The sequence below is a fragment of the Pan paniscus genome, chromosome 21 (assembly GCF_029289425.2).
Source record: "Pan paniscus chromosome 21, NHGRI_mPanPan1-v2.0_pri, whole genome shotgun sequence".
NCBI classification, from domain to species: Eukaryota; Metazoa; Chordata; class Mammalia; order Primates; family Hominidae; genus Pan; species Pan paniscus.
Genome location: NC_073270.2, coordinates 44194314 through 44305530, shown reverse-complemented (window position 1 = coordinate 44305530; position 111217 = coordinate 44194314). Strand labels below are relative to the sequence as shown.

The window sequence follows — 111217 nt, the reverse complement described above, 5'->3', positions numbered from 1 at the left end:
TGCCAGACCATGGCAGAAAGGAGGCTTCGGGCTTCCCACTGGAGTGGCTGCTGCATGGTATTCTCCGAGGACCCTTGGACCACCTGCCTGTGACTGCCAGCAGGTGGGTGGGTGCTGGAGTGTATTTATTAAACATGCCAATTCCCAGGCTCACCTTCGTCTCCTCAGACCTCTTGGGGGTGGGGGTGTGGCTTGGGATTCAACACACTGATAAGCAACTAGAATGATTCTGATGCAGGCTTGATTTTGAGACTACAGCATCTCATGACTTAAAAGCACCTGTTGAAAAGGCAAACCAGGTCCAGGCGGGGGAGCAGCTGCAGGAAGGGGGTGGTAAACTTAGGGAAAAACATGGAGTAGAAAACCCCCTTATAGGGAAAGACACCAATTCAAGGAGAAGGGCGCATGGGGCCAGCAACAGGAAAAAATAAGAGCATGGGAGGGGCTGGGAGAGCTGGGGCATGGTTTCAAGAGTCCTAGCCCAGCTGTGGGAAGGCCAGAATTCCTACAAGAGGAAGTCTGGGAAAATGGACTAGAATGCGTGTCCAAGAGGAGCAGTGCCCTGGCAGGGTGCTCCTGATGCAGGGCCCAGAGGCCAAGAGAAGGAGGAGCAGGTGATCTGGGTTGGGGGTGATTCCCTGGAACTGGGTCCTGAAGGGGCTGCGGTCAGAAAGAGAGGGAGCTGAGCAGCATAGCTGGGAAAGGCTTGAGCACACATTTTTTTTCTGGCTACAAAACCTTTCCAGACACCAAAACAGGGCTACTGTGCAGTCAGCGTCTCTGGCCACTAGGCCCAGCTGGAGGTCCTGTTGTGCATGGGCAGAGCAGGCAGAACACACAGTGCAAGGTAGGCAGCTCCCAGGCACAGTTCAGAGGGCACACGTCAGCAGCTCTTGGCAGAGGCATGGCCACAATGGTTCTCATGGTTGTTTCAAGTGGTCCATTCACTCCACTATGTGTGATCCAGGCCTGAAGGCACTCATCTGGCTCCAAGATGCCCTTCACAAAGGGGGCAGTGGGCGGCAGGGGATGATCTCTGCACCTCCCCCCTTTCCTGACTGTCTAGTCCTACTAGGGCTCAAATTTTCTGCAAGCAGAGGGCACAGCTGGCACTTTCTTGCTCCCGTAACATAAGCATCTATCTCCTCAGCAATTCGCAGCCCCTGAAAGGTGAGCCTCTATTGGCAGTGTTTTAATTATACAAGCTCCTTCCAGCAGAGAAGGCCAAATACTTTTCTTAAAATTAATCAAACTTTGAGTATTTCATGAAATACTCATTTAATGTCCATTTAAACTACAGATCTAAATTATAAAGGGCAGCCAAAGCCGAGCAGACATCCCCTGAAAGGGTAAAATTAACAGCACCTGTGTAGGAGTAAAGCCTCAGCCTGTATCCAAAAGCACACACAAAGTTATTAGATAAGAATCTCCTTAAAATTTAATTGACTAAATGTATTACATTCAATATTCCATGGGCTTCTTCTGGACAAAGGATCGGCATAAATACAAACAAACCTCTGGACCTTCTTCCCTAACCGACGAAGATGAAACAGGAGGCAAGGGGCACGGGCACGCCTTCATATTTACACTTTGCCTTTACTTTACAGTTCAGTGCCAGAAATATTTACAGAAAATACAATAAGAAAAAGATCATGTCTTGGCAACATACTGAAATTCATACAAACTGTATATATGATTTCAAGCAAATAATGATACTGCTTATTTTTTAGCCACAACTGCCAAGCCCTTCAGAGGAGAAAGATGTCTTGGTCACTATAAGAGATGAGGACTTGGGAAACTTGGTTTGCTTCAACAAGTATTTATTGGGCGCCTACTATATGCAAGGCACTGTGGAATCCCAAATTATACCTTTTCCCTCACCATTAAAAAAAGAAAAGCATCTGAAGAACATGAGTTGATATTCTGAGAAACACACTAGAAGTACATGGCTTCTTTAGCTACTAAGAAACCCACCGTTTGATTCCACATCGTACGGATAGACCACCTCCAATCTCTCCAACTCAGGAAAAGAGGCTGTCATGGAAATCTTTAAAACAGACCATATGACTCCAATGTCATTTCATGTAAACACAGCAATCAGTTCTTTTCAGGAAGAGAGAACCTGAATGGGCTTTAAAATGGTGAATAGAGAACTACTGCCAGCAGCAGTGTCAAATTACCTCCAATACATGTTTCTTTTTTTATTATTTATTTATTTATTTTTACCACCTACCACAAAACACATCTTTGAGCAAGGCTAACTTCCACTGTGGGTAAAGCTCCACCTTCCAGAAGAAATGAATACTCTTTAAGACTCTGCCTCTCTAGAACCCAGTCTGCAGAGTCTGACAAATGCTTCCCTAGTGTATGGAGAAGGTAACCGTTCATGAAGGCCTCATACACAGAACCTGCAGCAGGTAACTGACATTACTGGCCAAAGGTGTGGGTACTTGTATTCATCAATGAATCCAGAGGAAAATGGGCTGCTCTGAAATAAAGGATCTGGAAATGAAGGAAAATGTGCATGAGTATGCGAGTATGCGAGTGTGTGTGTGTGTGTGTGTGTGTGTGTGTCTGATTAGTCCTTTCAAAGGCCCAATGGATGGAAGAGGGTCTCAGGAGGAAGCCCTAGACAAAAAGGAAAGCTAGCTAAATAAGGAAAGGATTAACAAGGTAAAAGCCCTCCTCACTGTCCTCAGTGCTCCCAACCAGAGGGGAGGAGAAAAGCTCCCTCCTGCAACTTAAGAAGGCAGTAGAAGGGCAACCTTACTTACCACCTTCCTCTTCACAGAATGCCACACTCATCCACCCCCGGCATACCCAACAGATATAGCAACTGAACTGTTTAAGCCACAGACAAAAGTGGTCCTGGTTTCCCACCAGAGGCTAGAACATATGCTGGCAAATTTATCAATGGACTACTAAATATTAGTATTAGGTGCTAAATATGTTCCTCCAGTGCTATTCTACTCAAAGTGATTTTTAACACAGGCAGGTGGGTAAAAATAGTGACCATGAACTCAAATCCATACTAGTGAAAGAGCTAAGCGTTCTTCCCACTCCCTCTTTGGGCAGATGTTATTGTGAGCAGAAGGAACCAGCGCCTGGTAACGTATGGGTATCCCATATTCCACTGGCTCCGTACACACTGGGAGTTTCATGCCTTCAGGGGCTGCACATCCTTCCTTCCCTGGAAGACGAGGGAGTCTCCCAGATCACAAATGCATTCAACATGATTGTTCATGTATCAAATACATTGGAATTACAAGAAGTTGCCAGAATTTAGAGCTAACTCAAGGATCAGCAAGACCAACCCTCATACACACACACATACAGCACATTTTTCTGAAATTAACTATGCCAAAAGTAAAAGTTTGATCTGAAGAATCACACTGAAGAAGTACATCTACATCAGTTATTTTTAACCTCTGGAATGCTGTAAGTTACATATTAATTTATAGCCTTCTCTGCTCACTTCAACTAGAACAAGAGCCCATTTTCCCCTCAAAATGTCAATCTAGAATTACCTTGAAAGTTATTAAACCTCATCTTCTTCCTGTGAACTACTAGAACATTTTTAGGGTAGAATTTGCTCATCTTTATCCTATATGCCCTCTCCCATGTTACCATCTGGAAACATCAATTTATTGCCCAGCTTAAAAAGAAAATCAACTATTGAATAATACTATAACCTGAATGGAAACTGGAGTCATAGAAAGAGGAGGTTATCTTTACCTGAGCTTAAAACAAACATGAACAGGTTATGGCAAACTTTAAACCAAGAGCTGCTATGCCCATATTTCTTGCTTATAGATGACAAAATGCACATTTCTGGAATAAGAGACATTTGCACAGGGAATTAGGTCTCACACTATCCCCACTCCGTAAGTAAACCACCAAAACATCAAACCAAACAGATGGTTGTAGCTCTGACCCACAGTCAACTGACATCAGAGTTCAAGTGGGAAAACACCCCTTATACAACTGTGATCATTCCTCTTTGGACTTTAAATATCACGTATTTTCTTAAAATAATCTTACTAAAGAAGAAAGCACATGAGAATAGGATAAATGAGCAGTGTATACTGTAGCACTGTAACAGGAATCCTTGGATGTTCTGGGTCTGGCCACCTCAAAAGTTTTATCCCTGCAGAAAAGTAGCAGCGAGGTAATAGAAGTATTTCCAAAACCTGGCAGGGATCTGTTGGCTGGCAAAGTCCAGAAAACATGACAACAACAGCCATTTCTAACAGTAGCCACCCAAAGAGGTGGTCACTCATGTTTGTCAATTATGAGGAAATCCAGTAGTTCTCTGGGAGAGATCTGAATTAGTAGCGTTGAGAGGCTATTCCTGAACCCCATATTAGAATCCTTCACAAACTACTGCAGTTTGCTGCTTGGTCCTGAAATAAGAGACAATGGATGAAACCAAATAATTTTCAACCCTTATTGTGAATTTACATTTCTTTAAATAATATTTAATCAATGAATCACAAATATTTAACCTGTCATTATGTCACCCCGCTGGACAATAATGGAGAGAGTGGGGTATCACTGCTGTCTTATAACTTTTAACCCCACAAACTTTATTTGCATCCCCATTAAAGGACAAGGCCATGCTCCATTTCTGATCTGTTCCTGGGTCACTCAGAAACTGAGGCTTTCAGACAGATCTGTGCAGTGATGAGAAGGACAACTTTTTGAAATGTGGAGAAAAAAATATGACATCTTTTAATGTCAGGCTTCTTATCTGAGCAAAAAACATGTATCATCTTTTCTTTTTGTCAGTGTGACAGCTGGATGACAAGAAGACCTACAAGTGAGTAGAAGGCTGTGACTTCTTTCCTTCTCCTCCATGCTATCAACATGAGTCTTTAAATGTCCTGTAAGATTCTGAGATTTTAATTTTGAATACAACCTCCTAAAAAGTGAGGTATAAAACTATCTTCAACTTCTATATTGCAAATTTGTTGATACTACCAATGCACGTGTTTAACTGAGATGCATAAAAGCCTTTCTCCTCAAAAGGCTTATGTTTAACTAAAATTGTCACTTTTAAAAGAAAGTTTATGGCTAAAATGTATATCATCATTATCAGCAGGAGTATGATTGTGTCTGGGAGCCCATTTCACTAGATAGCCCAAAGTCTTCTATCAAATGGGTTATAATGTGTTTCTTCTATTCTGGTGATTAAACAGTAAGCTCTTGGGAGTGATTTGTTTTTATTTTTACAGTGATCACCTATCAAACTGTTCTGCTGTGTTATAGTTCCCAAACTGGAGTTCAACAGTCTTAGAAATTCAGTGGTCTAAGAACTGCAGTTCTTGAGTCCAACCTCCTGGAAAAGTGAAGTATAAAACTCTGGCTCCAGCTGCTTGTTCCGGTACTTGTTGACAATGTCGGTGATTTTCTGTTTCCGGCGGACATGGGGGGGACTGTAGGAGTCACTTTCCAGTCTCTTTCTTCTACAAATGTTAATTACAGTCTGCCTCACCAGAAAGCCTTGAAAATAGAGAGTTTTAAAATAAACGTTAGAAACTAGTCACTTACGTAGGTGAACTGTAAGTATTCAGGTGAACTATTCTCCACATACTCAAAACTATTTCATTCAATTTGCAAACTTCCCATCCCCAGAGAGATAGACATAGTGCTAAGATAAAACTGTCAGAAGAAACACACAATGACAAGGAAAAGGAGAATCAAAATCTATTCTAAAAACCTATTTTCTGTCCTGGATTACAAACAGCTATCTTCAATATTTTAATACTAGAAGTTAGTGAGGTTTTACTTATACTTACTAGATTAAGGACAGATTTAAAAAGAACAAAACATGCTCCCTTTTTAACAAGAGCCATACCATTTCCTACATGTGGAAGCTATTAATTATCACCATTTCCTCATTTTTACTTCTTTTTGGTTTATAAAAATGATAAAGAAAAAGAAAATTTAACTCTTCGGCCACATATGAAGACCTTACCAAGAGCTCGCCTGCTGACAATCATCCCATCCACAAGAGGGATGACCATATTAAATTTTCCAGTGGCACCTTGAATTTTTATCCGGAATAATCCAGTGTTTAAAGGGTGGATGAAGATGACAGGAACTTCTTTTTCAAGAGTTGTAGATCTTAAGAAAAGAAAATTTTTATCTCAGACACCCAAGAGTTGAAGTCCCCGAGACACCCAAGAGTTGAAGTCCCCCACATATAGCCTAAGATTACTAAAGGGACCTGTTGCTTGGCAGTGGTCTGAGAAAAGCCAAGGGGTCAGTGTGCTCAGAATCTGCTTTCTGGGAATCTATGCTGCTGCCCCCTATAACATCTGGTCCTAAAGGTCCATTACTGGGTCAAGCTTTCTAAGCTAACAGAAAGGAGCTGAAAAAATATATATGCTTGGAAAACCAATAGGGACACTGGGTGGAAGGAGAGGCCAAGAGTACTCTGCTGCATGGAGTTAAGAATTTAGCAACCAGCTATGGGACTTTCACTTTAGTTCCTCTTCTTGTAGGGAACAAAAGTGTGGCCGGCCAGAGTACAAGGAATTCCAGCATAGTCAAGGCTGATAATCCCAGAGGAGAAGCAGGAACACAGCTTCGGCCCATGACAGGAATCCCCGATATAATTTTTTTTCAGGGTGGGGAAGGACGTTGGGAGAGCCATTAATCTAAGCCAGCTGCAAATGTCCTTCTCGGCTATGGTGATAAATGGCCGCATTGTGGCAGGGCCAAAGCCCTCACAGCCTCTGGCCAGGCAGCAGATGCTAAAGTTGGCAACTGCTCCTATGGAGGGGCGAGTTACTCATTACACACTAGGGATAGGCCAACCCATCTAATATTACATGTTATTTGTGATGCTACATGTTGGGGTCTTTTTGCAACCCAGTGAGTTTTCTTTCTATATAGGTAAGGTGATTTTGGCCAAAGCAACACTGAATCAATCTTTCAAGACATTAAAAAAAAAAAAAAGAAAAATCAATCCTTGAGTAATTCTGTCCCCAAGACAAATTATAAACTTTGCTAATCTACCAATAAAATATACATTTTACTGTCAAATTGTATTACAACCTTTGACCTAAAAAGATGAAAACTTGAGAGGCCGAGGCAGGAGGATCACTTGAGCCCAGGAGTTCGAGACCAGCCTGGGTAACATGGTGATACCTTGTGCCCAGTTTTGTTTTGTTTTTTTAAATTAAAAAAAAAAAAGATGAAAACAACAAAGACAGTAAATGATAAGTAAGTCTCTTCTAATTAGTTCCAGAAAAGTCTACTCATGACTATTCTATAGTCTCTTCTTTAGCAAGTTAGTGTCATAAAGAAAAAAGGACTGTTCCAGATTAAAAGAGACTGAAGGAATTAAAACCAGATATATAGTTCTGGAGTGAATTCTTTACCAATTGTGAAGAATATTTTAGTAAAAATGAAGAAATTTGAATGTTGGCTATTAGATAATATTAAGAAAGTATTACTAACTTTATTATTGCGATGTTGTTTAGCTATCTGAAAAGTTTCTTACTTTTCAGATGCATACTGATGTATTTGGAACGTTAAGATATCTGTAATTTGTTTTAAAACACCAAAGCATATAAAACATGGAAGTTTTAAGAATGACTTGCCCTCTTTTAGAAGTTTAAAATGATAATGCTAAAATAAATCATCTTTACTGACTTCATTTCAACAACAATCACCTAACAATATTAGAATAAATTCATCTTATATGCAATTTGAATCAGCTCACATAACTAAAAGGAACTTAAAATATCAAGTTTCAGGGTAGCTCTGTGATGAGAGAGATGCAGGGTCAATGCATTTGGGGTCAAAGGCCTGGATTCAGGTAGCTTTCTCCTGCATTTACTGGATGTGTGATACTAAGGAATAACCTCTTTGAGCCTATTTTATCCCACTAGTAAAACGGAAAATAACTGTTGAACTCTTAGAGTTATAAACCAAAAACAAGTAAGCAAACCTTGAAAACTACAAAGCCTATACAAATACACTGTTACCATTCTTAGAATCAGATTATTCTCTTTTTATCCTTCTTGTGTATGGGCAGGTAAAACAAATTTTAACCCAATTATAAAGTATTACATTTTGCTTAGAAACATATTTCTGTTAATTAGCTCATATGATTTAGGATATTTTAACTGCTATTTGGCCACACTGTTTTGGCCAATTTAACTCCATTATTTCAATCTAATATTGCTACCCTACTATTACGGTCTTTATTAATATTTAATTGCCTCTACTTCTCCATTTTTCTTTTTGCTCTAGATAAATGTAAAATAGCAATTAATTATACTATTAAAACTCCTGCTAAAGCACCCAACATCACTAATCATCAGGGAAATGCAAATCAAAATCATAATGAGATAGCACCTCATTCCAGGTAGGATGGTTATTTTCAAAAAAACCAAAAGAAAACAAGTGTTGGCGAGAATGTGGAGAAAAGGGAATCCCCTTGTATGCTGTTGGTGGAAATGTAAACTGGTACAGCCACTGTGGAAAACAGTATGGTTCCTCAACAAATTAAAAATAGAATGTTCATATGATCCAGCAATCCCACTTCAGGGTGTATATCCAGAGGAACTGAAACCAGGATCTCAAAGAGATAGCAGCACTCCCATTTTCACTGCAGCATTCTTCACAATAGCTAAGACATGGAGGCAACCTAAATATCCATCAATGGACGAATAGACAAGGAAAATGTGGTGTACACATACAATGAAATATTATTCAGTCTTAAAATGGAAATCCTGCCATCTGCAACAACATGGGTGAATCTAGAGTACATTATGCTAAGGCAGGCACAAAAAGACAAATTCCACATGATATTACTTATATGACAAATCTAAAATAAACTCAGAGAAGCAGAGAGTGGAATTCTGGTTGTCAGGAACTGCAGGGAGGGAAAAATGTGGAGGTATTAGCCAAAAGGTGGTATAAAGTTTCAGTTATGCAGGATTAAGTCCTAAAGATCAACAGTATAGTACAGTGGCTACAGCTAATAATACAGTATTGTATACTTAAAAATTTGCTAAGAGGGTAGATCTTATGTTAAGTGGTTCTTATCACAAAATAATAATAATAATGAATTAAGTGGGCAGGAGAAAACTTCTGGAGATGGTAGAAGTGTTCAGGAATAGATTGCTGTGATGGTTTCATGCATATATACTTATCTCCAAGCTCATCAAGTTGTATACATTAAATACGTATAGCTTTTAGCAAGTCAATCAGTTATATTTCAATAAAGTGGCTTTAAAAAAATCCATGCTATAATAATTTGATAACCTTGTACATTGTATACAAACTTCTTTCTTTGATTTTTTGTTTTTATTTCTAGTTGTCTACAACTCTTTCGTTTCATAATTCCTTATTTATTAAGCTGCAATCAATATGTTAAAAAAAGACACGCTGATGAACTTCAAGCAAATAGAGTGTACCTCAGTGAAGTGCTACTATTTGCAGTAGTTTCCACACCAGTACTGATCTCTGTCATCAGCTCTGAGAGGGGAAAGTTTTCTGGAAGAAAATAATAGCATTACAATTAATATCTCCCTCATTTTCCCAAACAGATAATAGGAAATCTAATTTTCTAATCTCTTTACATAAGTGAGTGGCAAATATATGGACTGTGCTGTCCTGAAATATCATCTTAATTATTCTCTACAAATTAAAAAATTCTCTCTCAAGACATTTTTTAGCTAATTTCATCTAAAGCAAAGAGTTTTTAGAAAATATGTTCTGTGATCTTTGAGGGCTTGGTTGAAAAGTAACTATCACACTTTCCCACAAACTCTGGGCTGGATGGGATTTTAGGCCAAGTATATATTTCTAATGCTCTAATGTTGCTTATGTAAAAATCATGAGAAACTTACCCAGAGCGCAACTCTTAAGGACAAATTAAGCTTTATACTAAAACGAGACAGTAGGACATGTGGGTGGAGAGAGGGTAAGTGAAGTGCTTCCCCTTCCCCTTTCCAAAGGTCCTGGGATGACTGAGACCAACTGGCAACAAACCACTGACTGTGATGCCAACATGAATAGCCAAAAGCTTTGTATCTACTGGTCTCATCAAATCTTCACAACTATGAAAAAAGTACCAGGATTTAACAGAGGAGTAATCTAAGGCTTAAAGAAACTGAGTAGTGGAGCTGGGGTACAAACCAAGGCTTGCTAAACTCCAGGACTAGCTCCTGGCCACACAATGCTTATGTGCCCACTCCCTGTAGACATTTAGCAAGTCACTGTCATATATTGCCATTTTATTTATGGACAAAGTCCTCATACAGTACCTATATCATCATAGCGTTCCACCCAGACTACAGAAACTCTTGTCTCAGGTCCAAGGGGAGGAACAGGGCGACCCTGAGGCAGCTTCCTCATTCTGGAACTGGGACTGAGCTACATGAAGAAGAAGAAGACAGAGAGCGGGAAAAAGAACAGCAACAAAAAACTGGCTTAATAAAACTACCCAGTCATTCATTTGTCAAGGTGCTCAGTGACATAAGTATCAGGTCATGGAAAATCACTTTAGGAAAAAGTGTATACATTTGCAACAAAGCTCTTCTTTGGCTCCTGTTCATCAGTCTTAACCTAGGACAAGGCTTAAAATTGTCAAAGAAAAAAAAAAGGAAGGAATACTGAATAATTATAATTTGCATTAATAAAAACAAAATTTACACACAGTATCTTAATGAGGGCTTAAAAGATTTGAGTCTATCTCTGTTAGGGCCAGACAGCAGTACCCTTCCCCATCACAGCAACATCACTACTTGTCTGGGGATCCTAATCTCTAAAATGTCCCATCAGCAAGTTATTCCTAGATTCCAGACCAAATGTCTCCTACTGCAATTTATGCTTAATTCCTTTTTCTCATCAGTAGAAAGAAAAACGAGTTGTTTGGGCCTTCGTTACCATGCAGTGTGCTTCTGGCTTCCTGCCACCCTAATCAACTCTAAGTTTCACTGCAAGGTTAACAGGACTATGTGGCTCCGCTTTAGCAAACTGGTACCCTGAGCTGCACCTCTTTTGAGGCATGCAGCAGAGCTAAGTTTGTGCTAAAGCCCTAAACAAAGCTCATGTGTACAGAGGGAAGAATCTCATACTTGAGGTGAATTTTAAAATTAAAACTGCTTTATTAGCACAGAAATATACATGTCTTTACCAGATGACCAGAGTCCATGGCAAGTCCCCCCGGATAATTATATCTACTCTGACATTCACAGAAAATGGCCAGACCAAGAGATTTCTCCCAAACTAGTGACAGACATCTGGCCATATTCACAGACTACTTTCTTAGTATCAAGGTCCCTATTTAGCTTTGACTCTCTCTCTAACTGCTTCCATCTCTGACCTCTAGCCCTAGACTTAAAGAGCTCCTGTGATTAGGTCAGGTCTACTTGGAAAATCTCCCTTTTGATTAACTCAAAGTAACCCAATTAAACCCACAGGATCCCTTTGCCAAATAATGTAACATAATCACAGTTATCCTATCATAGTCACAAGTTCCACCCACACGCAAGGAGAGGACATTGTACACGGGCAAACGTCGCTGGGGGTTACCTTAAAATTTTGCCCAACACCCTGGCGTTTTTCCTGCAATCTTGCTAAACTCACCTCAATAGTTCTAGTGGATTTTTAAAAAGATTCCTGAGGGTTTTCTACTTACATGATCATGTCATCTGCAAATACATACACTTTTACTTCTTTGTTTCTAATCTTTATGTACTGTTTCCTTTTGTCTTATTTCTCTGTGTAGGCCCCTCCTCTATCATGTTGAACGTAAGTGGTGAGAATAGGCATCCTTGCCTTGTCCTCCACCTCAGAGGAAAAGCATTCAAGAATAATGTACAATGTATAAGTATAATGTTAGCTGTAGGTTTTTAGTAGATGCTCTGTATCAAGTTGAGAAAGTTCTATTCATAGTTTGCTGAGAACTTTTCTCATAAATGAGTACTGAATTTTTGTCAACTGCGTTTTCTCCATCTATTGAGATAACCATATGGTTTTGCTTTGTTTTTTTTGTTTGTTTGTTTGTTTTTAGTTTGTTAGTGTCTGCAAAGTACAGTATAAGTGAGAAACAAAAACATGGTGCTTTATCTGGGTTCTAAGGAATAACTATGCTGGCATTCAGAAAATGAGTATAAGGGCAGCTAATCACTGAATACTAGTTCTGTCCACAAATCTCAAATAAAAAAAAACTTTTAAAGTAAGTATTAGATTTGGCTAAAATCTTGCATTGCTATGCAATACTGACTGATCATCTCTAAACTGTATTCTGTAAAACCTTTTAAAAACTCCTGATTTTCAAATCAGTCTACTCCAGGGACTATTACACCACCCGGCATTTTTTTCCTAAATCAATTTTAAAGGTAAAAACCTCCCCGTATTCTCTTTTAAGCATACACTTACACTAAAAATAAATTTCACTGTGGAAGGAAGCTAACCTAAAATCCTGTACAATGGAAGAACACCTTTAGTCAAGCTGACACTTCTGTCTTTGTTATGATTTGTTCTAAGTCAATCTTCCTACACTTCTGACCTGATCACAGATAAAGAAGTAATATTGCTGATAAGGTAAGAAAAAAGATAAAGCAAAAAGCTCCTCTTGTAGTAGGTGCTGTGTTCCTCACTCAGAATATTTATCCATATACTGAGTTATTCTCCCTAATGTTCCTATTTTTATATGGTCAGACTTGTTTAAGATGAACATTGCAAGATTAAAGATAAAAAAACATGTAGTTACTGCAGTAACTTTAGTGGATATTTCAGGGACAAAATTAAAACCTAGGCTTAAAAAGGAACAGATGAGAGAATCAAGTACGGGACCAGAATGGTGAAATCAAGAGAAACCACAAAGGCTGTCTCAGAATGAACTATTTGTTACAGGCTGAAAAAGAGAAATTCGTGAGAATTTTATTTTAAAAAATTAAGTTACTAAGGAATCAGTACTCTGATATAAATACTCTCTGGGTTAAAAGCTTTTCAGGCAGGATTCTATAATTACCCTGATTTCACTACAAAATTTTGGAGACCTATCAACAAAGTAACTTACCCTCTGTGAGGAATTAAGATTGTCTGTATGATTGGGGAAAAGCTCAAGTGTCAGGGATGGCTGTTTCAGAATTCCTGGCATAAGATCCATATTTGAATCACTATCTTGGTCCGAGATGTTACTTTCCAATGAATCAGCTATGGGGTAAAGGAAAAAAAGCAACTATAATACATACCACTTATTTGGAGCAAGGCTGTTAAAACTAATTATGCTCACCAGTCTAACCTAAATCACTTAAACAAAGCATTGCTTCGAGAGCAAGGGCTGACAAACTTTTTTCTATAAAGGATCAAGTACTAAGTATTTTAGGCTTTGCTGGCTATACAGATCTCTCGCATATTCTTCTTTATATTTTATTTATAACCCTTTAAGAATGTAAAACCCATTCTTGGCGGCATTTGGCTTGTGCCACTGTGGTTTGCCAGCTCCTGCTCTAAAGGATAACCAAAATCAGACTAGAAAATATTTGACGTTTCAGATGTAGAATATAATAAATGCCATTATTACTCTCTGAATTATTTAGATTATATATTCAATCGTGTAGCATTGTGCCAAATAGGCACTGGGACATCCAGAAGCTACAGAAGATCTAGTCTCTGTGATTAAGAGCAATCTGGTTGGAGATAAGTACACAGAAAGTTATCCTCCACCCCATCCAAAAAAATCCCCAAATATCAGAAATAGGAGGAAGCTGAGTTGGAGTGGGCACAGTTGGCATAGGAGATGTTTCACAACAGGAGACAAAGACCCAATTGCAGGAGCTATAGAATAAGGACGAGGCTCTAGCTCTGGGAGGACTTGTCTGGTACTAACAGGCTGGGCCAGAGAAACCAGGCAGGTATGTCCCCAAAGAGGACGGACAGGTTCTGGCTTCTGGAATTATAAGTAGTAAACCAGAACCTTGACGGGAAGCCCAACAGCTGTTATAATTCAAACCTAAACCATGGAAGGTCCAACCTTCCAGGGACACAGCTGGCCCCAGAGAGTAAGACAGGGAGGGGCCTAGAGTGAGAAATCAAGGGTCCAAGTACAAAGGTTAGGCAGCTACCAAGGTAGGGCACAACAAAAGTCATTAGTCTGGAAATAAGACTGTGAAATCGTGATGTATAGTATCCCATCCTACAAATGATCTCAAAGAAGAAGGTGAAGTTTCCCACCTACTGCCAGACCACCTACTCGGTCAGGCATGAACAAACAGGCTTAATTTGCAAAGAGCAAAGGTTCTGGGCAAAATAAAACTGTGAGTTCAGACTAAGAAGTAATAATTACTCCCAATTCTTAAAAAGTCTTGGACCACCATCTTTTCTAGGCTGCTGAAGTTTCTCTTGCTCAGTGTTAGAAGAATGGCCATATGCTATCATGAGATACTTCCAGTTGTAGGATCCTAGGTGGTTCCATGCAAAGGCTCTCATATGGGAATAGAAAAGTAGGTGAGGGATCACTCGTAGAGAAAGAAATGAACTGGAAAATAAGCCTATGTATTGATTAATTAGATTAAAGAAAGCAAAATATCAGTTGAAATGGGATTCCTTCACTATTTAAAGATTATTAGAGGGTCAGTCTGCTTGTCTTTAACTACTTTCCATAAAAAAGTTAAGAGAAGACATCTTGTGCTTCTGCATATTGTTATAATGCCTTAGAAGCTAAAGAATGCCTTAGATCACTTCAAAATCTCTTCCAATGCAGTAATATCACACAACCCAGGAATATAAAAATAGATCCTAAAACAGGACCATGCAAAAATGATCTTACTTAAGGACTCCACAGGAGAAGGAACCACAAAAGCAATTTCTGTAAGGGCATCAGCATAATACAGCACCTTCTTCTGTCCATTGAAAATGCTAGCTCCAATATCTTCAGAGGAAATCACTTCTTCTGGGAAAAAGAAACACTACATTACCGCTTCAAAAAGTAGGAAAAAACCAGTATCATCTTGCTACATGAAATGTTAACTGGTTAATAAAGTGATAAATAGAATATATGTTTTCAACAAGAACCAATTAGTATGAAAGAATAAAATATAATGCTTATTAGATGTCTTTATTTTTAAATAATAAAATCTTAATTTCATAATTTCTGAAACGACTGTATATCAGACCACTTCTGATTAGCAGGGCTTTTAACTCAAGTGTATGAAGCAGATTAAGGGAGCAGTCCTTTGGATCCAGTAAATAAATAATCAAAAGGAAGACCATCCCAGTCCCTCAGAAGGGAGTTGGGCCAGAGAGACAGGCAGGCAGGCAGGCAGGCAGGCAGGCAGGCAGGCAGGCAGGCAGGCAGGCAGGCAGGCAGGCAGGCAGAGAGAGAGAGAGAGACAGAGAGAGAGAGAGAGGGGGGAAGAGGAAGAAGAAGAAGAAGAAGGGAGGAGGAGGAGGAAAAGAGGAGGAGGAAGAGGAGGAGGAGGGAGGAAGAGACAGAGAGAGAGAAGAAGAGAGAGAAGAGAGAGAGTGCACATGTGCGTTATCTCTGGACTCTTGCTTTTAAGGCATTTCTATCCCTGGTCTCTCTCTATGGCTCCTCAAGTTGGCCTATGTTCCACCTTCCTCAATGGTCAGTGACACTGTATAAAAATGTACAGCCAGTTTTAGTAATAGTATCTGCTCTAAGCCAGGAAGACTGAATTAACAAAAGAAACATTCATGAGAGCTATATAGTTCTCAATTAAAATGAACTCAGTGTCCTACTAGCAATACATAAAAGACCAACAATCGGACCAAAAATTGGAAAGGGGAAATGGACAAGTACTTCTCAGGGAAGAAATAAAAATATGATAAGATATGCTCAACCATTATTAAAAATTAAAAATTTCTCACCAAAAAAATTGGAAGATACCTAATTCTGGTGAAGGTATGGCAAATAGGAAGCTTTAGACAAGAGGTTAGCAAACTTTTTCTGTAAAGGACCAGACAGATAACATTTTAGGCTTTGTAAGCCACAGGGTCTTTGCCACAACTACTCGATTCTGTCATTGTAGCATGAAAGCTGTCATAGACAATGTGTAATCTAGAGTGTGACCGAGTTCCAATAAAACTTTATTTACAAAAACAGGGCTTTAGTTTTCTGACTCCTGGTGTGGGCTCCGGGCAGGCACTTTGTATCTGATGTAGTAGATGCTGTGGTTACTATCCCAATAGCCACTCTATCCACCCCTATTCTGCAGCAGGCAAAATGTGCAGGTGGGACTGACCTCTGATACTAGTTCTAGCTTGTCTGTATCTCTCTACCAGAGTCATTCTATCTTTCTTGCCATAAGGACAGGCTTGGGATAGTCTAATCGGCATATAGTTCCGGATTCGGGGAGTAGGGAGTTCTGAGATCTGGCTAATCTCTCCTCTTCAGGCTGCTGTGGTATGTGAATGTAAAGCCTGGAATTGCCTTTCTGCACTATTAGAGAAGCCAGGCTGGGGACAAAGCCAAAATATGGAGAGCAAAGCTAAAGGAAAATTGTAAAGAAATAAAACAGGAATGCTAATCAAATGACACCAAAAACTTAACCAACCTCTGGAATTTTCAGTTACATGGGCAATAAATTATCTTTAAAATCTAAGGCAGTTTGGGTCACGTTTTCTGATACTTGCAACTGATATATTTATCAAAAGGAAAAATGTGCACTGGGCATAGGCATTATCCACTTTAGAGAGGTAACACTAACTTTCCAGTGACCTCAGGAGCCCAGGAACAGAAAGCATTAGCCAGGTGGGGCAAAGGTCTTAAGTTTAAGTTTATACTGGCTCTGCTACTTGTTATCCTGATTACAGTTCCTCAGAGGATCTGAGGGGATGGGCAAGAATCCTCACAGATGGTCAGCTGTTTACTACAAAGGTTTTGGTATAATATCCCAAGAATATAACCTTTAAGTGTGACTGTTTTGATAGCCACAGTTGATAAAACACACTGGTTAATAGAAAACTACTTATTAGACAAAACATGCTTGTTAGGAAGCTGTATTGTTTGTATGGATGACCTATATTACACCATTTGTATAGAAAATTGAATCTTATGCATATTATAAAAAAGGAACTTATCAGCATTGTAATAAGCCCGTCATTTTGTATTAACTCTATCATTATGTGTATATATATCTTTCATATACACTGAAAATGTCTAGAATATATAAACTGTTATTAAGTTACCCTGTCAGGACTGGGATTAGGGGAAGGATACTTTTCCTCTATATACCTCTGTTTAGTTTTTAGAGACAGGGAGTTGCTCTGTCACCCAGGCTGTCATGCTGTGGCATGATCATAGCTCCAATCCCTGGCCTCAAGTGATCCTCCCACCTCAGCCTCCTGAGCAGGTAGGACTACAAATACATGGCCCTCAAGCCTAGAAATGTTTTCATTTTTTGTAGAGATGGTGTCTCGCTATGTTTTCCAGGCTGGTCTTGAACTCCTAGCCTCAGTCGATCCTCCCACCTTGGCTTCTCGAAGACAGGCATGCGCCACTGCACCCAGCCTGGTTTTGTATTTTTAACAAGACTATAAATCACAGTAAAGGGGGAAGAAAAAAACAAGACAAACAAGAAACAACTGACATTTGAAACACTGTGAGTTTTACCTTGTTGAGATCCTTCACCATCATCACAACAATTAATAGACCAACTGGTAGAAACATGCCCAGTCCAACCAGGGTGTCTGCCCACATCTACTGACCAGCCAAGGGAAAGCAAAAATTCTAGGAAATGTGGCTGAACAGTTCTGGAAGACTCCACATTCTTTAAAATCTGAAATACATACCAATCATCAGCTATAATGAAGGAAACAAAAATAATATATCAAAATAAATCTTCATAAAAATTGGTTAGTTTTGAAGCTTCTGACAAATCATGTCCAAGCTCAGAATAAATTTGAGGATATATCACTATAGAGAAAAATGCATTCTCCAGAGTTAGACAGATTTGGATTGGCTGAGCCTTGGGCAAGTTTCTTAACCCCACTGCCTCAGTTTCTTAATCCATAAAGTAGAGATAATAACAATGGTTGTGAAGTAATGCAAGAAAAGCCCTGAGCTCTCTTCCTGGCAAAACAATTACTGAACCAGGCATGTTTACTAAAAGACACTATGTCCCTGCCTTCACAGAGTTTACTGTCTGGTTAATGAGAAACATTACATAGGTATGCAATTATTTAACTATAAATCTTGATAAATGCTACAAAATCTACTAAAATTCAATAAACATTAGGTGTAATTAATAAATGAGTATGAAAATATCCTTTTCTTAGGCCAAAGAAGAGAATTCCAGGAAAAATGAAGTGGCCAGAAAGTTCTCTCCTCTTCACTAAGCACTAAATGTAATGCGTGGGGTTTCTACTGGCCTCACAAAGAGTCCCTCATTCTAAAACAGTGCTTCTCATCTAGGGGTGATTTTGCTCTTCAGCGGACATCCAACATTTGGAGACATTTTTGGTTGTCATAACTGGTGAGGCACACTACAAATATCTAGTGGTAGAGGCCAAAGATGCTGCTAAATGTTCTAAAATACACAGGACAGCCCCCATAACAAAGAACTTATCTGGCCCAAGATGGCAATAGTGCTGCTCTTGAAAAACTCACTTTTAAAGGAAGGAAACTAAGAAATTCCCTTGCAAATGAAAAATAAAAGGGGGAGGGTAGAGAGCAGAGTATATCAAAATCATCTGGGAAATCTCCTAAAAATAAGGTTCTCTTCGCCTGCTCTAGACCTTCTACATTAAAATCAGTGAAGGCGGAATCCTGGAATCACTATTTCTAAAAATTCCTCCAAATGACTGTGATGCAGCCAGTCCACAAATCACTGATGTCATTCATACAATGCTAATCTATACCAAGATCATACAGAGGCCCGTGAAAGTCAAAATACAGGAAGTTACATTCATTACATCTGACCCACTGCAAATCATCTCAAGGTCATTACCTCTTAAACACAAAACCAGACTATTTTTTTTTTCTTTTGAGACGGAGTCTTGCTCTGTCGCCCAGGCTGGAGTGCAGTGGCGCAATCTCTGCTCACTGCAAGCTTCACCTCCCGGGTTCACGCCATTCTCCTGCCTCAGCCACCCGAGCAGCTGGACTACAGGCTCCCGCCACCACACCCGGCTAATTTTTTTGTATTTTTAGTAAAAACGGGTTTTACCTGTTAGCCAGGATGGTCTCGATCTCCTGACCTCGTGATCCGTGCGCCTCGGCCTCCCAAGTGCTGGGATTACAGGCATGAGCCACCACACCCAGCCTAAAACCAGTCTCTTTTGAAGTGAACCTATTTAGTTTACCCATATCCCTTCACATTCTTATGGATGCCAAGAAACTGACTTAACAACCATTTCTAGTTTTTGCAATTCAAATTTTTATCTAGAAGTAAAACTTTTAAGTAAACAATTTTTGAAAATTTAGTCAAGAAGCAATAAGTGAATCAAATTCAACTTTCATGCCACTTGCTGGCAGACAGAAATTAATCTTAATCTACCCTGTGGCTAGGGAAGGCAGGTCTTAGACATTCCAAAGGAGATCTCAGGAAATCTTCATTAATTCCTAGTCACCCTCAGCTTCTAAAAAGCTAAGGAAACTGAACTGGGTTAGGAGGTGCCTCAAGGATTTGTGTCTTCTTGTACAGGCAGGAGAAAAGTGGCTCCATTATTCTTATACAAAACAATGCACTGATTTGCTGCAAAACAGATCCCCACCTCCATAATTAATCCAATTTTACTGAGCTTCTTCTAAAACACTTGACTCCATCGGTCTCATCTCTAGCTACCACCAGCCCACCTTCTCTTAAGCTCCAAGCATATTAGACCCCATAATGAAATTCATGAAGAAATGCTCTCTTTACCCTGAAGAATTTACAGGTTATTATTATTTTGTCAGTGACAATCTGCTTCTACCTCCTTACCTACAGTTAAGGTACACCTTAAATACCAGCTAGAATATCTTTTCCTCCAGGCCACCTTCTTAAAACCAGATTAGGTTTTCCTGCTATGGCTCCTATAACATGCTTTAATGACCCTATTAACACCCTTTACAATGGTTGTTTGCTTATTTAATCATCTGCCTTCCCTTCTATGCAGTAGTTTTAGGGGGCCAGAAATCTTGTAGATTTTGTTCAGCACTATAACCCTGGTACCTAACAACAGACACTTCTTAACTTTATTGACTCAATAACAAAAAAAAAACTTTCTCATAAATCAGTGTTCTTTTCTAGGAGCTCACAAATCATTTGAAACAGTGCTTCTAGTGTAAACATTTGGAAACTTTGGTAAATTTCTTTAGGCATGCTAATTTGATTAGCTGATTGTCTTTAAATGACTACAGTAAAATTCCAGGATCATGTAGTCACAGTGCCCTACACATCTGAATACTACATTTTACAAGTCTTCCTTCGGCTCTTTCCTAGTAACAGTCAGTAACTTCCTGCCTATTCCATATTTCAATTATTCCTTTCCAAAAAGCACTTCAAGTCTCCTGCCATTTTGCTCTCAGTTTTCCATTCTCACCTATCTTACATTTTTCTTCGTCCTTCTCTTAGTCTCTTTGTTCCACGTATCCAGGTATGTTTTACTTAGACCTTCTGTATTGTTTTGTTTTGTTTTTGAGATGGAGTCTCACTTCTTCGCCCACGCTGGAGTGCAATGGTGCAATCTCGGCTCACTGCAACCTCTGCTTCCCGGGTTCAAGCAGTTCTCCTGCCTCAGCCTCCCAAGCAGCTGGGACTACAGGTGCCTGCCACCACGCTGGCTAATTTTTGTATTTTCAGTAGAGACAGGGTTCCACCATGTTGGCCAGGCTTGTCTTGAACTCCTGACCTCGGGTGATCCATCCGCCTCGGCCTCCCAAAGTGCTGGGATTACAGGCGTGAGCCACCGCACCCGGCCAGTCCTTCTGTTTTTCTCCTTTATTTCAGGTGTTATTTCTCCCACTGCACACTATGCATTCCTCAACTGAAATGATTTGCTTCTGAAATTACTAGGAAGGTGAGCTGCTTCTCAAAAAGGAAACTGTTACTCACTTCTATATCCTGGGACGCTGAGCCACAGGGAAGATGTTCCATAAATATTTGTTGCTATTGTTTTATTCTTCTTGAGCCTTACTTTAACTTTTATGACTAACCTTCGTTATTTCAGTTTCTTTTGTCTTGTGAATCTGAATTCCTTAAGGGGAAGAAAGATATCCTACAGCTCCTATTTAAATCACATTCCTTAAGGGTCAAAAGACTCAGGACTCCAAGCATCATAGTTTTCATTAATTCTGTTTTCAAACTGGTTCATAGCAAGTCTTTAGGCATCAAGTACAAAATACTTCTTACCATAGACAAGTGCATACCATGTAAAATTCTGTATATGAAAATGAAACTTTTTAAGGAATGTGAGTCTCCCTCAAATTATCATGCCTAGAAAGGCACTTTTTTGATAGCAGTCACATCTCACTCCCGCTTGAGCTAAGTAATCACTTTGAAGCTGCGTGCTATATGGACTCTAGACTGCGTGTCACCACCAACAGTTCATTAGCTAATCTAACAGTGCTGGACACCATAGCTCATATCCTACAGTTCAATAATTTATATCCACTCATTAATCAATGTTATTTCTGTAAACCAATGAGAAGTCCTGAAAAACAACTTTTGTAATTGCCTACTCTCCTGACTCATCCTTTTTATCTTTAAAAACTTGAGCCTCTCCTTTGTTCTTGGAAGCACTTTCCAGCACTTCCCAGGCTGCAGTCCTCAACTCTGGCCCAAATAAACTCTCCATATTAATTTTGCCTCAATTTTTTTCTTTAGACGTGTATTTATAGCACAAAAACATACCAAAAAAAAAAATTCGTAACTCTTACCTCTTGGTTCGTTTTCTGACCTGGCTTCATATAGAAAATAAAAACTGTGTCAAAAGGACGACATGGCAAGAGATCCAGATACCCAATGTCATCAAAAAATCCAGGTATCGTGGAATCAAGTGCAATAAGGTGAGGAGGTAGACGACTATTTGCAGGTTCCTGCCACCAAAAGAAGAAAGGAGCAATTATTACCTATTTTCTTTCATTGTTATAATTATAAAAACAATACTTGCTCATGGTTTAATAAAAATAAAATTAAAAAATATAGAATGGTAGGAATAAACACAACCATAATCCTAAACTAAAGAAACTATTTAACATACTTCCTTTTAGTTCTTTTATTTGCCTCTTTTTAAGTTAAAGACAACTGAGATTATATTGTGTATATAATTTTTGGATCCTGTTTTCTCTATAATATTGTGCTTTCTAGAACTTACTTTTAATGTACTTTTTTTCTCATTCATTACTGGTGAAATGCAAAATGGTACAGCTACTTTGGAAGACAGTTTGGCAGTTTCTTACAAAGCCAAACACAGTCTTACCATGCAATGCAGCAACTGCACACCTTGGTATTTTCCCACAAACATCCACACAAAAGCCTGCACACAAATGTTTATAGCAGCTTTATTCATAATAACCAAAACGTGGAAGCAATCAAGATGTCTTTCAATAGATAAAGGGATAAATCAACTGTGGTACATCCATACAATGGAGTATCACTCAGCAATAAAAAGAAATAAACCACCAACCCAAAAAGACACATTAAATGCATACTGAATGAAGAAACCTTAAATGCATACTGATAAAAGTGAAAAAAGCCAGTGTGACAGGACTACATACTGTATGATTCCAACTATATGACATTCTGAAAAAGGTAAAACTATAGAGAAACAGTACAAAGACCAGTGGCTGCTAGGTGTTGAGTGAGGAGTGAAGAGGGAGGGATGAATAGGTGGAGTACAGGGGATTTTTAGGGCAGTAAAACTATTTGTACAACTGATGGTAGACACATGTCATTATACACTTGTCAAACCCCAGAGACCTGTACAGCACAGAGTGAACCCTATTGTAAATCACCGACTTCGGTTAGTAATGCACCAATACAGGTTCATCAGTCACAACAAATGCACCACATCAATGCAAGATGTTGATAACAGGGGAAACTGGGCTGTGGGGAAGGTGTATGACAGCTTTCTACCCTTTCTGCTCAATTGTTCTGAAAACCTAAATCTTCTCTAAAAAAATTAAGTCTACACATTTTCCAAAAATGCATTTTTGTTTTGTTTTCCTCTTAATCCCCTATCTTCTTTGAGATCTTGATCTTGCCAAACAAGGTTTTGCTAACCATAGTATATCTTTCAGGAAAGCATCCTCCAGAGAAAGCAAGAATGACTGTCTTTCACACTGGCAAGGATTGTGAGTCTAGCCTTCTAGTCAATTACATAACATTCCTAGCAAGGTCTAGGGCAATATTCTATAATAAAAGACATTAATATTTCTGCAGTCAAACATAAGTGTATTCACACTAAGTGACATAAAACTACAAACAGCCTCATGTCAATTCAGGTCCAATTTTGCCACTAAATGAATTTACTACAAATATATAAAAAATTTTCCAGTTTTCAGTTTTTACTTTGAAATCATGGAAAAGGAACTGTGGACCTGAAGCATGTTGCAATACACCTTGTAGATCAGAATGTCCCCATTCTTCTTTTTTTTTTAAAGTAAGGTATTTCCTCAGCTTGTTCTTCTGTGTGATCTTCTAATCCAGGAACATAACACATACATATTTTATATCTCTTAATAATTGTTAAAAGTTTCTTCCTCTAGGTCTTGTACATAGTTTGTTAAGGTAACTTTTGTCAATATCACAGCTGTAAATGGGGCATTTTTGCATTGTATTTTTAACTGAATATCATAGACATAATCATTAATTTTTGTACTTTTTTGTATGGCAACCTTAAGTCTCATTTATTTTAAATATTTTATTGATTTTCTTATGGTTGTCAAACTAGAAGTCCTACTACCTACAAACTGTCTTCTCATTTCCAATGATTTTTACCTCTTAGTTTAACATTTCATTGACTTTCCTCATTTTTATACTGTACTGTAGTTATATAAGAATTTATCATCGCAGGAAGGTCCTCATGTCTTTATTTTGCAATTTCCTGCTAATCTATAATTATTTAAAACTAGAAAGTTTAAAAAACGTCACTGACTAAAAAATTCTCTTTGTTAAATAGTAGTCAAGGTAGATAACTTTTACCTCTGATTTTAACAAAAGATTCCTCTAGTTTGCTCCTGGGTTGTCATTAGAGGAATCTTTTAAAGTAAGAACCTACACTAGTAGTGCTGGCTTAGTTTGTTATTTTTTTAAGAATCAGAATATGATTCTAGTAAATACTGACTTACTGTTTCACTGACTGAACTGCTAATGGGACCAAATTATTTTCTTAATAGCTTTATTAATATTTCCTGGTAATTAATTGCTAAGTTCCTGGGATAAACCTTATTTGATCATGGAAAACAATTCACTTAACATGCTATTAATTCAGAACTAAGTCTGCTTAGCATTCCCTTTAATACTTTTGTACATACATTCATAGGTAAAACTGGTTTGTAGTTCTGTATGTATGAGCTGTCAGGTTTAAGTTATTAGAAATATTCTAAGGTTCATAAACCAGGTAACTTTATTTTTCCTATGTTCTCATACAGATGAGAAAGCATGATAATTATTTTCTTAAAAGCTTAAGTTTCAACTAGAACAGGTAACAGAAGTGGAAAACTATAATCTCAGAAACAAGGCTATTAGGGCCTTTCTTGTGTCCCTGAAGTCCATAGGAAGCATTAATTTTCTTCTAGTATATTTTTATTTACTGCTTCTACTCTGTTCAATTTTCTCCACTAGGAATATCACTAATGATTTGTAAGTTGTGTCTTTTTTCCTTGCCTTCCATATTTACCACTATGTTTCTTATAATTTTCCTCTCTCTGCTCTTTTATTCTGCATTTTAAGTTTTTATGTTCATATGCTGCATCAAACTCAATTTTCTACAAAAAAAATACAAAAATACAAAAAAAATTTTCCCGCTACATGCTGAAATACAAAATCAAACAGCAATGTCCCCATTACTTTCCTACAAAGCTAAATGGCCTATAACCAGGTAGTTCCTAGGCAGTAAGGGCAAGGGACAAGTTATGCAATAAGCAACTTCTTGCCTGGCAATCTTCAGTTGTACTTTTCAAAACAAACAGAACTTAGAATAAATTCCAAGTCCACCTCCAGACAAGTTATTTCACATATTTAAGCCTCTATGTCCACATCTATAAAACAGGAATTGCATCACTTGTCTTGTACATTTTTTTTCCCCAAGAGACAGGGTCTCACTCTGTCAACCAGGCTGGAGTGGAGTGGAGTGACCATAACTCACTGTAACCTCGAACTCTCAGGCTCAAGCAATCCTCTTGCCTCAGACTCCTGAGAAGCTAGTATTATAGGTGTGCCACCACACCCAGCTAATTTTTAAAAACAATTTTTCATAGAGATGGGGGGGTCTCGCTATGTTGCCCAGACTGGTCTCGAACTCCTGGCCTCATGTGATCCTCCTGCCTTGGGCTCCCGAAGTGTTGGGATTATAGGCATAAGCCACCGCACCTGGCTGTAAAATTGTTTTAAGGCTAATGGAATTAAGAATAATAGCAATATTTATCTTATAGGCTGGCTTACTTTGTGCTAAGTATTATACCAAGTATCTTCTACGAGTTAACACATTTAATCTTCACACGATCAATGAGATGGATACTTTTATCATCCTCACTTTATAGATGATGAGGAACTAAGACAAGATGAGAAACTCACCAAAGACCACATAGCTGGCAAGCAGTGATTCCAGGACATAAAGCCAGACAGTTTGATCTTACAAACTGGACAACATAAGAAGTGCTTGACTTACAAATACTACAGTATTAACTTCATTCTTTTCTAAAAGTGGCATGAAAGAGCAAAGTTAATTGTAGCTTATATTTTTAGTAATAATGCTTACTAGGGGAAGATTTTTAACATTCTTCTTCTAATTATCTATAGATTTCATTTATCTGTGTAATATGGGTACTGTGTTATCTAGGAAAATTCAGAGTTAGATGTATCATCAAACCAGTCCCCTCAGACAGAACTCTGAATGCATTCATGGGGTGACCTGTCCTGGAGCACAAACTATAACCTACAGCAGCACAGAATTTCATTTCTTTGTATGCAGGCTAAAATTTTAACCAGTTTTTTTTTTTTTTAATTCGCTTCTATCCTCATAAAAATATTTTAGCTATTGTCAGCTGAATGTTAACTTGTGAATATATTTATTCATAAAAGTTCATGAAAATTACCTTCAGTGCTTCTAAGGACAAAAATCCAAAGTGTGAGAGAAAAAGGCGGGCTGTTTGGAATTCCTGGGCAGGAGGCGGGGGCTTGCAATCCGTAACTGGGTCAGGAAAACTTCTCTTCTGCAATTCCTCCTCACTCTGTTGCTCAAGGTGTATTTCATAAGCAATCTGCTGGGCCATGCCACTCCTTAATTTTTCGTGTCTCTCTTCTAACTGTAATAAACCAAATATTTCATTTTTTGAAACTATTATCAAACTAGTAAGGCCAATCTTAAGTGTTTTTGTTTTTGTTTTTGTTTTTGTTTTTGTTTTTTTTTTTTTTTTGAGACTGGGCTCTCTCTATGTTGACCAAGCTGGTCTTGAACTCCTGGGCTCAAGTGATCCTCCTGCCTTAGGCTCCCAAAGTGCTGGGATTACAGGCATGAGCCCCACTGCACCTAGCTAAGTCAATCTTAATTTTAAAATGAAAATAAAGCTACAAGCAACAAAGAAAATGAAGATAATTTTCAGTGATCAACATTGTGATTCAGTTCAATGTAGAGTATGCCATTAAGCAAACATGGTTCAAGGTTAAAACAAACGCCAAAAAAACTTCCCTATACCTTCAACAATTGCTCCTTCATGTTTTCACTGTAAATGAAAACATTCAGTCTCTGGTTCCCTTCAAATAGGCAAGAAAGGGGGCAGAGTTGTCGCTCTCACCCCTCGCTTGCAGATCACTGTCCATCTTCACCCTGACGTGCTCCCTGTGTTTAATTCCTCATCTGTATGGATGACATGACTGTACTCTTAGAGACTTCTCCCACCTTTCCTTCTGATCAATCCTTGTTTAAAGTTCCATCCCCGGGTGAGTAACGATCCTTCTAACAACCTGGCTCAGAATTCTACAAGCTCCTCAACCTTCACAATTTTGGCCATCCATGAAAACAAACTTGAACCTGATATGTGCCCTGCTTTCCAGGGCTGTAAGTCTGAAATTCCCTCTCCAATCATAAGCCCCCTTGTGCAACTCCTATCCCTTCACTCCCTGAGCTCGTGCTCCACTATTGCTGTGGGGCACTCAATCCCTCCCCCTGCTTTCCCACTCCATTAGCATCCTTCTGGCTTTATCTGCTTCCCAACTAAACTGAAGCCCCCACATCTAACAGCTAAATACCCTCTCCTTAAGCACATTAAATGGCTGTGTTGAACCTCCTTCCAAATTTCCACACCTGTCAATCTCCACACCAGTCAAATTCTTTACTTATGCTTCCAGATCCCAAGGACTTTTGAAGAAAGTCAGCAGAGTGAGTTAAATAACTTCACTATAGATAATGCTACTTAACCTCATCTGCACTGCCTGGCAATTCTTAAGAACTGTCTGGGATCCCCTATTACACTGCCAAGAACCAGGATTAAAATTTTCATAAACTTCTTCAATTTCCCTCCTTTCCTCTCTAAATGTCTCTGAACCTTCACCTACTCTCTCCTTCTGTCTTAGAAGCATCTCTTTTCTAGACTAGACTCTTGACCCTACTGCCTCTATTACTTGTAAGTCCCACTGCCCATCTTACAGTGTTAGCCAGACTCCTCTCTACTGGTTTCTTCCTTTCAATCTATAAGCATGTTCATAATCCTCACATCCTTGAATGTAAAAAAGTATTTAAAAACTAGCCTTTTCTGGCCGGGTGCGATGGCTTACACCTGTAATTCTCAGCACTTTGAGGGGAGGCAAAGGAGGGTGGATCACCTGAGGTCAGGAGTTCGAGACCGGCTCGGCCAACATGGTGAAATCCCGTCTCTACTAAAAATACAAAAATTGGCCAGGCGTGGTGGCATGCGCCTGTAATCACAGCTACTTGGGAGGTTGAGGCAGGAGAATCACTTGAACCCGGGAGGCGGAGATTGCAGTGAGCTAAGAATGCACAACTGTACTCTAGTCTGGGCAACAAGAGCGAAACTCCATCTCAGGAAAAAAAAAAAAAATCAGCCTTTTCTTTCCTTAACGAGGCCATTTCCTTAAGCTATAATATTACCCATTCTGTACCCTTGCCTTTACTGTTAACAGTGTAGTTTCTATTCACTGCCTGTCCCTCAATACATTCACTCCCCAGCCCTTTGAATTATCCCTCCTACTGTACACACCTGTTCTCAAAGGTCACCTAAATTTCATGCCAAAATTCAGGGGACTTTTTCTATTCCTTCTTCTCCCTGGTCTCTCCAGCATTGGAGAGTGTAGCCCTTCCTCCATTCCTGCTCTTCTGTTCTCTCATGTCCTGACATACTTCTGTCCCCGACTTCTTAAAATTCTTCTCCCTTGACCTAAGAGACAGTTATCTTAATTAACTCTCTAAATTAATCCAAAGCCAAATAAATTTTTCCCATCTTCCCAAACCTATCCTCTTCCTAATGTCTGTATTTCTGTAAATGGCACTGATATCTCTTTGTCACTCAAGCTCAAAATCTGAAATTCTTTGGCTCTTTTCCTTCCCTCACCAATTCAAGACTGCTTGGATCTACCTCCACAATACATTTTATATATTAAAATTCCATATGAGTGAAATAGTCCTTCCTTTCTTATAAAGACTTAGATTCTCATAATAGTCTCTGAACTGGTCTTCCTTTTCCAAATAACTCTACTACCAGAGTCTGATCATGTCACTACAGTACTGAAACCTACCACGAACAGCCAGGCAGCCCAGCAACACCTCTAAGAGATATGCAGTTCCTTTCGATCAGCCACAATCTATATTCGTCTTAAACATGGCAACCTCCTGGATGATGGAGGCCCATGTCATCTTAAAAATCATCTCCAACAACACTAAAAGCATTGTCTTGACCAAGGAAGTCGTAAGAATGTTTCTATTCATCCCCTTGACAACAGCTAAAAATAATGTACTTACTTCTTCAGTGACTATTTCATGCAAATCTGGAATGCTGAGATCTGCTTTCACAAAAGGAATCTTGTCCACCTCTTCAGGAAATGGCCGATGTTTCACAGAATATTTAAATCCAACGTCATTTTTAGGAACTGGGCGAGGTTCAGGTACAAAAAGCTGTTAAAACAAGTAACATTATGTTTATTACACAGGGTCCAATACCCATCTGTAATGACATGTATTTCCCTCGTCTCTCAGATGCCTGTGTTTCCCTAGGATTACATGTCACAAAAACTCACTCAGAACCTGCAAATGCTACAGATAACAGCAAAGGGAAGCAGCCTGTGCCCCTGTGTACTCTATTTTTCTAAAAATATTCATCGATTTCTTATAGATCTCATGACTGACAAATGGGCTGTGGACCTCTACTGCTGCAGGCCTGAATCTCCCACATTCAGTGGTTATCCAATGGGTATAGCATTTTGGAGCTTTAAGACTCAAACTCTCTTCCCCAGGGGCTCTCACATCATTCAATATAATTAAAGGCAAGTTTGGCTTCACTGGGCATCTCTAGAAAGTGATTTTAACAAGAATCTTAATACGGCTTAATTGAGAGTATGGGCACCAAATCTAGGTCTTCATAGCTCCAAATCCATGCTTTAATATGTATACGGGTACATGGTGAACCCTAAACAAATTTTAGCTCCTTTCCTGGTCCCCTTCCTCTTCAGTCTTCAATGCTAACTTACTGGCTTACAGAGTTGCTGACAGAATGTGCTCTGTACTGCCCCCTCCAAAAAAATGGAGGACTGGGTGATAAACACATCACATCTAACAGAGACATCTAAGATATTAAATGATTTTAGGCACATGCTCCAATTTTGTGGTGTCTCTCAAATGCTAGTGAAATATTAAGTCACATTTAAAATTTTTTTTAATCACATTTTTTTTTATTATGATACTTTTAAGTTTTAGGGTACATGTGCACAATGTGCAGGTTAGTTAAATATGTATACATGTGACATGCTGGTGCGCTGCACCCACTAACTCGTCATCTAGCATTAGGTATATCTCCCATTGCTATCCCTCCCCACTCCCCCTACCCGACAACAGGCCCCAGAGTGTGATGTTCCCCCTCCTGTGTCCATGTGTTCCCACTGTTCAATTCCCACCTATGAGTGAGAATATGCGGTGTTTGGTTTTTTGTTCTTGCGATAGTTTACTGAGAATGATGATTTCCAATTTCATCCATGTCCCTACAAAGGACATGAACTCATCATTTTTTATGGCTGCATAGTATTCCATGGTGTATATGTGCCACATTTTCTTAATCCAGTCTATCATTGTTGGACATTTTAAATTTTTAATAGCAGAAATAAAAGCTTACAATGTTATAAATGAAAAGAGCAGTATACAAAATGACTCAAATTCTATTCAAGTGTTATTGTGTATGAAAAGAAAAAAAAGGGAAGGAAATCCAATAAAATATTAGCAGTGGTTATATTCCTCTGGATAGTGAGTAAAGGTGATTTAAAATTTCTTCGTTATCTGAATTTTTCCAACTTCTCAAGTATCATTCACATAATTACAAATGTAATAAAATAAACTGCACCCCAAAAGATTTCATTAAATTATACACAGCATACATATGTGTGTGTGTGTATATATGTATGTGTGTGTGTGTGTGTATATATATATATATATTTTTTTTTTTTTTTTTTTTTTAATTAGGCTGGGTGTGACAGCTCACATCTGTAATCCTAACACTTTGGGAAGCTGAGGTGGGAAGATCACTTGAAGACAGAAGTTTGGGATCAGCCTGGGCAACAAAGCAAGACCCTATCTCTACAAAAAATTTTAAAAATGAGCTGGGTGCCATGGCATGTGCCTACAGTCTCAGCTACTCAGGAGGATGAGGCAAGAGGATCACTGGAGCCCAGGAGTTTGAGGCTGCAGTGAGCTATGATTACACCACTGCACTCCAGTCTGGGCAACAGAACAAGACCCTGACTCTTTATAAAAAAAATAAAATTTATACAATATATTACCAATTATTATATAAGAACAAATCATATAAAACAATTTCAAACTAAGTCCTGTTGCTGGACAAATCAAAAGTCCCACCAAATTTTTTTCACGTATGGTATATACCTGACTTTTATTACATGTAAAATTACATGGAAAAAAACTGGGGCCATTGTCCACAACAGCAATTACTCCTAAGCAGATGTCAGAATCACCTGGAAAGCTTTTTGAAAAGACACCTGCCTTGAACATGTCTTTAAAGAGTAATTGAGTACATATGGAATTCTAGGTTCCTAGATGATTCTGATATGAACCCACTGACTGAGAATCTGGCTAGGGATCAAAAATATTTATTTGATCTGTGTCTTCTGTTGGAATGTTACCTAACCTTTAAATTACAAAACACACACACACTTCCCTGTAACTTCTGATGAATACCTTCTGATTTGCTTTTGCTCCTCTGGGTAAAAGACAAAGCTGTTGTGCCCAAGCAAGTCTTCCAGACATTCCCCGGACCAGCACAGTGACAGAGGGGAAAAAATCATCTAGAATAAAATATGTATATAAAAGTTTTAATTTCAGACAACAACCATTTAAAATAAACTTATCAACTGCAGAGCTTCTCATAATCAAAGGCCCAACAGTGTTTCCTAAGCTTTGATCTTTTGTGTACCACTTCTGTGGTTTCTGCTATACCCGTACCCGTGTACTGTAAGTACTATTACTTTGTATCAACCACTCTTGTGCATCTATAAATGGAAAATCATGAATTTTGGCATGTACTAATTATATAATTTTAAAGCACATGCTTAAAAATACATAAAATAATGTTCACTAATGTATCAACTAAGATCATCTCACATACCTCCAATGGTACATGTACACATTTGTGGGAAACACTGTCCTAGTAAATACTCTTAACCTCCCAATGTTGGGAACAACTTAAGTGTAGAAAGATAGACTGGGTGTTTGCAGTGTTAGTGTTATATCTGCCCATGCCTTTGTGTACCACTGCCCACCACAGGCAGGCACTGTTCCATCTCAGCAGAAGTTCAGGGACATGATGGGGGTGTTAAAAAAAACTCAGGATGGACTTCCCGAGTGACCCAGATCCTTTTTTTTTATTCTTCCGTCTCAGATATGGGAGTCAAACGCCTTCAAACTTCTCTATAATTTCTTATTATTACAATAAACTATTAAAATGTCCTTGTAAATCTATACAATTCCAATTGCTTGTATTTTTGGTACACTTCCTATGCAATGAAATTATTTGGAATGAAAGTAGGAGAGTCTTTAAAAAGCTGGAAAAAGGCCAGGAAGCCTGAAGGGGACACTGGGATTTTGCAGACTCCTCAGCAGATGGCTTGGAGTAGGAGGCTGGAGGAATCATGAACAGGCACAGGCTAGGAAAGAAAGCCAAGCAAGCTCCATGTCTAGGGTAGAGAAGGATGAGATGCCTGTAGAAAAGACTTGGGAGTAGCACTTCTGAAGTTAGACAATAATAAAAGGCACCATTCCATTTCACATTAATGTCACCGCATCTCACCACAACACAACAGAAGTTTATGATGGTATTCTTTTCATCTCAAACTGCAGGGAAATGTCTCACTTTCACTTCATGGATTTATGAGCTCTTACTCATATAATCAACAAAACTGGCACAGAACTCTTCACCTTTACAAAGGCAAGAAGGCAAATCTTTAATCACTGAGCAAATCCTATCACTGTGCGACAATAATAATAGAAAGGGACAATACAGGGTTTAGAAAATCTGGGCTCTAGTCCCAAGTAACCTTGGGCAAGTCATATACCCTCTGTGAGCCTGAGTTTTTTCACTCATAACTAAGGGAATTGTATACCAGGTGACTCCATGGGTCACTTTATACCCACAGATTCTGTAACCTTCACTTTCCTTCCCCTTCCCAGCAATAAGGGTCTGAGAACATGCTTCTTTTACATACTGGCTGATGCCAATTACCATCAGAAAAAAAAAAATGTACTTGTGGATAGTTTGGGTCGCAGTGATAATCACATATTGTGAGATGGCTTATAACTGAGGGGGAGGGAAAGGAGGAAAACAGTGCATGTTGTGTTAATGGAAAATCACTGAAGGATTTTCAGTAGGGCACTGGCATGGTCATTTGTGGTTGAAGATGAATACTATGGTGGCAGCAAGTAGGATGAAAGTAGGGAAAACACATGTTAGAACTGGCAAGGGGTTTAGGGGTTGAGGGAATCAGAGTACGTAGGAAACAGCTGTAATAATCTAGGTGAGAAATAATAAGGACCTGCACTTGGATGTATTGGAAAAATACAGAGGAAAGGAAAAATTCAAGGGTCCCTGGGAAGATGGAAACTTAGAAACTAATTATATAAGTGAGTAACAGGAAGGGGCAGGTAAAGATAACTCAAGTTTCTAGCCTGTGTAGGTAGCACCAACAATTGATACAGAACATGAGGAGTGAGAGGGAGGGGAGCAGAGGGGCAGGATCCGAAGTTCAAGGGGGAAGAAAAAGTGACAAAGATAAACAACACAATGGAACCCACTAAAACACCATCTTTTATAAAACTACAGAGCTAGTTCAGATGCACATCAAGAGCCTTTAAAAGACTCTATGTAATACGTATATTCTATTTTTTTGCCCCCCTATTTTTCAGGTGCTATTGTCCCACAGCTAGAAATCTTTCTGACCTACTTAGAATCTGTAGGCTGTCCTTCCCTGATCCTGGAAACAGCTTCATGGTACTGGTAACACTGATTAAGCAGTAGAGAAGGCTCAAAGTACTATAAACTTACTCTGCTCATTTCCAAGAGGTTGTTCCAGCATTGCCAGGATGACACTGTTATCCAAGACAAAGTACCGGAAACTATGCTTGTTTATGGTTGGCAGCCTGGAGTATTTAATCAAAGTGGTCTCATTCACAAGACTACAAGGAGAGGCAGGACCACTAGGTGAAGGAAATGCGCCGAGCAACTGCATAATGCTATGGAAAATGGAAAAGATAACAGTTAATTCCCAAAGCAAAATCTTCAGTTTACCTTGTGCATCAATGTGTCCCCTTCCACTCTTCTGAATTTTAATTGACCACAGCCATGCTTCTTGACAGGTCAGATTTACTCCTTGTGGTGAATGCCATGGCATGCTGTCCAGACTCTCCCCTCCAAGATTAAAAAGCCCATTACCCCAGATGCATACCTGTATGTCTTTATTTCAGAGACATTTAATCTGCCTTTCCAGTCTGGTCAATATCCGGAAGAGAAAATGCAGTTAGGCTGGTATAATTTGATCTTAGTGACCTACTCCCTTACCAGCAACCTATCTGACATCTTAGAATCTTGCATGGAACACAGCAAGCTCATATTCCATATGCTTTGTGACAACCGTCTCTATCCCATTTTAGAAAACCAAAGCCATATTTTCTCATTATTGATCTCCTGGTGTTTAAAAGCCGTATTTTCTCATTATTGATCTCCTGGTGTTTCTCCTATTTTCTGCAAACCATTAGAGGCCTGAACTTAATGCCAAGTTCTCCTGGTCCCTGAAGTTCTGAGACAGTCTTCGTTTTAGGAGGAGAGGAAATGGAAGAAAAACAATCTGTTGAGCAATGTTGCTCTCCATTGTTAGAGAGCTTTAGGTTCAAACCTTAGAGTGAAAGAGGAGAGGCCATTCAAGCTGAGAGTTGAGATGACAAATGTGGTGCTGTAGAATACTGGTCTTCCCATTGAGATGCATATGAAGGGCCAGATGATATTAGAACCACAAGATAAAATCTTCATTTTAATTTTAAGATATTTTCTTTCTGTGCTACAGTTCCTTCATTATAAAATGGGAATAATGGTACCTATCTGATAGGATTGTTATAATATTATGTGATATAGTATCATAATATCACAACAATTCACATAATATCCTAACAATAGGTACCACTATTATTCCCATATACCATTATTATTCCCATTTCATATTATATGAAATAACATTTCATATAATATCATGAACTTGTAGCTAAATTTAAAAATCCCTGTGGACCTGAAGGAAGTGCTCTGATGATGTGCTTTGCGAGTCTATCTGTTCAATATTTTTATCAAGGTATTTAGAACACACAGGATATGCTCATTAAATGTCCAGGTGACCAAAAGCTGAGCTGCAGAGATAATATACCATAGAAAGAGTTGAGATCCAAAAGAATCTTAAAGACTAAAAATAATGAGGTAAATCTTAGATGAAGAAATTTCAGGTTTAAATGTAAAGTTCTGTGCATTACTTTCAAACACTCCCAAACAAGTCAGGATGAGAAAAACACATGAAAGGTAAACGTGTGAAAAAAAACTCAAGGATTTTAGTTGACTTAATGCAAATCATCAAGTTCTCAAAAATGCAATGCAGTCCGAGTACATTTTAATGAAAATGTAGTATTATATAGAGTTTAAAGATCATCAAATCATATCTAGAATACTGTACTCAGCTGGGTGCAGAAGGCTCACACCTGTAATCCCAGCACTTTGGGAGGCCGAGGCAGGAGGTCTGCTTGAGCTCAGGAGTTTGAGACCAGCCTGGGCAACACAAGGAAATCTCATCTCTATTTCTTTAAAAATACAGCTGCATATGGTGGCTCACGCCTGTAATCCCAGCACTTTGGGAGGCCGAGGTGGATGGATCACCTGAGGTCAGGAGTTCAAGACCAGCTTGGCCAACATGGCAAAACTCCGTCTCTACTAAAAATACAAAAATTAGCAGGGTGTGGTGGCACGTGCCTGTAGTCCCAGGTACTCGGGAAGCTGAGGCAGGAGAATTGCTTGACTCTGGGAGGCGGCAGTTGCAGTGAGTCAAGATCATGCCATTGCACTCCAGCCTGGGTGACAGGGCGAGACTCCGTCTCAAGAAAAAAATACAAAATAATAGAGTATTATACTCTGTAAACCACCTGTAAGAGGCTCATAGTCAAATCTATGCCAGTTGAGAATAACCAGGATGATAAAGGTACTTGAATCTTTGTAATATTAAAAAAAAAAAAACTGAAGGTAACAGCAGAAATGAACCAGAGAGAACATGAAGACTGCTTCTGGATACTGCTACTGCCTGGACAAAAAGGATTTAACGATCAAATGTATGAATTAGAACCAACGCATAGAAGTGGGAGAGATTTTAGCTCAATGTAAAGTATCAAGTTTTTAACAATTAAAATGAAATGGGCAAACTTGGGGGTTAGAAAATCTCCAAATTAGAGGCTAAATAACTTGGTACACATGTCTTAAAGGTGACAGGCAAAGGGACTGTTGAAATGACTTCCAAGAGCCCTAATCCTGAATTTGTATTAGTGTACACAGAGAGGAAAAAAAACCTAACCAGCTAATCTGCACTCCATAATTTTCTACTACGTGTTCAGCACTGTGTTGGCAAAGAGGTAAATGTGCTCCCCAGACTGGGAAGACAACACTAGCACGGATCACATGTAACCAGGTACAATCATGACAGTATAACTCCATGCCGTGCAGCAGGGTCAGACAGAATGAGCACGGAAGTACAGAAAAGAGTCATCTTCAGAAGCAGAATAACCAAAGGCCCCATGGAGGTAGCTAGATTTGCTATAAGCACTGAACAGCGGAGGATGTAGCCAAATGAAGAAAAAAGAGGTCCTGAAACCCAGGGGAAGAGCATAAGCAGGTATAAGCATGGCCAGTTCATAGCCACAGTGCTCTGTCAGGCCTGACAACGGCAAAACAGACAAGTTGCAAAGCAGTGGTGGAAAAGATCAGATGGTGCCCTTGAAAACCAGATTGAGGAGTTTAGACAACAAGGAAGGAAACAGATCTACTCAAGGTTTTCAATCATTCAAGCAGCAGGATCAAAATTGTGCTTAAGGATGATGAGTTTTGCAATAGAATACAAAATGAACAAGAAGAGCTAAGAGATCGAAAATAGGGCAATTGGGCAAGAAGTGAGGAGGGCCTGGACTAGGATGCTATCCAGGTTGGAGGGGATGGAGGAAATACTTTACAAAAATAAAGTCTGTTTAACTCAGTCACTGGCTCATGTACATGGGGAATGACAGAAAGATAAATCAGAGAAACAGCCAAAGTTCTGTGTTTGCATAACTGGCAAACAGCAATGATACTAACATAAAGCAGCAATTGTGAGAGAACAGAGAAATCTGGTTAGAGACACGTTTCATGATGACAGTTAAGACTGAAAACTGGAGATACCATTTGTCGAGCTGCTAGCAGAGACAAGACAGCTGAAGCGAAACAGATGAGCCATGTAGCTTACTGGTGAGGTTGAGAAGAAGCATCCCAAGACTCTACTCACCCTGAGCACATATCCAATCCTCACTGCTAGCCATGCACTCAAAGAACACCCCATCCAGGCTAGGATGGAGCAAGCTTATTTTTGTATAATGAAGAGTTTCTAGTGAGAAATGTCCCCTCCTTTCTCTCCATATCCTTCTTACTCTTTAAGACATGCATCAAGTTTTAGTTCTATGACACTTTTTTTTTTCTGAGATGGAATCTCACTCTGTCGCCAGGATGGTGTGATCTCGGCTCACTGCAACCTCCGTGTCCTGGATTCAAGCGATTCTCCTGCCTCAGCCTCCTGAGTAGCTGGGACTACATGTGTGCGCCATCACACTCAGCTAATTTTTGTATTTTTAGTAGAGGCGGGGTTTCACCATGCTGGCCAGGAGGTCTCGATCTCTTGACCCTGTGGATCCACCCGCCTCGGCCTCCCAAAGTGCAGCCACCGCGCCCAGCCCTATGACGCTTTTAAGGGTACCCTGGCCCACACATGGTCTTCTTTCTGAACTTATATTACTTCTAGTATTCATCATCAGCATAAGCACATGCTTCAGTAGCTGTATTCACATTTTTTTTTAATTTTCTAGCTATTAGCCAAACCTCCATCAAGTCACCGAAAGTCCAGCATTTGCATAGTGAGCAGGACTAAATGACAGAAAGCATTCTTCTAAAAATTCACTGAATGACTTAAGCCCACAGGAATAGAAACAAATCCAACTTCATTGTGCATGTCCCAAGCAAGCAACAGGCCACTGAACTCACAGAAGATGCTGGGATCTTGGTAAGGGCTGACTTACACACGAATTTTCAAGCGGTTTTGCCTGCTACTTTACTAAGACCAAGATGCCCCAGCCCACACTAACTTGCCACTCCTCCTTTCTGCTTTTACATTTTCTGAGCCTTCATCTGCACATATCCTTTCATAAGCCCCATCTTTCCATGTGTACTATGGTTCCACCTAATTTCCACTAACTGTTCCATTCAGTCCACAAATGTGGCTAAGCTGCCTTCCTTCCCTCTTTCCAGTATGCTCGCTTACAAGCCAAACAAAAACTCTCTCACCTTTCTCTGCTACTCTTTTTCAAGGTACCAAACTCCCTGTCTTTACCACTTTACTACACCAAAATTCTCAAAACAGCAGTCTTGGTGCCTTTTTACCCACCCTGTACTCTGGCTTGCAGCTCAAACTTGACCCATCCTCCCAGAGTCAGGTCCAGTGTCATTTTCCCCAAGAATGTTACTCTGACTTCCCCTTATCTGGAAGTATTCATTTTCTCCTTTCAACTTCCCAGCATTTTATTTATACCTCTTTTGCAGCACTTATTTTCCACCTAATATTATAGCTATTTGTGTTCATATTTTATCTTCCCTACCAGACAAGATGGTAGACGTAGTGGTGACTAAATCAGACTTATCTTTAAGATCCTATTCTCAGTTGTTAAGAGAGTTCATAAATCTTGGTTGAATGAACCTATACTATGTAATATAAATGGTATAGCAGAGAATACAGACCACTGAGCTGGAAAGCAGATCTAACAGTGTAACCACAGAGAGACAGACACCATCTCTGGACTTAGCTATCAAAGTGAGGGGGTACAGTAAGTCTAGCTCTAACACAGTATTACTTGAATTAACATCAAACGGTATAGAAAAAGGACTCAAACTCTCAACCCCAAGTTCCTAGTTTCTTTTGGTCTAAAAAACACGTAAAAAAAAAAAAGAGATTTTCTTCCCATTTCATTTCTGGAGAAAAAGTATTCTAAAGGGGCTGCATCACGCAATGCTGAACAATCAGGAAGGAAATGAAACAACATGGATTACTGCTAACCCCATCTAATTCCTAGGCACAATCCCTGTGCGGTCACTTCCATACCATGTTAGGGTGGCTTCAGCAGCATCCTTTACCCTCATAGATGCAGGGTTTGGCTCCTTATCTCCTTTGTACTTGACCTCTTGCTCATTGTTCTTGGACTTACTTCCTGAGATACCCAGTTCCACAATCTCCAGTACTTCCTTAAGGCAGTCCTAAAAGCAGGAAAGGCAGATCAATTTTTGGAACACACCTTTCTCATGAGAAGACAAGGAAATCCATCCAAATGCTAACAGTGGTTGCGTTTTGGTGGAAGGGCTCCAGTTTCTTGGTAATTTCTTTAATGGATATATATTAACTTCATAGTAATATAATAAACTTTACACCCCCACCCCCTAATTTCTCGTTAAAGAACTAAATTTTGGTGTTTAGAGTGTTAGATAAATAAATTCAATTCAACTTTCTTGTAAAATTACTGAAGACTATAAATCACAAAAGCACAAATCAAAGAGATTAAATAGTAATTCAGTTAAGCTTGGGATAGTGTAACCACAGAGAGACAGACACCATCTCTGGACTTAGCTATCAAAGGAGGGGGATGGTTTAAGACATATTATAATATCCAAAGGAAATCTTGTCATTGACATTTTTAAGTAATTTCTGGTATTACAACTTCAGAAGCCATAATGAAAATGACTAAGATTTAATCAACAATATTATTCCTTAAACTACATAAAGGTTTCTATAAATATCCAATGATCTCTCCTTTGATTTGCACTGTGAATTCCTTATAACACCTGCTTCCCTATAAGGAAGACATTACACAGAACAATGGTAGGGAACATGGACTAGTTATCTGCATCCACTTGAGAATGAAGAAATGAGTATGGAGTAACTTTTTCGATAGAAGCAACCTTTATAGATGAGCTGTGCTCTAGGTTTGCAGCCTGGCAATCATCTGCCCTTCTTTGTTTGGTGAAGGGTGACCAAAGTGCCTACTAGCTATCTCCAGGCTACCATCCTTTCAAGAAAGAACAATCTTGATAGCTCAGATAAATTAGCCAAGGTCTCATCTTTCTAAACAATTTCTCTATGAGTTAATTTGCAACCAAATATAAGCAAAATGACAGTTTTCAAGTTGTACCCAAAAGGACAAGTGTTCCACTGTAATCTAACAAGTATTTTCAGTTTAAAGTGTGCAATACTGTATTTAAATTTAGATATTCTCTTTCAAAAGGCATTTTGCTAGCATACATTTTTGTTTTTACTTAATGGTTTAAAATAAAATTAACTCACCTTTTCATCAAGCATATCAGGGTGCTCTGTCAGCCAGACACAGAGACACTGAAAAGCTGCCACTATCATGGAGTGCAGATCCCTGGAGTGTAAAGGAGCTGGCCGACTACACTGATACACAATGTAGGTGCACACAGAACTGATGGCTCGCTTCCGGTCTCCTGAGTCAACCATCACTTTTACCTGAGCATATTCATTTGGAGAACAAAAACAATCAGCCAGGAATTACTGTACCAATTTCAAAGCATTTGCACTGAAGCTTGACCTATTTGACAATGTCATACACTACAAGAAGCCTTGCTTTTTTATATTATTTATATACAGGAACAGATTATTTCAGATGTATTGTAATACTCCACAAAAAATAGTGGCATTTTTCAAGTGCTCAAACAGTATTTCATTTTAGCATAGTTTTTCATGCCCTAAAACCCAAACCCATTGGGTATACCTGTTCATCATTCCCAGAGACTGAAAGAACATGGGCACATTTTTAAACCCCTAACCCAACCTCACAGTGATGCACTAGGCTCTGCAGAAAGTTCTGTGCAGCTGCTCAGAGGCATAATTGTCATAAATTGCCCAATATTTCAAGTATACAACTGGTCAATTCTGACATAAGTATGCACCTGTGAACTATCACCACAATCGACAGCGGATGTATCTATCACCTCCAAATCTCTTCATGCACCTTTGTAATCCTTCCTCCCACTCCTCTTTGCCCCTCTCCCTAAGCAACTGCTGATCTGCTGTCACGATAGATTAGCTTGCATTTTCTAGAGTTTAAATAAATAAAGTCATATAAAGATCATACAATGTGTACTTTTTTTGGTCTGGTTTCTTTCACTCAGCATAGTTATTTTCAGACTTAGCTACACTTTTGGGTGTATCAATTGTTCATTCATTTCTATTGCTGAATAGTAGTCCACTGCATGGACATACCACAATTTATCTAGTTACTTATTAATGGACATTGGGTTGTTTCCAGCTTCTGGAAATTATAAATACAGCTGCTATAAACATTCATGTACAAGGTATTTATATCGATAAATGTTCTCTTATCTCCTAGGAGTGGAATTATTGGGTCATATGTAGGTGTATGCTTACCTTTTTAAGGAACAGCCAAGCTGTTTTCCAAAATGGTGGTTCCATTTAACATTCTCGTCAATAGTTCCTCCACATCCTCACCAACATTTGGTATGACCAGTCTTTTATATTTCAGCCATTCTAATAGATTTGCAGTGGTATCTCATCATGGTTTTAATTGAATTTCCCTAATAATTAATGATATTGAGTATTTTTTTCATGTGCTTATTTGTCATCTGTATATCATCTCTGATAAAACATCTATTCAAATCTTTTGCCCAATTTTTAATTGGGTTGTTTGTTGTATTATTAAGGGCTTTTGTTGTTGCGTTTTTTCGTCTTAAAAGATTTTATTAAAGGTCTTTACGAGGCAACATCCAGACTCCAGATCCAGCTGCCAAGGAGACCCTATTACACAGTTGGGGCTGGGTAGAGCATGGCTTCCTAACCATCTGTCCTGAGATGGGCATGGCGAATAGTATCTCATCTTTAGGGTCTACAGTGCTCACGTGGTCAGGCAGGGGATTCTTAAGGCCAATCTTACCACTTGGGCCCAGGACGCATGAGCTTCACTCTGATGCCCAGCACACCCTGTCTTAGCAGCACATGGTGGATGGCAGTATCAATGCAGTAGTTAACAAGGTCTCTGCTGTGGATCATCAGATCACACACAGAAGTTCATGAATTCAGTTCTCTGTCCTTAGAGTTTCCCTGACACCATGACCTCGTAGCTCTTGCCCCACTCTCCATAATGAACCACAGCACACTACAGAAGGCTCTCCTCACAGCAAACCCTAATAGTAGTTTACAGCACAGACTCTGTCTGGGCAATGGCATAGAGAATTATTTTAGGCCACCTTTTCAGCATAAAGTTTTCCCTGCCCTCAAGGAAGCCAAACCTCTTCTGAACTATGTCAGCCAATTCACAGATCCGGTGGTTCTTTTCACCAAGAACACTCTGCATCCTGGAGGCTAAGGTAGTGATTTCTATCCTGGTTGGCATAACTTGGACCTCAGCTCCAGAGTAGTCACCTTCTGCAAGCTTCTGAGTGAAGAATTCGCTCAGTTTATTTCTGAAGATGCTATCAAACTTCCTCTTCTTAGAAATTTTCACCACCATATTGCTGCTGTGCACCACCAAAAGGAAAGGCTATTATTGAGTTCTGAGAGTTCTTTATGTAATCTGAATACAAATCTTTCATCAAATATATGCTTTGTAAACATTTCCTCCCAGCCTGTGATCTGTCATCTCATTCTTTTAACAGTGTTTACTAAAGAACAGCAGTTTTAAATTTTGAAGTCCAACATATCAGTTTGTTCTTCTAGCGTAACACCTAAGAAATCTATCCCAAGGTCACAAAGGTTTTCTCTTGTTTTCTTCTAGAAGTTTTATTGTTTAGGTTTTATATATATATTTTTATGTAATAGAGACAAAGTCTCACTATGTTGCCCAGACTGGTCTCTTCCTGCCTCAGCCTCCCAAAGTGCTGGGATTATAGGCATGAGTCACCATGCCCAGCCAGTTTGAGTTAATTTTTGTTCATAGTGCAAGGTATGAATCAAAATTTTTTGGCTTTTTTTTTGTGTGTATGACTATCCAATTGTTTTATAGTACCTCTGGTTGAAAAGACCACCCTTTCTCCTTTGAATTACCTTTGCACCTTTGTCAAAAATCAGATGACCACTTAAGTATGGATATACTATTTTCTTCCACCGATCAATTTGTCCACCCCTATGCCAATACCAGGCTGTTGTGTTACTGTAGCCTTACAGTAAATCATGAAATCAGGTAGTGTTAGCCCTTTATGAATTGTTAGGCAGGTCCAGAGCAGTGCTCCGTTTAGGACTAATTATTGTTTACTACTGAGTATACTAAAGGTCACAGGAAACAGTACCTTGCTCTCAAAGACAGTGTGGTCCTGTATGTCTCACAAATGGCTGTTTTTTATTTTCTGTACCAGTAACTGCTTCTCGCAAAGTTATGATGTCCATCCTGGAGGATCTTTGAAGTAAGCTCTAAGTGGTGGTAAGAACACCTTAGGTTTTATTGCTTATTTTGTTTCTTACAGCTTAGGCAAGTCACAGCCTCTGACAACTATTCCCATAACTGAAAAATAAGGATTTGAACCATATCACCCCAGACAGTAGCACCTGGTTATCAGCTCTTTGTTCACAAAATATTTTACGTATTTCCTCAATTATATATTATATGTAAGATAATCCTGCTCATCTTACTGACAAGAAAACACCTAGATGTTAGAGAAAATGCAAAGAAAGTGAAACTCTCATACACTGGGAATGTAAAATGATTCAGTCACTGTGAAAAACAGTTTGGCAGTTCCTCAAAAAGTTAAACATAGGGTTACCATATGACCCAGTAATTCTGCTCCTAGTGTACACCCAAAGAACTGAAAACTGGTATTCAAACAAATACATGTACATACATGTTCACAGCAGCACTACTGACAACAGCCTAGAGATTAAAACAACCCAAATGTCCATCAAGTGATAAATGGGTAAACTGGGGTATATACACACAATGAAATATTATCCAATCATAAAAGGGAATACAGTTCTGACACATTCTACAACATAAATGAAACTCAAAAACATTACATTTAGTGAAAGAAACCAGACACAAAAGGTCACACATTGTATGATTCCATTTATATGAAATGTCCAGTATAGGTAGACCCATTGAGATGAAATGGTGGTTGTCAGAGGAGGGGGTGGGGAGACTGAGGCAAAACTGCTTCATGGGTATGGGGTTTCCTTTAGGGATGATAAAAACATTTTGGAACTAGAAGTAGAAGTTGCTCAACATTGTGAATGTACCAATAGTCACTGAATTGTTTGCTTTTAAATGGCTAATTTTATATTACACAAATTTCATCTCAAAAGAATACACTTAGAGAAGCACAAATGACCACCAAATTCTAAGTTTCCACAAAACTGAAGTAACGGCTGGGAAAGAAATCTAAGAAGTGTAGCCAAGGCCAGGTGCAGTAGCTCACACCTGGAATCCTAGCACTTTGGGAGGCCAAGGCGGGTGGATCACCTGAGGTCAGAAGTTCGAGATCAGCCTGGCCAACATGGTGAAACCCCATCTCTACTAAAAACACAAAAATTAGCTGGCTGTGATGGCGTATGCCTGTAATCCCAGCTAGTTGGAGGCTGAGGCAGGGGGATCGCTTGGAAGCGGAGGCTGCAGTGCGACGAGTTTGCACCACTACACTACAGACTGGGCGACAGAGCAAGACTCCGTCTCAAAAAAAAAAAAAAAAAAAAAAAGGTGTAGCCAGTTTTCACTTATCTCTGATAATGGAGGATGGCAGAGCCACAGGTAATCCCAAATGGCATACATTAGGATAATCATTTTTTACAAAATCAATATGCATTCTAGTATTATATGCAAATAAATAAATGGCAAGTATTGAAATGTTTCCTATAATTTAACGGTAAAAATCTCATTCATACTCTTTGAACCTATTTTTAAAAAGTAAAGTTCATTTCATAGAATATCACTTGGAGGCTCAATTTTGTACACTTTGGATATAAACTATGTTTGAGCATGATCAACACTAAAATACCCACACAAGGGGTTAAGAGATACAGAAAAAACAGCCAAGGCCCAAGGCTGTTGGGTTAAAATAAAAGGACTGTCTTCCTCACCTTTGCAAGGCCAGAGAGGAGCTCTAGAGCTGCCAGTGATATGCTCATGTCTTGGCGCCACTGGGAGTTGAGTCTTTGGGTGACGAGATGAATGCTGCGAATCAGGAGCCCAGCAGCTGAATCTGTATTAAGAGCTAGGATATAACCCCAATGCCACATCCCACAGGGAGGGAAAACAACTAAGCATTAGTAACGAGAAGCACAGCATCCACTAGGCACAGACCACAGCAGCCACAGTGAGAACGACAGGCACCCACACAGTGCTACGCTCCCCACCCCACTGGGTTGAGTGCCAAGCCCAACTACACGGTGCACAGGCACATGTGCTAGACCAGAGCAGCTTCTAGTTCCTGGTTCACGCACTTTCACACAACCGTGGGATTTGGCAGTTTCAGTGTCATTTTCATAACAACGTAATTTAAAGTTTCTAAATTATCAACTCATAGAGAGCTACATTTTCAAAAAGAGTGATGAAAAGGCTATCAATTATTTCCTTGAAACTTTATAGAGGAAAGTTCTAATTTTACGGCCTCCTCAGATGCTAGGAATTACTATGAAGCAAGCATCTGTTGAAATTACTTACAGGGTTTAAGCCATCAAAACTCACATGCAATGCCTTTTCAAACATACTTTAACATTTAATTCTCCAGGATTACTTTAATACTTCTAAAAAAATTAAATAACCAAGCCACCATATTTTTATTTGGGCTCCAATCTATATGTAAAAGCAATCACTAGTTAGCTAATAGGAAATTAGGAAAAATTAAATAAGGACAAATTAAACTGAATTTATAAAGGAAGCTTTAGGGACATTATACCTGTCGATCCTATCAGAAAGAGGGCAGTGACAACAGAAAAAGGAATGATCATTAAAGAGAGACACTCATGCGACACTAACACAAATCAGGATTTCTTAGTAAAAAATATTTTACGACATTACAAGCAGAGCTCACTAACACCAGCTCAAAATGCTGAAACAAACAATAATCACTTAAAACATTTATATTAGAACACATGCAGTAATGAAAAATTTCTTTTTTTGTTTTTGTTTTCTGTTTTTTTTTGAGATGGAGTCTTGCTCTGTTGCCCAGGCTGGAGTACAGTGGTGCAATCTTGGCTCACTGCAACCTCTGCCTCCCAGGTTCAAGAGAGTCTCCTACCTTGGCCTCCAGAGTAACTGGGATTACAGGCACCCACCCCCACCCCCAGCTAATTTTTGTATTTTTAGTAGAGATGGGGTTTCACCACGTTGGCCAGGCTGGTCTCGAACTCCTGACCTCAGGTGATCCGCCCACCTTGGCCTCCCAAAGTGCTGGGATTACAGGAGTGAGCCACTGCGCCCAGCCAGTACTGAAAAATTTATTTAGCTTAAACGTGTTTCAGAAAGCATGAAAAATAATTTTCAACCTATAGAATACCTAAATCTACATACACAGTGAATAAGATAATTCAAATAACTTCTTCACGAATATAATATTTAAATGTGTCAAATATCCACATAATGGCTTTATGTATATCTGACATGTTCAAGGATACTTGTTGCAAACTTAAACCATAGAAACATGCCTCATGAATTCATGAACTCATGAACATGGCTCATGACATGCCTCATGAACCTCATGAACATGGCTCATGAACTCTCCAGATGATTAAAGGATTAAACTCACATCTAAGAATCTAGATATCACTCCAATCTAGCTGGATAAGTGCTCCCAGATTTAATACACTGTTAGTACTTGTGTAGAAAAACATAAAGGTACCCACAAACTCACAGAATCCATAAAACAACTGCCCAAGGTAGGGGACAACCTTGTATAGGATGCTTGGCTGGCAAATGTTTTAGTTGGCAGGGCAGAAAATAAAAACGTTTCAGGGCTAAAGAATCTAGTGAGCTATAGTAGTGGGTACACAGGTTTTAACATGAAGACATGCTCTCCTCTGGGCTGCTATCTAATCCATCCCCCATCACCCTCCTTGCCACACTGCAATAACTGGCTTATTGGACATCTCTGCCACTACACTGTGAGCTCTGAGGCAGAGTCCACATCTTATTTGGTTCTCTACCACCACACATAGTAGAGAATTCAGAAATGTTTACTGATCACCCATTACTATCAATTATAAAACCTAATATACTACCCCAAATCTAATATACTACCCAAAAGCTATACAGCTAAATTTAAAAGATTTGTTTTTTCTTAGCTTCTTAAGACTGACATCCTCTCTATTATACTTAAGTATATAAAAAACATGAACATTAAAATTTTTAATGTTTTTGTTTTATAAATGTAAGCATTAAAGTCATTCTATTAAACTCTGAATTTCAAAAGAAACACGACTAACCATAATCTCTTAAGAGAGCTTGAGCAGGTCTCTCACTATCGGGAGTTGTGGGCTCCGTGCTTCCACCACTTGCTGAACTAATACCACTATTGGTGCGACTATGACTCTTCAGGTTATTTTCTCCACCACCCTAGTCAAATGAAAATGAATCAAGTGAGGATTACATCACAGTTTACAAGCATAAATAAAGGTCAATCATTAAAAACCATGTTGATAAAGCAGAATGTGCCAACCGAATAGTACAAACTGATAGTAACAGAAATTGACAAGGGATTAAAACCACTGTGGTATTTTTACACACACACATCTACTGGAGGGTATGAAGGATTTGACTACTACAAGTGCCCATACTGGGGTCTTCTTTGCCACTATTTACAAAGGGCTGGCCCAGCTTTTTCATCTTTACTAGACTTCACTAGATTCCAGGTCCTTAAAAAGAATATCCTAGTGCCTCCCAAGCAAAACCTCAGAACAGAAATATAAGCTTAAAAAGCAAGAATAAGGCCAGGCGCACTGGCTCACACCTGTAATCCCGGCACTTTGGGAGGCCGAGGCAGGCGGATCACGAGGTCAGGAGATCGAGACCATCCTGGCTAACACAGTGAAACCCCATCTCTATTAAAAAATACAAAAAAATTAGTCGGGCGCGGTGGCAGGCGCCTGTAGTCCCAGCTACTCGGGAGGCTGAGGCAGAAGAATGGCGGGAACCTGGGAGGCGGAGTTTGCAGTGAGCAGAGATTGCGCCACTGCACTCAAGCCTGGGAGTCAGAGCGAGACTGTCTCAAAAACAAAACAAAACAAAACAAAACAAAAAACAAAAAGGCATGAATAAACAAACGGCAACTTTCAAATACAGTTATATCAGAAAACACAAACAATACTAGGGTTAGTTTTAACTCCCGTATGTATAGGGGCTAATAAACCTATCTGTTAGACTTCCCTCATTTTTCCCCATATAAACCCAGTTCATTATATTCAGATCAGTAAATTATTATTCACCATCTACTGAGACACGAATGTAATTTCCGTAATAATAATTTGATCACCCATCCCACATCTACTCAGCTTACTACATCTACCCAACTTACCCCAGTATACCCTATTAACCCCTCCATTGTCTTGCCTATACTCCAAGTATAGGGATGATATATCTTGAAGACAAAGCAGAGAGCACTGGAAGTCTCTGAGAAGCATTTTTGATTTGGAAGCATTGGTGCTTTGAGGGACCTGCAAACTTAGGTCTAGAGGGGTTAGAAAGAATTGATGGGTAAGAAAAAGTTAAACTAGTTGCTTGCTGGCTAGGGCTTTTCCTAGGTTATTCAACCAAGTTTGCCACCACAGCAAAACAAGTAACAGTTTTAAGCAGACACTGTTCAGGAATAAAGACTGGATTTAGCTGTAGTTTCTCTCATACAGAATATCTCGGGAACCTGATGTACAGCTGAAGAGGCACTGAAAAGCAAACCTCAAAATATACATTATTTTTAAAAAGAAAACTTCTGAGCCAATGAGCAGGATTTACAAACCAAAGGCCTTTAAAATTCACAAAGATGGACATTCTGGAATATAATTTACATGAAATTCAAAAGTGATATTCTCTGACAGATTGCATGTATGCTTCTTACCATCTCCATCTGGCAACCAATGGCTTCCAAAAGTGCTGAATCTTGAACAATATTTAACATTGCCCCTACAATAACAATAAAACAGTATTTTATATAAAATACACAAGAACACTAAAATGCGTAAGACATTTTATATGATTAATAGTACAGATAAGAATATAATTTTGGTTGAGCATTCCTGAAATACCCATGAAATTATAGTTGGCTCTTAAACAAGAGCTTGAACTGTACACATGCAGGTTTTCTTCAATAAACATGTTAGAAAGTTTTTTGGAGATCTGTGACAATTTGAAAAAACTCCCAAACTGCATAGCCTAGAAATATTAAAAAAAAAAAAAAAGAAAAAAAAAACGGCCAGGCACAGTGGCTCATGCCTATAATCCCAGCACTTTGGGTGGCCGAAGTGGGGCGGGAAGTCAAGAGTTCGAGACTAGCCTGGTCAACATGGTGAAACCCCATCTCTACTAAAAATACAAAAATTAGCCGGGTATGGTGGTGTGCGCCTGTAATCTCAGCTACTCAGGAGGCTGAGGCAGGGGAATTGCTTGAACCTGGGAGGCGGAGGTTGCAGTGAGCCGAAATTGCACCACTGCACTCCAGCCTGGACAAGAGAGCGAGACTTCATCTCAAAAAAAAAAAGAGAAAGAAAAGAAATATTTTAAAAAGTATAAAAAGTTAAAATTGGCCAGGCATACTAGCTCTTGCCTGTAATTCTAGCACTTTGGGAGGCCGAGTCAGCAGGATTGCTTGAAGTCCTAGGAGTTTGAGACCAGAGTGGGCAACAAAGCAAGACCCTGTCTCTAAAAATAAATAAAAAATAAAAAGCTAAAATTTATCAAAAAACTTAGGTACACAAACACTTACAGACCATACATGATGCCATTTGCAGTCCAGATAAATGTAAACAAAGATGTAGTATTAAATAACTGTATAAAATTAGCTGTAGTACATACTGCACTACCGTAATCATTTTGTAGCCTCCTCCTGTTGTTACTGGGGTGAGCTCAAGTGTTAATGAGTATGCTGCTTAAAATACAATGTGATGCTAACCATCTCCATGTTAGTTCATCTCTCTAACAGACTGAATACTGCAGTAAATTGCATACCATGGTTCTCACATGTTTTCATCATGTTTACTGCAACACCATGAACCTTGACTAACACCATGGGACCCATAGGAAGTGCCACTAGTGATGCTGGAAGTGCTCCCAAGAAGCAGAGAAAAGTCATGACATTACAAGAAAAAGCTGAGTTGCTTGATATGTACTGTAGATTGGGGTCTACAGCTACAACTGCCCAACAGTTGAGATGATTTATCTTATAAACAGACAATTTATGGTATCAATAAATACAGTACTGTAAATGTATTTTCTCTTCCTTATGATTTTCTTTTTTTTGAGATGGAGCCTCACTCCGTCACCCAGGCTGGAGTCCAGTAGCGTGATCTTGGCTCACTGCAACCTCCACCTCCCGGGTTCAAGCAATTCTCTGCCTCGGCCTCCGAGTAGCTGGAATTACAGGCGCCTGCCACCACGCCTGGCTAATTTTTTTTTTCTTTTTTGTATTTTGAGTAGAGACGGGGTTTCACCATCTTGGCCAGGCTGGTCTTGAACTCCTCACCTCGTGATCCACCCACCTCGGCCTCCCAAAGTTCTGGGATTACAGGCATGAGCCACCACGCCCAAGCTTTATTTTTATTTATTTATTTATTTTTTTGAGACGGAGTTTCGCTCTTATTGCCCAGGCTGCAGTGCAATGGCACGATCTTGGCTCACTGCAACCTCCGCCTCCCGTGTTCAAACATTCTCCTACCTCAGCCTCCCAAGTAGCTGAGACTACAGGCATGTGCCATCACACCCTGCTAATTTTTGTATTTTTAGTAGATACAGGGTTTCACCATGTTGGCCAGGGCGGTCTCGTGAGCCACCCACCTCAGCTTCCCAAAATGCTGGGATTACAACATGTATTTCTTAATAAAATATTCTTTTCTCCAGCATACTTTATTGTAAAAATGCAGTATATATTAATAATATGCATAAAATACAAAATATGTGTTAATCAACTGGTATGGGTAAGGTTTCTGGTCAACAGTAGGCTATCAGTAGTTAAGTTTTTAGGGAATCAAAAAGTTATATGTGGATCTCAACTACTCAGGGAATTGGCATCACTAACACCCATGTTGTTCAAGGGTCAACTCTACTAATAAATCCACTGATTGGTCAGAAGAGACTCTTTAAAAATTCCTTAATTCTGGCCGGGTGCATTGGTTCATGCCTATAATCCCAGCACTTTGGAAGGGTAAGGCAGGTAGATCATTTGCTATCAGGAGTTCAAGACCAGCTTGGCCAACATGGTAAAATCCTGTGTCTACTAAAAAATACAAAAATTAGCTGGGCGTGGTGGCGGGTGCCAGTAATCCCAGGTACTCAGGAGGGTGAGGTGGGAGAATTGCTTGAACCCAGGAGGCAGAGGTTGCAATGAGCCAAGATCATGCCACTGCCCTCTAGCCTGGGTGACACAGCGAGACTCCATCTCAAAAAAAAAAAAATTCCCTAAAATAAATGTGGGCCAGGCACAGTGGCTCACACCTGTAATCCCAGCATTTTGGGAGGCTAAGGAGGGAGGACTGGAGAAGCCCAGAAGTCCGAGACCAGCCTGGGCAACAGAGCAAGACCCTATTCTAACAACAACAAAAAATTAGCCAGGTGTGGTGGCACACGCCTGTGGTCCCAGCTACTTCAGAGGTTGCGGCAGAAGAATCACTTGAGTCCAGGAGCTTGGGCTGCAGTGAGCCATGATTGCACCACTGTGCTCCAGCCTGGGCAACAGAGCAAGAACTTGTATTTAAATAAATAAATAAATAAATAAATAAATATAAAATGAATGTGAAGGTCAAACTTGCTTTATATAAAAACATGCTCATTATCAGATATTTTTTAACTGGTGTAAAAGACCAGATGTAAGCATCTCAATTTCAAGGGTAATACAAACTAAGGAAAATATTATGGAATACTTTCAAAACTAGGTTCTAGTCTTAAAAATAAAACAAACATTACTGTCTGTTTTTTCTACAGGGAAAAAGAAACAAATAAATAAAACAAAAATTACAAAATAAAGTCACAGCAATACCTTTCTGACCACACTGCTTTTTAAGAATGATTAAAGCCACACAGTCTGGGGCTTGTTGACATCTGCATACCCTGAAGTAAGCTTCATTTATTTATTATCAAGGAAACCATTGTCCTGGAAAGGCTAGGACAGAAATGAGATGGTGAGCCTAACACACTGCTTCTCATCCCAGTGGGAGGTACTCTTGCCCACTATGGATAAAGAGAAGATGGAAAGAGCTTTGCCACTTTATGGCAAGAGTAACAACTGACTCTTCCTTGGAAAGTACATAGGGAGTGCCTCAGAGCAAGGGTGTAACAAAACCAAATACTGCTTCAATCGTAGAAATTATATGATTTCAAGCAAAATTATGTTATTTAAATAACCTAAAACATTGTAACTTGGAGGTTCTCACATATCAAAACATCCCCCTCCACATAAACCACCCTCTGTGTTCAGAATGTATCTGAGATAGTATCAATGCCACTGGTAGACTCTGGTTCCAAACCTTGGTCAGACTGACCACATTAACTTCAGAAGGTCTCTAAAAGCCCAGCCTGAACAAGAATATAGCTATACATCATAACTGAGAATGTAAAGAGCAAAAAACTCCATTTGTGAGTCTAGAAAATCGTGTCCACAATTAATGGCTTTTGAGACTTACGAAACCCTAAAAAACTTTTTGCCCAGCTACAGACAACTCCAGTCACCTACTAATTAGGTGTCTCTGGATAAATATGGTTCTTGGCCGTTGTGACCCATCTCTTCAGGATCTGTCCCTCAGTTTTAGAGGCCTTTTAGAAACCATTTCAAGGATTGTGTTCCTGTTGGAAGGACATACACCCCACCTCCCCTGGGGTCATAAGGGCTTAAAGGGAATGTCTGATCCCACTTTTGAACAGATAAAAATCTAAGATGCTAGGAAGAAGCTGAATTCTAGTCTTGCTAATGAAGAGAAGAAAGAAAGCCTCTAACCACTGCCAAGGTCAAGTCATCCTCAGAGATCAATTGCTCCATAAGCAGGGAGTTCTAACTGCCACCCAGGTTTGTGGGCTGGGATGGTATTTGCATTCACATGGTTCAGTGGGGACTCCTGTTAGGTGGCTGAGGAAAGCCCTACTTTCCTAAGAGCTTCCACTGTCAAGGGTGGTGATCTCAATACCCAGGATTGCACTTTAGTGGCACTGAGACACAGAAGCAACAACTGAAAACCCTTTGCTTTCAAATGTAATACACTGCTGTTTACCCAATTTGAACATCAGATTAGAGGAAGAAAAGAAGAGCTCCTCTGTTCATCAGGGTCTCTCTGAAGATTTTCAGGGAGATAAGACTGTCCCTTAGTGCTAACACTAGATTTGTCAATCACCAAATACCTTATGATATATTTTGAAAAACATGTAAAAAGGGGGGAGTTTAAGCATTTAAGCAAACAAGATAATTTCAGGTTTTGTGCTGTGAAAAAAATGATGAAATAAGATAATCTTTAGCAAGTATTGTTAGGGAAGCTCTCTCTTAAGAAGATGATGAAGAAAAGCTAAACAAAAATCTAGGGAAAGAACACCCCAGCAGGAGGGATATAAAGTAAGGTTCTGAAGAAATCATTAGCTGATGTGTTTGAGAAAAAAAGGACTAGGAGGAAAGTGCAAACTGATGAGACCTGTAAGTAATGGGCAGGAGTAAGAGGAAGAGGCAAGAAGAAGAGGAAGAGGCAGGAGGAAGAGGACGAGGCGGGAGGAAGAGAAAGAGGCAGGAGGAAGGAGAGCAGGAAGAAAGGAGGAAAGAAGAGAGGGATGGGAAGGAGAGGCAAAGAGTGGAGAAAGGAGAGAAGGGAGAAGAGAAAGAAAAGCAAAAGCACAAATAAATGACCAACCAAGACAACTGTAACACTTTACTTCCCTCATCTCACTGCTTTAAATTTTTTTACATTAAAAAACTAACTTGTGCCTCTGATTCAGAGTAAGTAGAGCTACATTAGGTTTAGGCTCCCATTACCGACTGCCGCCTCCTCAGCAGGCCTGTAGTCAACAGTACTTTGGTTTCACTTACAAAATAACGTGTGAATACAAACCTAATATCATTTGGGTGTTGTTGGGGTCCGTTTCAGTTTGCAAGGCACCTATTAATATATTCACAAGTCTCAACTTCAGGGACAGAAAAGTTATTGGTTTATCATAAGAAGAGCTGTCATCGTTACTAAACTTTCCTTCCAGGACCACCTATGGAAAAAACAAATAATATTTAACATCAGCTGTTGCAGCTTATGATGCCCATGTGGGAACAGCTAGATGGAGGAACGGATCAGTATAATGAGAAAGGCTTTCAGTCTAATATTAGCCACTGTGCTAAATCTGTCACTAACAATATGTTAATAGATGTCCTTAGCCTATAACTGCTTGAAAACTGGTAGAAAAACTGACAGAACAACAACAACAAAAAAATCACAAGTCAACTTTGTTAATTCACTTGAAATAACTTGATGAAATAACTTGAGTTGAAAAATAAAAAAAGCTTCTGTTTCATTTTTAACATTCGATTTGACTTAAATTAGTACAAAAAACAGAATATAGAATATAAAAAAACTTTAACAAAACATTACCTCAGATTTGACTGTGCCAAAATGATGAGGGAGGGGCAACAAAGAAAGCAGGATATTAATGGAGGATCTTCGCAATTCTGTTGGATTTACATAGCTTTTGAATTTTGAGAGTTCTCTGCCAAAAAATAAAAAGCTATTAGTATTTTTGAACTAAAGCACATTTTTAGCTACTGCCAAATACATATAATGCCAATTTTTCCAAATCCAAGCATTGTGTATTTGTATATTGTATATTTCTAAGTTAAACTGTTACTGAATTAAACTAGAAGTTGATTGATTGATTTCTTTATCTAAAACGTAAGGCCTACTCTACAAAGGTAAGACCTCTGTGTTGGAGTTGTTCTTACCCTTCTAGACCAGGCCAAAAATGATTCAACAAGCCCACAGACAAATGAGAACTGAAGGATTTCAGGGATGAGGTGGGTTTGGACACACTACACTCATTTAATGTCGCCTGAGTTCTCTTGGACTATGAAGACAACTGGACAGGATACATTAGGAAACTGGGGAGGAAGCACCAACAGACCAGGCCAAATCAGACAGTTGATGTAATAGCAGAGAATGATAGCTTACCTGTCAGGCAAAATGGTTTCAAGAGCTGAAATAAAGTAAGGAACCACAACATCAATCCCTTTCAAGTCACAGCAGAACAAAGGAGGAGAGTTTAGAATAACGCTGGCCAAGACAGGATGGCACACATAATCATTTATCTGCAAACCTTGAATTAAAAGCATGTAAAATCTAGGAAAGCAAGAAAAAAATTTTAAACAAACTGCTGATCAAAAGTTTTCATAATTATTATTCGCTACATAGTTACTGAAAGTCTATTTCCACTCATCACTATTTTTACCCTTTAAAGAAAGGACATTATTGGAATTACTGGAATTTATTAGAATTTTACCCTTTAAAAGTTATTACTGGAATTACTGGAATTTTACCCTTTAAAGGATATTACTGGAATTAGAACAATTCTGAATCATATACACTAAGACCCAAATCATCTTTCTTAATGAAGAAAAAAAAAAATTCATGTCTGTTGCACCTTCTCAAACCTTCAGCCTTGCAACTCAAAGTTCTAGGGGCCTGCAAATAAGGCAACCAGAACAAAACAAAACAATAGGCTGCAGTACTTTTCAATAAACTGGGGGAACTGCTGAGTTAAATTCCGTAAGAGAAAAATGTTGCAACATTTAGTAATTCCTAGGGAAAAAGGTGTGTTTACATTTTTGTCCCTTCCCCATTATTTTTGGGGGGACAATGAAAGAAAGAAACCTGCATTCGATCATCTGTATTCATCATGAAGGTCACCTGAATAAGATTCCTTTTAGGAATATACCTGAATATAGCTTAGTTTTTAACTCCACCCCCAACCTCTAATCGACTTACTAAGCATTCAATCTCCCGTTATTCAACAGCAACTGCACTGTTATACTCTTCTATTGTGAGGTGAGTTTCTCTTCTCTGCAAAACTCTTCAGAAACAACTTCATCACCTACTGGTTACTGCTCAACCCATTTCAATCTCTCTCTCTCCCTAGAACTCAACTAAAACCATACTAGCAAATAACCAATGGGCTCTCGATTGCCAAATCCAAGAGACATGACTAAGTCTTAACTCGTTCTGCCTTTTGAAAGCATTCAACCCTCTAACTACTCCCTTCTCTCCTTGCTCTTCCCTGATTTCTATGACCATTTTCTTTTACAGGTCCTCTTACTCTACCGGCCCCCTAAAGATGGTGTTCCTCAGTCTGACAACCTTAGTTCTCAAAGCTCTCTCTTTTACTAACCTGATTTTAAACACTTAAGTCACTAAATATAATCAAATCATTCTAACCCACACCTCTCAACTGAACTCCAGATCTATTACCCAAAAGCTTACTGGATATCTGGATGTCTAGTGATTATTATGGTACTTCTGTGCACAATATCTGGCACAAAGTAGGACTTAATAAATATTTGTTGATAAATATCCCATAGGCACTTCAAATTCAATTGATTCAAAACTAAACTAATAACTTGCCCTCTCATGAATCTGTTGTTTTGGTTTGTCCTACTACCACCCATTCAGTCTTATGGCTCAGTCAGAAAGTTCATGGTGATAGCCTTCTCCCCTACTACCAGAGTACCATTTAGGATATCTCCCCAGCCCAGAGTTCCTGAGAAACATGCCCCCACAACAAGTGGGTGAGCTCCAACACCCTTACGTGACCCACCTTCACAACTGTAGCTGACTAGACCAGAGACAGGCAGATTAATTAGATCCTCCTTCCCAGGAGTCTATAATTAAAATTCAGAGATACTAATTGGTCCTGATGGTCACCTAGACCAAGGCCATGAAAACTGGGAACTTTTTTTTTTTTTGAGACGGAGTCTCACTCTGTCGCCCAGGCTGGAGTGCAGTGGCACGATCTTGGCTCACTGCAACCTCCGCCTCCTGGGTTGAAGCGATTCTTCTGCCTCAGCTTCCCGAGTAGCTGGGACTACAGGCAAATGCCATCATGCCCGGCTAATGAAAACTGGGAACTCAGAAGCACACTACAATAAGAGAAAATGATCTGCAGAGAAGAGAAGAATGAAGCAGTTCTGGCAGACCAGGAAGACAGAGAAAGAGAGAGGAATAAAGTTGTTTTGGTCCTTGAGTATCTGCTCTTCATGAGGCCATACTGCATTTCCTGACCTTAGAATTTAATAAATATCACTAGCTTCTCACAACTTCTTCTCCTTTTACTTAAGTCAGATTGAGAGGGTTTCTGTTGCTTAAACCAAGCGCCGATAGTTACGATAACCCTGCCTATTTGCCTGTATATACCATTCTTTTTCATATCTATAAAATTCTGTACTTGGTTCCCTCTGATAGGGTCAGTTTAATTCTATCTCCTGAGAACCTAGCAAGTATGAAGATATCTAAATACTCTGTTGATATTAACCTCACTTCTGCACTTGTGTGAATGATCAGTTAAGGAAGGCAAAACAGTGTCAAGAAGAACGGGAGGCCATTATGAGTTAATTTAGGAGAAAAGTGACAAAGTCTAAAGTATAATGGTGGGGATAGAGTGGAAAGAGAGATCAGAAAGAGAGTTAAGTAGCAGAAAGGCAAGAGTTGGTTGATCGGTTGATCAACTAAAGATACAGAAGAAGAGGATTCTAAAATGACTCTTCGTTTCTGGCCTGAGCAACTGAATGGATGGCAGAGGCATTAACAAAGATGGCTGAAGCCATAGATTTGGAGAAGATGACCCTAACCAAACCAACTTCCTAACATAGGCTAAATGCTACTCATCCTTTATAAGTCCAGCATAATCATTTAATCCCCCATAACTCTTTCCCGAATCCCCTACAGTAAATAAATGTGTGCTGCTTATTCCCCTGAATGCCCACAGCACATTATCTGTGCCTCTCCCATCAATATCCTAATTCCTGCTGGATCATTGTTACATGTGTACATGGCTTTGTTTGGGGCTTTGCCCAGAAAATAAGCTCCTTGGAGGCAGGATTTACAGCTGACTTATTTCTGGACTGCCTACATGGGAATACTGTGCTAAAAATTTGTTAACAAATAATTGTGGTCCTTCGAAATCTCTCCATATTAAAAAGATTCAAATAAGATGACATAAATAGCACTTCTAAAACAAAAAGGGTCTTAAGGGTCTTTACCAAATCTGATGAGACAGGTAAAATGAAAGATTTCAGGCAAATGTCGATCACTTACAGGCATCTGTAGGTATTTCAGACCAACATCACTCATCGGTTCAGTCGGCCAACCAACAATGGCTTCACTATCAAAACTATATAAATGAAAAAACAAACAAAAATTCCAAGACCTGGATAAATAAGCTGGCAGAATCTCTTCTCCAGTCTTCTTGCTACAAAAAATCCTACACAGTGTCCCACAAGCCTCAGCTCTTCCTGCTTCATAGTTATCAGGAAATTCACTTGCATCAAACATAGGATTGGAAACCATGGTGTCTGTGGACATTTGTGACCCTTTCCGTCGAAACTCCATGCTAGCTTGTGTTGTAATGGCTGGGGAGAGAAAAGGAGGGTTTTATTATATTTGCAATATGCCACGTAGGCTCATGGGACCCTGGACACAAAGATCAAATATTGGTGTCATTAAATAGCTACTTGAATCCAATAAGTGCTTTTGTTTAGCAACTATGTCTTAATATTTTTAAAAAGGGCTCTCTGAAATCTTCTTTGAAAATAGGTTACAATTAATTTACAGTGGCATTGTCAGTTTAACAGATTGTACAAGAAGCATTTTTCAACTGAATTTTTGATCAGCAGAGTACATTTGTATATATCTGTATCCACATACAGATATATAATACAGAATTTGGCTTTTCTGTTATTTCTTTTCTGTTTTTTCTTCCCCCTACAGAATGATGCTTAAACGTTAAGAAAAATAGCTACTGCAATTTACACATTACCCCAGATGGACATCCTAATTAAATGGGCAACCCTATGCCAGTCTGTATACTTTAGGGAGAGGGCAAAGTAAGGATGAGAAGTGGGCAGGGAGAAAAAGAGAGCATTCCCACCACCCACCCAACTCCAAAACACACACCAAAGAATCGCTCAACCAAGCAAAATGAGAATGAATTTTAACAACCACAGACAGCAGCTAACTTGAGGCTGATAAATCAGAAAATTGGATTGATAAAAAAGATTATCATGGTCATTTGTTATCACTGAAACAGAAGCCCTTTGAAAGTTGCTTTTATTTTTAACAAAAGATTTCACAGTGTATTGAAAATCACTCTGAAATCTTTTATTACTCTACATGAAATGCTTAAATTATTTTATAATAGATTTAATAGAATACAGAGTCAAGCATAAATCTTTATGCAACTTCCCATGAGCCATTTTTAGTCCTAAATAAGCTATCCAGCAATAATACATTTGAAAAACACTACATGCAGAATGCATACAAATCAAACACTAAATCTGTATAAAAATAAGCTTAAAGCTTTAAAAAAAAAAAAAAAGCCAAAACACAGTTAGTGCAAAGTCCTGGAATTCATGACATGACCAGACTAGTATACAGAAATAATGGGACTGATTCAGGCAGATTAATTTGCTTTTGCCAACAATCTTCCCCATTCAAAACACAGAAAAGTATTTTTCTTCCCAAGTGCAAAAACTACAAGAGACAATGACAATCAAATTTTTAATGGAATTATGAAAAAAATAAAAACATGACTGCAATTAAGGAGAAGCTTCTGGTTCCTACTTACAAGATTTATAAGAAAGAAGAATTTGGATAAAAGATGCTGCAAGATAATAGAAATAAATGGAAACAAATCAAAGGACAGTAGTAATTATAAAATACTTTAAAGATGGTGAAATTTTACAATAAATTAAGAAGCTTTTTAGCTTTTTAAAAGTTAAATTAAAAGCTTTACGATACCACAAGCTAGTTCAAAAACATAGGAAATTGTGCATTCAGGTCCAAAATTATGATTTTTGTATCATGCAAAACAATGAACGAAGAAAATTACACAACTACAAAGAACTGAGGTTTTGAAGTGCCCATAACATGCATTAAAATTTTAGTTCATTAACCCTTCCCAGCTCAATGTTACTTTTACAAAGCACAGTGTACTGTCATGTAAATCAAAAGCTAACCAGTTCAAAGAAGCAAACACTTTAAGTTAGAGGTGAACTGCATGGCAGAATTCCTTGATGGCAGCCAGTACTTAAAAAACAGTTAATATACCCATGCCTCCCACCAGACTTGAGACCTCAAGATTGGTACCTAGCATTCTAACCCCTTTAACTATTTGGACACCTCCTATCTCCTGGGTAATGTAACAGCCTTTATCATCTCTGAACACAATGAGGAGAAAAGGAGCTTCTATCCTCTCCCCAGCAAGGAAAAATTTTAAAGTAACATGTTGTTCACGTATGATTTGAAGTCTGGTTTTTATCTTCTGGTGCAAGAGGGTGAGCAAAGCTGTTACAAACTCCCTGGAGAGCAAAAAGATCTATAAGTTCCCTTTAAGCAAGCCCACCAACCAAGCAACAGGTTGAGCCATTCTAGATTCACAGATTTCAGTGTCAACAGCTCTATACCCAAAAGTTACATTGTAAGAATTACATCTTAACAAAAAGAAAAAAGAAAAATAGGACTGATTCATTCTAGAAAATGCAAATTAATAAATATAAACATGGTACAGAAAACTCAAAATACAAGGTACATGAACATAAAGACAAGAATAACCCAATAGTCATTTTTTAAAAAGTTTTCACTTATTGTAAGTAAGCACATTTACCTATCCCAGAAGCACTTTCAAATTGTGGATAAAATTATAATATGAAAATGGAAGAATATAAAGTGTCTGAATTTGAACAAAATAAAGCAAGCAAAGACATCCCTAAACTCAACCATGGCATTCTCAAATTATATTCCCAAAAATCTTTATATTCACAACTTTTCTAAATTAAAGATTTGTAAGAATATTCAAAATAATTACGAGTATAATGTTCACAGACATAGATCCTAGTTCTGAGATGATAATAATAATAATAGCTAAGAATTATAGTAACAGCTAAGAATTCATTTCTGAGAGAAAGCAGAGACCCTTCTGGTCATTGTATTAGTTTTATCCTTGGAATTAACAGTCTCCCTAGAGATACATAAACTAATTAGACATCTTTTTGTCTTGATCTATTTCCAACCCTAGTAGAAGAGTGGTTTCTTACCAAACAATCAATACACTCATTAATGCATATATCACAGTACCTGGCCGATAGTAACAGCAGCTCAATAAATGCCAGCCATTGTCGTTTTTCAGCTAAGACACATTATAAATATTCAAAACATTGTGCCCTACCCCACCCATCCATCCTGCACCCTATGCCATTACTTTCAAATATAATAGTTAAGATGACAAAAAAAAACCACCAGCTCTTAGACAGTTTCCTTTTTATAATAAAATCTAAATGAAGATATCAGGGTTGAGTTATTAATTCTCCACCAATCAATTTTATTAAGTTAAAAAGCAAATAATATTTTTGAAAGTGTGCCCTTGAAATAAAGTTCTCTAGACTAAAATCTGAGAGGTCAGAGTGCAGTGTGAAGCAAAAATTTTCTGATGTTTACATATACTACTGAGTGAATGAATGGCTGTCAAAATCGAAAACACTTCTTGTAAAGTAAATTTCCAGTTTGAATTTTTAATTCTTTATATAAATTTTATTATCCTGGCTGACATGAAGGGAACTTCCAGGTCACCTACTGAAAGAAATCTGATTCAACAAAATGTGACTAACCTTAAGTATGTCTAATAAAACCAGACAAAAGGCCAAACCTCATAGAACATACATAAAAAGAACAGGGAGGAAAACTTCTTTAAGTTCTGTTACTTCAGCTGGAAGGGGTTAAGCACAAGACATTGCTTGGTCAGAAACAGAGAGCTTTTTAAGATACATATTAATCTTGCAGGTAGGAAAGACTAAAAAGAAAAAGAAAAAGGAAAAGGAAAATAATGATAACATATTTCTTGAGTAATATTTACCAGTCATGCTGCTGTCTCTGTTTATCCCATTATGAAGTTTACAGTGAACAAATGCTGCATCAAATAACCATGATCCAAAGAGATTCAAGATGCTGTTAACCTTTGGTCTCCGAGGGGCAGGCAGTGGCCGGGGTTCTGAACTAGTCTGATTTGGACTTGACAGAGGAGAGGTGGAGGACGTCTGGTGCTGAACTTTAGAGGCATGAGCAGTACTAACCTATTAGACGAACACAAGAATACACCCATACCAATGAAAAGTCTGAGAAAACAGCAAGACTTTATAAAAAGAATGGCAGATTAAAAAGCCAACCTTATATAGCATAACAATGGTGATGTAAACTCTTACTGTGCTTGTCTTCATGGTGGCCTTATTCACAGTAACAGCCCGGTGCCTCCGGTTATGTGGGGGGGTGGTACTGACAGCAGCACTTTGAGGCATACTTAATCTATTCACGGGTGTTGGGGGAGCACTGTCTGATCGGGGTCTAGAAATACCTTAAAAAAAAAAAAAAGACAAATGAAATTATTCTTCATAGGTCAAAATATATGATCAGAAAATTTCTCCCAGTAACCTAGTGAAGGCTTGGGACACATAGACTATAGCAGAGATTGCTAGTTGCCTCTCAGTATCTACTCACTATTTCTTCCTGAGTAACAGAACACAAACTTTAGATGGCTACCCAGAAAAAAAATGACTCAATTTTCAAACTCCCTTTGCACCTAGATGTGGCCATATTTTGACCATAAAGAAGTTGGTGACTGTTGGGTAGGTCTTCTAAGAGATCTTCTTAAAGGACCAATTATATGCAGACTCTCCTTCCTTCCTAATTCCTGGACAGAATGTTTGGAACTCACTCAACCATCATGGCCCATGAGGCACTGTGCAAAGAATGGAGAGCCACCAGATGGAAGGGCCTTGGATCCCTGCTGGTGATGGAACCATTACACTGCCTAGCCCTAGATTTAACATATGTGAAAATAAGCTATCTTGTTTACAATAGGATTTTTGGTTGTTATGTGGCAGCCAAACTTAATCAGAGCTAACATATTAACTGTATATTAATAAGTATACATAAATATTTTAGAAAATATTATAAATCACTGCCTTTCAACAGGTTAAAAAATTGACTTTTCATATATCTAAAATGTGAAAAACAGCTTAAAAGAATGGCTCACTAAAGGTATAATTTGCTTTTTAATGATATACATGAGAATGGTCCCAAATGCATTTTCATCTGTATTTTCTTGGATAGCTAGTATGCATGAACACTCTTTTCTTTTGCAATCATTTACTCTTATCCTTTGTCCATTTATCTACTAGGCCTAATTCTTGTTCTTAGCACTTTGTTTGATGTATTAGGTGGGTGCAAAAGTAACTGCAGTTTTGGCCGCATTACTTTTAATGGCAAAAACCACAATTACTTTTGCACCAATCTAAATATTTACATAGAAACGATAACCCTCTGGCTATTTTATTTGTTGCAAATAATTTTTCCTCGCTTGTTATTTGTCATCAAATCTGTTCATCTTTTCCTTCGGATGTTTTCTAATAACTCCTAGGGTTAGCCTCTAGAGTTATCTAAATGAAGCTCTTCATACATCTAGCAACATACACAAAATTCACCTAAGAATGCATCCACCAGACAGCTGATTCCACGCATGGCACGAAAAAATATTTGAGGCAGATGTTTAAGGCAGGGATACTGATTCAATTCTTGCGGCATTCCGCTCACATTCAAGAACTGTTCCTGAAATTTGGGAGTAGAGCTTATAATAGCTGGGTTACTCAAATCCACAGGATTACTATTAAAAGAGAGGAAAGAATTAATCACAAATTTAGAAATTTCTATAGCAATAAAATACATGTAATCTAATTTAAGAATAGGACTGTGCCTATTTCTCTGATTCAGAAAAGAGACTGATTTGTATTTAATGGGCCAGCGATTCAAATCTCAACACTTCTTTACAGAAGATCTGCAGTGTGGTTACATGAACATTGCCTACTCCGAGCATGAGAATCAAAGTAAGACTAGAAAAAATTTTAATTTTTTGAGAGTATACATAGATGCTTTTTCTAATATGTTAAGAATTAAGCAACAGATGGACATGGTGGCACGTGCCTATGGTCCCAACTACTTGGAAGGCTGAGGCAGATCACTTGAGCCAAGGAGTTCAAGGCCGAGGCTGCAGTGAGCTATGATCATGCCAATGCACTCCAGCCTGAGCAACAGAGCAACATGCCATCTCAGGAAAAAAAGAAAAAAGAAAAAAAGAAAAAAGAAAAAAGCAATGGAATGGTAAAGCTATAAATATGTCAACAAAAGCTCCAAGGAGAAAATTTTACTTTAATATTAACATTTTCAATTAAAAAAAAAACTATATTTGAAAATCAGGATTAGTGTTAATAGTTTTATGTTGTGTTCATGTGTATGTAATAAAGCCATAAATTTCAAAACGGTGTATTTGTGTTTGAATTACATTTTATGTACAAACAGTTTGAAATATTTCCATTAAAAAACAGATTATGATTTTTCACTCAAATGGTCTGCTTAGCATTCCATTAAAAAGCCTCTCCAATTCAAAGTAATACTGATAATCTAAAGCCGGTAAACAGAATTTCCACTAGCTACAAGGCAAAAGAACTAGGCTGAGAAATAGGAATCAGTGATCTATACATGCTCTGCCTTTCAAAACCTCTTTTTCCACCCACCAAAAGACTTAATTTCAAGTAACTGTAATTGGGGAAAGGAGAATGTGTGTGCATGTAAGAAAAATGGGCTTCCAGTGGTAGCACACTGTTTCCATAGAACTGGACTAGTCCACCAAGTAAGACAGAGGAAGGGAGATTCGTCTCCAGCAGCAGTGCCTGCTGGGGGCTGTAGTTCAACTATTCAGAAATTAGAAGAACAAGGAGTAAAGCTGAAATGGAACTACACCTAAGTCCCACAGAGCTTGGCTAAATTCATGTCTACTGTAAATCAAAAACTGGAGAGAGAAAGATTCATACCAGCTTCTCCAGAGGTAAACCAGGAATGATTTTATTGGCTCCCAAATATTTAGAGAACAGACTCAAGAAAGTAAGTAAAACTTGAAATAAGAATGGGTAACGAAGGATATGAAAAACTAAAAGACACTGCATTCCTGCAGTTCCCAATGCCCCGTGTACCTGACACATTTGGGGAACCTGTTAAAAAATCCAGATTAGATCTAAATTTACTGAAACAATCTCCAGATGGGGCCTAAAGGGCAGGTGGGCATACACAAGTCCAAAGACAAGCATTTGACAACAGTATGGAAACAAAAATGAAAAATATTTTTTGGTTTTCCTGGAAAAAGATAAATCACTAACATACAAGACAAAATGTTGATGCCTATCTCCCCATCATATTCAACCTTCATCCTAGGAAATCTGCCAACAATCACAAATAATCACAATCATAAAAAATCCTCATGACCTGCCTTCTACCCACTCGCAGCTCATTTAAGAAAGGAGGTAAAACTGTCCTAAAGGAGGTATCCAGATGCCTGCCAGAGACCTAATTAACGAAGATAATTTGATCCAATTTTCCCTTTGGAGAAACTAAGCAAAGGGAAAGCCCCCGTGAACTGAAAGGACAAACACTGAAGTCAAACAGTATCACAGCTATTTACACCACTGGGCAGTTATCAAGAGACTGCATGTCCCCCTCTCAAAGGCAGGAGGAAACAGGGACCCAGGAGCAAGCCTGCTGGAGAAAGAGAACAATGTGCATACACAAGAGAATCAAAAAAGCAAAGAGAAACAAATGACAGAGTGGCTTGTCCCGAGGCTGCCTTCGTCCCTCCCCAACATGAGAAAGGGTTGTTCGCTGCTTCATGGAGCCTAGTAAGACTGCTCTATCTTCACATAATCTCTTTTTCTCACCTGCATTTGCTTAAGTTGGCTCCTCTTTTTGCCATCCAAAATAACTCTGACTAAAGTACCACAGTCAGCTCAAGAAGAAAGACTAAGTACTACCTCTAAAAAAGACTCGACTAGAGTTTTACTGTTCATTTATTTCAAACTCTTAAGGAACACAAAACTTTGACACAACAGACCATAAAAAAGGACAGAAAGTTTTCCTATCCAATTCATGAAAAGATAGAACTACAGACAATTCAGAAAAACATTAAAAGAAAAGCATTCCATAACCAAGCAAAACTTTTCTTTCAGGAATGATAGATGGTTCAACATTGGGAAATTAATTAATATTTCACATCAACAGATGAAAGAAGAAAAACCACTTAATTGCTTAAATGGATCCAAAAATATTATTTGAAACAATTCGGTACTATAGTTTATTTATATTTTAATTTAATTTTTTTTTTTTTTGAGACAGTCTTGCTCTGTTGCCCAGGCTAGAGTACAGTGGTATGATCTTGGCTCACTGCAACTCTGCCTCCCGGGTTCAAGCAATCCCTGTGCTTCAGCCTCCTGAGTAGCTAGGATTACAGGTGCACCACTATACTCAGCTTATTTGTTTTTTGCTTCCCCCCTACCCCCCACCGCCGCCGCTCTGTCGCCCGGGCTGGAGTGCAACCTCTGCTTCCCGGTTCAAGCAATTCTCCTGCCTCAGCCTCCCAAGTAGCTGGGATTACAGGCATGTGCCACCACACCCAGCTAATTTTTGTATTTTTAGTAGAGACAGGGTTTCACCATGTTGGCCAGCTGGTCTCGAACTCCTGACTTCAAGGGATCCGCCCGCCTTGGCCTCCCAAAGTGTTGGGATTACAGGCGTGAGCCACCACGCCCAGCCCATTTTTTGTATTTTTAGTAGAGACAGGGTTTCACCATGTTGCCCAGGCTGGTCTCGAACTCCTAAGCTTGGGTGATCTACCCGCGTTGGCCTCCAAAAGTGCTATTATTATAGGCGTGAGCCACCGTGCCCGGCCTATATTTTTAAAAATTTTTAATTGCTGGCCGGGCGTGGTGGCTCAAGCCTGTAATCCTAGCACTTTGAGAGGCCGAGGCAGGTGGATCACGAGGTCAAGAGATCAAGACCATCCTGGCTAACACGGTGAAACCCCGTCTCTACTAAAAAATACAAAAAATTAGTCGGGCGTGGTGGTGGGCGCCTGTAGTCCCAGCTACTCAGGAGGCTGAGGCAGAAGAATGGCATGAACCCAGGAGGCGGAACTTGCAGTGAGCAAAGATTGCGCCACTGCACTCCAGCCTGGGTGACAGAGCGAGACTCCGTCTCAAAAAATAAATAAATAAAAATAAATAAAATTTTTAACTGCTTAGGAAACCAGGAGCATAAAAAAGAACATCTAATATCAACAACCAACATCCTACTCAAAATTCCATATATCAGAGGCATTCCGATGAAAATCAGACCAAAAAAGGTGCCAAAACAGTATCACTTTAATTCAACAGTGTTCTACTTCTGATGGATGCAGTAAAATAATATACAGAAATAACTGTAATAATAGCAACTTTCAAGCACCTACCATGTACTAGGCATCATACCGTTTTACATGCTTTTTCTTCTTCAATACTTATAACGAGATGGTACTATCATTATTCCCATTATGTAGATTAAAAAGAAACTGAGGCACAGAGAGAATAAATTGCTCAAGTTCACAAAGAAAAAACTAGCAGAATTTAAGTCAGGTCCAAGTCTTACTGCATCCGAAGTACTTTTAATTAGTCACCAAAACAAGTATGAATTATTAGAAAAGAGACACTTCTTATTTGCAGATATGTGCCCATATCTCAGAAGAATCAATGAAATATTCAGAGCTCTTTTAAATGCTATATATAATATGCAAAATAACATGCAGTAAAAAATGTTCTTTACAGCAGTAATAACCATCTAGAAGACAGAATAGCAGAAAAGAGTTAGCTTTTCAAAACATCAGCAACAAATACCTAGAAATAATGGTAAAGAAAATATTAAAAATCTTTGTGAAGAAAACTGTAAAACATTTCAAGAAGATACGCAAAATTCTAAAAAAAGAAAAAGACATGCTCTTAGAAAGGCAGACTCGCCAGCTGCCCCGTCCGGGAGGTGGGGGGCAGCCCCCGCCCGGCCGCCGCCCTGTCTGGGAGGTGGGGGGGCGCCTCTGCCCGGCCGTCCCGTCTGGGAAGTGAGGAGCCCCTCTGCCCGGCCGCCACCCCGTCTGGGAGGTGTACCCAACAGCTCATTGAGAACGGGCCATGATGATGATGGCGGTTTTGTCGAATAGAAAAGGGGGAAATGTGGGGAAAAGAAAGAGAGATCAGATTGTTACTGTGTCTGTGTAGAAAGAAGTAGACATAGGAGACTCCATTTTGTTCTGTACTAAGAAAAATTCTTCTGCCTTGGGATGCTGTTAATTTATAACCTTACCCCCAACCCCGTGCTCTCTGAAACATGTGCTGTGTCAACTCAGGGTTAAATGGATTAAGGGCGGTGCAAGATGTGCTTTGTTAAACAGATGCTTGAAGGCAGCATACCCGTTAAGAGTCATCACCACTCCCTAATCTCAAGTACCCAGGGACACAAACACTGCGGAAGGCGGCAGGGCCCTCTGCCTAGGAAAACCAGAGACCTTTGTTCACATGTTTATCTGCTGACCTTCCCTCCACTATTGTCCTATGACCCTGCCAAATCCCCCTCTCCGAGAAACACCCAAGAATGATCAATAAATACTAAAAAAATTAAAAAAAAAAAAGAAAGGCAGACTCAATATCAGATATCAGCGTTTCCTAAATATAAATACAAGCTTAATACAATTCTCATCTTTGGCAGAGTCTGGCTAGCTGTTCACCACTTTCTCTTTTCTTCTCTGTTCTCTTGCAATTAAGTGTGGTGTGTGTCTGAGTTGTGGCTAATGGAATATGAGTAACAGTGATTTATATTACTTCAAGGCCTGACACATAAAACCCTCCCACAAAATTTTCCTTGCTCTCTGTTCCCCATCTGCTAGCCAGATACGAGAATCCTGCTTATAACATTGAGGCCCTAATGGAATCATCTGTTGAAGATGAAAGAGCCACTGCCAGCTGGGTCTCTGAACGACTATGTGAGCAGAGCCAGTCCTGACTCCAGACTTTATAAAAGATTTTCAAGTTCATTTGCTAAAGCAGAACATATTCCTTACCCTAATTAATACACAATCCAAACCCCAGAAGGTTTCGTTGAGGTTTTTCCTTCTGTTTGCTTATGTTTTGTAACTTGAAAAATTGGTTCTAAAATTGATCTGAAATGTTAAACAGGCCAGAAGAGATAAATATTCAAAGAGAAGGAAAAAGAGAAAAAGACATTAGACCTACTAAATATCAGTAAATATTATAAAGTTAAAATAAGAGTGTGAATCTGATATAAAAACAAATGAAGAATTTAATGCAGTAATATGTGAACTAAAGACAAATTCCAGGCTGGGTGCGGTGGCTCGATGCTTGTAACCCTAGCACTTTGGGAGGCTGAAGTGGGTGGATTGCTTAAGTCCAGGAGTTTGAGACCGCCTGGGCAACGTAGGAAGACCCCATCTCTGCAAATTACATGCGTGCGTGTGTCTGTGTGTGTGTGTGTGTGCGTGTGTGTGTTTATATATATATATAAAGACAGATCCTGAGGTATATAAAAGAACTTACTATTACAAAGGAAACAACATTGGAAGAAATCATAGGTGACTATCTGATCAAAGAACACAAAGGAAATAGAAAATGATCACAGAAAGACATTTAAAAACTAAGATCACTGACAGCTGAAAAACACAAACTGTAACTACAAAATGGGAAGAAATGATAAAAAAATGATTAACATACCTAACTTATAAAAAGGTCATAAAGAGTAATTCAGAATCACTGATACACAAAATAGAAAAATTAGGCTAGTTAAACCAGAAAGAGAAGATATGCAAGGAAAAAATTTAAGAATCAGTTGTTCCACAGAGCACACAGATGGGGCTGGAAGACGGACAAGTAAAAAGTGATGAAGCTGAACTGAAGAGAATTACTATATAAAAGACAGGGACAGCAGGAAGTAGCAGTATACCCCTCTGTGAAATTTTAGGGTGTATCTCCCATTGAAACTTTAAACAGGCTATTGGAGGAGGGCTCTGAGAGGCAGACTGACCAGTCAGTGCTGGGCACAGAGAGGAGCAAGGCAACCTCCAGTCCCCACAGAATGTGACAAAATCCCAAGAGAAAGATCATCAGCCTGGCTGCAGTAACAGGCAAGAGAACAAGTGCGGCATCTACCACAGGGAACGCGTTCCTAGAGCGTGTAAACCAAGAGCGGCTGAGGACAGCCTAACCCTGCTGGGACGGGGAGAGCAGGAGGCACAGGACAGAAATGTGCTTGTTGTCCAGCTGGATTCCATTTGATGAATGGTGCTTAGTGTCCACCTTCTGAATTCAAACAAGAGACTTACAGCATGATTCCTGCCCTAAGATACTTACTAGGTAAATGGCACATGAAATAATAAAATAACAATACCTTAACATGTGTAAAAAGCGAAACCATGTCTGTGCAACACACTCATTATCCATTTCTGGAGGGATCAGACTGGCATCTTCATCGGGAACTTTAAATGCAGGAAATGAAGGACCATATGTAAAGCGTAGCAATCTAGAAAATAAATGCACACCACTGAGTCCATTTCTTAACAGATTGAAAAATACACTCAAGCATAGAAAGAAGACAGAGAAAATGGATGAAACGTGTACCTCACATAAGTGAACAAGACATATGGAAACCCTCATTTATAAAAGAGACAAACTGAAAGAGGATTTCTAGTTTTTTTATGTTTGGGATGATGGATATGCTAATTACTCTGATCAATCACTACATATTTTTTATATATATATCAAAACATCATTATGTACTCCACAAATATGTACAACTATTATGCGTTTATTAAAAAAAAGTTTTACATTGAAAACAAATTGGAGACTTTCAAGATGATTTCTAATGGAAAGAAGCTGGGAAGAAGAGAGTATATGCTGTTGTATATATTTTATATGTAATACACGTGTTGTTACCAGCATCTTCTTTACAAGATACACGAGTTTTTGGGTAAAATAAACAAGTATACCAAAAAAAGTGTGTTTTAAATTATTTAAGATACTTATTTAAAATAATTAGTATTAAAATACTGTTACTTCCTGCTGTCCCTATCTTTTATATAGTAATTCTCTTCAGTTCAGCTTCATCATTTTTTACTTGTCCCTCTTCCAGCCCCATCCATGTGCTCTGTGGGACATTTATTCTGCTGTAAACTGATTCTTAAAGTTTTTCCTTGCATCTCTTCTCTTTCTGGTTTGACTAGCCTAATTTTTCTACTTGTGTATCAGTGATTCTGAATTATTCTTTATGACCTTTTTATAAGTTAGGTATGTTAATCATTTTTTATCATTTCTTCCCATTTTGTAGTTATAGTTTGTGTTTTTCAGCTGTCAGTGATCTTAGTTTTTAAATGTCTTTCTGTGACATTTATATGTTTATATGTAATATGTTTGACATATACACATTACATATTACTTATAAATTATAGCTATTTATATATGTAATTATACTTATATAATTATATAATCATACAATATTTAAATTTTTTAAAAGATTCATCTCACTGCAAATTTCTGCCATATAACTAAGTTATAATAGTTTTACATGAAGTTTAGAATTTATGACATACCATAAAAATAACTCAACAACTTAATTACTTAATAGTAATATTCTAAATGTATTAAAACTATTCAAAGCCCTTTAACTCAATTATTCTCTACCTAGAGATAATATAATCAGAATACATATAAAGACTATGTATAAAGCATTCATATCACCAATATTTTTAAAATAAAACAATGGGAACAACATAAATATCAAAACAGCAGGGGAAGATGGGAGGATTGCTTGAGGTCAGGAGTTCGAGGCTACAATGAGCCATGACTGCGCCACTGCACTCCACCCTGGGCAACAGAGCAAGACCATATCTCAAAAAAAAAAGAAAAACAAAAACAAAAAAACAACGCTGGCATAGTGGCTCACGCCTGCACTCCAATCCCAGCACTCTGGGAGGCCAAGTCTAGTGGATCACTTGAGTCCAGGAGCTTGAGGCCTGCCTGCCTGGGCGATATGCAAAACCTCATCTTTACAAAAAATACAAAAATTAGCTGGGCGTGGTGGCATGAACCTGTAGCTCCCAGCTGCCATGGGAGGCTGAGGTGAGAGGATTGTTTGAGCCTGGGGAGGTTGAGGCTGCTATGAGTCCTGATCATACCACTGTACTCCAGCCTGGGCAACAAAGCAAGACCCTGCCTCAAAAAAACAAAAATAACAACAATAACAAGGAAATTATTAAATGAATTATAATTCCAATTATATAATGGAAAACTACAAAACCATTAAAAATATGATCTCAACAGCTATTTAATGAGAAAAAGTTTGTGTAACTAAAGTGACAAGAATCAGACATCAAATGAAAAAAGCAGATAATATTATATAGAATAATTTCAAACTGGCATTTTTAAAAAGGGAACTAAATGGAAAAAATACATTAAAATGTTAACATGGGTTGGCTCTGAATGATAGGTATCTGCCCCTACATTTTCCAAATTTTCTATTATAAGCATGTACTGTGATTATAATCAAGATAAAAGCATTACTTAAAAACAGATTCATAATTTTTTTAAAGCAATCATCCTGCCTCAGCCTCCCAAAGTGCTGGGATTACAGGTGTGAGCCACCGCTCATGGCTAGATTCATAATATTCATGTTCTCTGTGATATACTAGAATCGACAAAATATTCCAAAGCTTCATTTTTTAGTTTAAATAATAATAAAGATCTAAACATTAACTCAGAAAAAGAGAAGTCTACCTTCTGATACATAACACTACCTATAAAGTTTTTGTTCCTGTCACCCCCTCTCTTTGCCCCCTATCAAACCTGAATGAGATCAAATCTCTAGATCTAACTACCAGTTTATAGGAAATACAGCAGGGCAGAGGAATATAGTAATTAACAATGTGGACAAATCCAAAATGTGAAACACTCTGTAAGACAACCCAGTTTCTTCAACAAAAAAATTGCAAAGAAAAATAAAGCAGAAACCTAGGCCAGGCGTGGTCACTCAGGCCTGTAATACCAGAACTTTGGGAGGCCAAGGCAGGAGGACTGCTTGAGCCCAGGAGTTCAAGGCCAGCCTGGACAACATGGAGGAACCCCATCTTGACCAAAAATATAAAAATTAGCCAAGCATGGTGGTGCACGCCTGCAGTTCCAGCTACTCAGGTGGCTGAGGCAGGAGGATCACTTGAGCCTAGGAGATTAAGGCTGCAGTAAGCTGTGATTGCACCACTGCATTCCAGCCTGGGTGACAGAGTAAGAAACCCTGTCAAAAAAAAAAAGGAAAGAAAAAAGCAGGAACCTATACAGTTGTCCTTCAGAATTATAGGGGATTGACGCAGGACACCCCTCAGATGCCAAAATCCACGGATGCTCAAGTCCCCTTACATAAAATAATTTAGTATTTGCATATAACCTACACACATCTTCCTATATACTTTAAATCGTCTCAAGATTACTTATAATACCTAATACAATGCATACACATCCCTTCATTTGCACAGATTCGATGCAGTACTCAGTAGAAGGCAAATTCAATTTTTACTCTTTGGAATTTTGTGAAATTTTTTGCCAAATATTTTTGATCTCTGACTGGCTGTATCCATGGATACAGAACCCACAGAGGGCCAATTGTACCTGGAAATTTGAACACTGACTGGCTAACCGGTATTAAAGAATTGTCAACTTTTTGGGGTGTGATAAGGGTATTATATTTTTTAAAGAACCCTTATCTATATCTAGAGTTATACGGGTATAACTTCGAGATCTTGCAGGTTCAGTTTCACACTACCCTAATAAAACAAACATTGCAAAAAGCAAGGCATGCACGTTTTTTTGGTTTCTCAATGCATATAAAAGTTATGTTTGGACTATACTGTAGTCGATTAAGTATGCAATAGGATTATATCTTTAAAAATCAATGCACATCCTTAATTTTAAAATATTAATATTTTACTGCTGAAAGATGCTAATAATTTATCTGTGCCTTCACCAAGTCATAATCCTTTCCCTTTTTAAAATTTTCCAACTTTAATTTCAGATTCAGGAGGTACATGTGCAGGTTATCTGGGTATACTGCATGATGCTGAGGCTTGGGGTACAAATGATCCCATCATCTGGACTTTTCAACACTGCTCCTCTTCCCCCACCAGCAGTCCTCAGTTTCTAATGTTGTCATCTTTATGTCCATGAGTTTTATGTCCAATGTTTAGCACCCACTTATAAGTAAGAACATGTGATACTTGGTTTTCTGTTCCTGTGTTAATTCACTTAGGATAATGGCTTCAAGCTGCATCCATGTTGCTGCAAAGGACACAATTAATTCTTTTTCATGGCTGCATAGTATTCCATGGTGCATATGTGCCACATTTTCTTTACCCAGTCTACCACTGACGGGCATCTAGGCTGATTCCATGTCTTTGCTATTGTGAATCGTGCTGCAATATATAAAAGTGCATGTGTCTTTTCGGTAGAACAATTTGTTTTCTTTTGGATATATACCCAGGAATGGGATAGCTGGGTTGAATGGTAGTCGTATTTTAAGTTCTTTGAGAAATCTCCCAACTGCTTTCCACAGTAGCTGGAACTAATTTACATTCCCACCAGCAGAGTATAAGCATTCCCTTTTCCCTGCAGTCTTGCCAGCATCAACTGTTTTTTTGACTTTTTAATAATACCCATTCTGCCTGGTGTGAGATGGTATCTCATTGTGGTTTTGATTTGCATTTGTTTGATGATTAGTAATGTGGAGCATTTTTTCATATGTTTCTTGGCCACTTATATGTCTTCTTTTGATAAGTGTCTGTTCATGTCTTTTGCCTGTTTTTTAACGGGGTTGTTTTTTGCTTGTTCAATTGTTTTAAGTTCCTTACAGATTCTGGATATTAGATCTCTGTCAGATGTATAATTTGTGAATATTTTCTCCCATTCTGTAGGTTTTCCGTTTACTCTGTTGATAGTTTCGTTTACTGTGCAGAAACTCTTTAGTTTAATTAGGTACCACTTGTCGATTGTTTTTGTTGCAATTACTTTTGAGGACTGAGTCATAAATTCCTTCCCAAGGCAAATGCCCATAATAGTGTTTCCTAGGTTTTCTTCTAGTATTCTTATAGCTTGAGGTATTACATTTAAATCTTTAATCCATCTTGAGTTAATTTTTGTATATGGTGAAAGGTAGGAGTCTAGTTTCATTCTTCCGCATATGGTTAGCCAGTTATCCCTGCACTATTTATTGAATAGAGAGTCCTTTCCCCATTGCTTGTTTTTATTGACTCTGTCAAAAATCAGATGGCTGTAGTTATGCAGCTTTACTTCTGGGTTCTCTATTCTGTTCCATTAGTTTATATATCTGTTTTTGTACCAGTACCATGCTGTTTTGGTGACTGTAGCCCTCTAGTATAGTTTCAAGGTGGGTAATGTGATGCCTCCAGCTTTGTTCTTTTTGCTTAGGATTTGCTTTGGCTATTAGAGCTCTTTTTTGGTTGCAATATGAATTTTAGAATAGGTTTTTTCCTAGTTATGTGAAAAAATGGCACCGGTAGTTTGACAGGAATAGTGTTGAATCTGTAGATTGCTATGGGCAGTATGGCCATTTTAATGATTTTGATTCTTCTAATCCATGAACATGGAATGTTTTTCCATTTGTTTGCGTCATCTAGAGTCATCTTTTCACTGGTGGAGGGTATTGCCTCATTGATGGCTGCAGACTGATCAGGAAGGTGACTGCTGAAGGTTGGGGTGGCTGTGGCAGTTTTTAAAAATAAGACAACAATGAGGTGTGCCACATGGACTGACTCTTCTTTTCACAAAAAATTTATCTGTGGCATGCAATGCCATTTCATAGCATTTTACCCATAGTAGAACTTCTTTCAAAATTGGAGTCAATCCTCTCAAACTCTGCCATTACTTTACCAATTAAGCTTATGTAATATTCTAAATACTTTGCTGTCATTTCAACAACGTTCATGGCATCTATACCAGGAGTAGATTCCACCTCAGGAAACTCTTTGCTCATCCATAAGACTCCTCACCATTAGTTTTATCATGACATTGCAGCAATTAGTCATCTCTTTGGGCTATACTTCTAATTTGTAGTTCTCTTGCTACTTCTCCACCTCATCTGCAGTGACTTCTTCCACTGAAGCTTTGAACCCCTCAGAGTCATTCATTAGGGTTGGAATCAACTTCTTCCAAACTCCTGTTAATGTTGATATGGTAGCTATAACCTTACAGAATGTACAGTTGACCCCTGAACAATAGGGACTAGAGGTGCTGGCCCCTCATACAGTTGAAAAATCTAGGTATAATGTTTGACTCCCTCAAAACTTAACTACTAATAGCCTACTTCTAATCAGAAGCCTTACCAATAACAAATAATTAACACATATTTTGTATGTGTATTATATATGGTATTCTTACAATAAAGAAAGCTAAATAAAATGTTATTAAGAAAATCATAAGGAAAATCAGATGCAGCAGCACACCCATAGTCCCAGACACTTGAAGGCTTGAAGCAGAAGATATTGTGTTGGTACAAAAGTAATTAAAATACGGCAAAAGCCGCAATTACTTTTGCACCAATCTAAACAGCTTGCGCCCAGGAGGTGTGAATAGCCATTATACTCTAGCCTGGGCAACACAGCAAGACCCCCTCTTTAAAAAAAAAATCATAAAAAAGGGCCAGGCGCAGTGGCTCATGCCTGTAATCCCAGCACTTTGGAAGGCAGAGGTGGGGCGGTTCACATGAGGCCTGGAGTTAGAGACCAGCTTGGCCAACGTGGAGAATCCCTGACTCTACTAAAAATACTAAAAAATTAGCTGGGCATGGTGGCTCACGCCTGTAATCCCAGCTACTGGGGAGGCTGAGGCACGAGAATCACTTGAGCATGGGAGGCAGAGGCAGCAGTGAGGCAGAGGTTGCAGTGAGCTGAGATCGCACCACTGCACTCCAGACTAGGTGACAAAGTGAGACTCTGCCTCAAACAAAAAAAAATCACATAAAAGAGAAAACACATTTACATTTACAGCACTGTACTGTGTTTATTGATACCATAAGTTTATGTCATCTGTTTACAAAGTCAATTGTCTGCCTGAACTGGCAGGTGACCACAGCTGCAGACCTCAAACAACAGAACGTATCAAGCAATTCAACTTTTTCTTGTAATGTCATGAGTTTTCTCTGCTTCTTGGGAGCACTTCCAGCACCATTGGTGGCACTTCCTATGGGTCCCATGGTATTACTTATTCCAGGCTTACAGTATTGTAAATTAAATATGACGAAAAATAAATGAAAACTGAGACATCACTTTTTACCGAGATACACTATTTACTGAAGAGATTAACTACTCAAGCAGAGATGATTAGTGTCACATGGAGTTTTCAGTGAATATTCACAACACTTGAGCTCACTGCAATAGCAACAGGAAGTGGCTACAAAATTATTACAGTAGTACAGTATGTACCACAGTTAATTTTATGCAATTATGATTTAATACTGCAGCTTTTGTTTACATTTCTTTACCTATTGTTTACATTACTGCAAATGGTATCATGTATATAGTCTATAAGCATTTGTATGCATAAGTTTTAATAAATTTTAATTTAGTATAATACATTTGTGTATATTTTATGGTAGTAAATGATACAAGACTAGCATGTACATATATTTTATGCCTATGACATACCTAATTTTTTCTTAATTTTTTCAATATTTCTAGGATACACGGTTCATTTGCACATTTTTTCAAATTGTCTCAAATTTCAAAAAAAATTTTCCACTATTTTTAATTGAGAAAAATCTACATGTAAGTGGACCCACACAGTTCAAATACATGTTGTTCAATGGTCAGCTGTATTTCTTAAGTAAGATTTGAAAGTCAGGCCGGGCACAGTGGCTCATGCCTGTAATCCAAGCACTTTGGGAGGCTGAGATGGGTGGATTGTTTTGAGACTAGGAGTTGGAGACCAGACTGGCCAACATGGTGAAACCCCCACCTCTACTAAAAATACAAAAACTAGCAGGACATGTTGGCACACCTCTGTAATCCCAGTTATTCGGGAGGCTAAGGAACAAGAATCACTTGAACCTGGGAGGCGGGTTCTACAGGCGCAAGCCACCACACCTGGCTATTTTTTGTAGAGATGGGGTTTTGCCAAGTTGCCCAGGGTGGTCTCAAACTCCTGAGCTCAACTAATCTGCCCACCTAGTACTCCCAAAGTGCTGGGATTACAGGTGTGAGCCACTGCACACAGCCAGAATAAATTTAACATCATTCTTAGTATATGGGCTGCCAAGGCAAGCGCAAATTTAACATTATTCTTAAGGGCCCTAGGATATTCCAAATGGTAAATGAGCACTGGCTTCAGCTTGCCAGGCACTGACTTCTCCTCTCTAGCTACAGAAGTCCTAGATGGTGTCTTCTTCCAATACAAGACTGTTTAATGCACACTGAAAATCTGTTGTTTAGTGAGGCCACCTTCGTCAATGATCTTAGCTAGATCATCTGGATCACTTGCTGCAGCTTCTCCAACACACTTGCTGCTTCAGCTTGCACTTTCACGTTATAGACATGGCTTCTTTCCTTAAACCTCATGAACCAACCTCGGCCTCTTCCTAAGCTTTCTTCTACAGCTTCCTCACCTCTCGCAGCCTTCATAGAACTGAAGACAGTTAGGCCTTGCTCTGGATCACGCTTTGGCTTAAGAAAATGTTGTGACTGGTTTGATCTCCTATCTAGCCCACTCAAACTTTCTCCATATCATAAATAAGCCTGTTTTGCTTTCTTATCATTCCTGTGTTCAGTGGTGTAGCATGTTTAATTTCCTTCAAGAACTTTACCTTTGCATTCACACCTTGGCTAACCATTTGGTGCAAGAGGCCTAGCTTTCAGCCTGTTTTGGCTTTCAACACACCTTCCTAATTAAACTTAATCATTTCTAGCTTTTGATTTAAAGTGAGAGACATCCAACTATTCCTTTCACTCGAACACTTTGAGGCCATTATAGAGTTACTAATTGGCCTAATTTCAGTATCATTGTGTCTCAAGAGTGGGAAAGAGACGGGAAACAGCTGGTCAGTGGAGCTGTCAGAACACAAACAACATTGATCAATTAAGTTCACCATTTTATATAGGTGTAGTACGTGGCACTCTAAAACAATTACAATGGTAATATTAAAGATCACTGATCACAGGTCACCATAACAGTAAAAGTTTGAAATACGCAAGATTTACCAACATATGACAGAGGCACAAAGTGAGCATATGCTGTTGGAAAAATGGCACCCGACACACTCGCTTGATGCAGGGTTGCCACAACCCTTCGATTTGGAAAAAAAAAAAAAACATGGTATCCGTGAAGCTCAATACAGTCAAGTGCAATAAAACAAGGTATGCTTGCATATTAAAATCAGGATTGAAATGAAAAAATAAGTCTGAAAAAAATGAACCTAAGAGTGTACTTATAAAACAGCGATGGTATTAAATATAAATGGCAAAAAGGTAAAATTATTATTATAAAAAAACTGCCTACTTTGGTTATAAAGTAGCATGTATAATATGGTCCCATTCCTGTAAAATTATATATAAATATACATGATAGGATTTCAGGAGAACTTTTCTATTATACCTTTCTATGGTTTGTTTCTTTAAAATAATGATTAGGCATATTTTAATGATCATGCATATTTTAATGATCAAAATAAGAGTGGAATTTTTTTGTGGGGGAAGTAGGGTATAAAATTTATCTGTTTCTCAAGAATACTTGATTATTCTGAAATGTTTTAAACAGGCACTAGCCAAACTGTTATATCTATATTTAAAAAGTGGCTCAATTCTGTATCTAAAGTACAGTAATAACAGACCCAGCCTTTGTTATAATGTATTCCATGAATGCCAGAAAGCTGCCTAAGGTCAGACAGGTGAAGGAAGGCAGGGCAATGACAATAACCTACCTGGAAGTGAGTGCACAAATGACCTTGCTCCACTGCTCCACCACTGCTGGGTGATGCCTCCAGTTAGCCACCATCTCCTTGGCTGTTTTCCAATAAGGAGGTGTTGGGAAGCACCGAGTACAAGCTAGTAACCACACCTCAAAGAGAACACCAATCAACTTCTCTGCTAGATTCTCAGCAATGCCACCTTACCAATGAAAAGAAAACATATCTTTGGCAAACTTATTTTTAAAGCAGAATCTTTAAGACACTGATTTGGGAGAACTGGTCAAAAAATTAAAATAAGTGCAATATTAAGTTTTGACTTTCAAATAATCATTTAATAGTAAAAATGAGAAGCAATTCTTAGGAGTTCCTATACCCAAAATCACAGACACATCAAAAAATTTTTACTTTGAAAGATTTCAAGTTGCCCTGTTCAGTTCTTAATGAAGGCCTTAATCCTCCAGCAAGGGGGACAGAGGGACACAGGGGAGAAGGAAAAGGATGACTGCCTATGATGACTGACTACTATGAGTCAGTTTCTATGCCAAATAGTTCATACAAATGACCTCATATAATCCTCACATTAATTCTGCAGGGTAGGTATCTGTAATACCTAATACCAACTGCTAATTATATCCATTTTGAAGATGAGAAAACTTAGATTCAGAAAGTTTAAGTAACTTCTCCGACTTCATGCAGCCAGTAAGTGAAGGAATCACAACAAACACCCATGTCTTTTTACCTCCAAACTTTGCCATACAATGCTCCAAGTATTTGAAAGCCACCCTTCAAGGGAGAGAGACAGAGAGACAAATAATGGAGCAAAAGGACTGGTGTTGGGAAGGACAGAGCCTTAACCATGAAAATGGGGCTGTTCCCCTGTTCTAAGCCCTGGAACCAGGTGGAAAAACAGCAGTGGTCTTTACACCGCATAGCTCCAGAAGGCAAAGTTGGGACTCACAGGAAAAGTTGTAAGAATGTGTGTTTCAAATGAGCAAAACCAAAGTTTCAACAACAAAGAGCCCAAGAGGGGGATGAATTGTCTGCCTCATGCTGTTGAGACCCCTGGCATGGGGAGTAAGTAGCAGAGAGGTGATGAATCAATGACTGTCCAGCCATTGTCAGTACCAGACAGAGTATTACTATCATTGCATCCCTTCCCACACTGAAATTCCATGCTTCCTTTTAGATATTTCCCTGAATACTGCATCTGTGTGAGAACACAAGCACACTCACATGTGTTAGTCAACAGAGTACACCAATGAATAAGCAACAAGAGAACTTGGAACTAGATGATCAACTTATAGTTTATATACACTGTGCTATATACAAAGCAGGGATTCTGAAATACACTGTAAAGTCTTATAAAACTGGAGGCATTTAATGGCTAGCTAATGAATAGCAAACTGGCACACTTCCAAATAGAACAGTTAAAAGACTTTGGAGGTTTCATTTGCTGAGTAAAGTATCTTCTGTCACTACCAAGTTTTCAGACTCTACTTTGATAACTACTTTGTAATATATTATCTATAGGCTCTAATTTAATTGGTTAGTTGTTTCTTTTCTTTCTTTTTTTTTTTTTTGAGACAGAGTCTTGCTCTTGTCGCCCAGGCTGGAGAGCAGTGGCACGATCTTGGCTCACTACAACCTCCACCTCCCAGGTTCAAGCAATTCTCCTGCCTCAGCCTCCTGGGTAGCTGGAATTATAGGTGTGTGCCACCACGCCTGGCTAATTTTTCTACTTTTAGAAGAGATGGGGTTTCGCCATGTTGGCCAGGCTGGTCTTGAACTCCTGACCTCAGGTGATACACCTGCCTTGGCCTCCCAAAGTGCTGGAATTATAGCCACTGCGCCTGGCCTATCCTATTAAACAAGCTACTGCTCCCATCACTATCAAACATGCATAATTCACTGAGTCCCTCCCTACATTAGCAAAATCATTACTGAAGGTAAAATAACTTCATCAGGGCTAAAGTTATATTGTGCCTGAGGGTTTCCATTCTAAGAACTGTTAACCTTTGTTTGTAAACCATCATGCCAAAATTTAAATCCCCAATGAGTCTACCGCTCACTGAGTTTAAAGATGAACTGTATTTGGAGCTCAGAAATAAATTAGAAAAAAAAAAATAAACAAACCTTGAACAGTTGGTGGGGCCAGAAGTATGTCGTTAATCTGCAGAAGAAACAACAGTAAGACTTCCCAAGTTTCTCGGGCCATGAGAGATGACTCACGGGCCAGTTTCTGAATGGCTCTCAGGACCTGTAAGCATAGTCGAATCTGACTGGAACCCTGTTCCTGTCTGAAGAAGACAGACAGATATCACTGACAAGCCTGGAGGAGAGACAGCAACAGCTTCAGGACAGGTGACTTATGGATGTAGCAAGCAGTGGTCCAATGAAGCTCCCTAATATTATCAGCAGAGAGGGCTAGGCATACCGTCTTCAGTTTAAAGCTACTTCTTACTCGTCGTAAAGTTAAGCACTCTGGGATCTAAACCTACCACTCCTATGAGAACTCGAAAGCTTCTGGGAGGAAGGCGGGAATACTAGAACATAAACTTCACTTCTGGATTTTCTATGTCTAACATGTGCCTAACACATAATAGCAGACACTCAATAGGTTTTTGTTGAATGAACAAGTAAATACCCACCGCCACCCTTGCTGCTCACATTGAAGCAGAATGGCCTTGGTATTCTTTTTTAATTTTTTTAAACACATATTTGCAAGAATTCTGCATGTGATTTTACAGTGCTCATAGTCCCTCTGAAGCTAAGGTCTGTTAGAGAAGGGCCTACAGGCCAGAAGGAATAGCCTAATAGGTCCCCAAAATTAATGAGGTATGCAGGCATTGCTTCAGAAATAAATACCTGCTACTGCTGCTCTAATTTTAGAAAAAGACACTTAGCCAAAGATGGAGGCTCCAAGTTTCCCAGGATACCCTGGAACAACAGTTTTAAAACTCACTGCAGGACCATTTTCTCCAAGGGAAATCTTATAAAGAAGAATGATCTATAAAACAGATCAAAGCATTTTGGCTAGGACTGAAGATGAAGATAGAGGTCCAGGTCCCAGCCCTTACCCTCACTTTCCAAAGTAGACCACTGAGAATTTTGAGAATAGTAGGAAACCCATTGTATTAGCAAGTGGTAAGCTGGCCTCCAGATCTCTTATGGGAAACCCAAGAGAAGTATCTAATATTACTGAAAAAAGTCTTGAGGCCAAGTTTCTACATATTGTCATTTGTCACAAAGAACTGATAGAAACATACCTGAATCAGACTGGGGAGTTTCCTCAAGAAATTCCAGAAAATGAAGTGAGTTCCCTTAGAACTGTCAACCCAACCTTAGAAGAGAGATTCTCAGATTCTGGGCTATGATGCAGAAAACGAGACACTTACCCTAGAGTTGCAAGCAAATGACACCACTAAGTTTTCCCTAAAGAAGTCAGACCTAAAGCAAAATGATGAGAAAATTGCCTAGGAAGAGCCAAGCACCTCCAGGAGCGGGGAGACGTTCCACATTCAGCTAAAGGTGGATCTAGTAAAGGTGGATCTAGTCCATGTAAAGCCCTAAGGCTCAAGCTTGTGTCTATTGCTCTGGCTTACTTGAAGAAGAATAAAAAACTATAGCATAGCCCCAAACCTAATCAAGTAATATAAGAGGAAGCCCAGAATAAGAAATAAAAATACCACTAATGGCCCTGGGACTGACACCCTTCCAAGAGTGCATGCCTCCTACATGGTAACTTAGGTCTACCTACCATTTCCAGGTATTTGCCCAATGACAGGAAAGGAAATACCTGTTCCTCAGGTACTGAGGCTCCTCCTCATTCAGAAGGCCTAAATTCAGAGGCAGGGTCCAAAGTTCTAAAGCTAAAAGAAACAAGGTAACCTTTACATTAAAAAAAAACAGAAGAGCTAAACACCAGAGATTTCCCTTTCAAAAATATCAAGTTACTTTTTAAAATGTAACTTGTGATCTTCAGAAAAACTGCTTTAGAACAGTGGTGGTGAATGCTGGCCAATGGGTCAAACCTGGCCTGCTATCTTTTATTGTAAATAGAGTTTACAAATCTGGCCTACTATCTATATTGTAAATGAAGTTGTATTGGAACACAGTAATGATCATTCATTTACATATTGTCTATGGCTGCTTTCATGCCACACCAGCAGAACTAATTATAACACTATATGACCCGCAAAGCCTAAAATGCTATCTGACTCTTTGCTAACCCTGCTTCAGAACAATAATATGTTTTTTTTAAGTACAGTATAGTATATGTGAGCAATTAAAACCTTAACCAACTTTAAAAGATGATTTACTCTTCACTCAATCTTAAAAAAAAAAATCAAACTGATGGGCAAAAGAGAAATGTTACATTCATTCTGACATAATCTCTAGCAAAATGGCAAAGGCAGTTCCCTCCATTTTGAATGTCAGTTTTTATAAAAACAACTAATTAAGTAAACTTAGATGACAGTTTTGTGAACTATCAGAATCAAATAAACAACTAAAACTTCAAATAATGGGAGATGAGATCATAACACCAATACTTAGCATTGAAAGTATTCAGCTAATTTTCCTAAAACATTGGCCAGGAAGAGAACTCTAATTCTCAGTTGAGTACCCTCTCAGAATTTACTAACACTTATGCACACATACTTTTGAGAAAACAAGGTAATTACCAAATAGCAAAACCATTTATAAGGTAGTCATGTTTCTCAAAAGAGAAAAGTAAAGGCACAAGCCTAATTAACTCAAATGCCATTAATTTTTTTCATCAATACAAATTAACTGAGCACTGAGAGGTAGTAGGCTTACAAAGAGGAAAGAGACACAGTGACAATACTACTCATGAGACTATCCCAGGCACGAAGAAAAAGCCCAGTAGGCTCCTAAATAAGATAACAAGAAAGTATTAAAACTATTACACCATTTTAGAAGAACCTGCTTATAAACAATATTCTAAGTACTCCCAACCGTTTCCTGTTTTTTTTGTTTTGTTTTGTTTTGTTTGAGACAGAGTCTCGCTCTGTCACCCAGGCTGAGTGCAGTGGTGCAATCTCGGCTCACTGCAACCTCCGCCTCCCAGATTCAAGTGATTCTCCTGCCTCGGCCTCCCATGTAGCTGGGATTATAAGCACATGCCACCACACTCGGCTAAGTTTTGTATTTTTAGTAGAGACAGGGTTTCGCCAGGTTGGCCAGGCTGGTCTGGAACTCCTGACCTCAGGTGATCCACCCGCCTCAGCCTCTAAACATGCTGGGATTACAGGCGTGAGCCACTGCACCCGGCCCATTTCCTGTTTTTAATTCCATGTGAAATCAATAAATACAAACAACACGCATTTAATTGACACCTAAGATAAGTACTAAGTATTAAAATACCAGTATTGCACCAGATACTGTGGAAGCCTAAAATAGAGACAACAGAGTTCCTGCCTTTGAGTTGGTTAGATAGGGAAAGGAGACACACATTTTAAAAGATAAGCAACAAAACAGTGAGAGATACAAGAGTGATGCAGAAAGTATCATATAGGTTCAGAGAAGGTGTGATCGCTGTGGGCCTGAGTGGTTAGGTAGGACTTCTCCTCACAAGGCAGAATTAAAGAACCAACAAGAATGAGATGTGGTGATGGAGAGAAGGAAGAGGAAGAAGACAAAAAGACATCATGATGGGAAAGATCTTTAGGAGGTCTTAGAGGAATGTCTGACTACAGAGCAGCACTCATGCAGAATTCAGAACAGCTAGTCTAGTTAGGGGCCAGACTACACCAGGCATTTCATGCATGGTATGCTGTTTACACCTGAGCCTACAGACCAGAGTTCTGGAGACTTCTCTTTTTTAATTCAGATTTTCCAAAGTAATCTTCCTTCTATATTTAGAAAGTTAAAAACTTACAGAGCTGGTTTTCAAAGTCCCTCACCGTATGACAGACCAAAAGCTCTAACCAGAACTTTACCAAAAGGAAACATGTTCTACTGCTCCTTGAAGGTATCCCTATATTATGATATTTAAGGCCCTTGCCTAAGAAGATGGAAAAAAAAATCAGAAACAAACTATCAAGAGGAATCTTTTGGCTTACTAACAATTTGCCCATAATCATTTCAAGTGTCTTCATTCTCTCATAGGAAAGATGCCTATTAAGGTAGATGCATCTCCCTTAGTTGTGTTTAGCCTAAATGGAAACAAGAATTGTGACAGGCAAAAGTATATTTTTTTGAGTAGAAGGGAAAGATGTTACAGTATTTTAATATCTAACAGGTATGAGATTTTAGAAGCAAAGCTAAAAACCTTTAAAGAACACATACCTGTTAAAAACTCCTAGTAAACATTACATAAGCCCATCTCTCCTAACATTCACATTAATACAATCTTTAACTGAACACATGAAGTCACTGTTCAGAGGACTAACAATGAAATCAGCTCCTATACTATAGTAACATTTATGAATACTTTACTATGACCCTGATAATGGGCCAGATAGACAGGTATAGCTTACCTTGGTACAAAAAGATTCTGTAGGTGTTTTAGTATAGTTTGAACATATTGATTAGGCTCTTTAATAACTGGCAATGGAATAGAATCTTTCGGCAACACTAAAGCCATAATCCAGTCTGTATATACATCAACGCAATATTTTACAGTCTCTCCATCCAATGGAAGGGTCAGTCCATAGCAAATTACTTCCATGGTCCATTTTACCTAGACAAAAGAAAATATCCATATAGAATTATTACACGTGCCTATCTCAGTAGACTGATTTAAAATGTCAATCTTTTTTATTGCCAAAAACCTCTAAATTGACAGTATATTCGTCTCAACGTAAATATCAGATTTATTTTAGATAATGCATTTTTCACATATCAAACATACAATTTCCCAAGCAAAAGCTTTAAGAAGAAAATAAATTACTTATTTTTGAATATCAAGCCTATGCTGGTTTTTACCCTTTAGATATTATTATTATTTGCTCTGTGAACTAAAAAGTAAATACAGGTCATTTCAAATTTCCATAGAGATTAGATATGCAAAATAGAACATTTTAGAGTTTTTTCTCCACTTAATGTTTAAGTATGTGTAGCATTTAGAAAATCATATAAAGTCAGTCACATTCCATCTCCAGATTATGCAAATGCACAAACAACAGGAAGAAAGATCAACTGTTTACTCTTACTTTACAACTGTTCTCTGCCAAAAAAAAAAAATAATAATAATACTTAAAATGAAGAACACACACATCTGAAAAAGGATTGAAGCTGGGTAAGATCTTAACAAGGCATTTAGCTGCACTGAATGAGTCCCAGCCTCCTGACCTAGCTGAATCACATCCTAAGGACTGAGAGAACTTGCCTAAGAGACGGCTGAACCACTAGGCTGCCGGCAGTCGTAATTGTAGAGATTAAGTAATCTGGCCCAAGTCACTGGTTTATAAAAAGTGGAGCTGAAAAGTTGAATTCTGGTCTTCCAACTAGAAGGTGCCACTGGGCAACTTTTTCCAAAATGACTTTGGCACATTAGTCTAATACTATTCTGTCATGTGGTATCTTGACCAATTATAAATCCAGCCATTCTACCATCATCTGAGCTATATGTCTCCATCTATGAGAAACCCCAATTTGCAAAAAAGGGAGGAAACTGTATTCCAGACATTGTAAACTGGAAAGTTTAAGTGAATTCCAGACAAAACTTTGAGACAAATTACTAAGCAATCAGTGAACACTCACAAAAGAGAAGCATGATCACCAAGACCCAGCCTGCTCAATAAGATCAAGCCATGCCAAATGAGCTTCATTCCTTTATTAATAGGGTTACTATTTAGAGGGCTGACAACAGTGTAGTCCTTGCAGTTTACAAAGCACTTTCATAAATATCATCTAGCCATCACAATAACTCTGTGTAGACAGGGTAAACTATCCTTACTTTACACATAAGAAAACAGAAGCTTAGCAAGATTAAGCAATTTGGCATAAGTCACTGGTTTATAAAAGGTGGAGCTGAAAACTTGAACCCTGGTCTTCCAACTAGAAATTTGAAGCTATTCTCTCCATACCATTAACAGAGTTCTCCGGCAAATGGGTATCTGGGTGTTAGCAAGAAATCTAGACAGACCCAGGATCTCCTTGTGGACAAGATGGAGACATATGGCCCAGAGGATGGTAGAATGGCTAGATTTACAACTGGTCAAGACATCACATGACAGAGTAACAGTAGATTAACATGCCAAGATCATTTTGGAAAAAGGTGCTCAGTGGCATGCCAAAGGCTCTGCCAAGATTCTAACTTAGGGGAAAAAAAAAAAAAGAAAAACAGTGTATGCTGATCATCTGTAGATACCACAAAGCTAAAAAGGATGGCCAACTTGTTGGACAGAAATTCAGGATTCAAAAAGGCTTCAACAGCTTAAAACCAAAGTTAAATCTAACAAGATAAATATATGTATTAAATTTGTTAAGCTCAAAAGCAACTACAAAGGTTAAGGGTAGGAAATACATGGTTTAACTGCAGTAAGTGTTAAAGAAGCCTATAACGGCACAGTGAAGCTGTGACAAATTTGGAGCAGGGTGTAGCAAGATTTAGCCACATAAGAGAAGAGATTCTAAAAGACATTGCAGGTCCCTAATTATCAGATGAAAAACCAAGAAGATATCTTTGGTGGCATCTTCACACAGTTGTTTAATTTTATAATTCTAGGCCAGGCATAGTGGCCCACAACCGTAATCCCAGCACTCTGGGAGGCCAAGGACTGTGGATCACCTGAGATCAGGAGTTCGAGACCAGCCTGGCCAACATGGCAAAACCCCATCTCTGCCAAAAATACAAAAATTGGCCGGGTGCAGTGGCTCACACCTGTAATCCCAGCACTTTGGGAGGCCAAGGTGGGTGGATCACCTGAGGTCAGGAGTTCGAGACCAGCCTGGCCAACACAGAGAAACCCTTGTCTCTACTAAAAAAAATACAAAATTAGCCAGGCATGGTGGTGCATGCCCGTAATCCCAGCTACTCGGGTGGCTGGGGCAGGAGAATCGCTTGAACCTGGGAGGCAGAGGTTGCGGTGAGCTAAGATTGCGACATTGCACTCCAGCCTGCCCAACAAGAGCGAGACTCTGTCTCAAAAAATAAATAAATAGGCCGGGCGCGGTGGCTCACGCCTGTAATACCAGCACTTTGGGAGGCCGAGGTGGGCGGATCACGAGGTCAGGAGATTGAGACCATCCTGGCTAACACGGTGAAACTCTGTCTCTACTAAAAATACAAAAAATTAGCCGGGCATGGTGGTGGGTGCCTGTAGTCCCAGCTACTCGAGAGGCTGAGGCAGGAGAATGGTGTGAACCCGGGAAGTGGAGCTTGCAGTGAGCCAAGATCATGCCACTGCACTCCAGCCTGGGCAACAGAGCGAGACTCCGTCTCAAAAATAATAATTAATAAATAAATAAAAATACATTTTTAAAATACAAAAATTAGCCAGGTATGGTGGCATGTGCCTGTAGTCCCAGCTACTCAGGAGGCTGAGGCAGAAGAATCGCTTGAACCCGGGAGGCAGAAGTTGCAGTGAGCCAAGGTCATGCCACTGCACTCCAGCCTGGGCGACAGAGTGAGACTCCGTCTCAAAAAAAAAAAAAAAAGTATAATTCCAGAGGAAACAGGAATTCTCATCTCTTTTCAATGGTGAGAAAGGAGAAAAAAAAGGGCTGCATCAGAGCACCTCTATCTACTCACGTACCATCTCTTCCCAGGAGAAGGCAACAAGGGATCACAAACGCACCAGGAAGAGAAACACTAGGGCCTGTGCTAGTCCTCGGGGATAAATCTAGGGTCCTCTGAAGAGAGAAAAATGTTCCTCAGACTGAAGACCTTTACTCTTCAGAGACCCATGGCTGAAGGAGGATCCTACCCTTAGAGCTACAAGTTTTAGTCTTATATCTAAGTCTAATCTCTCCTTCACAGGAAACCAAAAAGCAAACAGAAAAAAAGGGTCTGAGAAATAGGGACCAGGTTTTGCTAAACATGAAGTCTGAAGGTTGCATGAGCTTCTTCAACACAAGGGACAAAGTTTTAATCCTGCATCTTAGCCAGCCAGAATTTATACTAGCAAGCTCCTCTATCACTCCATTCTCAGGGCCCCTTCATGACTTCCCAATGGCAACTTTTTAACTTCAGCCTGGGCCGCTGAACCCAAGAACAAAGGGCCAGCTTCAGGGCAAGCCATTCCAAGAGCCCCTATCTTTAGAAATAGTAAACACCCAACCTGGGCAACACAGTAAGAACATCATCTCTATAAAAAATTTTTTTTAATTAGCCTGGCGTGGTGGCACGTGTCTGTAGTTCCAGCTACTTGGGACTCACTGGGGTGGAAGAATCATTTGAGCCCAGAGAGACTGAGGCTGCAGTGAGCCGTGGTGCCACTGCACACCAGCATGAGTGACAAAGCAAAACTCTGTCAAAAAAAAAGAAACAGCAAACACAACCCCAATTCCAATCACCTAGGCTTAGGCCAGAAGGGCTTGGCTTCTCTGCAGCACTCTTAAACCTGGAAGCCAGGAAGGAGTAGGTAGGGATGGGGACAGGGGAGAGCTTAAGCACAGCATACACATAGCCTGAAAACTTGACATGAGTCTTCAGTCAGGGGCCATCCAGAGGTAGGGATGAGGCCTTCCAAACACACTCTAAATGGAAATCAGAAGACTAAGCCTAGATCTTTGGGGGAAGGGTTTGACATTCAAGTCTTTGTCTTGGCCTTCAGCTCAAGTGGAGAATTGACCATAACTAGTAAAAAGTCCCAGCAGCAAAACAGTACAACTCACTCCTTATAACCTCCACAAACTCCGAGTCCCAGCCCTCAACTCAAACAAGATCAAAATTGAGAAGTCATACTACGTTGGGGAGAAATCCATTAAAAAGTTGACGTTATTCTACTACAGCTCTTTTCAAAGAAAAAAGAACAAAAAAGTTAACATTAAACAAATTCTTCAAGAACAAATGTACATTTTCATATAAGAGAATGAAATTTAGAAACACTTACTTCTTTGTCAGTTTTTAACAAACTCTCACTACCAGCCACTGAAGGGGTACCTAACACCTGCCCAAGAGGACGGACTACAGCATTTGCCACCTCTCGTCCAACACTCTCTGGATAGCTGTGCAGCACACTGGTATGGCCTTGATCATTCTGAATCACCAAATGCAGTGACCTCCACTCAGAGTACATCGTGCCACTAAAGTACAATCCAAATGGCACCTGAAAAGACAAAACAGAAATGCATGTCAAATTATACTATTGGAAATTAACAGAAATAAATAAAACAGATGTATAGACTATTGGCATGATAAAGAATGCTGCAAACACCTTGCCTCTATCAATGTTTTTCAAACTGTGGGTCATGAAACTATCAATGTTTTTCAAACTATGGGTCATGAAATAAATGTTATGGATAATACTTGTTTTAATTAGATGGTATAGGATGTATGATAAAGGCACCACACATAATAAAGGCAAGCAATGTTTCTGTGAAACTTGTTTCCTTTGTAATATATGCATATGTTCTGGGTCACAATGGAAAATACATTTTTTTTCTTTTTTTTTTTTTTGTTTTTTGAGACGAAGTTTTGCTCTTGTTGCCCAGGCTGGAGTGCAATGGTGTGATCTTGGCTCACAGCAACCTCCACGATTCAAGCAATTCTCCTGCCTCAGTGTCCTGAGTAGCTGGGATTACAGGCATGCACCACCACGCCCGGCTAATTTTGTATTTTTAGTAGAGGCAGGGTTTCTCTACATTGGTCAGGCTGGTCTCGAACTCCCGACCTCAGGTGATCCACCCGCCTCAGCCTCCCAAAGTGCTGGGATTACAGGCGTGAGCCACCGTGCCCAGCGGAAAATACATTTGTTATTATAGGTCTTAGTCCAAAAATTTGAAAACATAACCCTAATGTGAATATGCAGTCTCCTAGATTTTCCTGCAAGATAATTGCATAATTTTTCACTTAACTTGTATATTCATCTGGAATTTACTTCTGTAAGTGGTGTAGGAAAGGTCTGATTTTACTTTCTTCTAAATGTATGGTCAGTTGTGTCAGCATCACCTCTTAAAAATACATCCTTTTCGCACTAAACTGAAATACTAATTCTGTCATATATTAAATTTTCATTTCTTCTAGAATCTATGAAACTTCTGTTCTATTCAACTACTTGTCTATTCCCATGCCAACCCATAATGATTTAAGTTCAGTGGCTTTATAGAACATTTTTCCCAAAACTTTATTGTCTTCTCTAGACATTTATTCTTCAGTATACGATTTATTATTTTATCCAAATCAAAAAAAAAAAAATCAACAATAAAGCCTTGCTACAATTCTAATGGGAATTGCATATACTATCTTGCCAGCCTCATCTTCTACTGCCACTTTCCCACAAACATCCCAAGCAATGGCCACAAAGAACTACTGATGATTGCTCAAGCCCAGCAAATCCTTTCTTACCCTAAGTCACTGGTCATGCTGCTCCCACTGACTGAACTGCCATTCCCTGCCTTGATCCATCTTACGAAGTACTCAGCCTTCAAAGCCCAACTCAAATGTCGTCTCTTTGGTAAAACCTTTCTTGACTCCTTAGACCAACTCCTCTCAGCTGAGTGCCTATTACCGGATGTTCATATAAAGCTGCCATTAGCTCATTCATTAGTGGTGTACAGATACATTCACCACAAAAGTGTCAGCCTTTTTTGGGTGGGGACCTTGCCTCCTGAACCTCTGAGTCCCTAGCACACAGTGGACATTGACCATGTGTTTGAGAGTGTCAAGGTTTACCAGTGGGAAAAAGGAAGATATCAGAAGGTATTCCCTCTATTCCACTAACGTGTGTCCAAAATTTTGTATGTTATATTCAAATAAAAATTTAAAAATGTTCACTTGTTTGAAGCTAATTACTAGTAAAAATAAAAGTTGGATGGTTTCCAAATACTAAATGAGTATTTAATATTCAGGGTCCATCACAGCATATTATTGGAAGAAAACAGATTTTAAGAAGAAAAAAAAGGACAAACTAGCTCTCAAACTCTACTGTACACTTAAGAATCATCAGGGGAGGAAAGGGTCTAGGTGAAAATGCAGACTCCTAGACCCCATTCAGAAAAAGCTCAATTCTGCAGGTCTGAGCTGGGGCCTGAGAATCTGCATTTTTAAGAAATGGCCACTACCCTCCCAATTCTGAAGAGAGGAGTATACCTTATGAAAGACCAATCAAAATAGGTTTAATAGCTATTAAATCCTTCTGACAAACTTTTTTTAAGTTTTTAAATGTAAGAAATTTTCATTCTCTAAATGTATTAATGTTTAAATGATTAAATGAACCCAAAAAATGCTTTCAAGAAACATGTAAAATAGAAAGATATAGGCCAGGCGTGGTGACTCATACTTGTAATCCCAGCACTTTGGGAGACTGAGGTGGGTGGATTACCTGAGGTCAGGAGTTCGAGACCAGCCTGGACAACATCATGGTGAAACCCTGTCTCTACTAAAAATACAAAAATTAGCTGGGCGTGGTGTCACACACCTGTAACCCCAGCTACCTGGGAGGCTGAGGCAGGAAAATCACGTGAAACCGGGAGGTGGAGGCTGCAGTGAGCAGAGATGGTGCCATTGCACCCCAGCCTGGGCGACAAAAGCAAAACTCCATCTCAAAAAAAAAAAAGATATAGAAAGGATACAATGAAAAAGCTGAACTAAAACATCAAAATATATGTAACAGAAAAAAGATGCTAAACTTTAACAAAATGCAGACAAAAAACATTAAAACAAAGAAATGCATTATAATTACGGATATATTAAGTAAAACAATGAAGAGAACATAAACATTAGAAACAAACATGGAAGAAACACAAAGGCAACTAAAGTATCATTTTGTACCTATTAAACTAACAAAACAAGTGATAAAACTCAACTCTGGCTCACACCTGTAATCCCAGTACTTTGGGAGGCCGAGGCGGGCAGATCACCTGAGGTCAGGAGTTTGAGACCAGCATGACCAACAGGGCAAAACCCCATCTCTACTAAAAGTACAAAAATTAGCCGGGTGTGGTGGCGGGCACCTGTAATTCCCAACTACTCAGGAGGCTGAGGCAGGAGAGGCTTGAACCCGGGCGGCAGAGGTTGCAGTAAGCTGAGATCGCACCACTGCACTCCAGCCTGGGTGACAAGAGCAAGACTCCATCTCAAAAAAAGAAAAAACAAAAAAACAAAAAACTCAACTCTGATGAGGAGGTAAGGACCCAACTGAGAGATTAGGGCAATGATTTTTAATAGAAAAACCTGTCACCTAGAGGCACTGTGGAAATAAGTGTACTTTTGGTTAGCACAATGACTAGGGCAAGCTGCTGGTATTACAGGCAGAGTCAGGAAATCTAGACATCCTGTACTGCATGAGACAGTCCTGCACAATGAACAAGTATGCCACATCTCACATGACTTTTGAACATCTGCTAGAAAACCATTGTCTGAGCCTAAAAATTAACTTCATTTACATATAAATACAAAATATATTGTGCTATTTTAATAGACTGAATTTTCCAATAATGCAATTAATCATATAAATTGAGGAAGACTAAGCTTCATTATCTTTAGAACCAAGAACTGTTCACAACTCTAGAAAAATCACATCACCAGGCAGGTGTGGTGGTGGCTCACACCTGTAATCCCAGCACTTTGGGAGTCCAAGGCGGGTGGATCACCTGAGGTTGGGAGTTGGAGACTAGCCTGACCAACATGGAAAAACCCCAACTCTACTAAAAATACAAAATTAGCCAGGCATGGTGGTGCATGCCTGTAATCCCAGCTACTCAGGAGACTGGGGCAGGAGGATCACTTGAACCCGGAAGACAGAGGTTGCTGTGAGCCGAGATCGCGCCACTGCACTCCAGCCTGGGCAACAAGAGCTAGTATACAAGCTCTGTTTACAGCTATTACACAGTTCTAGCTGTCACCTAGAAGGAATGCAGACCTAGACTTGCCAGATAATCCAATTTTTGAAAAGACACAGAAAATCTGGACATTTCTACAGTCTCCTACTCTTTAAATGTTATCAACTAAACTCAAAACAAAATAAAACAAAAACAAAAAAAAACACAATGTCAGCTAAAAAAGAACTTATCTATGGTCCAATTTATGCCTCTGATCACAGATAAAGGCATATACTAGTTTTGGTAACTGAATTATAGCAAAATCCTTGTGGAAAGAGGATAGTGAAGTGTATACTTTGTATAAGCTGTTGGTGCCCCAGAAGTCACCCCAACCCACCTTTGTTGCAGGGGCTGGGCTTATAACCCAACTATGGAGGTCCTACAACTTCACTTTATTTCATCGTGGTTGCTTTTAGGGAAAAAAGGGATGAAGGCAAAGTGCAGTGACAGATTTGGTAGAGGGAGTTCCATCAGGCCCAGTATTGTCAGTGGCCAGTCTACTCTTTTCTTTTCTTTTTTTTGAGATGGAGTCTCACTCTGTCACCCAGGCTGGAGTGCAATAGCGCCATCTTGGCTCACTGTGACCTCGCCTCCCGGGTTCAAGCAATTCTCCTGCCTCAGACTCCTGAGTAGCTGGGACTACAGGCGCCCACCACCACACCTGGCTAATTTTTGTATTTTTAGTAGAGATGGGGTTTCACCACATTGGCCAGGCTGGTCTCGAACTCCTGACCTTGTGATCCACCCACCTCGGCCTCCCAAAGTGCTGGGATTACAGGCATGAGCCACTGCGCCTGCCCAGCCTACTCTTAAACACACAAATAAGAACCTCCTCTTGCTGTTGCGGCTTAGGCTATCCAAAGCAACAAACCTTGGAGATCCTGGAGAACGTTACTTTCAGGAGCCAGTACTGCTGCACCGCCTAGGCCCTCCTAGGCAAGAATCAACCTCTCAGGATAGCATCATGGCATCTGCATCAACCTCTCAGGATAGCACCATGGCAGAACCCTCACATGTCTTGATCACACTTGCCATGTCTTAGTCTACTTGCCATGGGGTTGTTTGTAGCTCCATCCGGTTAGTAAGTTGGCACACTTGTAAGGCACCTCAGGCTGATATGTCATTTCCTAAACATTCACCCAAGGATAGCATGAACGTTTTGCCAGTACAAAGCAGAAGACAAAGGATGCCTTGACCCGGTAATTTGACTTGTTTATCCTTATAAAACAGCTCAATTTTAAAAAATGTACAAGATGTTCACTGTAGTATTACATATAAGATGGGGAAGTGGGTGTAATTTAACTTCCATCAATAATGGGAAAATTTCATTATTAGGACATATTAATTCTATATACTATTATGTAGCCATTAAACACTGAGATTACAGAGAAGCATAAAAACATAGATGAGAGTGGTTAAGAGCCAGTGCTCTGGAACTAGGCTTCATAGATTCAAATCCCAGCTCTACCTGCAAGCTGGGTAACGTTGCAAAAGTTACTCTACTTTTGTGTTGGAACATCCTCATCTGTAAAATGGGGATAATAATAGAATAAGGCCAGGTATGATGGCTCACGCTTATAATCCCAGCACCATGGGAGGCGGAGGCGGGCACATTGCTTGAGTCCAAGAGTTTGAGACTAGCCTAGGCAACATGGAGAAAACCCAACTCTACAAAAAACACAAAAAAGTTAGCCAGGCGTGGTGGCGCACACCTGTAGTCCCAGCTACTCTGAAGGCTGAAGTGGGAGGATCACTTGGATCCTGGTGTTGGGGCTACAGTGAGCCATGATTGTGCCACTTCACTCACTCCAGCCTGGGCTACAGAGCGGGACTCTGTCTAAAAAAAAAGCAAATAGTAGATTAGGAGCCTACACATTGTTTCTTGTGGTGGTGATTAAAGAATCACATATGTAATCCGTTTGAAACATGCCCTTGTCCATGTAAGCAATCAATAAATAACTATTAGAGAAAGAAAAACATATATATCATAATTACAACCAGATAAACACATACGCCAGACGCGGTGGCTCACGCCTGTAATCCCAGGACTTTGGGAAGCCAAGGTGGGTGGATCACCTGAGGTCAGGAGTTCGAGACCGGCCTGACCAACATGGTGAAACCCTGTCTTTACTAAAAAATACAAAAATTAGCTGGGCTTAGTGGTGTGTGCCTGTAATCCCAGCTACTTGGGAGGCTGAGGCAGCAGAATCTCTTGAAGCTGGGAGGGTGAGGTTTCAGTGAGCCGAGATGGCGCCACTGCACTCCAGCCTGGGCAACACAGCAAGACTCTGTCTCAAAAAAAAAAAAAAAAAAAAGATAAACATACAGCTGTGACTAAAGATTAGAAGGATGGTAGAGAAATGCAAGTACAGTTGACCCTTGAACAACATGGGTTTCAACTGCTAAGGTCCACTTACATATGGATTTTCTTCCATTTCTGCCACCCCTGAGACAGCAAAACTAATGCCTCCCCTTACTCCTCAGCCTACTCAACATGCAGATGATGAGGATGAAGACCTTTATGATCCACTACCACTTAATGAATAGTAAATATATTTTCTCTTCCTTCTAATTCTTAATAACGTTTTCTTTTCTCTTACTTTAAGAATATAGCATATAATATATATACAAAATATGTATTATTTGACTGTTTATGTTATTGGCCAGGCTCCTGGTCAACAGAAGACTATTACTAGTTTTGGCAGAGTCAAAAGTTACATGAAAATTTTTGATTGCACAGGGTCAGTGCTCCTAACCCTTATGATGTTCAAGAGTCAACTGTAGTTTTAACTTAGTGGTAGAAATGTTGGTACAACTTAATGTAATATGTTTTTATTACTACATCTTCATGTCATAGAATTGGTAAGTATATGTCAGCATCCTGACTATACATATGAACATTCAGAGACACTGGCGGGGACCACCAAGTAGACTTATTCAATAAACAGCTATTAACCATCTATTTTGTCCAATGCAGTGTTAAAACCATGAAGAAGAAAGATTAATAGGACTTGGTTCCTGTTTTCAATGAGTTTATGGCTTAATTAAGGAGATTAAGATGTATACATTGATATGGTTTGGCTCTGTGTCCCCACTCAAATCTCATCTTGAATTGTAACTCCCACAATTCCCATATGTCATGGGAGGAACCCTGTGGGAGGTGACTGAATTATGGGGGCAAGTCTTCACTGCGCTGTTCTCATGACAGCGAATGAATCTCACGAGATCTGATGGCTTTTTAAAAACTGGAGTTTGCCTGCACAAGTTCTCTCTTTGCCTGCCGTCATCCACATAAGATGTGTCTTGATCTTCCTTGCCTTCTGCCATGATTGTGAGGCTTCCCCAGCCACATGGAACTAGGATTTCTCCATTAAACCTCTTTCTTTTGTAAATTGCTCAGTCTTGGGTATGTCTTTATCAGCAGCATGAAAACAGACTAATACCTACCATAAATAACTGTAACATAAGTTAGAACATTAAAATGTTGAATGTGATATTTTTAAAAACTATAGGCAAGACACCATGGAAGTTCAAAGGAACAAGATTACTTTTGATTGAAAGATAGGCTGAGCTGGAAAACAACAGGGTAAGATCAGGGAAGACTATAGATACAGAGCATACGAATTGTGCATTGAAGGAAGGGTATAATTTTGATGGAGGTAAGAAAATTGAGGTGATAAGACTGAGGGTAAAAAGGGGCAGATGAGGCGGGGCGCAGTGGCTCACGCCTGTAATCCCAGCACTTTGGGAGGCCGAGATGGGCAGATCACGAGGTCAGGAGATCAAGACCATCCTAACACGGTGAAACCCCGTCTCTACTAAAAATACAAAAAAAAATTAGACGGGCGTGGTGGCACACGCCTGTAGTCCCAGCTACTCAGGAGGCTGAGGCAGGAGAACGGTGTGAACCTGGGAGGCGGAGCTTGCAGTGAGCCAAGATTGCGCCACTGCACTCCAGCCTGGGCGACAGAGCGAGACTCCGTCTCAAAAAAAAAAAAAAGGGGGGGGGTGGGGGGGGTTGCAGATAAAAGAGAGAACAAAATACATAGAAGAGCCAAGTGTGATGGCTCATGCCTGTAATCCCAGCACTTTGGGAGGCCGACGCAGGTGAAATCACCTGAGGTCAGGAGTTCAAGACCAGGCTGACCAACATGGTGAAACCCCATCTCTACTAAAAATACAAAAACTAGCAGGGCGTGGTGGTGTGCGCCTGTAATCCCAGCTACTCAGGAGGCTGAAGCAGAGGAATCGCTTGAACCCAGGAGGCGGAGGTTGCAATGAGCCAAGATCACGCCACTGCACTACAGCCTGGGTGACAGAGCGAGACTCCGTCTCAAAAAAAAAAAAAAAGAAAGAAAGAAAAGAAAATACATAAAAGAAAGGAAACTTGCTTCAGGTAGCAAAAAAAAAAAAGCACTAGAAACTGAAAACCCAGAGCCAAAGGAAAGAAAGCTATATGTAGAAGGTGGTAAGGTTTCAAAGGTAAGCAGTGACCAATTTTGAAGGACTCTGAATGTTAGGATTGAATATTTGTAATTAATTCAGTAAAACTGGAGGCAGAAAATGAGCAAAAGTTTAACCTTATCTTAGCCGGGCATGGTGGCACACACCTGTAATCCCAGCTATTCGGGAACCTGAGGCATGATAATCGTTTGAACCCAGGAGGTGGAGGATGTAGTGAGCCAAAATCGCACCACTGCACTCCAGCCTGAGCAACAGAAGAAGACCCTGTCTCAAACAAAAAAAAAAAGAAGAAAGTTTAACCTTACCACAGGCATGACACATTGGGAACTAAATTTCCATTAAAGTAATTTGATGGAAGTGTCCAAGATACACTGAAGGGATAGTAGAAGAGCAAACTCCAATGTGGCTACCATATAGGCTAAGGTTGAGGGCGGTCAGGGGGGTAACGGGGAGGTTTCAGGCACTGTAGTGAGATATAATGATATAACTGTCAAGTTAGATGATTAAGGACTTCAACTGCTATATTAGGGATCCTGAGTCCCCTCCCCAGGTGGCTGTCTGCTATCAACCTGAGCTGCTAGCAGAGAAACCTCTACCTTCAATGCTCCAGAAGTAAATATAATGGGAAGAAGGGGAAGAAGTCAACAGTGCTCCCCTGCAGATCCCTTAATTTCCTTCCAAACTCTATATGTACTCATTTTCTAGGTATTCTCTCTGGAGGTTGTGTGTGCTGGGTAACAGCTTATGGCTTGTAAGCACCACCGCAAAATAACATGCAAGTTTGGTCTAAATGACAAATTACCAAAATAATCAATACAATGGTGGACACTCTAAGACCATAGCCTGACATTAATTACATCAATTGATTCAAACAATATTTATTACATGCCTTCTATGCAACAAGCACAGAAAATAAACAACATCCCTGTTCCCAAGGAGCTTCAAGTCTCATTACAAAAAACAATTCTTTAAAACTTTGTAAAGTACATCCAGACATCAGTTATTTCATTAAACAAACATTAAACACCAGCTACATGTCAAATTTGTCCTAGGATTTAGGACACATCCTAATATAAACAAAACACAATGGCTGCCCAAGAGAAAGTTTCATAGTGAGGAAGACAAGAGAAATCAAAGATGACACCATGGTACAGTAGTATTCAATATGGTAACTGATGAGTTATGACAGCAGCATAATACAACAAAACAAACTACTTGAGGCTGGATGTGGTGGCTCACATCTGTAACCCCAGCACTTTGGGAGGCCGAGGCGGGTGGATCACTTGAGGTCAGGAGTTTGAGACCAACCTGGCCAATATGGCGAAGCCTCATCTCTACTAAAAATACAAAAATTGGCCGGGTGCAGTGGCTCATGCCTGTAATCCCAGGACTTTGGGAGGCCGAGGTAGGCAGATCACCTGAGGTCGGGAGTTCGAGACCAGCCTGACCAACATGGAGAAACCCTGTCTCTACTAAAAATACAAAATTAGCTGGGCGTGGTGGCGCATGTCTGTAATCCCAGCTACTCAGGAGGCTGAGGGAGGAGAATCACTTGAACCCAGGAGGTGGAGGCTGCGGTGAGCCGAGGTGGCGTCATTGCACTCCAGCCTGAACAACAAGAGCAAAACTCTGTCTCAAAAATAAAAAATAAAATAAAATAAATAATAATAAAAATAAAAAAATTAGCCGGGTGTGGTGGCGGCTGCCTGTAATCCCAGCTACTCAGGAGGCAGAGGCAGGAGAATTGCTTGAACCTGGGAGGCGAAGGTTGCAGTGAGCTGAGATCACGCCACTGCACTCTAGCCTGGGTGACAGAGCGAGACTCCGTCTCAAAAAAAAGAAAAACTACTTGAGATCTTGCTTGAGCACAATGTACCTTTGCATAATTTATCATTTTCAAAGAGCTTTTACATGTTACTTCATTTTATTCCAATAACAACCCTAGAAGGTTAGGTGAGACAGACGTCACTAACCACTAGGTAAGGAAACAAAGTAAAGCTATGACTTGCTCAGGATCACATCAAGTAACAGCAGATCTGGGACAAGAAACTCCACCTCTTGCCTCAAAGTGCAATGCTACTTCCCTTTGTCCTGACTCCATACCTCACCATATGACTTTGGATAAGTCAACTGGCATTTCTCTTTTTGAGACAAGGTCTCACTCTGTCGCCCAGGCTACAGTGCAGTGGCACGATCTCGGCTCACAGCAGCCTCTGCCTCCCAGGCTTAAGTAATCCTCCCACTCAGCCTCCCAAGTAACAGACCACAAGTGTGTGTCACCATGCTCCGCTAATTTTTAGAAAAGTTTTTATAGAGACAAAGTCTCATTATGCTGTCCAGGCTGGCCTCAAACTCCTGGGCTCAAGCAATCCTCCCACCTCGGCCTCCCAAAGTGTTGGGTTTACAAGTCAGCCACCGCACTCGGCGACCTGGCATTTCTTTGTCATAGTTTCCTCATCTGTAAAACAGGGAGAATACCTACAGTGCCTATCTAGAGTGACCTGGGAGAAGGATCAAATAAAGCAATCTAAGTTGACATACTTTGAAATGTACCAATGGAAGGTACACATTATAAGACATGCCTATTTCTCTTGTGAAAAATAGGATACAGGGTGCTAAAACACTGAGCAAATAAATAAACTGTGCTTTTTTAAAGTGCACCAAATTCATCCATATAACCTCATGACTCATATTTCTGTTGCAGTCCCATTGACCCCATAAGGCAAACATCAATAAAGCTGGCAAAAAAGGAATGTATTCACCTATGTACCAGATGCTATTAGAGATCCTATCAAACACCTGAATTACAGGAAACAAAGACAGGTTCTGCCTGCATCTCTCCCAAAACATGGAAAATGGTAGTTTTTGGTAAGCTACCCAAAGAACGTTTGAATACCCTGTCTGCCCCCTACCAGCACCACCACAGTTCTCATCTTTTATGCCTGAGACCTTCTCTGAGGCATAAAACAGACCTCTGTCCAATACAGCAGCTATTTCATGTAACTATTTAAATTGTAAAAACTTTTAATTTTAATAGTTTTAAGTTTAAACTATTTGAGTCAAACATCACTTCCTTGGTTACACTAGTCATTTTAAGTGCTTACAAGTCACATGTGGCCAGTGGCTACCATATTAGAGCAAGTAAGATTTAGTTCCATGATTGCAGAAAATTCTATCTGACAGAGCTGCTTCAGATACTACGCTATTATTTTATTATAACTTTGATTAGACTCCTTGAGGACAGGGGCCGTGTCTTATTTATCTTTGTATTCCCAGTTTATATAGCTAAGTGCATTTCACACACCAAGTACTCACTATCCTCAACTGTACCAGGGTGTGAAAGCGATATGCGTTCAGTAAAAACCGTACTCTGATTATCCACATAACCATTGTTTTTCACTTTCAGTACAATATTCAATCAATTACATGAAATATTCAACACTTTATTATAAAATAGGCTTTGTGCTAGACAATTTTGCTCAACTGTACGCTAATGTAAATGTTCTGAGCATGTTTAAGGTAGATGAGGCTAAGCTATTCTGTTCAGTAGGTATATTAAATGCATTTTTGGCTTACAATCTTCTCAACTTTGATAGGTTTATTGGGAAGTAATCCCATCATAAGTCGAGGGGCCTCCAGATATCTAATTGAGTTTCTCAAACATAGCAGATCACTCTCTCCCTTTCCCTATCCCATGCACACACAGACATGCAAACACAACACAACAATACACAAGACAACCTTTCTCATGGGGAAGGGGTCGGGGGTGAAAGGGGACACCGTCCAGAGGAAGGAGGCCCGCTTTCTAGTCCTGGAGGTGCTAGAAGCTAACCATGTAGCCTTGACCAAGTTACTTTCCGCATCTATAAAAAGTTAGAATGAAACTCCATGCACCTTAATTTTAAAACTTAAATCATCTCGCACCAAAGAAAATCAACTATTCTGCCCAAAAAGTCTTTGCACATGTCAGGAAACACACCTGCTAACACTGATGAGTACCTCATATTAAACAGAATCCATTTCTAGGTCCCAAGCTATCATGATTAGAGTCACTTTTGTTCTCTGAGCATGTGGAATTTTTCACCTTTACTTTGGGGCACAACTACAGAGTTAAACCTTCAGCCTTAAAGATTGAGTTTCTTCCATGTGCTAAAGCAAGAACTGGATACTGTGTCCATATCTGATCAGACACACAAGGACAAGTTTCTTGAGTATCTGAATTTAACATAAGTTGTCCCATCAGTTTCTATTAGTGCTAAGCCTAAAACTGACCAAATAATACAAAATGGAACCAAGAAAATTTTTCTATAACAATCCTTATAAAGAATATTTTCTGGGCTGGGGACGGTGGCTAATGCCTGTAATCCCAGCACTTTGGGAGGACTAGGCAGGCAGATCACTTAAGGTCAGCAGTTCGACATGAACCTGGCCAACATGGCGAAACCCCCTCTCAACTAAAAATACAAAAAAATTAGCCAAGTGTGGTGGTGGGTGCCTGTAGTCCCAGCTACTCAGGAGGCTGAGGCAGGAGAATCGTTTGAACCCAGGAGGCGGAGGTTGTAGTGAGCTGAGATTGTGCCACTGCACTCCAGCCTGGGGGACAGAGCAAGACTGCATCTCAAAAAAAAAAAAAGAAAAAAAAATATTTTATGAAATGTGTTTTTAATTCAGTCTACATACTTTGTCATGTTTAATTGCTATACAAAAAAAAACTTTATTGTCCAAAAACCTCCTCATAATGACCTTCACACACATATTCACTAACTTTTGCAAATCCTTACACGGTTTTAAGACCAACCAAGAACAAATCCAATCTGAATTATTGGTCTGCCTTCCTTTAAACTTGTAAATATGGCAAATGGGGCAATGGCAGTTCAGGCATTCTGCAATAAATATGTGCTAAATTTGTCAATTCCTGTGACAACATGATTTTACTCTTCATTAAGTACTTAACGTCATCTCTCCTGGTGAACAGGACCAAACATTACCAATGGTAATCCCATCTGCTTGTATTTACCAAATACCAACAAGGCAGTGGCATTTAGTGGATGACAACTAAACACTTTTTTGGACAATGAAGTAGGGAACACATGCAAAGGTCTAACAGTAATAAAAAGACTTTCCCTACAGACATGATTGCGTCTGATTGTGATAGAATCAGACATTAAAAATCAAACAATGTTGATTGCACATGGTTAGTTACACAGTGCCTTGCAATTGGTAAGAACTCAATGTGTGTGTTCAACTGCTGGACAAATCACTGAACATAACTAGAATACTCACTCCTAAGCAAAAAGAACAAAACTCTATAAGCTGGGAACTACCAAACATGTTTTACAAAAATGGAAAAAGAGAAGAATCTGTTCGCAACATGATCTATCTACGACATAAAAGGACCCAAACATTCCACTGAGTAAAAGCTTTGTGAGTCTGTATGTCAAAGCACTGGAAGGAATACAGAGATGAAGAAAACATAGTCCCTGCCCTAAAGCTTCTCATAATCTAGAAGTAGGGATAGAACTACAACTCAGAAAAATAACTGATAAGTTTCACTACGATGTTCCTAAAGAGCAAATTGGAAGGACTCAAGGTGGGTAGGGGTCAGGGACAGAGGTATCTTGAAGGGAATGCTTAAAGCTAATGCAGCCAGAGACAGGAAGAAAAGGGTATGTAGGCCTGGCACGGTGGCTCGCATCTGTAATCCCACCACTATGGCGACCATAGTGGGTGGACTGCTTCAGCCCAGGAGCTTGAGACCAGCCTGGGCAACATGAAGAAACCCCATCTCTACAAAAAAAATTCAAAAATTAGCCAAGCGTGGTAGTCCCAGCTACTTGGGAGGCTGAGGTGGGAGGACTGCTTGAGCTCAGGAGGCGGAAGTTGCAGTGAGCCAAGATCATGCCACTGCATTCCAGCCTGGGCAACAGAGCAAGACTCTGTCTAAAAAAAAGAAAGAAAAGAAAAGGGTGTGTATATGTATATAGGAGAGAGCAGAAGTGTGTGCGTTTGGGTGGGATGGCCAGAACGTTCAGAGGATGGTCTAGGCAGACTTCCAGCATATGTAAAAACGACCCAGAGGTTAGAGACGCTACACCTATAAGTACTGTATATTTAGGAAAATTGCAAATGAGCAGTTTGCATAAAATGCATACATTTTAAATGTTCCAGATGACTCAGAATCCCTGCAGAGAATTCCATCCCTAACAGTCTTTCACAAGGTGTAGTGGTCAGTGAACCTAAAGATCTCTGCGGGTGGAACCTGCAAGTTTAACAAGCTCCCAGACAATTCTCCTGCACACTTAAGCTGGAGAAAGAGAGATGCTTTTTGAGATGCAGAATTATCAAATTACATGCGGTTCCCAAACTTTGCTGCAGGCTGGAATCACTTGGGCATCTTAAAAAAAAAAAAAATATTGAAGTCTGGCTTTCAACTCCAGACATTCTGATTGTTTTGGTCTGGGATGCCACATGGGCATCAGAAACCTTTACAATTTCCCCCAGGTGATTCTACAGTGTAGCAAAGTTGGAGAGCCACTGCCCTAATTGTTAAGCACTTGGGTCGGATGCTCCGGTTCAAATTACTAGCTATGTGACCTTGGGTAATTAAGTCACCCAACCACCCAGGGACTCAGTTGCCTCGTCAGTAAAATGGGGACAACAATCCTACCTCACAGGGTTGCTGTGAAGTTAGACGTGGAGAACGTAATGGCCTGGCATGATGCCTGGCGGATAAGAAGCGCTTAATGGGGGTTAGCCGTTTACTCCCATCATCAACTCTTCCTCATCAAAGTGTCACTGTGCAATGGGCAGCATCGTCCCCACTGGGCGGCAGCAATTCGCCTAACCTTTCTGCTGGACCAAATTCTTTGCGGGAGTTGTCTCGCTCCGCTCCAGACCCGCCCCCTCCCCCCAGGTTGCCAGGAGAGAGCTTCGCCTGGCCGGGGTAGCTCCCAAGGATTAGACCGGGTTTACACAGACTCGACAGCAGCCGCCCACTCCAGGGCCAAGCTTTCCCCGCCCCCGTGGGTCTCCCAAAAATTTGCAGATGAGCTTCCAAAGGCCGGGCCCCTGGAGCACCCAGAGCCGAGAAACAAGCCTCAGCCGTCCCTTGACCGCCGGGAGGGGAAGAGAGGGAAGGAGAGGGGAGGGTCCGGCCGCGGCGGGGCCGGCTGCCCGGTTACCTGAGGCGACGGGCGGGGCCCGCATCGCCGGGGCGGGCGCCGCCGCCGGCCGTCCTCGGCCTTCCGCCTCACGCGACCCGCGCCATAGGGCTGGCGCTTTCACCGCCCTGCCCGGCCGTCCTCAGGCGGTCCGTCAGTCCACCCGTCAGCGACTCTCCCAGGGCGCCAAGGGACGACGAAGGCCACTCGAGCCAGCCGGCTGAGATCTGCTCAGGCAACTTCCGACTGCCAGGGGCGGCGGCGTCAAATAACTCCCCAGCCAAGTGGGCCACTGCGCGTGCGCGGTGCGCCTAATCAGCGCTTTCTACGGGGCTGAACCGGTGGCGTCAAATAATTCCCGAGACACAGAGCCGGAAGCTGCGCCTGCGCAGATATCCCAGATCGCCGCGCGGGACGCATTCCGTTCCTCCCTTTCCGGATCAAGTGGAGAGGGAGGAGTGAAGTGACGGATGCACCTACCTCATCGCGGCACAGAGGAGGCGCTCTACCTGCGTCCTTAGGAATCTTACGGCATCCACTCTACCTGCTTTCGGTGCAGACGGATAAGGGGATTCTCTGCAAGATTCTGGCTCCCACCTAGGTTCTAGGAATTTCTCCCATCCCACCATTACAGCACTCTTCCTCTGAAATGATGCCCTTTGCTCGCCGCCGTCTTATTACACGGGCACAGCATTAATTAGGAACAGTGCTCTATTCCAGGCCCGGTGTGGGTTACAAAGGTGAATCGAACATAAGATTTAGAGCCTCTCATTAAAGAGCTGAATCTGATCGAGATAAGACAGTAGTAATAATACTAAGAGATACTACTTCGAGCACCTGCAATGCGCCAGACATTTTGTAAACAGTACCACTTTCAGTAATTTGCTTTCACTTCAACGAAGAAAATAATACCATTGGAGAGGTACAGCTTAAGTGCTTTGAGAATCTAAAGGAGGAAACTTGGACTGAGAAAGAAGAGGAGGGAGGGATGGTGGAATTCTTCACGGAGGACCTGGCCTTGAGACTGACCTTGGGTATTGAGAGAGGGAGGAGGGGCCAGGGTGTTGAGCAGAGGTGAAGGCACGGTTGTCTGAAAAGCAGAAGGGAGCAAAGAAGATTCTGACTCCTCACCTCAGTTAGAAGAGACTAGGGAGGAATGAGTGATAAGGGAACTAGTATCCTCACAGAAAGGGTAAAACTGAAGAGTGTTTCCTCAAGACCACACCTCACCCCCCAGAAAAATAGCTACAGGAAGGAAGAGGGAAAAGGAGGGTAAGAATGTGCTAGGACAGGAACGAGGCTATGTCCAGGACACTGGATCCAAGCAATACATTTCAATTAAACACAGTGTGGCAAATTATGTAGTTGGCTAACTCAAGATCTATTTCAACCACTCCCTTGCTTTTCTATACTACAGGGGCTGAAAAGCAAAGCACACAGCTCTCAACTTTCTTTGCTGCTAAGGGTGGCAGTGAGACAAAGTCCTGGCCACTGAGATGTAGGCAGAAGTATCAAAGGAGACCTTCCCTTCCTTCTTCCCTTGGAGAAGTTTGTGTCCTTCACTTTTCCCCTGCTTCATGCTTGGAACTGGGTAACACCTGGGAGCACAGCAGCCTAGAGGCCATGAGGAGGGCTGTGCTGACGAAGGTGGAGCAGAAAGACAGGAGCCTGTTTGTTTAAGTCATACTCAAGCAGCTACACAAACCCTGTACTACCTTCCTGTCTTATCGGGATGAGGGATCTTATATATACCAGAGTTTGTTGAGTTTTATGTTACTTGCAACCAGATGCATTCTAACACAATTAATACTGAACCCCTGTAACAGACAAGGGAGGGGTGACTAACTGGAAGAACAACGGGTGATGGGAATTGGAAAAGTGACAGGCACAGAGGATGGGAAAGCTGTCCAAAAGCCCTTGGGGAGATGATGAAAATACAGCTATCACCCTTCTAGTGGTTTCAATTCATTCCTGAAATTCTGCTTCTAGGTGGAAAGCTGTTAAATTTTTCCCATTAATTAAAATGGGCAAAATTGTGTTCAATTCCAGCCTAAGGCACCTAAATATTTTTAACAGAAAAAATATATTGATGCAACAGAAAATTATACAAACAAATAATTTTGCTTAAAATATGGTTTTTACATAACATGTAAGGCAGTAAGACTTACTGCTCTGGACAGAAAGACAAGATTTAATATTAGGTGCAAGTTGGTGGAGGAGAGATGCAAGTGAGTGGTTCTCTAAATGATGGTTTGTTTTTTTAAGACACAGGGCCTCGCTATGTTGCCCAGGCTGGCTTCAAACTCCCAGGCCCAAGCAATCCACCTGCCTCAGCCTCCCAAGTAGCTGGAACTAAAGGCACACATCACTGTGCCTGGCATAAAAGATATGTTTTTTCTGCACTCTTTGCTTATTTTTTAAAACTTTTGAAGGCTTCACTTAAACAAACATAAAAATAAAACACACATACGCACATATACCTCGAGGGAAAATTAAAGACTAAACATTAGAACACTTTGAAACATTTGAGAAAAGCACACATGTGCAATAAACTTAAGAGACACATGAGATGCTAGACATAGTAAAACATTTTGGATCTCCAAACATAGTGCACTATTCAAATTTGTTCCACGGCATGATCTCTAACTAGAAACATCGACTAAACTGGGGAATGTCTTCATCTGAACTGTAATGTCAAAATATCATTTTGTATAGTGTGTTTGGAAAGGCACAGAATTGGAAAAAAGAGGAGCAGCAGTATAAGCTTTTGTGACAGACTTTTTTCCAAAGATCACTACACCAGTCTGTTTTGTTTTATTTACCCTGAAAGCATCATTCTGGGAGATGCCATACCAATCTACATGACCCATCCCATGGTTCTCCTTATGATGTAACCGACACTCCTCCCACTGAGAAGTGGGATTGATGTTCCTTCTCCTTGAGTCTGGCTGAGTCTGTGACCATTCCAACCAATAGGGCAAAAGTGATGCTATGTGATTTCTGGGGCTAGGTCATAAAGAAGACACAGCTTCTACCTGGCTTGCTCCCTATCACAATGCTCACTCTGGGACCCCAGCCACCATGTTGGGAGGAAGCCCAAGCCACATAAGGAAAACATGAAGAGGTGTTCCAGCTACCAGCCCTAGCTAAGTTTCTGGTGACAGTCAGCATCAATAGCCAGACATATGAGTGAGGAAGCCTTCAGATGATTCCAGCCCCCAGGCTTCAAGCCTCCACCCCAACCTGACACCAAGCTGAGCAGGGACAAACTAACCCTATTGAGAGCAGCCCATAAGAGATGTGGATCCATGAAAAATATTGAGCAGTCCATATAGCAGATTCATGAGTAAAATAAACATTGTCATTTACCCCAACCACTAAGTTTTGGGTTAAATTGTATACAGTCACAATAATTGGAACACTTTTCAAGAACTATAATTGAGAAAAGTTTGTAAATGAACAGCTGTATGTGAGATACGTCTGTGGCCATTTTTTTCTTGTTTTATTTTTCCTTCTTTTTTAATTGTGCAGTACCAGCTTGGGGTAGAAATAGTTGGTCAGACCCATTGCTGTTTTCCTGAACCTAAAACAATACTGGCATGGTGTTAAGTGCTCAATGAACATGTGTTGGGTGGATGGATGGCTGGATGGATGGATGGATGAGGGGACGGATAGAAACTTCATTGGCTCAGTGCTGAACCCGCCTTCTTGCTCCTACTGTTAATTCTTAGTGGATAGTATCCAGTGGTTGATGGTAGTAACACCATTAGATTCAGGCAAGTGAGGCCCCTTGTGCCAGACTCTGTGCCTTAAGAGGGTCCTGCACTTTGGACTGTATTCCTCAAAAGTTTGTAAGTGCCCTTCTGGGGCTAGCAATGCCATTTAGGAAGGGTGTCTCTGTCTAGACCAGATCCCATGTGACTCTTGTTGACCACAATTTTCTACCTTGAAATTTTCTAAGTCTCTCTCCAGTGGTTGGGACTAGCTAGGTTGAGTGGTGCCATCTAGGTAGGGCAACCGAGCTCCAGACCAAGTCCTTTCCCTGTGGGTCCCATTTGCTGTTTCTCCTCTTCAGGGTGCTCTCCAACCCTCTCTCTTACCCCTACCCATCTCTCACACATATGTAGGGTCAACCAGATGCCCTGAGAAGCTCCAGAATTCATGTTTATGGAGTCG

General features: G+C 39.8%; 1 protein-coding gene across 8 annotated transcripts; it reads right to left on the bottom strand.

Annotated features, from left to right (window-relative positions):
- Nucleotides 1-1412: 1412 nt before the first annotated feature.
- On the bottom strand, nucleotides 1413-108287 carry RALGAPB (Ral GTPase activating protein non-catalytic subunit beta). Of its 8 annotated transcripts, none has more exons than XM_063601124.1 (31): nucleotides 107063-108287; nucleotides 91490-91705; nucleotides 86969-87171; nucleotides 82602-82765; nucleotides 80481-80667; nucleotides 70902-71033; nucleotides 64082-64260; nucleotides 62804-62952; nucleotides 62458-62674; nucleotides 60175-60210; nucleotides 58759-58960; nucleotides 55512-55679; nucleotides 54939-55053; nucleotides 54411-54558; nucleotides 49235-49299; nucleotides 47610-47739; nucleotides 45267-45400; nucleotides 40512-40694; nucleotides 39279-39430; nucleotides 33908-34095; nucleotides 31549-31655; nucleotides 29110-29262; nucleotides 26231-26440; nucleotides 21851-22009; nucleotides 17606-17771; nucleotides 14801-14923; nucleotides 13049-13185; nucleotides 10287-10395; nucleotides 9435-9513; nucleotides 5978-6126; nucleotides 1413-5502 (listed from the first exon to the last, which is right to left on the bottom strand). In XM_063601124.1, the coding sequence occupies exons 2-31, from the start codon at nucleotides 91673-91675 to the stop codon at nucleotides 5309-5311; spliced, it is 4524 nt and encodes a 1507-aa protein (XP_063457194.1). In that variant the 5' UTR covers nucleotides 91676-91705; nucleotides 107063-108287; the 3' UTR covers nucleotides 1413-5308. The 8 variants fall into 8 exon arrangements, with proteins under 8 accessions (XP_063457194.1, XP_063457195.1, XP_063457196.1 ...); XM_063601125.1 differs by having other exon boundaries at nucleotides 14801-14920; XM_063601126.1 differs by having other exon boundaries at nucleotides 45267-45388.
- Between the last annotated feature and the right edge of the window lie 2930 nt (nucleotides 108288-111217).

Coding starts and splice junctions, on each gene's coding strand:
- RALGAPB (XM_063601124.1), bottom strand. CDS start 91,675: ATGTACTCTGAGTGGAGGTCACTGCATTTGGTGATTCAGAATGATCAA. Junction 62,675..62,803: donor CCACCATGAAGACAAGCACA/GTAAGAGTTTAC, acceptor TTCGTCTAATAG/GTTAGTACTGCTCATGCCTC. Junction 14,924..17,605: donor TGGTGAAGGATCTCAACAAG/GTAAAACTCACA, acceptor TCTTTTTCCCAG/AAGAAGTGATTTCCTCTGAA.